The sequence below is a fragment of the Nelumbo lutea genome, chromosome 2 (assembly GCF_056320005.1).
Source record: "Nelumbo lutea isolate HS-2025 chromosome 2, American lotus-T2T, whole genome shotgun sequence".
Lineage (NCBI taxonomy): Eukaryota > Viridiplantae > Streptophyta > Magnoliopsida > Proteales > Nelumbonaceae > Nelumbo > Nelumbo lutea.
Window position 1 is genome coordinate 59,701,783 of NC_142685.1, and position 144,179 is coordinate 59,845,961.

Consider the following 144,179-nt stretch of genomic DNA (forward strand, 5'->3'; position numbering starts at 1 on the left):
TTTGACCCAGGAACCAGACCCCTAACTGATTCATTGTCCGAATTGATTTTAAAAACCTTGGTTTAAGAAATCTTAAAAAAAGACCCTTTGTCCAAAGTTATCGTAATTGGTTGATTGTTTGCAAAAAGGAAATTGTGTTCCTCCAAAAAAAAGTTAGGTTCCTGTTAGAGGATATTAAGATTCCACATAAGATTGCTTGTGGAATCTTGGAAGTCTCTTTTCTTTTTATCCCTAGAAGTTTCAATAGGTCAACTCACTTGTTGGTTAGTTATGGTTTTATGTATTTTTTGTGAGTTTGAGGGTGTTCTTCCTGTTTTGTTGTCCAAGTCTTTAGAAGACGTAGGTTACAACTTATAACATGGTTTTCAAAAACGGAGCGGATTATAGACAGTCGGATCAGAAAAATTAGGAACTGGTCAGATAATTGATTCTGTTTCACCCTAAAAGCACTTTTCGGCCAAAAAAACTATTGATTTTGTCAACAAATCGCTGATCTAGGCGATTGAACCATTGACCCAAACAATGCTTTTTGGCAGTTTTTTTTTTTTTTAAATCCTAATGGGTCATCCTTTCAAATAAGAGTATTGGACCATTCACCCCGGAAATCAGTCCCCAGAATGGTTCCTTATGGGATCTGGTTTTAAAAACTTTGGGTTACAAGCTTTGTCTGATTAAGGTTAGTTTTTTTAAGTTTGCTTGCCTTCGATTTGTGTGCTTTCGACTTAGTCTTGTGTCATTTTTTCTTTTATAATGAATATATATTTTCCCACCAAAAAAATTAGTGTATTTATGATCATCTAAATTAGGATTATAATTTATAACTTCTCTTCACTTTTCTATTAAATATGGTTTACTATCAGCCATTGTTACTTTTCAATGGCAAAAAATAACCCTGTCTTATCAATCTACATTCTATCGATCTATCCTATTAATTTGTTTATATAACAAAAATACTTACATTTTATTTCTCACAACCTACTTACCAAAAAAATATCTCACAACCCACCAGCAATTCAATTCGGGTGAATGGATGAGCCTATTTCCAAAATTTTGGTTCAAAAGGGAAAAGGTTGAAGAGAGGGGTATCACTATAATCTTGCAAATATATTTGTGTATTTCGTCCACCAAAAAATATGTACTATTTGTTATAATAGAAAATGTCTGATTAGAGGAACTTGTCCAGACTTGGCCCATTGCAGATCTCACACAATGATTTGCAACTGGTTTTGGGTTTGTGATTTTGTCTCGATGATTCGGAATTGGTTCTACATTGATTTAACCCAGACTCAATCAATTAACAACCCTATTTCAAATGTGACATCACCTTTTTATATTGATCTCTCAACCAATGGTCAAATTTAAAAATAAATGGTTTTCTTTTTTTTTTTCTTGGATAGTTCTACTTTTGGTATTTTGGTGATACATCGAATCTCCCACAGGGGCAATTTGAATAGTGCAACACCATGCTAATAATCATGATTTTCAAAATTGGACCAAACCGAATGGTTAGACCAGAAAAAATGAGAATCGATTAGGTAACTGGTTTCAGTTTTTCCCCAAAATTGGATTTTCTTCAAAAACCATTGATTTTGGTCAGCAAACCGCCAACCCGGGCAGTTAACCATTCGAAATGGGCTGGCAGTTTTGATTGCTTTTTATTTTTAATTTTTTGTCAAAATGGGCTGACTGTTCAATTCAAATCGTCCAACCATTTGACCCGATAATCGGACCTCTGACCGTTTCGATCTCCCAATTGGTTTTAAAAACCAACCGGCTAATATACCAATTGAGTCATCCCTCAAATTGGCACTTTTTCTAATAATTGGTTCATTTTTACTCATGGATTAACATGTAAACTTAGATTTAATTTGTTTAGATTGGATTTTCAGATTGGACTTAAAAGTGGAATTATTTATCTACTTTGTTTATATGATTGGATGCCCATGCCTCATCTTAACCCATCCTGAAGTTAGGGTTTGTACTTTTTAACCTCAAGCTTAAGGCTTGGTCGGTTAGTTAGTTAGTTAGTTAGGTAAGTGTTTATTGGGAAACATTTTTCTAGGTAAGTGCATTTATCCATATATTTTTGTTTTGTAGGTAAATAAAATAATTATCACTTTAACCATAAAAATTCAATTATCAAAAGAGGCATTTTTGTCCCATCAAAGTATTGGCAACTTTTCCTTTTAAGTGAAAAAGTTATTTATTCATTAGTAGAGGAAGTGATACCCATAAAAATAAAATTTCCCTAATCACCACATAAATCTGAAAATAGAAGGTTTTTTGGTCATAGCTTCCCGTTGACCAACTTTCCCCCTTTTGCCTAATATCCATTCTCCCTCACATGTGAATGTTGTGTTGTGGGTAGGGTAGTCAATTGGTTGATTATCAACAAAACCACCCTAACTCGGCCCTGTTTCTTGATTCCTCCACCGGACTGGACTAACGCCCTGCTTACCGCCTTCACCATTTGTCCTATTTCTTTTTCTGCCATCAGTCTACTTGGATCTCATTAGCTCGTCCCTACCATCACTACCCCCTTGCTATCAAACCGAACAGAGACCGTTGTGGAGGTAATATCTTGGCTCAGGCTTTGTTAAATTTAAAGCTAGCTCACCGGCAAACATCCTACATTCTCATTGAACTAGGTTATATCCTATTTTATTTCCTAGGGATTTCTCTTCTCTGAATCAGCACGCTAATGTTGCGTCTGAGGCTGTGAACTTCAACCTGAGTTCGCTGGCTCTGGCTTGAAAATCCATTTTCCGATAACTGTTGGTGTCTAAGAATCGATTTCCCAATTATGAGGCTGAGATCGTTGGTGCCGATGTAGAGAGAGAAGATAAAGGTGTATGAGAGCTTCATCAATTGAAAACTCTAAATCGACAGTTGAAATTGCGGATAATTGGTTTTAAGTATAACCCCTATTTTTTGTTTCTTCCATCGAATTAATCAATCAATTCATGTTCTCTATTCTCTCATGCAGTCAATCCAACTGTAGATCACTGTTATTATGGTTCAGTCAGTAGAAGACAAAGAATGGTGTTTTGATTTTAGGGGTAGTTTTGAAAGTTCTGATACTAACTTAGACTATCTCCAAAGTTTAGGGGAAAGTGGAATTTTCCCTTTTGGTTTGAAGGAAAAAAGGTAAGGAAAGTATGGGAGGAAGGAAAAGTAAGAAAAGAAAGGGAAACTTGAACTTAAACAAATATAGGTTTTCTTTCCTTTCCCTATTTTTTTCTGCAAACCAAAAACAACAATTATGAAGGATAGTTGATAGTTTGTGTTTTTTAAATGTTTCATTCAAATAATTAGGAGTTTTTATATTTGCTCATGTTATTTTGCTTATTTATTGATTACATGCATATAATATGAAATTAGATGTGAGTTATAAACCTGATATGCAGCCTTTAAATGCATGGAGGGTTTGAATTCTAATAATAATAATAATTATTATTATTATTATTAATGCTATTATTATTTATTAAAATTATTATTATTATTATTATTTTTTATTTGGGTGTATGTGGTACTTAATGTGTGGGTCCTTGCGGGCTTTCATGTGTCACAATGTAGTGATGTGACGAGTTTTTATTGAAATGTATAGTATAATATATGAAAAGTATTGTTTATATGTATGGGTGAAATGATGGTTAAAATTGTTATTTATGATAAAATAAACACTTGTGAGGAAAGTAGTTTACCAAACATTTTCACCCCAATAAGTGCTTAAAAACCCCAATAAATAATTTGGCAAATAGGTCACCAAACATCATTAAGTGATCGTTACCACATAATCACCATAGGGGGCTCATGGTTCGGTTAATTGAAATGTGGGGCTTTTTTTTGAATCGAACCGTTACTACTAGTTTTTGAAAATCGGTACCTGAAACCGAACTAAAACTAGTCGGTTAAGCGGTTGAGTTCTAGTTCGGTTTTTTAATTTTTACAATATATTATAAAATTATATAATAAAAAATTATAAATATATATAATCGTCGGTTATGGTTTGTAAATAATTTTTGGTTTTTTAATATATTATAAATATATATTTATATATAATGCATATAATAAAAATTTATAATATATATAAAAAATATAATATATTTTAAATAATAAATAATATATAATATATTATAAATATATATTTATATATAATGCATATTTATTAATTTATAATATATTAAAAAAAATATAATATACATAAATATATATAAAATATATAAAAATATATGCATATCGGTTGGTTCAGTTAATTACTGGTTTTCTATATTAATTAACTGAAATTAAATTAATGCCTTCAGTTTTTTAAAAACACCGAACCGATCGATTCGATTAACCAATTTTTTTGTTCGATTTCGGTCGGTTTGTTTTTCTTTTCTCACCGCTAAATCACCAAAGATAGCCTATATGGACTACGGGCCTACGGGGTGCTAGCGTAGCGTTATACTTGGATTAAAAGTTTTCATACGTGTACTATTGTTGCACGTGAAAGTGGGGGCAAATATGTCTTTACGCTCGAATTTAGAGCTCTCTTCAATGCAACGCTGCCCTAATCTTCGTTCCTTTCTCAGTCCCCACCGTCGCACGTAGCTGACTCTGAGACAGTCGAACTGAAGAGAACAACTTTCGGCACCATCGTCACCGGTGGACGGCAGACCGCTTCTTCATTTTACAGCGATACAGGTATTTCTTCTTGTTCTTTTTCTTTTCTGTTCAAATTGGTTAGGCTCAATTTCAGAAACCTGTATGAACAATTTCTGTTCAGAACCACTCTTACAAGTTACAAGTTACAACGTTCTCGTGCTCCTATTTTCCTTCTCCCTACGACTCTCATTTCTCCTTCCAAACCTCCCATGTTTCTGTTACTCTTACAGATAGAAGAAACCATGGTGATCTTGTCTGAATCATGTCTGAACAAGTTTCCTCTCGTAAAAACCTCCGAACCAACTATTTTCTTCCCTGAACGCAAAGAGTCTCCTTGTTATGGCCTGTTAAGACTTTAGACTTTGGGTTCTTCAAGATAATTCACCAAGGTTTTCCAATGGACTTCGTCTCCAGAATTATATGCATTACATGATGATAAAGTTATATGCAAAACTTTCAATACTAAATACCTATATCGTGTCTCCTTATCCATGTCTTTCCATCTTGCCGAGTCAGACTTCCTGTGAATGTATTGGATTCTACTTCTGTCTGACATGTAGCTTTGAGGCCAGGTTCTGACTATTATATCTCTTATTCTATATTTGTAGATAAGGAGAGGGAATTAGGAGAGGCGCAAACGGAGATCAAGGCACTGAAGTACTCTGAACATCTCAAAGAAAAGGCTGTTGGGGAGGTAACTACATGAAATAACAAGATGCCAATTTTGTATAAATGTTTGGAAATGTCAAAAGGCCATTTCCCAATGAGATCTCTTAAAGGGATTTTAATCGATGTGTATTTAACAAATAACATGGTGAGCAGATACTTAACAAATCAATCACAGTCCAGCGATCCACCTTCTAGACTGGATCTTGCCAGCATGGGGGTTCTCTGAATCTTATCTTGTAGACGTTTTAGTTCAAAATGACCCTATTTTTATTTGTATTTTGTATATATAACAATTTTTATTACAACTAGTTCTTGGTACACTCATTCAACTGCAACTTCAGGTCGGCACCTTCGAAGTACACAGTGAAGATTGGTGCATCAAAGTGATTGGTTGTGATCCTAAAACATGAATTTACTAGGTCTCAATTTGGATGTCCTGCATCAAAAATATTTGTAGCTGAATGAGTGCTCTAATGGTGCCTTGACATTCGATAGTAGACTAGCAAGATCTTGTTCTGAATGGTTTGTTTCACATAGAAATGATCTAAAGAATTTACATGATCAAACCAAACATCATTCTCATTATGTGAATGAGAAATATAATTTTTTGGGTCATTTTACCAAATACTTCATATTCTTTTTTTGAAAATTGGACTTCAGAGAAATGATTCCTAAAAGAATAATTCTGAAAAATAGAAACACACAAAATTGATGCCAAACACGACCTAAATGTTTTTATCACTTATTTTTATCTTGTAGTGTCACTACAGAGCTCTAGGTTAGGGCAATGCATTGGTTAAAGACTTTGGATTTGTTTGATCATTTCGACTTTATTGACTGTTGGAGGGATTGGTTATCAGTAACAAGTTGTTCCTCCTCAAAGATAAAGGTAATGACAAGCTGGGTATCCCCTCACGGTTCTTTGAAGCTGAATTTTGATGGAAGTAGCTAGGGTAACCTGGGTCCCTTTGGTTTGGGAGGTGTACTGAGGATGAGGCTGGAGAGGCTGTCTTACTATATTCTGGCCCTTTAGGTGTTGGTAACTCTATTAGGGCAGAGCTGTTGGCTGCAATATAAGGAATAATTCTTGCAAAAGAAATGGGTGTGGAGTAGCTTCTGGTTGAAGGGGACTTTAAGACAGTGGTGAACTGGTTAAATAATTCAGAGGATGTCACGTGGGACTACAAGATTGATATAAAAAAATTCAAATGACTGACAAGGAATATGTCTGTAACAATACAGTGGGTTGGGAAATCAGCTAATGCATTTGCTTATGTCTTGGCAAAACAAGGGACAAACAGGGAAACATTGTTATGAGTGCAATTGTAATTTGTGTCTAACAATCATGCACTTTTTGACGTAGTTCTTGTTTTTTCTGTATGGAGAGGCAGCACCTCGTGCCTCTCTGAGGGTATTTTCATGTAACCTATCTTTGAATTAGTGGAATATGACTCTTTACTTATAAAAAAAAAACACGACCTAAATTTTTTAGCTTCAAAGAATGATTTCTTAGAATGAGTTTTGGACATAAAAAAAGAATTAAGTCCAACTACCTTTATAAATCCAAGCTTAACAGTGATTCTTAGAATCACAAAATTCATCAGAATTTTGGTAGTTGATAGCTATGAATATATAACCCTAGCAAGTGCACTAGTTATCAAGTAGTATAAAATATCGTTCCCACGGGGATTTAACAAAATATGTTTTGGAACTACAATCTTCCCCAATTATCTAGACAACTGAAATTCAGAATTGAGCAAGGACTATTGAGAAAAAAAATTAGCATAAGAAAATAAAAGCGAAGGTGATCACTAATTGAATCTGCAAAGGATGGAATCATTAGGGCTTTTGGTCCACCTAACCAATGCAATGAATATTTATGGGTTCGATTTACCAAGATTAGTTGTCATTCTCATAAGTTGAAGTCTTTCCAAATTTATTTAATATTCTCTCTCGAGATATATTAAACCTACACCCATCAGGTAGCCCTTCGATCTCTCGAGTAGAACTCTCAAGATGGGAGTGCATTAAGTCCAAGAAGACCATGAAATTCAGATGAATCATGTATATATATCTCTATATACCATTTTATTCACACTATGAATTATTCAGTCGATTATGTGAATTCCTCTTTTGATTCATTCACATAACTCAAATCATTTAAGAGGTAGCCAGGCTCTTAATTGCCTTAAGCACAATAATTTGAGACTATATGAAAATCACAATCTTGGATAAATCATAGAAATAAAAATATATTCATTAACATAATTAGGCTTTCCTCAGCCCTAGCAAGAAACAAATCAGTTCATGATAGAAGAATTAAAGCAAACAAAGGGAAAGAAAGAACTCTTAGAATCGCCCATGATGCTGAGATCTCATTCTCTTGCCACAACCTTCTTCTGGAATTCTTGCTCCTTTCTTGACTGATTGCTCTTTTCTTCTTGATTCAATCCCCAAGATTGAGTGATTGTGATGCTTAAAGCTGGTCCACCCCCCCCCCCCCCCCCCTTTATATAGCTTAAAGGGGAGAGGGTGGTCTTCTACTTCCTCTTGAAGTTTATCTTGCAAAAATAGAAAGTCCTAGTCTAATCCTACTCTTTTTTTCTTTATCTAGTGAACTCAATCCCTTTATCCTTCTAAGATTACATCAAGAATTTAGATCTGGAAGGACTCTTCTCAGTTTCTTGTTCTTGGATTCGTATTAGACCTCCTCTGCGAATTGGGCTGCTGCCATGTTTTTCTGCAAGTTGGGCTTCAGCTGTGGATTGGGCTTTCCTACGAATTTGCCGTGACTTCGGGCTTGGATTTGACTTCGTTGCAGGCCGAATCAGCGAAAACCCAAAACACGAAAGTTGTGGCTTTTTCTCTTATCTTTCCATTGGGTCTTGAATCAGCCCAATTAGAGTTCGGATACGCGAGTTAGCCCCAGATTGCTGAAGGCTGGTGAAACTGTGAAAAATCATCCGATTTGCCTTTCTTTGCTCCTGATGCCTTCTTTCATGCCCTGAACCGAAATACAAGAGATATGAGTCCAATTAAGTACTAATTAGGTATGAAAGACAAAATATTTGAGGATAAAAATGTGATAAATTCTACTCTCATCAGTAGTAAGTGGAGGAGAAGGATCAATGTTTGTACTTTGCTTTACCACCCCTACATTTGTGATTCTTATCTATGGTGCCCCAACTGGTTACTTCAAGAATTATAGGGGTCTAAGGCAGGGAGACCCCTTCTGTCCTCTTCTGTTCATTTGTGTAACTGAGGCTCTGGATGCACTTTCTAAGAAAGCTATGGTGGGTGGGTTTATTTCAGATTTTGAAATGTGTAGGAATGGCCCAAATACTTGCCTTCTAGAAATTCCTGACATCACCTTGTTTTTTCTTGATGCTTCTATTCCGTAGTTGCAGCACCTTCTGTAGGTTCTAAGATGGCTATAGATTGTATTGGGTCTTAGAATAAATCTGGAAAAAGCTCCCTAGTTTCTGTTAACCGAGCTCCTAATTTTGACAAATTGGCTAGGTCTATATGGTGAACCACCTACCATTCTCTTATTTAGGGCTGCCTTTCAGAGCCAATTGTACTGCCTCTTGCTTCATTTGTGAACCAGTTATTGAGAGGTTTCACAAGAACTCATCTTGGAAGGCAAGGTACTTCCCTAAGGGAGGTAAATTAACACTAATCAAAAGTACCATGCCAAGCCTCCCTAGCCACTATCTTTCCATGTTCCAGGTCCCTTCAAAAGTTTCAAACAATTCGGAGAAGATCCAAAAGGACTTCTTTTGGAAGGAGTGGAAGGATGACAAGGAGATCTTGTTGACTGGGCTAGCATTTCCTTTCCTAAGCATATGGGTGGTTTGGGAATTTATCAAATTAAAGCAGGCAAATATGGGCTTTCTAATAGGGGTTGGATACAAATCAATCTACATGTGTTACTAATAGAGCAGTTTGGAAGGGAATCTGTAAGTCTTTGAGCTCATTTCCTTGAAGTTATTGCCAATAAACTGGGCAATGGCACTCAGCTGAGGTTTTGGTTTGACATTTGCTGTGTTGTCAGGAATCTAGCTGACTCATACCCCAGCTTTTTTAATGCTGCTATCAATAAAGATGCTACTGTTGTAGAAATGTTCTCTACTGATGGCCCTAATGGACTTTGGACATTTAATTTGATGATCATTTATGTGTTGCTGATATGAAAAAGGACTTTGGACTCCTGCTTTCAGAAGGAACCTTTTTGACTTGGAAATTGAAGTCCCGAAGAGCTTACTATTCCAGCTTCAGCAGTACCAGCCAATAGCCGCTGAAGATGACACTAGGATCTGGACTTGTAACGAGTTGTCAAAGGTTGCATCTTTGGTTGAGTTGTCAAAGGTTGCATCCTTGGTCTGGACGGCAGCCTTGGGCAAGTGCTTTACCAAAGACAAGCTGAGCAGAAGAGGCATTCGTATCACTTCCTCAATTGTCCACTTTGCCATGCTGATTTGGAAACTGGAGACTATCCTTTTTTTTTTTTTTTTTACATTGCTAATAAGTAGTCTCATTTGGGATCACTTGCTTGATAATCTATGCTTGAGCTGGGTCTTCCCTAGTACCTTTCTAGGCTTCTTAAATAGCTGGTATAATGAGGGCCTACCAGAAATGGTAAGCTAGTGTGGTTCATGCTCCCTGTGGCTGTTTTTTGGACCATCTGGATGGAGAGGAACTGCAAAATTTTTGAAGGCAAATCCTTTCAAACTGATTAAATGATAGGGACTCCAAGGTGGTAGTGGGCTGGCTTGGAGACCCAGACTCAGTGATATGGTGTTTAGAAATGAAATGAAGAAATTCAAATGGGTAGCACAACATGTGAATTTGACTATACAATGGGTGGGAAGGGAGACCAATGCATTTGCTGACTATCTAGCTAAGCAAGGAGTAGCTATGGATCAGTTGTTTTGGGCCCAATTTTATTTTTTGTGTTGTTTTCTTTTAAAGAGTGAGGCTGCACCTAGCGCCTCCCCTTGGGATGCTTGTAACAGGCATTTATCTTTTTGCTGATAATGAATTTTTAATGAACTTTTACCTATCAAAAAAAAAAAAAATCTCTTCGGCACAAGCTTCCAATCTTACAACCGATGACCTCATTTTGCAATTAATACATCTTCTGATATTTTGTATACTCAGTACATGTTCAGTTAAATACCCCAAAAAAAAAGAAAAAAAAATATGTGCAGTCTGTCATAGTAATGGGTTTGCCCTTGTTTCACAATTAATACAATATGCTTTACTTTTTCTCAAAAAAAAAAAAAAAAGAATTAATTCTCTGCAAGCATGGAAACTGCAGCCTCCTCTTAAATCTTCAGAACTCAATTGTGCTGCCAATCAATTGAGACTAAAAAGAGAGGGCTTTTTAGAAGATTTTGAGGACATTATCTTTATATCTGAAGATGGATATCACACAGGAGATAATTGTTTGCAGTGATAATTGTTATGCAACTTAATAATTTGCAGTGATAATTGTTTGTTGGTATAGAAGCTTAGTTTAGATGGAAGACTTTCAGATGGTAAAGCGTTGGAGAACTGAGATTGCCATTGAAGCGAAGGTTTTGCTGCTCGAACAAGGTAGGTTGACAGGTAAGAATATTTTGAAGATTAGAGAATGAGGAAAATCTATGATCATTTTGGCAGAGGAAACAATACTCCGGATGAAAGGTTTCGTAGATGGTGCGATTTTCTCCCTGAAGAAAGAAGGGTGGAAGAACACTATGACAGCCAATGGGAAAAATACGGAACAGAAATAAAAATGAATTTGAAAGGTTGGTACATTACTATTTTGGAATCTTTCAGTACTAATGAGGAAGAGGAGAGAGGAGGACCAGATTAAACTGATAAAGAGGTCTCGGTTGCACAGTTTGTTGAGCAAATGGGCTGTAAAATAAAGGATCCAAATGAGTTGAAGGTATTTTTGAGGTAAGGAAAGGTAGAGAGAAAACCAAGGAAGAGGAAGTTGAGTGAGTTAGAAAAGCTAAGGCGAGATGTAGAAGAAGATAAGGAATTCAGTGAGAGAAAGGGCAGAAAAAGAGGGACCAATTGAAAAGAGGACAGGTAAGGGTTTTTTTAGAAAGTGGTGATGAAGATTCTCAGTTGGAATGTTAGGGGGTTAGGGGGGCTAGGAAAGGCCTATAATAAAAGAAGTAACAAGAAGAGAGGATCCAGATTTGGTGCTGACTCAGGAGTTTAAGCTGATGGAGTTTGATAGGAGATGGGCTAGATCGGTGTGGAAAGTAAGGGGCATCAATTGGGCTTTTTGTCCTTTGAGGGAGTGGAGAAGCTGATTGGGAAGTTTACTGTTTCTATTAAGTTAAGACACAAGGTAGATGGATTTGAGTGGGTATCAACTAATGTGTATGGTCCAACTGGTTATAGAGAAAGAAGTGAACTTTGGGAGGAATTAGGAGACATTAGAGGACTTTGGGAAGGCCCTTGGTGTTTAGGAGGAGATTTCAATGTCATTAGATTCATAGAGGAGTCTAATAGGGTGAGGAGAGGTGGTAGCACTAGCATGAAAAGGTTTAACAGCTTCATAAACAGTTTTGAGTTGAAAGAGGTTCCTCTACTACATGGTCTATTTACTTGGTCCAATCTCCAAGAGAACCCTATATGCTCTAAGTTGGATAGATTTTTATTCACAGTAGATTGGGAGGAGCAGTAGGGGGACCATTATTTCTAGAGCATTGCCTAGGGTAACATCAGATCATTGGCCTCTTACCTTAATGAGAGAGGACCTCGGTACTAGAGGGCCCACTCCTTTCAGATTTAGTCTTTATTTAGAAGGCCTTTAGACCAGAGAATCTGGGTGGAAGGGTTAAGATTGGATAAAATTGTTCGAGGAGTAGAAGATGTGGCTTGAAAGAAATTTTGAGTTGGAGGAAATAAAGGAAGCAGTTTTTTCAATGGGTCGAGCTAAAGCACCAGAACCAAATGGCTTTACCATGGGTTTTTACCAAGACTGTTGGGAGATATTAAAGGAGGATATCCTTAAAGTGTTTTTTGAATTTTCCCAAAGGGAAGTAATAAATCCGGGGCTGAATTCAACTTTTATTGCTTTGGTCCCAAAGAAAGTGGGAGCAAGTCATCCAAGAGACTTTAAACCCATTAGTTTGGTTAATAGCTTGTATAAAATCATTGCGAAGGTTTTGTTAGAAGAATTAGAGAGGTGCTTCCGGAGCTAATCTCATAGAATCAAGGGGCTTTTGTTGGGAATAGGCGGATTGTGGATCAAATTCTAATTGCCAATGAGTGTGTGGAGGATATGTGGAGAACAAGGAGGAAAGGGATTGTGTGCAAGTTGAATTTAGAGAAGGCTTACGATATGGTTGATTGTTCTTTTTTGATGCAAGTGTTGGATGTCTTTGGTTTTGGGGAGAAATGGTGTAAATGGATCCTAGGTTGTATAGAAACTTGTCATTACTCCATCCTGGTAAATGGAAAGGTAGTGGATCACTTCTCGGCTATTAGAGAAATTAGACAAGGGGACCCCCTCTCTCCATTTCTTTTCACCTTGATTGCTGAAGTGTTGGGGAGGCTAATTGAGAAAGCAGATTCAAGAAGTCTTGTGAGGGGATGGAGAGTTGGAAAAGACAACATTTCTATCACCCACTTATAGTTTGTTGATGATACAATACTGTTTTATGAGGGGGAGGATGTGAGATGGGCCAAAAACTTGAAGTTGGTGATTCAAGTGCTTGAACAAATGTCAAATATGAAGGTGAATATCGATAAGAGCTGTGTGGTGGGGATCAATATGGAAGAAAGAGCTATATTGGAGAGGGCTGAAGCTTTGGGTTGTACGGTGTTTCAACTCTCAATGGCTGCTGAACTATTTGGGGATGCCCTTAGGGGATAACCCGAGGAAAGAGAGCTTTTGGAGCCCTGTAATTGATAGATTTGCTAAGAAGCTAGCCTCTTGGAAGAACTATTTATCTCTGTGTGGTATAATTACTTTGATCAATTCTACACTAACTAGTTTGCCTGTGTATTACTTATCGGTTTTTAGGATCCCAATGAAGATAAGTAGGAGTTTGGAGAAGTTAATGAAAGACTTCTTGTGGGAACCATGGAAGGATCATAGGGTGAATTGGGAACTAGTCTCTAGGAGTAGGGCTGACGGAGGATTAGGTTTAGGTAACATTCGGAGGAAAAATGAAGCCTTGTTGGGGAAATGGTTGTGGAGGTTGGGAGGTGAGAGGGATAAACTGTGGATGAGGGTAATTTTAAGTATTCACGGTCAGGCAGATGATGGCTGGGACATTAAGACTTTGGCAAGGTCTGTTGGTGCCTCTCCTTGGAAATCTATACATGTCATTCTTCCTTCATTTTTGCAGCACATCAGATATGATCTCTGCTCTGGGAATCAGGTAAAGTTTTGAGAGCACATTTGGGTCGGTGAGATACCTTTGAAAGACCAATTCCCTTCCTTGTATTCACTCTCCTGATTTAAGGGCAAGGTTGTGTCTAGCTTTCTAGTTCCTTCTAAGTCTAATTTTGGGTTTGATTGGGATGTGGGGCTTAGAAGAGGCTTAAGGGATGTAGAGGTTGAAAATGCCATGAGTCTGGTTCAGATCTTAGACCAGGTGGTGTTGGATTCCTTTGAGAGGGATAAGAGACTGTGGACCCTAACTCCCTCTGGAACCTTCTCTTGTGCCTCTTTCTTCAAGTCCCTACTGCCTTCATCCAGTCCATTTGCACAAAACTTTCCAGTTAAGGATGTTTGGGGTGAACCGATTCCTCCAAGGATTGGAGCCTTTTGTTGGGAAGCCTTCCTTGGAAGATATAATACATTCGACGTACTCTGAATTGGTGTATTCTTTGCAAGGCTAATGGTGAAAGCTCCTACTACTTATTAGCTTCTTGCCCCTTTGCTATTGATCTTTGGGAGTGGTTTCTTTCCTCTTTTGGTTGCAGGTGGACCGCACCACCAAACATTCAAAGTTTGTTTAGCCCCTCATTCTTTGGTTGGCCAAACAAAAGGGAAGGATAATGTAGAGATGTGTGAGGGCTGCTGTTTGCTGGACTCTTTGGGAGGAAAGGAACACCAAAATTTTCTTTGAAATTGAAAGAAGTAAAGAATGCCTTATTGTAGTAGTAACAGTGAGGGTGGTACATTGGTTGAAATCCTTGGACCTGTTTGTTGATATTTCTACAGATATGTTGCTGAATAGCTGGCTGGAGGTGGCAAATTTTGCTCCTGCTCGCTCTTTAGTTTGTCCTGTGTGGTCACCACCAGGAAGTGGACTTATAAAGCTAAACTTTGATGGAACTAGTGAAGGAAATTCAGGTCCATCAGGTGTAGGAGGGGTTTTCAGAGATGAGGATGAGAAGGTGCTCGCTTTGTATTCAGGTTCCATTGGGTTTGGAGATTCTCTCAAAGCTGAGGTCTATGCAGTACTGGAGGGTATAAGGAAGTCTAAGGAATTGAATATACAAAAGTTAGTTGTTGAAGGGGACTCAAAAGCTGGTCTTAAGTTGGTTACAAGAAGGTAGTGGACTTTGGAAATATGCTAATGAGAGGAGGGAGATTAAGTGGCCAACTGGAGGGCTGGAAATCAAGTTTCAGTGGGTCAAGAGAACAGCAAATGCATTTGCTGATGCTTTGGCAAAGCAGGGGGTGGGAAGGGATCAAATGTTTTGGGCTGTTCTGTAACTTTTTTCTTTTTTCTTATCTTCCTAGAGAGAGTTAAGCATGTTTATCTCTCTTTTTTTTTTTATCAGAAATGGTAACTTTCATTAGACATATAAAGAGAATACACTGTCACCACCCAGTCAAGGGTGTTTACCCCAAGAAAAGTACTTTCTGATTACAGAACAGCCCAAAACAAGTTTTCCTTGAAAGTTCCTTGCTTTGCAAGGGTGTCGGCTAGTCCATTTGTTGACCTCCTTGTCCACTTGAACAGTGCCCCAACCTCCCTTGCTAAGCAGTTTATTTCCCTCATGAATTGTCGATGTACCCAAGCCCCCAAGTTATGTGACTGCAACCACCCAATTAATAGTTTAGAGTCCCCTTCTACCTCAATATGGTGCAAGCCCCATTGTTTAGCTAGTCTTAGACCTTGTAGCAAGGCCATAATCTCTGCTATCAAATAGTCTCCATCACCTATCGGACCTGAATTCAGTGCAACCAGTCTGCCCTCCCTTTCTCTGAAAGCTCCTCCCACCCCAAAGGGACCCGGGTTTCCTAAGGAACTCCCATCGAAGTTCAGCTTCACCCATTGATGTGTAGGAGGGACCATTGCTCCTTTAACACAGACCTCAATGAGGAAGAGTTTGCCACAGTGTACCATCCTCTAAACAAATCATCAGCTGAATAATCTTTAAATAAAGGGGATGCTTTAAGCCAATGAATGACCTTGGTAGATATGTAGTCAGTGATTTGCTCCTTAGATCTTTCAAAACCCTGGAAGATCCTATTGTTTCTTTCTTCCCAGATTGACCACAAAACAACTGCTCTTATTGCTCTCCACATTGCTCTCCCCTTCTTCTTTGGAGGTCTAAAGAAGTTTGGATCAAAGAGTCTTACTACATCTGAAGGAGGGGTCCACCTACATCCAAAGAAAAGGAAAACCAATTCCAAAAGAGGCCAAACTATTGCCTTTCACCCCTGTTTATCTCTCTTTGGAGCGCTGTAACTAAATTCTTTTAATCTAATGAATTCCAATTATTGGAAGAATGAGGTGCTAGAGGAGCTCATTGGAAATTTTACAATCTCTATAAAGTTTAAACAACTAGAGGATGGGTTTGAGTGAGTGCTCACCAATGTCAATTGACCTAATGATTATCAGGAAAGGAGGAAATTATGGGGAGAATTGGGGGATATCAGAGGGTTGTGGAAGGGACCTGGTGTATTGGAGGAGATTTTAATGTATTCCGGTTCACGAATGAAACTAATAACTCCAGACAAAAGGTGACAACCAACATGAGGAGGTTTAATAGTTTGGTGGATACTCTCCAACTCAAAGAGATCCCTTTAATGCATAGTAACTTCACTTGGTCCAACCTCCAAGCTAACCCAGTTTGTTCCAAATTGGATAGATTTTTGTTTTCTTTAGATTGGGAAGAACATTGGGGTAGATTGATCTTGAGACACTAAGGAGTGCTGGCCCTACTTCGTTATGGTTTGAAAACATATGGCTAACACACCCGGATTTTGTTCAAAAGATTAAGGGCTGGTGGAGGGAGAGTAACCCTAGAGTGGAGTGGAAAGGAATGAGGTTCCATAAGAAGCTTCAATACTTGAAAGAGAGACTTAAGGAATGAAATTTGGTAGAGTTTGGGAGGATAGAGGAGAGGAAGGATACTCTTGTGGACTAAATTGAGGAGATTGATTGAAAAGAAGAAGATGGGAGTATAAAGAAAAGAGATAGGAAACAAAGATGGAATTTAAGCAAGCAGTTCGAGGATATCTTGTTCAAAGAGGAGATTAGATGGAAGCAAAAATTGAGGTGTAAGTGGATCAAGGAGGGTGATAGGAACATTGAATTTTTTCACGCCCTAGCAAATGGGAGAAGAAGTAAAAATTTCGTTTCCAAGCTAGAGGTGGAGGGTGCTACCTTAGTTCATCAAAATGAAATAGCAGAGGCTTTTGCAAATCGTTTCAGATCAATTTTCAGGAAGCCTCTAAATGCGAGAGTGTGGATTGAAGGTTTGGAGTGGCCTAGGCTGAATTATGAGGTGAGAGTTTGGTTAGAAAGAAAGTTTGAGTTGGAATAAATCCAAGAGGCAGTTTTCTCTCTTGGTCGCTCCAAAGCTCCAGGTCCAGATGGGTTCACATTGGCCTTTTATTAGGATTGTTGGGTTATATTGAAGGAGGACATCATGGGAGTCTTTGAGGAATTCTACAGAAGGGGAATAATTAATTTTGGCTTGAACTCCACCTTTGTGGCCTTAATTCCTAAGAAGAAAGAAGCCATTCACCCAAGAGATTTCAAACCGATTAGCTTGGTGAATAGTCTTTATAAGATCATGGCAAAGGTGATGGCCTGTAGGAATGGGAAAGTCTTCCCCAATATTATTGACCTAACCAAGGAGCTTTTGTCGAGGGAAGATAGACTATTGATCAAATTTTGATAGCAAATGAAAGCGTGGAGGATTTCAAAAGATATGGGAAGAGGGGTGTGGTATGTAAATTGGACTTGGAAAAGACATATGATTTAGTGGATTTGTCAGTGTAAGTGGGTGATGGGGTGTGTTAGGTCTTGTCACTACTTGTCTGCTCCATTTTGGTGAACGGGATAGTGGTGGGTTTCTTCTCAACTCTAAGAGGAATAAGACAAGGAGATCCCCTATCTCTGTTTTTGGTTACTTTGATAGCAAATGTCTTGGGAAGACTAGTCTCTAGAGCCGACTCCAGGAACCTAATAAAAGGTTGGAGAGTTGGTAAGGATGGGGTACCTCTAACTCATCTGCAATTTGTAGATGATACAATCCTCTTTTATGAAGCTGGTGATGATAGATGGTTTAGGAATTTGAAACTTAGCATAGAGCTGTTTGAGCTAATGTCTAATCTAAAAGTGAACCTTGACAAAAGCTGTATAGTAGGGGTAAATCTTGAGGAGAGAGAGATGGAAGAGTGTGCAAACATTTTAGAGTGTGTAGTATCCAATTGGCCAGTGAAGCCTCTTGGGGATAATCCAATGAGACAAAACTTCTGGGATTTGGTGCTAGAGAGATTTGAGAAGTGGCTTTTGGGGGGGGGGGGAGAGCCACATTGTATAAATCTACCCTTTCCAACCTTCTGATATATTTTTTAAGTTTTTAAAATGCCAGGGAGGATTTCCAAAAGGCTGAAAAAATTAATGAGGGATGTTCTATGGGACCTAGGTGAGCGGAAAAGGATCATAGGGTTAGGTGGGGTCTGGTGAGCAAAAGCAAAGAGTGTGGAGGCCTAGGGTTAGGGAATATTCAGAAGAGGAATGTTGCCTTGTTGGATAGTAGTTATGGAGGATTCTCCTAGAGAAAGAAAGGTTGTGGGTAAAGATCGTGGAAAGTATTCATGGGCTTGCTAGCAATGGATAGGATGCTGGAATTTTGGCTAGGACTACAAGAGCTTTTCCATGGAAAGCTATCCAAGTTTCTTTACCTCTCTTCATTCTGTGGACAAGGTATGATTTGCATTTCGGTAACCTCATTAAATTTTGAGAAGAAGTCTGGATCGGGGATTCTCCCTTGAAGGATAAGTTTCCTTCTCAGTTTGCCTTGTCTAATCTGAAAAATAAGTCTATATCCAGTTTCTTGGTGCCCTCACAAGCTTCCTCAGGGTTTGGGTGGAACTTGGATTTTAGAAGAGCTGAAGAGCAATTAGGGAGTCAGAACTGAATAGTACTGTCTCCTCTTAATATTCTAAAAGGTATTTTCTCGTGCTTCTTACTTCACTGGCCAATTGGATACTACACACTCTAAAATGTTTGCACACTCCTCTTCTCTCTCCTCAAGATTTACCCCTACTATACAGCTTTTGTCAAGGTTCACTTTTAGATTAGACATTAGCTCAAACATCTCTATGCTAAGTTTCAAATTCCTAAACCATCTACCATCACCACCTTCACAAAAGAGGATTGTATCATCCGCGAATTGCAGATGAGTTAGAGGTACCTCATCCTTACCAACTCTCCGAAGTTTGGGAGTTTCTGTTGGGAAGCAATCCTGGAAAGAGTCAACACTTGTGATCTTCTTCAGAGAAAGAGGCCTACGAGTTGTTTATCTCCCCACAGGTGTGTTCTATGCAAGGCTGAAGGTGAGACTGGTTGTCATTTACTGATTTCCTGCTCTGTTACTAATCACATTTGGGAGTGGTGTTCATCTTTGTTTGGGTGCAGATGGTCTCCTCCACCAGATGTACAAAGACTTTTTGCTCTATCCTTGTTTAGCTGGTTGAAAAAAATAGGAAGAGTTATGTAGAGATATCTCAGGGCTGTTGTTTGTTGGACTATTTGGGAAGAAAGAAATGGGAGGATTTTCTCAGATAGGGAAAGAAGACTGCTAGAAATTCTGGAGCTGATTCGGATCAGAGTGGTACATTGGCTGAAGTCTTTGGCTCTTTTTAAAGACTTTTCAGTGGATGATTTGTTCAGAAATTTGAAGGAAATTGCAAGTTCAGCTCCAGTTAAAGACACATCCTTACCCTCTTGGACTCCTAGTGGTTTTATCAAACTTAATTTTGATGGAAGTAGCATGGGTAATCCGGGTCCATCAGGTATTGGGGGTGTCTTAAGAAATGAGGAGGGAGTGACAATTGCTCTCTTTTCGGGGCCAATTGGATTGGGTGATTCTCTTAAAGCTGAGATTTCAGCTGTTATTGAGGGAACTCAAAGGGCAATCAAACTGAATATCACCAAATTGGTCATAGAAGGTGGTTCTAAACTGGTAGTGGTTGGCTGAGAAATGATACTGCTAATTTTTGGAACTACAGCAATGAGAAGAGGAAATTTAATTGGTTAACCAAGAATATTGAGGTGAAGATGAGTTGGGTTAAAAGAAGTGCCAACTCCTTTGCTGATGGGTTAGCTAAACAAGGGGCATCTAGTGACTCTTTGTTATGGGCTATCTTGTAATTGTTTTCTTTCTTGTTGTTTTGGTTAGGTGAGATAAGAGAGTTTATCTCCCTCTTCTTGTACCTGTGTTTTTTCTCTCTAATTATAATAAAATCTGCGAGTTATTGATAACACATAGGAGATGGAAGCCAGTCTGACTTTCAATGAATAAACACTTAATTTTTGTTGTTAAAATTTTACAAATAAAAATAAAATTAAAAAGAAAAAAAAAGACTTGCACATAAAACACTGGTTAAGCATTAGCCACTTTTAAAGTGACAACATGTGGTATGGACTAAAACAAAAATCCCTTCTTATCCAAACTCACTGGATTCAAATAGTGGGAAATCCAGCTCGCAATCCTTCTCTATTGAAATTATAAAGAGGTATTTGGTGTGTTATTTTTTATGTTTGAGCTTATTTCAGGCATACTATGATATTTGGGCATTTTCAAATAATTTTTGGTTCTGATTCAGCTATCCATGTTTCCAGAATTCAAAATATAATGATTTTTTTTAACACTTTTTTTTTTTTAATTTTCCAGCTTCTGTACATATTTTTAATTGAAATAGGAGGGAGAGGCAACAAGAGATTCCGAGATGCAGCATGATGAAGTTATATGGCAAGTCATCAGACACAACCACTGTAGTTTTATGGCCAAGTAAGTTTATAAACTATTCTCTTGGGCTCTCAGTTCAACCCAGACAATGAAAAAAATAAATGAATGAAAGAAGAAAAAGCTATTAGCTTTATTTAATTGCTTGTCTAGGTTTTATTCAATTTATCTTTTACCATCTCACTTGGGTTGGTTATCAGGATCACGACTGGGAATTTTTGTCGGAACCCGTATAATGTGACTGGAATTTGCAATCGAAGCTCTTGTCCACTTGCCAATAGTCGCTATGCCACCATACGGGACCATGATGGTATCAATTTTATTATCTTTCTATCATCTATAAAAAAATTGATTTTCTTTCTTTGAATATATCTTTCTGGTCCCCCCCCCCCTTTGCATTCAACTTATTTAGGTGGAACTTCTGAAGATGTTGAATTCAATCTAGCAGAAACCACCTGAAGTATTGGTAAACAACATGGAGTTCTCTATCCTATATTCCCATTGCTCTTGTTCAAAGAGTTGATTATCCCACTTCCCCTCCTGAGAACACTTGAAACATGGGGGATGGGAGGGATCTGAATAGACATCAGCTTGAATCATATGTATGCACAAGTGTTAAATGACTCACCTTATGCACATGGATGTGCAAAACATCAAAATGCGGAGTGGGCTGCAGCTCTAATCCATGTTTCAATAAGGTCATTGTAACTGATGAGGCTGCATAATATTGTTTGATCCCACGTAAGTGCTTTCCGAGGAAATGCATTCACTGGTAGATGGACGGGCTAGGAGGTTTTGTCAAATAGAAGCTTCACTTTATTGCAATTCTACTACTCAATCCTGCTACCCAAGTTCTTTTTTGAACTCTGCCATTTTCAAAACATGCTTCTTTTAATGATTTGTCTGACTCTTTGCTAATGGTCAATCTTGGTGCAATGGTGAAACCTCAGGCCGAGAGAAGTTACTTTATGCAAAAATATGCCGAAGGGAAAAGGTTAGGTTCATGTCAAGTTCACCCTCCCAAGACCCTGGATCACAGGGACCAGCATTGGGTAATAGCCCATATTTGTTTGACCCTTTGCTATTGTGTTCCCTATAAATGAAGTTCTTTTGGTATTAAATTAGTATCTTGCAGAAGCTGCTTGGTTCATGAATGGACTTCACATTAATGTTCTTTACATGTATTTTAGTTGCTATATTTCATTTTTATATTTTGTATTATGTGCCATTATGTTTTCTACTTGTACACTTTTCTTTTTCTATGTGGAAATTGCTTTCTCTGTTTTTTTACTTTTATGTAATCCCTTTTGTGGTTACCAAGATTTGGATGATGAAGGCTTCTTTTTGATATTGCAGTTGCTATGCCTCCCTTCTCATGTTGAGCCATTTATGCACTGTGCAGGAATCTTTTATTTATATATGAAAACTATAGAGAGGGCTCATATGCCAAATAAGTTGTGGGAAAGAGTTAAGTTGCCAAGAAACTATGAGAAGGCACTTGAAATCATTGATAAGTATCTGGTATTCCCCTTCACCTAAAACTTCACCCCTTTGCTTTTCTTCCTTTGTCTTGCACTTGGTTTAAAATACCTAATATTTCATAATTTTCATGAAGTTTACATTGCTTACTTTTTTACATTCATTTTGGACATGACAGATGTATTGGCCTAAGTTCCTTGTACACAAAACAAAGCAACGGCTCACCAAAATGACTCAAATGCGGATACGCATGAGGAAGCTTGCACTAAAAACAAGGTATGCAATTTCTTATGTAATCAACTATCTTTAGATTTTAAAATTAGTCACCTATAGATTTTATAACCATGATTTCCACCTATAGTAATATGATTCTTAAGCATGCTAAGCAATCCAGCACATGGCCACTTATGCATTTTTTTTGTTTTATTAGTTACCTTTTTAAGAGATATATTTTTTTGTTTTATTAGTCCATAATTTTATATCAAATTTTAAAGGAGATAGACTATCAAGTACCAACAGCTCAGCCAATGGGCCAGATACTCAATTTAGTATCGGAACTCAAAAGTATTAATTAATAAGATCATAAACAATTGCCACACAAATTGAGGTTTAAGGGGTGGTCTTTGGCCATCGGATCAGCCAACCAGCTACAGTGTTGTGTCATGTATCTGGGCATCTCCATGTGACTGCCTGCCCTGCGGGCTGCAGCATTCTTCTTCTCCTACTTCACTATCCTCTCTTCGTCTCTGCTTCTCAACTCTTAGCATCTCGTGAGGATTCCAACTTCATCAACGAAAATGAGGACTCACAAGCCCATCAACCCACACTTTCTGTGCTTCGAAAACCCAAGGCTCCGCCAAGCCTACATGCCTTGCAGACATGGAAGACAGCCATCTTCTCCAACCCTTTCAACTTCACTGCTAACTAGAATGGCCCCGGTGTCTTCTCCTACAGTGGCATCTTTTGTTCTCCATCCTTCTTCAATTCTTCCGTTACAGTAGTATCTGGCATCGATCTCAACCACGCTGACGTTGCTGGTTATCTCCCACCCAAGCTTGGCCTCTTAACGGATCTGGCTATTTTCCACCTCAATTCCAACCGTTTCTGCGGCATCGTCCCAGATACTTTACTGCATTTCAAGTTGCTCTATGAGCTCAACCTCAGCAACAACCGCTTCGTCGGCCAGTTCCCCAATGTCGTCCTGTCGCTCACATTGCTCAAATACTTGAATCTTCGCTTCAATGACTTCGAGGGCTCCACCCTTCCAGTCTCTTTGACAAGGACCTCAATACCTTCCTTTTTAAGAAGTATTACGAATGATGAATCATTAAAATGTTTTCTTTGATGGGAAAATATTTTTTTTTTCCAAATTCCCAGTCGCTTTTGGGCATCCTGCTCAGCCTATGCTTGACTAGAATTCTAGTTTAGTATTCTTCTATCGTTGGTTATTCACTTCTGGAAGTTGGATGTGGAGTATCATGGAAGAAACCTAGATTGTAAAATATGTCCTTTTTATATTAATGAAGCACTGATTTACATACATGGTTGATGGTGAGAAAGATTATATAGCTATCTAATATAGATTATCCCATTTTTAACAAGTAATCTGCATTTCATGTTTTCAAAATTATCTGGACCTGTAAATTATATGTTAAAATAACCTAGTTCCACTTGAAAGCTTATTTAGTTACTTCAGGTTTGAGTTTGGAGTCTGACATTAGACACCGTCTGCATTAAACATGCAGCAAGTGTTGTGATAAAGAACTTGAGTTTATGGATCTGAAACAAACTATGACCCTTCCAATCCAACCATATCTAACATTAAGACTTTGCAAGGGTTCCATCTTGCAAGATAGGATATATTATCGGATGCTGAATGTTCATTTACGGAGAAAGAAAATATGGCAATGCGCATACAATTACGGTTTAAAATGTTGGTTTCGTTGGGATTTGGAAAGGTTACCACTTAAAGATAAGAAATATGTCACAAGTATCAGAAATTTTGTGTGGATTTATTGTAAAAATTTTAGGACTTTTTGCATAAAAAATGATCAAGATTGGTCATTTAACAATTTTGGTTACGTTTTGAAACTAATAGCAAAAACAGTAAGCAGGAGATGTTTTGGTCTTTTCTGGACAAAAATACCCTTAAGTAAATGGCTGGTCTATGAGACCTTATTTAAGTACTCAGCGCGAGATGTTTTGGGCTTTTTTTATTCTTGCTTTGTTAGGTCTCTCGTCTCTCCCTCTCTGTAGCAAAAACTAAATGTGAATTTATGTTTCTTTTAGGAATCTTGTGTAGCAAAAACTAAACGCTAAAACATTTGTCAAGTAGGAATCTTAAAAGCATAGGGGCCAATTTGTGCTTGAGGCGCAAGGTGAGGCGTGTGCCTTTTTGAAGCATGGCGAAAAATTACAAAAAAAAAAACTAAAAAATAAAAAGTCAGAAAATTAAAAAAATGCCAAAAGAATTAAAATGCAAAGAAATATTAAACATAATGTTAATAAAAAATATAAACTTAAATTTTAAGAAAACATGTTATCTAAAATTAAGATACGTAAAGCGTATTCAAATGAAAATTTAAAAATAAAAGCAAACATACAAAGCATTTTCAAGCATGTAAAACCCACAATCTCCTTTTTTTCCTCAAGTGCATTACTTCAAGAAGCTAATGTTATGTAAAACATATTGCATTCTTGATTCTATGAGTCGCCTTTGTCCCACACCCCTCGAGGCAAGTCTGAACAAGAAGACCGTCCTCATCATCATAGTCTAGAGAGAAAGACGAAACTACTCTCCCTCTTCTCACCATCCTCACTGTCATAGTTTGGAGAGAAAGACAAAACTCTTCTCTCTTTACACGGTCTTCATCATCATGGTTTGGAGTTAAAGACAAAACTAATCTCCCTTTCCTCCCACCGTTGCTGATATCTAGGTTTTGTCACAGAGAGAGAGAGAGAGAGAGAGTTCCATCGTCATTGGAACTTGGAAATCAGAACCAAAGAGTGAAAAGAGTGTTGAAGAGAAGAATGGAATGCTCTTTAAATTAGGGGCATTTTGGTTCCAATGAAGACATTTTCTTGCCGTTCACTATTTTTGCAATTCTTTTTTTGCAAATGTATCCAATTTTGTCAATATGCAAAACTTTATTAATTTTTATGCAAAAGCCCAAAATTGTATGATAGTTTAAATATTAATCCATAAAAATATTTGTTATTATATATGTTTTTTAAATTTTAAAAAGACATGCTCTTGTGAATAGTATATTGTTATAAAATGATAAAAAAAAGATGCTTTTGGCATGATTACGATGTTTAAATATGGGCTCTTCACCCGCTTAGGATAAATTTTAGGGTTTTAAAATTATTATATAGTAGTTGCATATGTTTTGTTTATAAATATTATTTTGTTATGTTTATTTAATATAAAAGTTATAATTTGCATATTGTTGGTGTGAAAATTTTAATAAATTCTCATGCAACATAATTCACTCAATCAAGTTATTGAGTTTTTATTATTTTGGGTAAGGCCCATTCAGGGAATCATATGGATTGTTCCCCTTAATTACATCTCCACGAGAAAGTAGAGAACACCTTTTGATTCTGGCTTGGAGAAAGAACTTTTCATTTGCTTTTCTTTTACATCAAGTGTACAAGAATGAGAAGAAAGAAAAAGAAAATACAAATGAGAAACTATACAGCAATACATTTCTCTTTTCTTTTTAATACGAGGAAAATTTCCTTCTCACTCCTTTCTTCACAATAAACTGTAATCAATCAGATGAAATTCTGATTGTAGACAACCTTAATTGTTTGAATTTTGCATACCAAAAGGGAACCGTAGTCAATCAAATTGAACATTTGATTGTAGACTAATTTTCATCCCTCTGCTCTTCATTTTCATTTGAAGGGAACCATAATCAGCCTTCGAGAATTAGACTGTAGATGGTTTAATCCCTAACTTTGTCTTGAAAGAGGGACCATAATCAACCAAGTAGTGGCACCTGGTTGTAGGTGGTTTATTCCCCTCTACTCTTCATTTTCATTTGAAGGGAACCATAATCAGCCTTCGAGAATTAGACCGTAGATGGTTTAATCCCTAACTTTTCCTTGAAGGAGGGACCATAATCAACCAAGTAGAGGCACCTGGTTGTAAATGGTTTATTTCCCTCTATTCCCTTTATTAAAAGTGAATAAAAGAGAGAGGAAGAAGGATACATAGCAGAATACACACACACACATATATATATTTATTTATTTATTTATATAGGAAGTATTCATAGAGAGGACTTTCTTTTTTCTACCTGTATTGGTGAGACTTTTCCTTCCCTGTGAAGAGTCTCTCTGTCTGTTTCTAGCTTCCCCTTAAGGAGCTTAAATAGGGAGTGGGGTAGTTATGTAACTACCCCCTCCTAGGTGAAGGATACCTGTCCCTCCCACTTAAAGAGAGGGAACTCCCCACTTAAAGAGGGGGAACTCCTATACGGGATACTTTTTTAAAGTTTTAATGATTTGGCTAGCAGACTAGCCAACCATTTATTTGAGTTCTAATTTATTTAAATATTATTTGGATTAAAAAAATGCCTTCAACACATATGGATATATATTTTTTGGATTGATTGATTGATTTACATATGAAAATTCTTCTTATTCTATTACAAAAAAAAAAGGAAAAGTCATATATAATGATAAGTTTGAAAGAAACCATGAGTTTGAAGAAAAAACACAAATTATTTGAAAGAAACCATGAGTTTGAGAACTTTACATTTAATATAAATTTCTGATAAGTAGGACAATTTCATTAAGTGAAAAGAGAAAACCTTAACAAGCACCAAGGACAAGAGACAATCGGCATTTCATGTTGATAACTTGATACTCATGTAATGGAAACATTTTGTGGCAATACTAGGAAATATTTAGACATTTAAACCATTCATACAAGATGAGGGTTTTAAATGGTGGGAAAGTTAATTATTCATGGGTGTTCAGCTATCAACATGGTTTAACACATCATTAATGAGGGTTTTGAACTAAGGTATAGCAAAAGATCAGAAATGGTGGTGGTTGCATAACCAATGTTTAGAAAACTAGACCGAACCGCCCGGTCGAACTGGTTAAACCATGACCCAGGACCCTGACAGGTTTGGTCACACCCCAAAAATCGGACTTGCTCAAAACCCGATGAAACCCGGCTGACTGGCTGGTTTAACTGGAAATCTAGTGAGCCAGTCCCGATTTCTTGAAACAGCTCGGGTCTATACATAAGTGAAATTTTAAAATGTTGTTAACAAGATTTGAACAAAGGACCTCTTATTTTCATAGATTACTTAATTACCACTAGTCCACTTCTTTAATTATGCTAATTAATGACTATTTATTGAACTTATTACATTATTATGCACGTATTTTAAAGAAAATGCAAGTTAAAAGGCTTGAACCCTAGTCATTTGCTTTAAAAATTAAGAAGCTTACCATCCATCCACAATATTTAAGTACATTAAAAGTTGTAAAATATATTATATATAATATTTATGTGACCCGTAGTATATATATGTATGTGCCATGTCATCACAGTTCGACCTCCGGTTCGATCCGACTATGCTTGGTCCATTTCTCTAAACATTGTTTATAACTAAACTTCTCCTGCCCCTTCTTAACCCCTTTGACTACTGATTCTTTTCTGTTTTGTAGAGAAAAGATAATGACAACACCAAGAAAGGAGAAAAAGAGAGAGGCTAGGAGAGAGGAAAAGGCCGAAAAGGCTGCACTTTTGGATAAGGTCATCATCTTTGCCTTGTGATTGTGGTTCATTACTTGGTTTAATCTACATTTCAGTCGTTGCTAAAATGTTTTATCTTTTGCAGAGTATTGAAAAAGAATTGTTAGAACGCCTTAAGAAAGGAGTTTATGGTGACATATACAACTATCCTCTTAAGGAATATAATAAAGTTCTTGATATGGAAGGACTACAGGCTGCTAGTGAGGATGAAGAGGAGGAGGTATGGTCATCACAAGTTTCTTCTGGTTTTTCCTATTCATGATCTATAATGTGAATACCTATGTGTCTTATGCTGACATGAGCAGGAACCTGAGATAGAATATGTAGAAGGCTATGAGGAACTTGAAGAAGAAGAAGATATGGAAGATTTTGGTGGCCCTGCAATTGATGAGTCTTTGAAGGATGATGATTCTGGTAATGCAACATTTTTTATTCTTATTGCCGATCTCATCATCATTCAAGCATTAGCCTAACTATTTGTGGTCCGTTGTTAAATTATGAGTGCTTAAACCATTTCTTGCTACTTGGACCTATGTCCTTTTTGGTCTACTACACCCTGCCCTTCTAACCCATTCAACTTGAAGCAGATCACTTCTCATGGGTGTTGTCAATGGTCTTATGCACATGACAGCCATTGTAAGTCTACTTTCTCTCATTTTGTCACCTATTGGAGCCACTTTTGGGTTCCTCTGAATGGATTCATTTCTGACCCTTATCTTTCTTGTTTTTCCACTCAGCCATTTCTGCATACACGTTTTCCCAACATTTTGCTCCATACAGCATAGCTAGCCTTACAACTATTTTTAGAATTTTCCTTTTAACCTAAGTGATATTCACCTATCACATAAGACTTCGGATGCAGCCTTCCATTTATTTCCCATCATGCTCTAATTCTATGGGTGACATCCTCCTCAATCTATCCCTTGTTGTTCATCCATTCATTGTAATAAAATATCTTCTTATAAGGCAATGAAAGTTATACAATCAGTATTTTTTATACGGGAATTAAGAATTTCAGAGCCTAACATAAACTTGTTTGGGGTTGCCTCAAGGGGTGTGGTACAAAAGTGACTCAGAGAATCAAGAATGCAGTATGTTTTACATCACATTTGTTACTTGAAGCAATGCAATTAAGGAAAAAAAGAGTGGGTTTCACATGCTTGAAAATGCTTTATATGTTTGTTTTTATTTTTAAATTTTCATTTGAATATGCTTTACGTGTTATGTTTATGTATTTTTGTTTTAGATAATAGGTTTTTTTAAACATTTATTTTAATATTTAAGTTTATATTTTTTTATTAGCATTATGTTTAATATTTTTTGATTTTTTTGCATTTTTTTTTAATTTTTGGCACTTTTTTGAATTTTCTGACCTTTTTTTCGTAATTTTGTGCTTTGCTTAAGAAGGAATGCGCCTCGCCTTGTGAGGCTCAAATTGGCCCTTGCTCTTTTAAAACACTGGGTCTCCAATCCTAAGTGTATGGTGTACCCTGATTTGCACACCTATTATTAAATTTACATAGCATATATTATGTTATAGCCCTACTTATTTTAAAACCTCCTGTTTCTAAGTTATTTGTCGTCAAACTTAATTTCACATTTAACCTTTCATTAATTTATCAATTAAAACAATGTCATCATCAGACAACATACACCATGGGACCTCCTCCTGAACATGTTTAGTCAATTGATCAGTGCTAAACAGGGGCTAATTGTTGAACCTTGGTGAATAAGAGAATTGGAAAATAAATGGACCAAAGTAACGGTGGTCTTGATGTGAGGCTAAGTCAAGCATCCGCATTATATAGTAAGGATTTTACTTCAGACATGCATTTATAAGTACATAGGTACAGAGGTTCTGTGTGTGCATTATTCATATTGAACTCTTGACAATGTTAAGCTCTCTAGGACAATCTCAATTTTTCTACCATATAGTTCAGAGCTAATAACGGGACTAAGTCTTAATTTTTTCTCGTAAATAGCTATATATTCGTGCATTCCCATGTTTTATGCATGGATACCCACTCACCAACATGTATCCAAAAGAATGCTCTACTTCTGATAATGGATTGAACATGATTAGTTAATGATGATGCAGATGACGTTGGTGAAGATGGTGAAGATATGAAAGCAGTTCATCGGAAGAGGGAGAGAACAGGTTCTCAGCGAAAGATTGAGAGGGAGGAACCTGGTACGAAGTTGAAGAAGAAAGCAAGGGTGATTATTGAGGTAAATATCTATCACATTCTTGTTATCCCACATCCATGCACATGAAAAGCTACTTTCACTGTATTGCACAAGCATGCAAAAAGACATGGTTCACCCACACACACATGCACCATATCTCACTACTAAGGATCAAAAAGAATAATCAAGAAGGGAAAAGGTGGTCATCAACCTGACTCTGAAGGAGTATATCAATTATTGATTGAGGTCCTCTTGGAAATGTATGCAAAAGTGTTATACTACAGAGGTTTCTCCCATAAATGAGAAATAACTAGTTTGTGTTAGTGGCCAACTTGGTTAAATGATCTACTTGAGAGAAATATGCAATTTATTCACTAGGCAACCCTATAGCTATGCATCTGGAAGGTGGACACCACGGTGTAATTGATGGGCAATCACTTCTTTTCTACTGTTTTTACCGTTAAGAAATCCCTGCTAACCAAACTAAAATCTGAAAATTTTAATCACTTCTTTTCTACTGTTTTTACCGTTAAGAAATCCCTGCTAACCAAACTAAAATCTGAAAATTTTGTTGTCATTGTCAGGTTGAACATGAAGATGCTGGTGCAAGGCAAAAGGAAGTCCAATGAAAGAGTCTACAAAGAACGTCTGGAATTAAGCTACCAAGAACAAGTGGTTATTGAGCCATATACAAGCTGTATCGTCTCATGGCTCGCTTGAGGGTGGAGAAATGCTTAGCATCAAATTTTTTATTTAATTTTGACCGCGATATATAGTCGCATCAGATTTTGATCTTTGAAGATAACAACAAAGGCAAAATGTTCATGAGATCAGTTACACAACATTTATGAATGGAAGTTTTGATTTGTATATTGCTCTCTCTCTCTCTCTCATGATATTTGATTTAATACAGAACTCATTTTCACCCAACACACTCAATCGTTGTTGCTGCTTCAGGCCTCTTGATGTAATCTTGTTATGTTAGGATGACAAATTAAGCTCAATTCCCTGCAAGTTGCAGCTTATGCAACCAGACAGGAAACCCACTATAAACAAGATAATTAATTAGCTGGTAGTTAAACAATAGTGTTAAAAGGATTGAATAAGGCCCCAATTTTCTTTTTTGCAAACATAAGGCCTAATACATACTGTAAACAGAAAACAACCCTGCATCGTGGACAGTCTCAAGGAAAGTGCAAATTGCATGATCTAAATTGCCTGAGACCATAGGGAATAAAAACAAATTGAATCAGGCATGGCAAGCAACCTTGACAAGGAGATTGGGAACCATTGATATCACTCCAATACTATCCATCTATGATGAGTTGATAACTAGGAGACCAGTCTTGTAGGGGAATGGTTGGTTTGGGACATTCCTGGGAGTAAGCAATAGGATCGCACAACTGTGACAAGTGTTCTCTCTACCGCGCCATCAAGTGCCATCCATCGTGCCTATAACAGCCACTCCAGTGTCCAAGTGTGTATCATGGGTGGGCTATGCATGTACTTTTGTATGGGAGATTGCCAATGGCACTATTGTAATATTGTAGTATGCTTTTTCACCTTTTTGATGTTTCTTAATGTCACTCCCTCAAAAGCTTAACGTATTCTTTGAGGGGAGGTAGGTAGTCGAGTGAGCTCATAAGTGTGTAAAAGTTAAGCACGAGATCCCCTCGACACTATACTATGTGCTTGTGCTTACCACATATTAATGCAATACAAGTTGCCTTTTGTCTAATTTGTGTGCCTTCTTGTTGCCTTTTGTGTGTTGTTGCTTGCATTTGTAGGCTTTCTCGACCCCATCGAGCGTCGTACGGTGCCTCATCGATTAGCCCCGTGACAATTGGTATCAGAGCAGGAGCTCCTACACACACTCTGGACCTTGTCTTCGTCCCTACATCAACACAATAAAGAGCAACCGTGGCATTGCCGATGACACACCACATGGGCGGCCTCAAGCCCACGACACTGATGGAGCTCCACTTGACGAACCTACCAAGTCACAAGCCCCAAAGGGTCGTACAACCAAAGCTAGCAAGCACGACAAATCAATCGACCAACTAGATCGGGTTGTGAGGTGACAGTGGGAGAAACCCGAGATCGGGTTGATGAACTCCACCTCAACCTAGAGACGGTTGAGAATGTAGTGGTGGAACTAGAAGGACGTTTCAATGGCGCCTTCAGAGACATGCACACCACTATACAGAATTCGGGAGTTGGGCCTTCCCAAAGCAGCCTATAGGGCTTGCTAGACAGATTTCAAGCGCAATTGGATGAGATGAGAGATGAGATGACTCTCCTAAAGAGAGAAGTGGCCAACACACCTTGCACTCCCTCCACCCTAGCTTCCATGAACATCAAGATCCGAGAGCCAACACCTTACTCGGGTGCTCAGGGTGCTAGGGAGCTTGACAACTTCTTGTGGCAATTGGAGCAATATTTCTCCGCTACTGGCATCGTTGACAACCAAACTCAGGTACGTACAACTTCTATGTATTTGACTGATATCGCAATGTTATGGTGGCGTAGGTGTTGCCAAGACATTGAACGTGGAACCCGCACTATCGACACCTGGGTTGGATTCAAGCGTGAGATCAAGCGACAGTTCTACCTAGAAAATGTTGAGTACCTGGCGCGCTGGAGAATGAAGAATCTCAGACATCAAGAATCACTACATGACTATGTCAAGGAGTTTTCGGCCTTGACGCTGGAGATCACTGACATGTCAGACAATGATCTTCTGTTCAATTTTATGGATGGTCTCAAGCCATGGGCCGAGCTCGAACTCCAGCGACGCGGGGTTGGGGACCTCGCCACCGCCATGGCCGTAGCTGAGCAGCTTGTTGATCTGAGAACACCTAAGGAAGATGTGCAAAGACCATCCAGCCCACGTACCACGACTCTGAGTGGGGGTGATGAACAATCAACCTCTACAAAGGAGAAGCCAGTGCCTGCGGACAAGCCCTACAATTACCAACAAGGGAAGAAGTCACAAGGAGGCCCAAGCATTAGGGCCACCAAGCCACTAGGAGACCTCCTCCTGCGCCTTGTTACCTTTGCAACGGGAAGAATTGGACAAGTGACTGTCCAACCCGAAAGAAAATAACTGCCCTCATCGCCAAACTCAGTGATAGTGAAGAGAGCGATGAGGAGAAACCCACCGCGGCGCCAAGAGTAGGCACCCTCCAACTCATCAACGCCATGGTCAAGAAAGAGGCCACATCCAAGCGGCCCACCAAAGCCCACAAGGGGCTGAGTTATGTAGATATCACCCTCGGCGGGAGGCCGACCCAAGCCTTGGTGGACACTGGGGCCACCCACAACTTCATTTCACTTCTAGAGGCCAAGCGACTTGGCTTGACCACCAACAAACAAACGGGGTGGGTCAAGACTGTCAACTCCGGGGCCAAAGCAGTAGAGGGCATGGCCCGTGGAGTAGAACTCCGTGTTGGACCATGGAAAGGACCCATCAATCTATCTGTGGTCCCCTTTGATGATTTTCAGGTTGTTCTTGGAGTGGAGTTCCTCAAGAGGCGGAAGCAGCACTTATGCCACACATCAACAACTTGCTTATTCTGGACGAACACTCCCCTTGCATGGTATCTGTCTCATCAGCCATGCAGATACTTGGGAAACAACTTTCGGCCTTACAGTTGTACCAAGAAACCAGCAATCATGAAGACAACGCCACACCAACAAGGAAGAACCCCTGTCAAGTACCTCACCTCGACATTGGAACTGGTTGGGAAGTCGTCACCAGGAAGAAGTCACCCCCAAGACAGTTCGCTTTCCAGCGCCAACGCCAATGCCAGCGCCCAAGTTAGCACCAACATCGGCATCAGCATCAGCTTCAACACCAACGACATCAACGGAAGCTGACTTCGCAGCGGAAGCCGCAAGCGCCTGCAACTGATGGGCCCAACAGAAAACCCAAGGCTGTGTCAAACCTAGCCCACATCTACTACCACAACCAACAGGGAGAGCGAGTGCCACCTAAGCCATTTAGGGACCACCTTTACATCATCTCTCATGCTAAATCCAGTAGTAGCGTTGTGAGTCAAACTTGGGGAAAAATAAATGGGAACCAACACCCTAACAATCCAAAATATCATTTTGACCTAGCCCTGGCCACAAACCTTCCAAACACCAAGCTAGAGCAACCAAAATCCTACCTTGAAGCAGCCAGACAAGGACTTACCGTAGAGACAAGCCATAGGTTTTCCCGCCATCCAGAACACATTGAAGACTTCCACCCATCATCATGCCTTGGCCTTGGAAAAGATAAACTTCGTGGAGCAGCTGAAGAACCTTCCTTCATCAACAGCAGATCGGAGCCTCAAGTAAAAGCTAGTCTTCGAGGACGAAGACTGAATTGAGTGGGGGAGACTGTGACAAGTGTTCTCTCTGCCGTGCCATCAAGTGCCATCCATCGTGCCTATAACAGCCACTCCAGTGTCCAAGTGTGTGTCATGGGTGGGCTATGCATGTACTTTTGTATGGGAGATTGCCAATGGCACTATTTTAATATTGTAGTATGCTTTTTCACCTTTTTGATGTTTCTTAATGTCACTCCCCCAAAAGCTTAACGTACTCTTTGAGGGGAGGTAGGTAGTCGAGTGAGCTCATGAGCGTGTAAAGGTTAAGCACGAGATCCCCTTGACACTGTACTGTGTGCTTGTGCTTACCACAGATTAATGCAATACAAGTTGCCTTTTGTCTAATTTGTGTGCCTTCTTGTTGCCTTTTGTGTGTTGTTGCTTGCATTTGTAGGCTTTCTCGACCCCATCGAGCGTTGCACAGGGCCTCACCGATTATCCCTGTGACACAACGGCACAAGAATCCATTGTCAGACATTGGGGAAGTTGAAGGATGTGGATTGTGGAACACAATCACCAATGGTTAAGAGAGACTGAGCTGGGGAGTGATTGGTGAGGGAGGGACTTTAAATTTCTTGAATTGGGTTTTTTAAGTTGGATCTATCACTAGAGAGGATTGTTTAGCCATGAAGAATAATTTGCCCTGACTTCGTATTGAAGGTCAAGGAGATCAACTATTATATTTTTTGAAAAATAAGTGGTATTTTTTAAGCATAGAACAAAAAAGTATACAATCTAGGGATGTAAATGGATTGGATCGGATTTGAATAAGGGTATATCTGAATCTGTTCCGATACTGTTCATGACGGATTCGATCCGATCCAAAATTCTGATTGGATCTGATAGGCAAGGATCTGAATTCGAATACGATTGGGAAGTCATAAACCAATTTAAATAAAGAAAAACAAAATATACAAGTATTTTTTTTAATTATTTTCATCATATATACATGTTTTTAAAAAATAAAAAATATATAACAAATTTACAAACATACAATATAAATAATATATTTATAAACAAATAACACGTATATGTATTATATATTCATATAAATAAATATATAGCATATACCGAATTGCATTTTTTGGATCGGATAGGGGTGATCCGAATCCAATCTGAAGATCCAAATAGGGGTCATCCCTAAGGCTGTGTTTGGTTTGAAGGAAAAAGTAAGGAAAGGTAGGGAACCTTTACAAACCTTGCATAGGTTCCCTGCCTTTCCCTTTCTATCCCTACCTTTTCCTTCAAACCAAACATAGCCTAAAGGATCTTAATGACAGATGTAGAATGGCACAAGTAGTATTTTTAACAATTTACATATATACTGAATCCTTATGAATACCAACTATGGCTTAATTTGTATTTTATCAATATTGGCCCTCACCTTCATGTTTAATATATGATCATCCAAAAGCAAAATGATACTTTCAAAAAGGGCATTTTGCATGCAAAAGTTTTGGCGATTCTAGAAGGTTTAAGACATGGTTTTCAAAACCAGACTGGACCGGATGGTCAGACTGAAAAAACCGAGAATTAGTTTGGTGATTGGTTTCATTTTACTTCAAAACCGTTATTTCATAAAAAATCGTTGATTTGGTCAGAAAACTGTTGACTCGGGCGGTTGAATCGTTCAAACCATTAAACGATTAGGCCAACTTTTATTTTTTATTTTTTTGTTAGAAAAGGTCATCCGTTCGAATTGTTAGACCATTTGACCTAGGAACCAGACCCCTAATTGATTCATTGTTCGAATTGGTTTTAAAAACCTCGGTTAAGAAATCTTAAAAAAGACACTTTGTCCAAAGTTATCGTAATTGGTTGATTGTTTGCAAAAAGGAAATTGTGTTCCTCCAAAAAAAAGTTGGGTTCTTGTTAGAGGACATTAAGATTTCACATAAGATTGCTTGTGGAATCTTGGAAGTCTCTTTTCTTTTTATCCCTAGAAGTTTCAATAGGTCAACTCACTTGTTGGTTAGTTATGGTTTTATGTATTTTTTGTGAGTTTGAGGGTGTTCTTGTTTTGTTGTCCAAGTCTTTAGAAGACATAGGTTACAATTACAACATGGTTTTTAAAAACGGACCGGATTATAAACAGTCGGACCAGAAAAATCAGAAATTGGTGAGATAACTGGTTCTGTTTCACCCCAAAAGCACTTTTCGGCCAAAAAACCATTAATTTTGTCAACAAACCACTGATCTAGGCGGTTGAATCATTGACCCAGACAATGCTTTTTTGCAGTTTTTTTTTTTTTAAATCATAATGGGTCGTCCATTCAAATAAGAATATTAGACCATTCACCCTGGAAATCAGTCCCCAGAATGGTTCCCTGTCGGATCCGGTTTTAAAAACTTTGGGTTACAAGCTTTGTATGAATAAGGTTAGTTTTTTTTTAAGTTTGCTTGCCTTCCATTTGTGTGCTTCGATTTGTGTGCTTTCGACTTATATCCTATTAATTTGTTTATATAACAAAAATACTTGTATTTTATTTCTCACAACCCACTTACCAAAAAAATATCTTGCAACCCACCAGCAATTCAATTCGGGTGAATGGATGAGCCTATTTTCAAAATTTTGGTTTAAACGGGATAAGGTTGAAGAGAGGGGCATCACTGTAATCTTGCAAATATATTTGTGTATTTCGTCCACCAAAAAACAGGTACTATTTGTTATAATAGAAAATGTCTGATTAGAGGAACTTGTCAAGACTTGGCCCATTGCAGATCTCACACAATGATTTGCAACTGGTTTTGGGTTTGTGATTTTGTCCCGCTGATCCAGACTCAATCCATTAACAACCCTATTTCAAATGTGACATCACCTTATTATATTGATTTCTCAACAAATGGTCAAATTTAAAAATAAATGGTTTTTTTTTTTTTTTCCTGGATGATTCTCCTTTCGGTATTTTTGGTAATACATCGAATCTCCCACAGGGCAATTTGAATAGTGCAATATTCGGCTCGGCTGAGCTCGAATAGTGCAATTTGAATAGTGCAATATTAGACCAGAAATCAATCTTGAGTCCTTCTCACTAGAACACTAGATAAGAAAGACAAAAAGGAGAGTTCCCTCGTCGTTTTTGTTGGTTCGTTCTTTGGCCCCTTCTTGCAGTATAGCTCTGCGACAACCTATCTCTTGGACTCAGGTAATTATTGTCCTTCTTAATTCGTTTATGTTTCCTTGTGTAGGATTACCTTATGCTTCTGCAACTTCTTTTTATTTGTATCTTTTTTTGAAGTGATTGTTCCATTTAAATATTTTAGATTGTGTAACTTTCATTATTTTTTATATGAATACAGTTTATGTGAAGGCTTGACTATATCGGACTTGCACCCATCTGTTGTTTGAAAAAATCCCTCAAAGAAACGATTTGTTTTTAGAGGAAAAATTTGTGATTTATTACACTAATTTGCATACTATTTAATTTTTGTCACGTATCCCTTTTAACTTTGAATCTTTGATTTTGTTTATTCAATAATTTTAGTTTGCAACTGTGTTACGCAAGAGCCAATAGTGAATGCAGAACATTAGAAAGTCAGTTAGGTTGTTCTGCTTCTTTTTTTTTTTTTCCCACTTAACATAGCTTTTCCCCCCAAAATAAACACCGAGGTGATCCAGAGCAGTGGACCTCGCCGGTCACTCAGCGCCTATGTAGTCCATGTAGGTTACCAGCTCAATGCATTGCAAAACATACATGGCAATATGGATATCTGATGTTCTATTGTTATTATTATTATTATTTTTGATCGATATCTGATGTTCTATTATCTGAATATACTGCAGTGTTTGCATTTTAAAACGGTGAAGAATCAAGATGGGGGTGGAACAAGAAAATGGGACTTCTGACAAAAATATGCCTCTAGTTGAAGAGGTAAGATATTTCCCTTCATAGTTTTCTGTAAAAATTATTTCTGGTTAGATGGTGGTTCTAAGACCTTTTGTTGGGTTCAAAATTGAAATCCAGAGGTTGAGGGCTCAGGGGAACATCATCCAACTTGAACATCTGAATGCAACAAAATGATGCCTTTGTATATACTGGCTAAAATTTTAGGTTGGAGGTGCTGCCCAAAACCCCACATGGACTTATTTGGGCTTTGCCTCAAGGATTTCCTAGGGTTAGGAATTCCAGATGTTTAACATCACACTAGCTATTTGAAGTAACACTGCTAAGAGACAAATAAACACCTTAAAAGTCTCACATACATGGACTATTGAGTGTTTTGAAGAACTTTTCTATGATCCGCGTGAAGGGATAGGAAATCCATCACATGGACGCCCAAAGATTGCGGAATAAGGGGGCGAATTTCAAAAATTTTTCTCTCCCTTCAACTGGGAATCGAATTCCCTATTTAGAAAATCATATTTTCAATGATCATTCTTGAACCATAAACTGAATCAGATCTGAACCAAAAGGAGTAGGGAAGGATAATACTTGATACAAAGAAGCAGTATCTCCCAATGGAGGTGTTCATACCCAAGGAAAGATCCAAAATCTACTCCCACTGAAGATGGCACAGTGCAGGGTGGAGCAGAATCAACAGTGTTCTTCCAAAAGAACTTGACCCTTCTCAAGAATCACCTAGACGGCTTGTGAATACAACTCCCAAGAAGTGGTGATCGAACTATTGTAGGTGGCGGCTGCAGGAAGGAGGCGGCAAGAGAGTATTTGCAGGGTGCAGAATTCTCTCTTCTATTAATCTCAGCTCTGAAGACAAAGATCTGTGGATTGCATGTCATGTATAAAGGTTGCCGCCCCCCTCTTCCTTTTATAGACTTAAAGGGATCAACTCCTAATCCCATTAGGAGTTGCTAACCCAAATCATATTTGGATTAGAAGTCCCTTTAAGTGATAAGGGATAACCCTTATCTTATCTACAGATTAGATCAGCCATCTCCTAATCTAATTAGGAGGTTTCCAGATCTAAATCTTATTTAAATCTTGGAATCTCTAAGTGGATAGGGTGTGGGCCCAATCCTATCAGCTGATCCATCTCAGAATTCGCCCCTTAAGTGGTTAATCAAATTAGCCCAGTTCGAAATGGGCTTAAAGCCCATTTAAGGTTATGTATTATTTAGCCTTCCAAACTGCTGCCTAGTTGGGCTTCCTTGTATGGTGTGAGACCCAAATATTGATCTACACATCAGCCACATGGGTTCAGCCCAGCCTTTGTTACAAGGCCTGGCCGAATACACTGTTATGGACAGTGCACCCCCTGAAAACCCATCAAATGGGCTCTATGGGCCCAACACTTACCTTAAGAGGTCCTTGGGCCAAACCACCTTGTAACACACAGGGACTGTGGGCAGATGCAAGATTAGCCCATCAGGTATTATCCTCAATGGTTTTACAGTTAACCTCTCAGTCCATAATGATCATACACTGCCCGACAAGAGAGGACCTCTCCCTCGGTTGCAAGGAACAGTATTGCACTCTCTGCTTATATGGATCATGGGAATTAAAACTTTTTGCAAATCATTTCGAAACCATAATTTATATACTTTTATATCTCATATAAAATATATTTTGCAAAACAAATCTCAACGATTGAAATCGGCTGTCGGTAGTCTTGGTTTTCATCAGTGAGAGTGCATCCCCGATCATTACCTTTGTCCGACAAAGGGGCTGATCCTGTCATTATGATCACCCACTCAGATGAATTCTCAAATTGTCCCAATACACCCAGGTTTTGACCCCCGCTAAGGATCTCACTGATTGGTACATCAAAGACAGTCCAATCCGACACCTACTGCAGTATCATAATTGAGTTTAGGGGTCGGGTGTAACTTTCCAGTTTTGCCCATCAATCTCCAAGGTCCAGGGCAATACTGGAAATCTGGTCCAGTTCAAAGATTCAATTAATCCTACACTGTATGTGCCTAGGGTCTCACCCCGGTAGCTGAGACAAGCCACCCCAACCGACTTGGTGGCGCCACAGTGTCAGTTTGGAGGTATCCTATTTCTGATGATACCCATGGTGTTTTCTGTTTCATGGTTACCATATTTGGTATCATTAATACATTGGAATCTCTACATGTTTGTAGGTTTTACAAGATAAGAAGCTGAAAGGTCAACTTGCTGTTAGAGAAAAGTTATATGGGAAATCTGCAAAAGCTGCTGCCAAGACTGAAAAGGTGCTAGTTGTATATGCTTTTCTTGTTTTTTATTCCTAAAAGCTTGAGGGTAAAATGGTTCCCACGTTTTTTTTTTGCCTATGTATCCCTTTCCTATTTATGCACCTGAACTTTTTAGAACCACTATGACAGGTTTCTGTTGATTAGATAACATAGTGATCATTCTACTGCTATGATATAGTCTTTAATAGGAGATATGTGGTATTTCCATAGGGTGGTAATATTCATTTAATAGAAGCAAATTGGTTGGTGTATAGTGGAGTGCAGCAACCATGACAAATGCAATCAAAACAAGTAATTTTACTATTTTGTTTTTGTAATGGAAACATTACACTTTTGGCTGACTGCAACATATCACTTCAGTAACATATCCCAAGTTTTTCTGTAATCTCTTTCCCCTCATATTCGTGCCCTTTGCCCTGAAGAATGGGGAAAATACCTACCATTTCCTTTTACATTGCTCCTATGCTTCATGGGTGTGGCAGCATTTCTTTTTTCTAGTTGGAAAGATTGGGTGGCACTTCTTGAAGTGGCAGATTGGTTTAAAGCAGATTAGCAGAGGTGATGAATGGTTCAGCACTAACGCAAAATCTGTTTTGCAAAGCAGTCTTATGGGGACTGGTGTGTGAGAGAAATGCTAGGATATTTGAAGAAAAGCACAAGCAGGTTGAGGTTTTGGTTGAACTCACTAGGTGATTTGGTTGAGCACGAAAAATCTATATTACCAATTAAGATCACTGCAGTTTAGCTTTCAAGAAAGAGGAAATTTTACTGGCTGCCAAAATACAATGCCATAGTATTTACCTTGGCTCAATTTCATTATTTTTGCTAGAACTAGAATGTCTCTTTCATTCTTCTATTTCAACCTTGATATGTTTCTACTATATGAATTATCTTGGAGTTAACTAATTGTGAATATGTTCAGTGGCTTATGCCAAGTGAGGAAGGCTATTTGGAGGCTGAAGGCATAGAGAAGACATGGAGGATCAAACAGGAAGCAATTGTCTGAGAAGTAGATATTTTGAGCTCAAGGAAGGCATTTGATCTAGTCTTACCAGGTTGATGTCAACATTTACCTTTATGTGTGCAGCATATATGCTTCCTGTATATGAAGGATGACTTGACCATTAAGTAATTTGTTACATTTGTTCATATATTTTCCTTTCATTGCCTCTATTTTTGATGTTAGTGGAATAGATATCTGACTGGGTGAGAGCATAGTTTTCATGGTGCCAAGTTGAGGCTAGGTGACAGGGGTAGCCTTGTTACCTTGTCACATGCCTAGGCAATGGATTTTTTTTTTTTTTTTTTTTTAAGTTAAGACATATATCCTGGGTTAGTTCCCTAGGTTCCATAGCCATATTTCCTTAATAATTATCCGTAATTTTTATAAGAGAACTATTAACTTCATTTTTAAGTATAGAAAATCAACTTATTCTGCTTCAAAAAAAAAAAAAAGAAAGAATAGTAAATTCAAAAAAATAGGGGCTGAACTCCCATTTTTATTAAAGGAAAGGAAGAAAAGAAAAGGTGGAAGAAGAATGTGTTGATTAGAAAAAATTTTAAGTTCTTCCTTACATATTGGTTCAGGTTTTGAAGTCTTTGAGGGTTCAATACTGCAGTTAGCAATGCCTGTGTTGATTAAGCCCTAGCAAATAAGAAAATAATAAAAAGACACTAGCATATAAGCACACAAAATGAATATTTTAGTTTAATTATGTTTATTTTTTTATCAATTTTAATAATGTGTATTTTATAAATATAATCTCAAAAAATTAAGAATAAAAGTATTTTATAATACAATATACAAAATTGCTTGGTGATTAGGTGAGGCCAGCCTCTAAGAGCACCTTGTTGCATGGGCGTCGCCTTGACAACTATGGGTGAGAGTACTCTTAATGTGGAAACTATGTGGTCTCATATGGAATTTGATATTCTATGTATTATTTTTTTAGATAGTAGAGGTATTTTGGCCATTTTATGTGCTATCTGTGAGTCTAGTGTAAAGGTTTGATTTATCTAGAAAGAGGTCATTAGTCAAGTGGTTTAGGATTTATTTTCTTGTGATAATAGTAATTCTGTAATTTTTGTTTTCCCTAGTTCTAGTAGGATTGGCCACCCCCATAGTGTCTACAACTACTCGTAAAGTGCAAAAATGTTGAAGGGATGAATGATTGGAGTTTATATGAGTTTTCACTTTTCACAGCTTATGCTATGTGTGGTGAGTGATTTTTTTGATAATAAAATACAAATATTATTAAAAGGAAAAAGAAGTTACAAGAAAGGTGACAAGAAGTCACTTGAGAGAAGATAGCAAAACCCTTCACCCTCACAAAACTGCGTCCAATACTCCACATCTCAAACCCATCAATACCCACCAAAAACATGAAGAAACCTAATCAAAGGAAAGACTGAACACATCCACCAGGCCCAACCGCACAAACAAAGAGAAATCCACAATCTAAACCTTCACCATAAACCTGAATCACCAGTCAAGTCTTCGTATGACCTCTTCAAATGCTTGTTTTATAACATCGAAAATCTTAATGATTCAAGGCTGGACCTTGGAGTTTTTTTTTTTTTTTTGATAAATGAGTGAAATTTTATTAAACCAGCAAATAATAATTACATGCAACCCGTGGAAAGGCACGAGATGCGACCCTTCCTTTAAAGCTAATTACAGAATTATAAGTACAAAAGAAATTACACTGAACCCCAAAATAAAGTATCCCGGGAAACCACTTGTTTTGCAAGTGAATCAGCCAATGAGTTTGTTGATCTGCCTACCCACTGAACTCTGATTGTCATATTCCTTGTTAACTATTTAACCTTTTTGAGAAGATCTCTAAAACCCCAAATCACAGTGTTTGGATCCTTCAGCCAACCCACTATCACCTGGGAATCCCCTTCAATAATCAAATGCTCTATGCCTAGCTGATTTGTAAACTGGATTCCTTGTACAGCAGCCAGTAATTCGGCCCTTAAAGAGTCTCCCACACCCACAGGACTTGAGTACAAAGATATCACATTATTGTCTTTGTTTCTGAGCACTTCTCCTATGCCTGAAGGTCCTGGATTTTATCGGCTACTTCCATCAAAGTTCAGATTGATAAACTCCTCCCCTGGTGGCATCCATTCAACCCCATGTCTGTCCTTCCTGGTGGAAGTATTAGCCACTGTTAACCAACTTCTCCATTAGCTGGACCTTGAGATTTTGTGAACCATGATCGATACCATGTAAAATGTTTGAATAGGAGGGGTGCAAGTCAGGTATCGGATTCAGAGAATATACACTGTATAATGCTTGGGTTGGGTTGGGTTCATTCAAATTTCAAAAAATTTCCAACCTGAGCTCACCCAGGTTGTACCCCTATTGAATAGAAAAGCAGGGTAAGTTCTGTTAGTGTAGATTATGCACAATTCCTTAATGACTTACACCTGAGTCTGAATTTTATTGATCTTTTTAATCCTTTGTGTTCAAAGTTTTTAACCTACCCTGATTCTTGACTTTCAAGTGCTTCTTCTTTACTATTTTGTTATTTTTTTATCTGTGTTGTAATGAGAATACACAAAAGCAATGTCAAAGGAAAAAAAATCATGATGAGCCCCCTGACAACTCCCAAGTAGACCAAAATCTGATCCAAATGATTCCCTCTGAAAATTATCAAATTCTGGTAGCACCAATATCCAGTCCAAGATAGTATTTCCTAATTCTGAATAAAGTCTTTCACGTCTCCTTTATTTCTCAGAAGAGATGTGGTTTCGAGCCCCGCTATTGACTCCCACCCTCTTTGGAGAAGAGTTTTTAGATTGTTGCTGAAAAGTGCTGTGTGCCTGTGAAAAATTGAATTACGGCCCCTGCACAAGGCGTGTGATTCAATACCAAAAAAATAGTGTTCTATTCATTATCGTAGTCATCTGTGTTTTTTTCCTTCCCTGAATATTGGAGGTCTCATATACTTTGAGGCTGTATTTGAATTGTGGATTGGGTTGAAGTGGAATTGCAGGGAGGTAATATGGAGTTATTAACATCTTCACCATGCATTCCAGAATCTGCTAAAGTGGAGGAAAATAACATTGAAATCTGCTAACTTCAGTTTCCATTCCACTCAAAGCCAAAGGAGGAATGTGGAAAATACTAAACTTAGCAATGTTTTTTCCTTTCCACATTTTCCATTTCTGCCCAATCCAAACACAGCCTTTGAGTTTTCTGTTTCTTTTGTATACAAGGAGAATAATTTATTTTTAACTATGAAGTTGTTATTATTTAATAAGGTTTTTGATATTCTAAATCTATTTAGTTATTTTCTCCCATTTAAAATTGTATTAAAAATTTGAATTTATATACATCACTTTTTTTTGGGGTTTATGATGTGCAGAACTTGGTCCATACACACTGGATTATACTTTGAGTGGCCGTTACATGGCTGTTGCCGGATGGAAAGGTCATCTGGCAATCATGGACATGAAAAATATGGCCCTAATAAAAGAATTTCAGGTTTGATCTCTTCCTGTAAAGTTGAGTAAATACCTTGGTAATATAGGTAAAAGTGTACAGCTCCTGAACCCCTTCCAATTTGGAAAGAGCTGTGGGAACACAGTGGTTGATCTGACATAAAATCATGCAATATGGAAAACAATACAGAGATTCACCATCAATAGTAGTTTGCCCAAAAGAGTTATATAATGCTTATAGTAACTACGGTTGATACCTTTCGTCTATGATATCCAGATATAGATACATTTATGCACATGCCTAGCATACTGGTATATACCGGTCTTCTAGATGTATTCTATAGCATCAGCATTTTTTTTTTCAATTTTTGATGAAACAGAAAATACTTCATTGAAAGAAGCCACCATACTGCCCAAAAAGATGGGCAGTGTGGGCATCCCCATTTGAAACAGAAAACAGAAGAGACAACATACAGCTTTTACAAATTACAGCCTGACCCTGGGCACCCCCATTCTGAAACTTCTCTCCAATCCCACCTCTAGCCATAGAATCTGCCAACATATTAGCACTCCTGGGCACCCAATTGAATGAGAAGAGTTCAAAGAAGCACCTAGGGAGTGAGCCAGCCTCACCCATGGCCTGAATTCCTAAGAGATCTGATCCTGCATATGCTTAGTCAATTCTTCTACGAGTAGCACAACCAAACAAGGGCCAAATGTTGTGCCTTGGTGAAGCCCCTATTGTAATTCGAATTTTTGGTACCCTCTACCACTAGTGTTCTAACACTAGGATTTTACAAATCAATGATAGAAAACAAGAACAAGGAAAAAAATATTAGATGAAGAAGTTGGGCCTCATTGGGTATGATGGGAAACAATAGTGGCAATCTATCATCTTCTCCATAAGAACTGCAATGGTGTGGAGATCGAAAAAACCTAGGTAAACAAAAATCTTTGAAGCAAATTTTCCAGTGGGTTCTAGACTTCTAGTCGCTAAATCCAAAGAAGGGACCAGGGTAGAATGTGTCCAATGGGAGAAGATCGCCCAAATCCAAGATGTTCTATGGTTAGGAGAGAGGAGATTTTGGAGAGGACAATGGATGGGTAAACTGTAATTCCTCAGATGACCACTTTGAACCAGGGTCGGAGACAGAGCGATAGCTTGGGGGAGGTTACAGAGGAGGAGGAAGAAACGTTTAGTGCATCCTTTCTATTCTCTGAGGAACAGGAAGATGTTATCTCAGTTCTAAGATCTTCTGCTGAGTGTGGAATGTTAAATGATGCCAAGTGCATCTTGGATGATAAGGGGGAAAACTGAACATTGGGTAGAGGATTATCAAGTCAGAATTTGAGCAATGGGCAGGGTACCTGTGAGAAGTTAGCGGTTGACCACCAAACTTCACAGAAGGACACTACAGGTGGGGATAAACAACAGAGCAATGGAAGTAATTTTGAGTGTAAATTGATTTTAGGAAGCTACTTGCAAAACTCTATTCTGGAGATGAATTGTGAAACCCACCCAGTTGAGCCTCTCTCAAACTCAGATCCAGGTACTTTTGTGATTTTGGGTTTTGGTACTAATCCTTTCTCTATTCCTGATGTTTGTCTCCCAGATTCCAGAACTGCTTCCCTGTCACTTGCCCATGGGCTGGAAGTCGATAGAGAAGGTGGTGTAGCTGAGACACAGGGGGGAGAGGAGGGAGGGGAGAGAGTGTGGAACCTCATATTTGAAGAGATCAATGAGGTGACAAGAGCTGAATTAGAGAAGGAGAAGAAAATGGGAGGAAGGAAAGTGGGAATAAAGTAGCTGGAGATGGGGTGGAGTCTGGAAAGATGAGTGAAGAGCCTAGAGAAGAGGAAAAAGAGAAGTTTGAAAAAGAAGGAAAAGAAGAATCATTGGCTGAATTTGTAGTAAAGTTAGGCTGTAAAATAAATAAATAAATAAACCAAATGAGTTAAAAGCGTACTTGAAGAATAAAAAAGTGGAATGGAAGATGAGAAAAAGAAAGTTAAGTGAAGCCGAGAGGTTGAAGTTGGATCTAGAGGGGGACAAAGAATTCAGTGAAAGAAAGGGTAGGGGAAGGAAAGGAGGAAGATAGTAGTAGAAGGATCAGGGGGTAGGGGGCATGTTAAGTTGGAGAGATGAAGATAGTGAGAGGCTTGAGAAATGTAAAAAAGAGAGATTTAATAAAGGAGGTCCTAAGAAAAGAAAACCCAAATATACTACTAACTTAGGGGTCTAAGATCATGACCTTTGACACTGGGTGGGATAGAAGTGTGTGGAGAGCAAATGGTCTTAGCTGGGCACATAGTTTTCAAGGCGTCCAGGCGATTCTGGGTGACACTCGGGTGCCTAGTCGCCTAGGCGCCCACCTATTGTCAAAGGTCCTGAGATTAGACTCCTAAATTAGTAGTATATCTGGGTTTTCTTTTCTTAGGACCTGCCTAGTCGCCTAGGCGATAAAAATTTTATGATATAAAACACTGACTTTTGGCTAGTTTCCTAGTTTTATGTACCATTCAGCATGTATGTTAATTGAAAAAATAGCAATTCTCTTTATTAAGAACATTAAATTTCCTCTAAAAATTTGGCAAATCATCACATCTAAACGATAAAAATCTTTTACATATATTAATTTCATTATGTTAAAAAATAATACTACTATAATAAGTATTTAATAGAGCAAATTCATATTAATTAGCCGATAAAGAAGGTTATTAACTTCATATGATAAATATTCAAGATGGAAAGTAAGAAAAAAAAACAAGGATGTAGTTTATGTTTTATTTAATTAGAGAGAGAATAGAAAAATGAACTTTATTATTCTATTCTTTCTTTCTTTCTTTTTCTTTTCTCAAAACCCTTTGATCTTTTAAATTTCAATAGTAAAACATTAAAACAAAGTATAATCGATGTATAGCATATAATAAAATGTATTAACACATACATTAATAACATACAACAATACAAATGATATTATAAAAGGCACCGCCTTGTCATTTTTGTTGCCTAGGTGGATGCCTAGTTGCTAAAAGTCAAGACGTTTGGGCGAGCGCCTAGTCGCCTAGGCGACACCTTGACAACTATGGATGGGCAATGAACCCCTCTTGGGGATCCTTAGGAGGGATAGTAACATTGTGGAAGGATGAGGTTGTGGAGGGAGTCGAAGAATTAGTTGGATGATTTTCAGTTTTTGTCAAATTCAAACGGGTGGCTGATGTGTTTGAATGGGTCTTAACTAATGTTTATGGCCCTAATGGCCACAAGCAGTGGAATGAGTGGTGGGAAGAACTCGGAGATATTAGAGGGCTGTGGGAAGGTCCTTGGTGTCTAGGAGGGGACATGTAATTAGATTCACTGAGTGTAATAATGTGCAGTAGAGAAATACCACAAGTATGAGAATTCAATGAGTTTATCAATACTTTTGTGCACAAGGAACTGAATCTGTTACATTGTAGTTTCACCTAGTCTAATCTCCAAGTTGAACCAAGTTGTTCAAAATTAGATAGATTTCTTTTAACTACTGATTGGGAAGAACATTGGGGAGATTTGGTGTCAAGGACATTACCTAGAGTCACCTCTAATCATTGGCCAATATTGATAAGTAAGTTTGAGTCTGGAAATAGAGGACCTACCCCTTTCAAATTTGAGAATATGTGGCTGTACCGCTCAGACTTTAAGAAGTGGTTAGGAAGTAACCCAAGGGTCAATTGGGAAGGTATGAAGTTCCATTGGAAGTTAAAAGAGTTGAAAATTAAAATCAAGGAATAGAATATTCTTCGTTTTGGGAGGTTAGAAGAAAGAAAACATCAGATGATTAACTAGATTGAGGAATTAGATGCAAAGGAAGAGTTGGGTTCTTTTAGGGAAGGGATAAATAGTTAAGGTGGGAGCCGGGGAAAAACTTGGAGGATATCTTATTCAAAGAAGAAATCAGCTGGAGGCAAAAGTCTAGACATAAGTGGGTGAAGGAATGAGACAAGAATACAAAAATTTTTCATGCTATAGCTAATGGTAGGAGGAAGAAGAATTTCATCTCTAAGCTTGTGGTTGATGGTATAACCTTAACTCATCAGAGTGAGATTGAAGGGGCTTTTGTGGACCACTTCAAATCACCATTATTCCACTTTGGTGAATGGTAAGGTGGTAGACCACTTCCTGGCTACTAGATGTATCAAGCAAGGAGATCCCCTTTCTCCTTTCCTATTTACCTTGATTGCTGAAGTCTTGGCCTAGGCACACAGGCAAGGCGCATTTTAGAGTAGGCGCCTAGCCCAGGTTCTAGGCACAACCCTTTCAAAAGGCAGATGCCTGGTGCACCTTGTGCCTTAGCCCAGAATGCGCCTTTTGAAAATTTGCCGCTTTTTCCATTTTTTGAGTCTGGCGGCTGGTTGGAGCTTCGAGAACCCCCTATTTGGTAATGTTGTCCATTCATTCATCCTAATAAAATATCTTCTTAAAAGCAATTAAGACTATAAAATCATTATTTTTTGTGTGAAAACTAAGAATTTAAGACCCTAACATGGACTTGTTTGGGCTTGTCTCGAGGGGCGTGGCACAAAGGCGGCTCGTAGAATTAGGAATTTAATGTCACATTAGCTACTTGATGCAGTTGATAAAAAAAGAGATTGTGGGTTTTGTATGCTTGAAAATGTTTTATATGTTTGATTTCATTTTTAAATTCTCATTTGAATATGCTTTACATATTATGTTTATGCATTTTAATTTTAGATAATAGGTTTTTTAATGCTTAAGTTTATATTTTTATTAATATTATGTTTTATAATTTATATATTTTTTTTGAATTTTTAGCTTTTTTTTTTAACTTATGCACCTTGCCTAAAAAAGGCGCGGCGCGTGCCTCGCCTTGTGCCTCGGGAGAAAAATGGCCCTTGCGCTAGGATCTTGGTGAAAGTTTGGAGAATAGGGAGGAATAGAGTCCCAATAATCCATTTACAATTTGTGGATGATACAATTCTTTTTTGTGCGGGGATGAGGTCAGGTGGGTTATTAATTTAAAGCTAGTAATCAATTGTGTTTGAACAAATGACTAACCTCAAAGTTAATTTTGATATAAGTGTGTGATTGGCATCAATTTGAGTGATACAAAAGTGGAGGAAAGGGCCCAAATTTTGGACTGTGTGATTGCTCAGTGGCCATTGAGCTATTTGGGGCTTCCACTAGGGATAACCCGAGTAAATGAGTTTTTGGAACCTAGTGATTGATAGATTCACAAAGAGGTTAACCTCTTGGGAGAAAAACTACCTCTCTCTAGGTGGTGGGATAACTTTGATTAAGTCAACTTTGGCTAATCTACCTGTTTACTCTTTGTCTGTGTTTAAAATTCCTGAGGGAGTATATGGGGCTTTGGAAAAGTTAATGAGGGATTTTCTATGGGAATCAGGGGAGGGGAAAGGGATCAAAGAGTTAGGTGGGATATAGTTACCAAAGCCAAAAGTGATGGTAGGCTTGGATTGGGTAATTTACAAAAAAAGAATGAAGCTTTACTGGGGAAATGGCTTTGGAGATTGATAATGGAAAGGGATAAACTGTGGGCTCAAATAATTTTAAGTGTTCATGGGCAAGCGGCGGATGGTTGGGATACGGAGGTATCATCCAGGGCTACAAGAGCTTCTCCTTGGAAATCTATTCATGCCATTCTTTCTTCATTCCTTTCCTTCATCATGTATGGCCTTTGTTCTGGTAACCTTATGAAATTTTGGGAACATGTTTGGGTGGGAAACACACCTTTGAAAGAGCTATTCCCCTCCTTGTATTCCGTCTCGAGGTTTAAAATGAGCCAGCATCCGCTTTTCTGACACTTTCTAATTCTGCTGTTGATTGGAACCTGGGTTTTAGAAGGGCTCTTAGAGATTCTGAATTGAACACTATTTTTTATCTGCTCAAAATCCTGGAAGAGGTGGTTTATTGATCTCTCTAGGAGGGATAGTTAGGATTTGGGTCCCTTCTCCTACGGGTGTTTTCTCTTGCTCTTCCTTTTTCAAAGAGTTGACTCATACCCCACCTGTCTTTGGACACCCTTTCCCAGTCTTTGAAGTTTGGGGTAGGCCGATCCCTTCCAGAATTGGTGTTTTTTGTTGGGAAGCCTTCTTAGAAAAGTGTAACACTTGCGATTTACTTCAAAGAAAAAGGCCTAATTGGTGTTTATCCCCACACTGGTGCATCCTGTGTAAGGAGAATGGTGAGAGCTGGTATCACTTATTGATTTCTTGCCCCTTTGTTTCAGAGGTCAAGTGTTGGTTTTTTTCTCTTTTTGGTTGCAGGTGGATCTCCCCTCCAAATGTGCAAAGTTTGTTCATTTCTACTTCAGATAGGGGGTTGGAGAGGAAAGGTAAAATTCTGTGGAGATGCGTAAGAGCAGCTATCTGTTGGACAGTTTGGGAGGAAAGGAATCGAAGTACCTTCCATGAAAAAGAAAGAAACAAGGATGTCATTGTGTTAAGACTATGAAACCCTTTGAAGACTACTCAGCAGGAGATATTATTAGGAATTGGAAGGGAGTGGCATGGTCAGCTCCATTAAAAACTGCCCCTAACCCAGTTTGGTCTCCTACAGCTATGAGGTTCACTAAATTGAACTTTAATGGTAGCAATGAAAGAAATCCAGGCCCTTCATGTATAGGAGTTTTCAGGGATGAAGAAGGTCGGATTATTGCCATGTATTCTGGTTGTATTGGATGGGGGATTCTCTAAGAGCTGAAATATTGGCTGTCTTGGAAGGGGTAAAAAGAGCTCAGGAGAGCAATATCAGAAAACTGATGGTGGAAGGTGATTCTAAGCTGGTTATTAGTTGGCTACAAAAGGAAGAGTTCAGTTTGTGGAAATACTCAAATGAGAAAAAGAAAGTTAAACAGTTCTTGTAAAACATGGAAATCAAGTTTCAGTGGACCAAGAGGAGTGCCAATTCTTTGGCAGACTCACTGGCCAAACAAGGGGTTGGAAGAGTCGACCTTTTCTGGGCAATGTTGTAATTTTAAGTGTACTTTTAGGGAGGGTTAAGAGATTTTGCCCCTCCCTCCTCTTGTATCTTATTCTCTTTCTCTTCTTGATAAAAGTTTCTGTTATTTATCAAAAAAAAAATATTGAGATAAGAAAAGCATGACAATAGAAGAGAAGAATAGAAGAAAATGGGTGCTAAAAGATATGCAGCAATTGCCTTACATAATATTTATATCAATCTAATAAAAGTATGTACAAAGATCAATATACCCCTGGCTACTCCAATAATACAAAAAGAGAACAATTCAGCGATACTAAAGAATATAAAAGACATCATATATATATATATATATATATATCATTCTCAACTTGCTTAAGTCACATTTTGGCTTTTCTTTTTCTTTTTTTTTTTTTTTATCAGCGTGTCCCAGCTTGTTTTTAGCAATTCCTCTAGTAAAGATGTCAGCCAACTGCATACTACATCTAACATATGACAAACAAACTTCACTAAAAGATACCCTTATTTTAATGAAATGTTGATCAACCTTAATGTGCTTGGTCCTACCATGTTGAAATGGATTATGTGCAATATGCATGGCAACCTGATTGTCACAATACAACATCAAAGGCTGCTCACTCAATCCCAAGCTCTCCAAGTAAGGACTGAATCTGTAAAAGCTCAAACACACCTTAAGCCAAGGATCTATACTCAGCCTTTGCAATAGAATGAACAACTACAGTCTTTCTTACTCTTCCAAGATACCAAATTTCTCCCAATAAAATTACAAAAGTTAGATGTAGATTGACTATCAGTGAAGGAACCTGCCCAGTTTGCATCTGTATAGGTTTCCACTGTCATGTTGCCATGATCAAGTTGCATTTCAGATAAGCAAGAATCTTGTCAATAGTAACCACGTGCATGCATATATTGGTTCACCACACCTGCATATGAAATATCAGGTTTGTTCATGCACAAATGAAGCAGTCAACCAACTAATCTCTGATAATTCCAAGCATCCTTAAGCAACTCCCTTTAGAACCATTTTTTTTTTTTTTACTTTGATCAATAATCCTATGGTTTTGACCAATAGGTTTATTAGTTGGCTTAATACCCAACTTACCAGTCTCCTTTAGTAGGTATATAACATACTTACATTGAAAAATAAAAATTCCATGTCTAGGCCTAGCCATCTTAATCCCCAAAAAATATCGGAGCTTCCCAAGATTCTTAATTTCAATTCCTAATGAAGAAACTTCTTCAATCCATCAATCTTAGTCGAATCATTCCTTGTAAAATTGATGTCGTCTACATAAATAAGGAACCTCTCCTCTTCATAAAGAGGGTATGATTTGATTGTGTTTGCATAAAGCCAAATCAAACTGAAGCTTGTTTAAACCTGTCAAACTATGCTCTGGGTGATTCCTAGAGCTGTTAATGGGTCAGGTCTGCCTGATAGAATTGAGCTGAATGAACCGGTTATATGGATTCTGGTTCTATGGTTTTGTCCCAATTAATAGTTGGGTTGGGGCTGGTTCTTGCTGTTCCTAACTGATTCAGACCCAAATTGATTATATAGTTACAAATCTATAAAGGCTTCCTAGTTTTCTTGTAATATTTGTTAGGTTTCATGTCCAAAAGAGGAAATTCCATAGGTAGTATATAAGATAATTTTGGTTAAAAACATTTGTTTTATCAGCAATATAAACAGTTTACTGTTTTACTGTCATCTTTATTAAGGTTATATTATCAAAAATTTTAAGTTATTATTTTAGGTAATTATAGATCTCAAGTAGTTAGACTTGATTGTCCCGATTCATAATTGGGATGGTTCTAGGGTTTATCATATGGAAGCGATCATCTCCCAGCTTATTATGTGGTCTTCCCTAGTCTCTCTTGGCTCCGAAAGGAAATCCCCCCTAATTTTTCCAATTTCTTTTCTTCCCTTGGTGGAATCTTAAAAATGGTGAGGAAGTAGTTGGGTATGTTAGCCAAAGTTGATCTTATCAGAGTAATCCTACCTCCCAAAGAGATAAACTTCTCTTCCAAGCGGCCAATCTCTTTTTACATCTTTCTATAGCTAGGTTCCAAAAATTGCTTTCCTTAGGGTTTGCATCTAGAGGTAGCCCTAGATAGGTAAAAGGTCACATGGTGATATGATATTCTAAGCAATTCACTACCAAATCTTGGACATTCTCCTCCATATTAATCCCTGTTATGCAACTCTTGTCTATGTTGATTTTCAGATTTGATACTTTTTCAAACTTCTTAATCAGATCTTTCAATCTCGTCAATTCTTAACGTCTCCCCCATCACAGAATATTATGATATTGTTTGCAAATTGGAGATGATTAATTGGAACATTGCCTCTACCACTCTCCAACCCTTGGAATCATATTCCCTATCTGCCTTGGAGAGGAGTCTACTAAAGACATCCACACTAAAGTAAAAAGGAAAGGTGAGAGGGGATCACCTTGCCTAAACCCTCTACAAGCTGGGAAATGTCTTTCACCACACCATTAACAAAGGATAGAGAAATGACAAGACCATAGACAACCAAACATCCAATTGCCCCATCCCTCCCTAAACCCCCATTGTTGCAATATTTCTAACAGAAATTTCCAGTCCACCATGTTGTAGGCCTTTTCCAAGTCCAATTTGCACACAAATCCTTCCTTTCTAGATCTCTTTATTTCCTCTCACATTCATTAGCTACCAGGATTTGATCAATTATTTGTCTTCCTTGAGCAAATGCTCCTCAAAACTGTCTAATGAGAAAGGGGAGTATTGCTTTTATCCTCAACGGAAGGACCTTAGCAATTATCTTGTAGACGCTAGTCACTAGACTAATGGGTCAAGGTTCAAAGTATCAATACGTATCGGCCCGTATCGGTAGGGGTGTAAACGGATCGAATTCGAATCGGATCAGGCAATATCTGAATTCGAATCTGATTAGAAAATCCGATATCCGAATTTGATTCAATATCCGACGGATATTGAAAATTAATATCCGAATTCGAATCCGATTAAATATTCGAATATTCGATTCGATTTGAATTCGATTAATTAATTATTTTAGATAATTAATAAATATATAAAATAAATATTTTATTGATATAAAATATATAAATATATAAATTATTTATATAACTTAATTTTTATATATAAATTATATAAAATATTTTATATATTATATATAAGAATTAAATAATCGGTTGGATTCGGATATTTATCGAATCGAATCAGGTCATATCCGAATTCGATTCTGATTAACTATTCGGTAAGAATAGGATACTCGAATTATCCGAATTCGATTCGATTATGTTGAATATCAAATTCGAAATAGGATTTTCGAATACCGTTGACACCCCTACGTATTAGCCAATACGTATCGTTCCGGGACCTCTCCAATACGCCCTTACAGTGGGTGTATCGGGGGTCTGACTGGTTTAGGGGGTGGAGGAGCCCTAAACCGGCCCCTTGAAACAGTTTTGAAAAATACAAATAAAAAAAAGTAAAAAAAAAGGTATTGATATTTTGAACCTTGTAATGGGTTGGAAGTGGCTAGCGTCAAGTAATTTTTTTTGTGAAGAATCTGAAGTTTCTGGCTTTTTTGTTGTACCAGTACAACCAATGGCCATATGAGCAGATTGGGCCCATTCAAGGTATTTGTTCCGTCAAGCTTAACTATGGTGATTTGGGTACCAGGTACCTCTCCCATTCTTCCCAGAGATATGCTTACCCCTCCCTCGACTTGTGCTCACTTCTAGAATCTTCCATTGATTTCAATCACGCCAAACTACAAAAAACAGTAAACAGAGAGCCAATCAACTAAAAAAAATGTATTATAGCTCCTAAAGCCACAAAACATCAAACAATCCATGGATTGGACATGGACAGTTACAGTGTCCTCTGCAATCTGCATCTTGGGAAGATGCACCAACATTAGGTAGCTGATGTCTTGATTCAGATAATATAAATTCTTACAAGTAGTTGGAAGTTTCCTGTAACCATCTTAGTGCTTTGCATAATCTTCATAGAAGTCAGTCATGAAAGAATGCACATTTTGACTTTGTTGTTATATGTATATATTTCACAGAAGGTACATTGTTGCTGTTTCTTGAGCATGCATCTTTTGGGATGTTAAAAAGGGTCCTGAACCATTACAAAACATTTGTTAGTATCTACAAATGTTAAAACATTCCTTTTTTTCCTTTATCCATTTTGATACTTGCCTCAGTGCAACACCACTAGGGATATTTCGTGGTAGAACAATTTGGAAAACCCTTTTTAACTCTCTAGCAGGAAAGGTCATACAGGTTAACTAATCTCACTTTTCCTCTTGGTTCCGTGATACCTTTTTTTATTCTCTGAAGATCTCATTTTTATCCAAGTTGGTTAGTAATGATTACATATTTTCTACTGGTTACGAATTTAGATGAGACGAAGTTTAGCTTTTGGTGAATATGTGATTGGCTTGTTTTACAGCTAGAGAGTGGGAAAGTTGTTCCAATTTAATCTGTTACATATACTAACTTCATTTTCTAAGCAAACAGTAGAGCATATTCCATTACCTTCATTATTGATGGCATTGTTTATCACTTTGTAAATCAGGGCAATGGCTATCACTATCTATATGTTTTAACTGGTACTCTTTTCTTTGACAGGTATCCATATATATACGACAGAAATGGTATAGAATTGCACTGTCTTAAGGTTAGCATTCTGCCGCCAAATAAATTGCGTTGAGTCCTTTTGGGCACTGTAGAGGTTCATTTAGTCTTGTGTCCCAAAATCTCTCCATAATATAGTTAAATGGGTTATGTACCAAAAAAAATCTAGTTAAATGGGTTAGTTGTCAGACAAGCAGATCTTTTCTTTTCTTTTCTTTGTTGTGTTGCATCCATGTGGTAAATGTAGTTGATCTTCCTGGCACATATAGTGTACATGGCATACCCGTATACCTTAGTCATCCTTTGAAAAGAAAGTGGGTCATCAAAAACTTAATCAATCGTAGTACTATTTCTCATTTTATGCTAGTAATGGTTAATCACTGTTTCGTGGGTTGTGAGGATTGGCTGAATCTGTTTTATCTTTCCTAGGATTTTGGGGTTGATCTGACATATGTAAACGAGACATGGTAGTTCTCGAAGGATTATTTTTTCCCTCAATGTCTCAATGGTTGCTGCAAATGTATGATTAGGACCTAACATTCCAAATGTCTTTCAGGAACATGGTGCAGCAGTAAAGCTCCAATTTCTGAAAAACCATTTCCTTTTGGCATCTATAAACAAATTTGGGCAGCTACATTATCAGGATGTTACTACAGGGCAGATGGTGGGCAATTATAGGACTGGTCTTGGTCGTTGCCATGTAATGCAGGTTAATCCCTTCAATGCAGTGACGGTTCTGGGTCATTCTGGTGGCAAGGTAACCATGTGGAAGCCCACCAGTTCTGCTCCCCTTGTCAAGATGCTCTGTCATCATGGTCCCATCTCAGCAATTGCATTCCACCCTGGAGGTAATCTTATGGCTACGGCAGGCATGGAGAGGAAGATCAAGCTGTGGGATTTGAGGAAATTTGAGGTTCTTCACACCTATCCCGGCCATGCAAAGACCATGAATTTTAGTCAGAAAGGACTGCTTGCTATTGGAAATGGTTCCTTTGTTCAGATATGGAAAGATAACTCTGGAGCTCAGGATTATGGACATTACATGAACCACTCAATGGTGAAAGGTTATCAGGTTGGGGATGTGTTGTTCCGACCTCATGAGGATATTTTGGGTCTTGGGCACTCCATGGGTGTATCTTCTATTCTTGTCCCAGGATCTGGGGAGCCAAACTTTGATTCTTGGGTGGCAAATCCATATGAAACACCTAAACAGCGTGGAGAGGAGGTGCACTCTCTTCTTGATAAGCTTCCACCTGAAACAATCATGCTGGACCCCTCAAAGATAGGTACTGTGAGACCATCGAGGAAGAAAGAAAAGCCAACATCGCAGGAAAGAGAAGCCGAGATGGAAGCTACCATTGCTGCTGTTAAGAGCCTTCCCATGAAGAAGAAAACGAAGGGCAGAAATAAACCAAGTAAAAGGGAGAAGAAGAAGCAGGAGGGTATTGCAAGAGCCAAGAGGCCCTTCTTGGAACAGGCAATGAAGGTAGAACAGCAACCATCAAAGAAACAGAGAATAAGCGAGGAAGCTGAGCTCCCAAAGTCTCTGCAGCGCTTTGCTCGCAAGAAGTCCATATAACGCTAATATATACAATCGACAAGTGTTTTTATTTTTATTTTTATTTTTTTCCTTTTTCTTTTATTTGTTTTTCTTTTTTTTTTTTGTTGGTGGGTGGGTGGGGGTGTTGAGAGAAAAAATTCCGGCTTACGTACTTGTCAATCTATCAATCTTGTACATCGATAATTGAATTATTCACAGCATCGATAAAATTGATGTAAATATTTATGTCAATAATCACACTTTTCAAACTGATTGATTGTAAATTCAATCGATGTACTTTTACATCGACAGAGAAATATACAATGAAAAGTTGAAAACATCCCTTTCCCTTTAATTTGTGACTTACCCAAAAGCTCAGATGCTATGATAGGCCCAACACGCGATCATTTCCCTTGCCCATTACTCGTTGGACTATAAAATGGGTTGAACTTTGAATCGGTTAACAAAAGGGGAAATTTAAATTTGACCCAAAATTCAATGGACTTGAAGATCACAAATTGGATTCAAATCGTATGAAAATAGGATCGTATTCAAAATTAGTCGATTTCTCTTCATTTTTAAAAAATAAGAAAAAAAGTAATTACATTTTTTAACTTATATATAACAAATAAATATCAAATATTGAATATACTATATAAATTTATATAGTATAATATACACAACTATATTACATAAGTTCTGTATATTAAAATCAAATATTGAATATACTAATAGAACCCTTACTATATTCAAAAGTTGTCTGACAATTGATATCACCACTGAACATTAAACATTGACGAAAAATATTGAAGTGTCAATTGATATCACCACTGAACATTAAACATTGACGAAAAATATTGAAGTGTCTATTTTACCTTCATTGTTCTTCAGATGTTCAAATACATACCATGCCTTTTACAAGCTTCCGTTTCAAGCAAATACTTTTGGAGACCCCTTTAGGCGCTTCTAGAGCACACCTATCCTATGAGTTCCACATCAGGCAGCTGGTTTTAGATCGGACTGTGGCCGCATCCTTCTCGATTGACTATCCAATATTTGCTATCATCCTCTTGCTTCTTGGCAAAGACGGTCATGTCGCCTCCCTGTTTCCTCACCACTTGGCCTTGGAGGTGGTGTCTCAGTACAATGCGCATGGAGAAAGCGTCACCATCACCCTCCCATATAAACAATTGGGATAAGTAAACTACACTCCACCTCAGAATTCTGAATTCTAATGTATACCTATAACAATTCAAAATTTCAAACAATACTAATACTTGACTATATGGTTTTCAAAACTGGATGGCCGGACTAGAAAAACTGAGAATTGGTCTGACCGATTCTGTTTTACCCCATACTGTCTTTTTGGCAAAAAACCATAGGTTTAGTTAGCAAACCATTGACCTAGGCGGTCGAATCGTTCGAACTATTCAATATTTTTTGGTTGTTTTTTATTTTTTTTAAATATTTTATTTCTTTTGTCAGAACAGGCCATCCATTTGGTTCAAGTGGTTAGATCATTCAACTCAGGAACCAGACTTTTGGATAGTTGGTTGTTCGATTCAATTTTAAAATCCTTACCCGCTCATATATTGACATCAATTCCGAGCTGACACCTACATCAGGAGCTAAGATTTGTTGGGGTGGACTGAACAGTAAAAACCCCTTAGCAATTTTGCTGCCAACGTCGACATCGGCACTGGATGGCCTCAGCCCTGATGTCAGCTCTTAGGGCCCCACTCCCGTGGGTCCCACCTGGCGAAACTGGTTTCACCCACTTAAGGTAACCTCGTCTGATTTGATGATGCTTACACTGCCTCCCTTCTCTCTTAAGAAGAATGGAAAGTCTTTCACTCTTCAGTGTTCACTCAATTCGGTAGCCTTCACGTCGATAGGCTTCTTCCTAATTTCTGGTATTTTCTTTTCCCAGTCTTGGTCTCCTTTTCTTTCCTTTTTTTTTCCCTTTAAAGTGGTGGGTATTCCGTGGCCATTACCCAATGTTGGTCCTAACTACGATTTGGGCCTGATGGGTCCCAAGTACAAGCTATACAAGTTAAACCCAATGTGTTAGTTGTTGATCAATGAGGAATTTGGAGACAGGATTCCGATTCCATAGAGGAATATGGAATCAATGGGTTCCTTGTATTTTGAACACTTGCACAAATCCCCTTACCATATAAGTATATCTCCAAAATAAAAGAATTTTATCATACATTTTCAATTATTTGAACTTATATACATACACACACACGAAAGTGAGAGGTTTCACCATTTTTCTGGGTGAGCATCCAGGATGGAGATACAACAGTGGTGTGTTAAGGCATTTTTCCAGAGGAGGAGATCGGGGGAACCGTGAGCAATGGAGAGAGGGTCATGAAGGTGAAGGTCATGGAGAGAGAGAGAGAGAGAACTACCAAATAATTAAGAAACAGAGCAATAATGACTCTTTTCCATCATCTTCGTTCTGGTGGGATGTCTTAAAAAGGTAAAACAGTCACATGCAATCACGAGTTGGCAGAATATGATGGTGTTATAACAGTAAGGATACACTTAGTCAATTGTTAGAAAACTTAAGGGTACCCATTGGGAATATGCATACAGTAGGTGTATACTTAGTCAATTTTGCAAAACTCAAATGTAAGCAATTTTCAATTCAGTTAAACTTTGCGATGACAATAAATAAAGCTTAAGGACAAATAATCCCACAGGTAAGCATTTATCTATGAGAATACAACTTTTCACATGAACAATTAATTATACAATGTTTTATTAAAAGTAATATCTTAAATACTACTCATCTAACCTGAATAGCCAAGTAAGAAGAAAGGAACTTTCAAAAAGTATATAGTATACAAAGAAGTTTTAACCGTAAATATCATCTGAACCTTCATCAATCTACAAGTTACATTCATGTTTTTTAGACAACAAAATTAATGGCATCACAAGGCAATGCTACTTATACATTATCACATAAAACTCTTTTAAGTTTTAAAAATTATTTCCAATTGGTCACCCACCACCACGAATTAACACATTTCAAATGTTTATATAGAATTAGACCTATTCATGGGCCAGGTTGGGTCAGGTTTTGTCTTTTTATTAATAGCTTCAGGCTCGAGCCTAAGCTCAGCCTAACCATTGGGCCTATGTTTTGAGCCCGAGACTGACCAAAAATTTGAAAAAAAAAAGATTTTATTCTTTTTTATTCAATAAAAATCTATTAGATTTATATTAAAGACCTCAAAACCCAAAAATAATGACATATCTCACTATGACTTGAGCAAAGAGCAAAGGAACAAAGAGAAAAACATGTATATATTTTTATTATATAAAATATATTTTTGTTTGTATAATATTTTTCGAGTTGGGCTTGGGCTCAGGCAGAGCTTTTTTGAGAAAGCTTGAGTCTAGCCTAAAAAATGTTGGGCCTAGTGTTCTGGGTCCAATCCCAAGCCGAAGCCCATCGGCCTAAATTCATGTCAAAGTTTGACTTACAACGGGTTGGGCCCGACATAGCCCATCGAGCTACTTGACCCATGAACAAGTCTATATAAAATGGACAAAGAACTAGAATATGTCTTCAACTCACTTTGATACAAGTTGGACTATAAAGGAATTTATCTTATATAAAGGGATAATTATTAGTTACAACAATCATAGAGAAACTAAAATGAAATTCAAAGCCATACTACTTAATGAATAAGTATCCATACACATTTTTTATATTTTTCCAATAAATAAAAATGATATTAGTAATTAATTTTTCCATTGCAAGGTATACAAATCCAAGCCATATTATTTAACTCAATAGTAGAAAAAGTTGCCAATACATTGCTCTAAAACAAACCATATTTAATCATCACAGAAGCAAAAGTTCTAATCAACTCTACTAAGTTAAACTACAATTTCATCAACCTTAATGACTTATGTGAGTACATAACAAGCAAATGCGTGCTTGGTAAGGAATACATTTATCACAACCATACTATCAATTTTCAAGATAAAATAATAACAGAATAAACCACACTAAAAAATTTTCATTTCTATATAGATGTACTTGTATGTAGTCTTGATTGATGTAAGCACAATATACAAATTTAAATATAAAGGAAATTCCATGAAGAGAGAGTCACTATATGGACATCTCATTAAGTTGAAAAAACCAAATGGAATTGTTAGTTTTTTATTCAATAAAGATTAACTATTTAAAATTTTCTTTTAATCTTTGATTAGTTTAATTGGGTAATTGAATCAAAGACTAGCCACTTTAATTAAAATATTTTAAATGTTCAAATAAATTAATTGATACAACATCAATAATATGGGTCCCACTTTCAAATGTATAATAGAAAACTATTGATAGGTTGAAATTTTAGAGGGTCAATCGATCGCTAAAATACTTTGTCTCACTTGATTAAGACTTTAAAGGGTTGATCTATCATGTTTTTTTTTTTAATTTTTTAATTTTTTGTTAGTTCTTTATGAACTATTTTTTAATTTTTTAGGATAACTTTTGTCTTTTGGGACGTTTTAGGTTTTGGATTTTAGTGGGCCAGGACAAAGATGTTAGAGGGTTAGAGGTAGGGAAGGAACCAAGTATCTTAAGCACAAATTTTTCAAATCAATCCCAACAATCCCTTAAGCACAAATTATGAAAGAAGCATATGTACATTAATTAGATCCAAATAAATACACTAGTTAATATTTAATACAAAATATGCTTTACAAAACAATGGACTAATACATGCAAAATAAACTTGTTAAAACAATAGAAGGAATCTAAAATAATAAAAAAAAACGTAATAAAGAGGTCGTGCTTCAAGGTAAATATAACACCATAATATCATATAACTACTAAAAAGTAATACTATTATTTCCACTTGTAGAAAAATTTTTGTGATACATCACATTCAAAATGCACACAACTTGTTATTCAATCAATGCAATCATCATAGATATAATCAGTCTTCATGAACCACTTTGTTTAGAGTTATTTGCATAATTTTACTACGAAAACTTATATAATACTATTATTTAAAATGATCCTCTATCTCCATCTTATCAAAATTTCAAACTACACTATTTTGCCTTAGAAACTATAATATTATAACCATTGTATCATTAATGGAATCCAAACAATAACAAAAAAGATTTCTATTTCCTTTAAGTTGAAAATGTTTTAATCCGTTTATATATCCTTTCAAATTTATGCTACTTTCACTTTTTTCTTTTGCTTTTTTAAGCAAAAAAAATTATTCATTTACTCCGTGGGTGATATTTTGAACTTTGTAGGATCAGTTTGGAAAGAGTACAAATATAGATGTAAAACCTTGAATTTATTCTCTAAATACTTGTAGGCTTGCTCTTCCCATATTGAGCCTTACGATTTTGGGATGAATATATTGTCAATCTAGTGGATCACTTATCTAACTTCTGGCTTAGATTGACAATTTGATTTGTATCCCTGCCTCCTCATGGGTTCATGGAAGGAAAATCCCTGCTTGATCCAGTTAGAGAGAATTGAAAAGTGCCTCAGTAGTGGAGTTCAAAGCGTATTTCGTTGGTGATACTTCGATCAATTTGGTGGAAGAATGGTCAGCTTAGTGTTGGAATTGGGGTTATTAAAATTTCGAGGAGAAGCTCTGAGGTGTGTCTAAAGATATTGTCTTTGAAACGTTATTTGCCCCCACTCAGTTCTACTGAGTTTGTTGTTGGGTTACAAGCAAATCTGTTTCTAGGATACAACAAAGAATTGGGCGAGAATCTACCACTAGCAAAGTTGAAGAGTCTCCGAAGAAACCTTTTGTGAGACAGTAGCATACCAGACTAAGAGAGACAACGTGATTTTCAAAATTGTGTGTAAAATGTTTGATTCACGCTCCCTAAATAATCTAAGAAGAGTTATGGAGCAGAGGAAAGTGTTGGTTCAAAAAAAGGCTCATTGAAACAGTGATTGTTAAAAGGTATTTAATAGTTAATTATTGTTAACTTTGAATAATGTCTCTTAATCACACCCAATCGAATTGTGGCCGTTGAAACATCAATGGTCAAGTGCGAGCAAAGTGTGCCTCTAAAGCGCCTCATTTCACCGCACACACGCACGTGCACGCGTTGTGCAATAGCAAGCCTCCATACTCTCCTCTTTATTTTGAAGGAGTGTAAGTAAGCTATTATTTAAAAATCTCAAAACAAGTCTTGAATTTTCTAATGTGGAGCAAGTTAAAACTAATTTTTTGTAAGAGAAAAATTTATTTTTCAAGACATGTGTGTAGGTGTGTTTTTCATGTAATTGATCAATCAAACCCCATTGGATTTAATCTCTAATGAAATTAAAACCCAACACTTTGGAAGCCCAAAGCCCAAACCCCTCTCTCCATATCTTTTCACCTTGATTGCTGAAGTATTGGAGAGGCTAATTGAGAAAACAGATTCAAGAAGTCTTGCGAGGGGATGGAGAGATGGAAAAGACAACATTTCTATCACCCACTTAATTGAAAATGCATATTCAATACTGTTTTATGAGGGGGAGGATGTGAGATGGGCTAAAAACATGAAGTTGGTGATTCAAGTGCTTGAACAAATGTCAAATATGAAGGTGAATTTCGACAAGAGTTGTGTGGTGGGGATCAATATGGAAGAAAGACCTATATTGGAGAAGGATGAAGCTTTGGGTTGTACGGTGTCTCAACTCTCAATGGCTGCTGAACTATTTGGGGATGCCCTTAGGGATAACCTGAGGAAAGAGAGCTTTTGGAGCCCTGTAATTGATAGATATGCTAAGAAACTAGCCTTTTGGAAGAATTATTTATCTTTGGGTGGTAGAATTACTTTGATCAAGTCTACACTAACTAGTTTGCCTGTGTATTACTTATTGGATTTTAGGACCCAGTGAAGATAAGTAGGAGTTTGGAGAAGTTAATGAAAGACTTCTTGTGGGAACCAGGGAAAGAGAGGGGAAGGATTATAGGGTGAATGGGGAACTAGTCTCTAGGAGTAAGGCTGATGGAGGGTTAGGTTTAAGTAGCATTCAGAGGAAAAATGAAGCCTTGTTGGGGAAATGGTTGTGGAGGTTGAGAGGTGAGAGGGATAAACTGTGGATGAGGGTAATTTTAAGTATTCACGGTCAGGTAGATGATGGTTGGGATGCTGAGACTTTGGCAAGGTTTGTTGGTGCCTCTCCTTGGAAATCTTTACATGCCATTCTTCCTTTTTGCAACACATCAGATATGACCTCTGCTTTGGGAATCAGGTAAAGTTTTGGGAGCACATTTGGGTCGGTGAGATACCTTTGAAAGACCAATTCCCTTGTTTTCACTCTCCTGATTTAAGGGCAAGGTTGTGTCCAGTTTTCTAGTACCTTTTCAGTCTAATTTTGGGTTTGATTGGGATGTGGGGCTTAGAAGAGGCTTAAGGGACGTAGCGGTTGAAAATGCCATGAGTCTGGTTCAGATCTTAGACTGGGTGGTGTTGGATCCCTTTGAGAGGGATAAGAGACTGTGGACCCTAACTCCCTCTGGAACCTTCTCTTGTGCCTCTTTTTTCAAGGCCCTACTGCCTTTATCCAGTCCATTTGCACAAAACTTTCCAGTTAAGGATGTTTGGGGTGAACCGATTCCTCCAAGGATTGGAGCCTTTTGTTGGGAAGCCTTCCTTGGAAGATGTAATACATGTGACATACTCTGAATTGGTGCATTCTTTGCAAGGGTAATGGTGAAAGCTCCTACCACTTATTAGATTCCTGCCCCTTTGCTACTGATCTTTTGGAATGGTTTTTTCCACTTTTGGTTGTAGGTGGACCCCACCACCAAACATTCAAAGTTTGTTTAGCCCCTCATTCTTTGGTTGGCCAAACAAAAGGGAAGGATAATGTGGAGATGTGTGAGGGCTGCTGTTTGTTGGACTCCTTGGGAGGAAAGGAACACCAGAATTTTCTTTGAAATTTAAAGAAGTAAAGAATGCCTTATTGAAGTAGTAACGGTGAGGGTGGTACATTGGCTGAAATCCTTGGACCTGTTTGTTGATATTTCTACGGATATGCTGCTGAATAGCTAGCTGGAGGTGGCAAATTTTGCTCCTGCTCGCTCTTTAGTTTGTCCTTTGTGGTCACCACTAGGAAGTGGACTTATAAAGCTAAACTTTGATGGAAGTAGTGAAGGAAATTCAGGTCCATTGGGTGTAGGAGGGGTTTTCAGAGATGAGGATGAGAAGGTGCTCGCTTTGTATTCAGGTTCGATTGGGTTTGGAGTCCACTTGCATCCAAAGAAGAGGAAAACCAATTCCAAAAGAAGGCCAAACTATTGCCTCTCACCCCTGTTTATCTCTCTTTGGAGCATTGTAAGTAAATTCTTTTAATCTAATGAATTCCAATTATTGATAAAAAAAAAAGTTACTATGTGGAAGAATGATGTGCTAGAGGGGATTGAAGAGCTCATTAGAAATTTTACAATCTCTATAAAATTTAAACAATTAGAGGATGGGTTTGAGTGGGTGCTCACCAATGTCAATGGACCTAATGATTATCAGGAAAGGAGGAAATTATGGGAAGAATTGGGGGATATTAGAGGGCTTTGGGAGGGTCTTGGTGTATTGGAGGAGATTTTAATGTATTCCGGTTCACAGTTGAAACTAATAACTCCATACAAAGGGTGACAACCAGCATGAGGAGGTTTAATAGTTTGGTGGACACCCTCCAACTCAAAGAGATCCCTTTAATGCATAGTAACTTCACTTGGTCGAACCTCCAAGCTAACCCAGTTTGTTCCAAATTGGATAGATTCTTGCTTTCTTTAGATTGGGAAGAACATTGGGGTAGATTGATCTTGAGACACTAAGGAGTGCTGGCCCTACTCTGATATGGTTTGAAAACATGTGGCTAACACAACCGGATTTTGTTCAAAAGATTAAGGGCTGGTGGAGGGAGAGTAACCCTAGAGTGGAGTGGAATTTGGTAGAGTTTGGGAGGATAGAGGAGAGGAAGGATACTCTTGTGCACTAAATTGAGGAGATTGATTGAAAAGAAGAAGATGGGAGTATAAAGGAAAGAGATAGGAAACAAAGATGGAATTTTAGCAAGCAGTTCGAGGATATCTTGTTCAAAGAGGAGATTAGATGGAAGCAAAAATTGAGGTGTGAGCGGATCAATGTTGAGGCACAAACAAAGGGAATACAAGTGTACAAGAAAAGGCCATGTCAACCTTTAAAGAATAATTAACAACCAACCACTAGAACAAATTAAATAACAAACTAGACAAGTGGACTAGACACGTGGAGAGGTTGGTATAACAGAATTGTAACAATAGTGTATAAATAACAACAGTGTTATAACAGAAGGAATTATTGATTTGGAGAACATAATCGACTACATGGAAGGAGAAATGCAAAGAATATCAGCTGATGTCAAAGAAATCAAAGAAAGCTTTGCATCCTTGCTAGAACGACTGGCATAGGCACCACCTGCGCCAATTCAGGAAGAGCGCAGTGACACCAGTCATCGAAGTGGATCAAGAACAACAAGAATTGAGTTTCCCATCTTCGCAGGGGGGATCCCAGTTTCTTGCTTTTGTGAACAGAAAGATACTTCAATTACCACGACACACAAGGACTTGATCGTGTTCCACTAGCTTCTGCACAATTGGAAGGAGAGGCAATCATCTGGTACTAGTGGTACCGGTGACAACACCCAAGGGCCACATGGGTAGACTTCATCGATGCCTTAACCATGCGATTTGGAGTCTCGGCTTTTGAGAACTATGATGAAAGCCTCACTAAGCTACGATAGACCGACTTCGTCCAAGATTATCAGATGGCATTTGAAAGATTGGCGATGCGCGTGCAAGGCTGGCCAGAAAACGTGCTTGGCGGCAGTTTTGTTGGTGGACTCAGGGAAGAAGTGCGGCTGGAGGTAAAAGCCATGCAACCCATCACCGCTCTTGAAGCAACAGCATTAGCTCAACTACATGAAGACAAAATGAGCCGGGCAAGAAGGATTAGCCGACCTCTGGGAGCTGCAATCAGACCAGGTATACCAAACCAAGAACCTCGAATCTTGGGTAAACCAGAGCCCAGATCAGGATTAGGAATCACAAGCAAGGATGCCAACTCTGGTTCAGGCCCCTGCTCAGCCAAGAGGTTAACCTAGGCTGAGATGCAAGCCCGACGAGAAAAGGGCCTTTGCTACGCATGTGGAGACAGATTTAGGCCGGGCCATCACTGTAAGGTCCCTCAAGTTTTCTTCCTTCAACCTGAAACTGAATATGTCGAGCAACCAGCCGACATTGAGGAACCAAGGGACAACCAAGAATGGGTACAAGGGACAAAGGAATACCTGGAAGTATCCCTGCAAGCCTTGACCTGTCTTGCTTCTTCTCAAACTATGAGAGTAACCAGACTGATACATGGGTGCCATGTGTCAGTTCTGATAGATAGTGGCAGCACCCTCAATTTCATCACCCAAACATTGGTCAGACAACTAGGGGTTCCAATCCAACCATGTGCAGCCTTTCGGGTGCATGTAGCTAATGGGAGCAACCTGGTATGTGACAGTACATGCATAGAATTAAAGATAAGGATACAAGGACATGAGTTCGAGGTGGATCTGCACCCCCTGGAAATCAATGGAGCAGATGTAGTTCTCGGAGTCCAATGGTTAAGGCAACTAGGGCCGGTGATATGTGATTGGTCCCACCTTACCATGGATTTCCAAATGGGCAGCTCACTGGTGCATATTCAAGGGTAGCGGTCCAAGGGTCCAGGGCCTATTAGCATTGCCTTCCTAAGGAAACAAGCAGCAGACACAGCCCACATCATTTTAATGCAGATAGAATCCCACAAAAATGGCCCCATTCTATCCCAAGAAAGTAAATCTGAATAGAGCCGCACACATCTACAGCAACTACTTCAGAAGTTCTCAGTGATCTTCCAAGAACCTAAGGAACTACCAGCGAAGCATGCCCATGATCATCGCATTCCATTTATGCCCGATGCTGCACCTACAAATGTGAGGCCCTATCATTACCCCTATTTTCAGAAACTAGAGATTGAGAAGCAAGTGCAAGATATGCTTGACAGAAAAATCATACAACCCAGCCAAAGCCCATTATCCTTGCTAGTATTACTTGTGAAAAAGAAGGATGGGACGTGGCGGTTTTGTATAGACTATAGGGCCCTGAACAACATCATTGTGAAGGATCGATTCCCCATACTAGTAATTGATGAACTGCTAGATGAACTTGGCAGGGCCACCATATTCTCTAAACTAGACCTGAGGTCGAGATATCATCAAATTTGGGTCCATGAGGGAGACTGCCTTTCGTACACACGAAGGGCATTATGAATTTCTGGTTATGCCGTTTGGGTTGACCAATGCGTCAGCTACATTTCAAGCCCTTATGAATGACATATTTCGACCCCATTTGCACAAATTTATACAAATCACCTTGGAACTGCTAAGGACTTATAAGCTCCTTGCAAAGGAGTCAAAGTGTGTATTTGGACAAACACAAGTACACTATTTAGGGCACGTGGTCGAGAATGGCACTGTAGCAGCAGACCCAGAAAAGATCTCAAGCATGATAAATTGGCCCCGACCTCAAAATGTGAAGGAGTTACGAGGCTTCTTGGGTTTAACAGGATACTATCGGCGATTCATTAGAGGGTATGGACTGATTGCTGCCCCCTTGACAAGTTTACTTAAGAAAGATGGGTTCTGCTGGACTAGAGAGGCCCAACAGGCCTTCGAGACACTCAAGACAACTGTCTCATCCCCACCAACGCTCGCACTTCCAGACTTCTCAAAGGACTTCATCATTGAATGTGATGTGTCAAGCCAAGGAGTTGGTGCAGTCCTCACGCAAGAAGAAAGACCACTAGCATTTTTCAGCAAGGCAATGACCGCACAGAAATGGGCCAAATCAGTATATGAATGCGAATTGATAGCAATTGTTCTCGCAGTTCAGAGGTGGCGGCCATACCTCCTAGGAAGGAGGTTCACCATACGAATTGACCACTAGAGCCTGAAATTTCTGTTGGAGCAGTCTGTACTATCCCCGGAACAACGACGATGGATAGCCAAATTACTTGGCTACAATTATGTCACTAAATACAAGGCCGGGCACACTAACTAGGGTTGTTCATAAGAATTCCCAACCCGACCAACCTGGACCGACCCAAGCTGAGTCGGTCGGGTTTTCATTTGTACTGGTCGGTTTCGGGTTGGGCACATACAAAAACTGATATCTCGAGTCGACTTTCAGTTTTCACATAAGAAAATCAAAACCGACCCGACGCGAACCTAATTAGTCTTTCTTCTACTAGTTTGGTAGTTCCTACTTCCTAGTTTGAGTAGTTTCCTAATTCCTACTAGTCTTCTAGACTTCTACTAGAAATAGAAGGCCCATTAGGCAATTACAATTAGAATTCAATTAATTAGGTATCCTTTTTTAGTTTTTTACCTAGATTAGACAATTACAATTAGAATTCAATTAATTAGGTGTCCTTTTTTAGTTTTTTTACCTAGATTAGGCAATTACAATTAGAATTCCTACTAGAACTAGAAGACCCATTAGGCAACTACAATTAGAATTCCTAATTTCCTACTAGTCTTCTAATTCCACTTTTGTCTTCTCTTAAAATCTTCTATTCTCTAACTTAACTTGGATGATCCGCCCCCCTCAACTCAAGTCCTCAAATAATTCAGAGTTTATTTGCCTTTGTATAGGAGCAAAACCAAAACCGACCCAACCCGACTCAAACCGACCAGGTCGGTTTGGCCTATCAGTGGGTCGGTTTCGGTTTCCACCTCTGGTAACCCGACTAGGTCAGTTCGGTTGAGAAAATCCCATGAAACCGACCCAACTTGACTCGTGAACACCCCTAACGCTAACAAGGTGGTAGATGCACTGTCACGCCAGCCACAACTATTTCCATTACTTCTCACGGGCCCTACATGTTCCATCATGGGTCAGCTAAGGGATGAAGCTGAAGGGCACCCACAACTGTGCAAGCTATGTTCACAGATCCAAGAAGACCCTACTAGCCACCCAGGGTACACAGTGGAGAATAAATTGCTACTGTATAAACGCCGAATGGTGATACCACAAGATTCAGCCCATATTTAGCAGCTTCTGGAATTGTTCCACTCATCCCCAGCAGGAGGGCACTCAGGGATCCTACACACTTACAAAACACTAGCCACCCAATTCCATTGGAAAGGCATGAGAAATTCGGTCCAAAAATTCATAGCCGAATGCGTCATTTTCCAGAAAAATAAGGCGGATACCCAGTCTCCAGGTGGGACTGCTACAACCACTCCCAATCCCTACACAGGTGTGGGCAGATATATCCATGGACTTTATAACGGGACTCCTCCTTTCCTATGGCAAGTCTGTCATTCTCGTAGTAGTTGATAGATTCAACAAATACTGCCATTTTCTCCCTCTGCCCCACCCCTTTACAGCCTCCATGGTGGCTGAGATTTTTACTAAGGAGGTGGCATGACTGCATGGTACCCCCAACTCTATTATCTTAGACCGCGACCCTATTTTTATGAGTCGTTTCTGGGCAGGACTTTTTCGACTACAGGGAGTGAAACTCTTCAAATCTACCAGCTACCACCCTCAACCGGAGTTTGGAAACCTACCTAAGGTGCCATGCAGGGAAAAGACCACGTCAGTGGCTCAAGTGGCTTCATTGGGCAGAATGGTGGTACAATACCACGTATTACAGTGCAACTAGAATGACTCCCTTCTGGGCTCTATATGGACGAGACCCACCTCCCCTACTTCCATATGAGAAAGGGTCTACAATAGTAGCCACAGTAGAAGACCAACTCCTCCAGCGAGATCGGGTGTTACAAGACCTCAAGTCCCACCTCCAATGAGCCCAACAATGGATGGCAGGCTCCTACAACAAAACACATAGGCCTGCGCAGCACTAGATTGGGGAGCAAGTCTTCCTTAAATTACAACCATACAAGTAGGTTTCAGTAGCAGGCCACTGGTGGAACAAACTAAGCCTAAGGTACTTTGGCCCATTTCAGATTGTGGAGCGTATAGGGTTGGTGGCATACAGGCTTGACCTCCAATCAACATCAAAATTACACCATGTATTCCATGTATCCCTACTGAAGAAATGGCCAAAAACAGATAATAGATTTCAGGTGGATACGCAAAGGGAATCACATCAAACCAGAGGCCTTTGTGGTATGGTTAGGTCTCCCAATTGAGGATGCAACTTGGGAACCTTACTTAGAGTTACAAAATAGATTCCCACATCTTGACCTTGAGGGCAAGGTCGAATTCAAGGGAGGAGGGACTGTTGGGACACAAACAAAGGGAATACAAGTGTACAAAAAAAGGCCACGTCAGCCTTTAAAGACTATAACTAACAGCCAACCACTAGAACAAATTAAATAACAAACCAGACAAGTGGACTGGACAAGTGGGGAGGCTGGTACAACAGAATAACAAACTAGACAAGTGGACTGGACAAGTGGAGAGGCTGGTATAATTGAATAGTACTTTGGCTCCTCTTAATATTCTAAAAGGTATTTCCTTAGATCCCTTTAAATCAGATAGAAGGGTCTGGACTTTATCAATCTCTGGAATTTTTTCTTGCGCTTCTTACTTCAAAGCTCTAGCCCATCCATTGGGTCAGTTAGGGCAGCCTTTTCTGGTAAAGGAAGTCAGGTGCAAACTGATTCCTCCGAAGTTTGGGAGTTTCTGTTGAGGCCTATGAGTTGTTTATCTCCCCACAAGTGTGTTCTATGCAAGGCTGAAGGTGAGACTGGTTGTCATTTACTAATCTCATGCTCTGTTACTAATCACATTTGGGAGTGGTGTTCATCTTGGTTTGGGTGCAGATGGTCTCCTCCACCAGATGTACAAAGAATTTTTGCTCTATCCTTGTTTATCTGGTTGAAAAAAAGAGGAAGAGTTATGTAGAGATATCTCAAGGCTGTTGTTTGTTGGACTATTTGGGAAGAAAGAAATTGGAGGATTTTCTCAGATAGGGAAAGAACACTGCTAGAAATTATGGAGCTGATTTAGATCAGAGTGGTACTTTGGCTGAAGTCTTTGGCTCTTTTTAAAGACTTTTCAATGGATGATTTGTTCAGAAATTGGAAGGAAATTTCAAGTTCAGCTCCAGTTAAAGACACATCCTTACCCTCTCGGACTCCTAGTGGTTTTGTCAAACTTAATTGATGGAAGTAGCATGGGTAATCCAGGTCCATTAGGTATTGGGGGTGTCTTAAGAAATGAGGAGGGAGTGACAATTGCTCTCTTTTTGGGGCCAATTAGATTGGGTGATTCTCTTAAAGCTGAGATTTCAGCTGTTATTGAGGAAACTCAAAGGGCAATCAAACTGAATATCACCAAATTGGTCATAGAAGGTGGTTCTAAACTGGTAGTGGATTGGTTGAGAAATGATACTGCTAATTTTTGGAACTACAGCAATGAGAGGAAATTTAATTGGTTAACCAAGAATATTGAGGTGAAGATTAGTTGGGTTAAAAGAAGTGCCAACTCCTTTGCTGATGGGTTACCTAAACAAGGGGCATCTAGGAACTCTTTGTTTTGGGCCACTTATGCATTTTTTTTTGTTTTATTAGTCACCTTTTTAAGAGATATATTTTTTTTTTGTTTTTTTAGTCCGTAATTTTATATTAAATTTTAAAGGAGATAGACTATCAAGTACCAACAGCTCAGCCAATGGGCCAGATACTCAATTTAGTATCGGAATTCAAACGTATTAATTAATAAGATCATAAACAATTGCCACACAAATTGAGGTTTAAAGGGTGGTCTTTGGCCATTGGATCAGCCAACCAGCTACAATGTTGTGTCATGTATCCGGGCATCTCCATGTGCCTGCCTGCCCTGCGGACTGCAGCATTCTTCTCCTACTCCACTATCCTCTCTTCCTCTCTGCTTCTCAACTCTTAGCATCTCGTGAGGATTCCTACTTCATCAATGAAAATGAGGACTCACAAGCCCATCAACCCAAACTTTATGTGCTTCGAAAACCCAAGGCTCCGCCAAGCCTACATCGCCTTGCAGACATGGAAGACAACCATCTTCTCCGACCCTTTCAACTTCATTGCTAACTGGAATGGCACCGGTGTCTGCTCCTACGGTGGCATCTTTTGTTCTCCATCCTTCTTCAATTCCTCCGTCACAGTAGTATCTGGCATCGATCTCAACCATGCTGACGTTGCTGGTTATCTCCCATCCAAGCTTGGCCTCTTAACGGATCTGGCTATTTTCCACCTCAATTCCAACTGTTTCTCCTCTCCTAGTTTCTCTAACTTGTTTTTTTTTCTTCTTCTAACAGAGCTATCTTTTCTCAGTACTCAGCTAAACTTATTGGCTTTTAGTTGGGTTATGGTTTAAAGCAAGATAACCAAAGCAAGTTTTTACTAGGCAACTCAGATCTGAGTTATGACTCCACTAACAAGCCTCTCCCTTCTCTATAGCAAAAACTAAATGTGAATTTATGTTTCATTTATGAATCTTGTGAAGCAAAAACTAAACGCTAAAGCATTAGTCAAGTAGGAATCTTAAAAGCACAAGGGCCAATTTGTGCTTGAGGCGCAAGGTGAGGCGTGCGCCTTTCTGAAGCAAGGTGAAAAATTACAAAAAGAAAAGCTAAAAATTAAAAAAAAATTCAAAAAAATGCCAAAAATTTATAAAATGCAAAGAAATATTAAACATAACGTTAATAAAAAAATATAAACTTAAATTAAAAAAAAACCTGTTATCTAAAATCAAAATACATAAACGTAACATGTAAAGCGTATTCAAATGAAAATTTGAAAGTAAAAACAAACATATAAAGCATTTTCAAACATGTAAAACCCACAATCTTTTTTTTTTTTACCTCAAGTGCATTTTTTCAAGAAGCTAATGTTATTAAGCATGTAAAGCGTATTCTATGAGTCGCCTTTGTCCCACACCCCTCGAGGCAAGTCCGAACAAGAAGACTATCCTCATCATCATAGTCTAGAGAGAAAGATGAAACTACTCTCCCTCTTCTCACCATCCTCACGGTCATAGTTTGGAGAGAAAGACAAAACTCTTTTCTCTCTTTACACGGTCTTCATCATCATAGTTTGGAGAAAAAGACAAAACTACTCTCCCTTTCCTCCCACCATTACTGATATCTAGGTTTTGTCACAGAGAGAGAGAGAGAGAGAGCTCCATCATCATTGGAACTTGGAAATCAGAACCAAAGAGTGAAAAGGGTGTTGAAGAGAAGAATGGAATGCTCTTTAAATCAGGGGCATTTTGGTTCCAATAAAGACATTTTCTTGTCGTTCACTATTTTTGCTTTTTTTTTTTTGCAAATGTATCCAATTTTGTCAATATGCAAAACTTTATTAATTTTTTTGCAAAATCCCAAAATTATATGACAGTTTAAATATTAATCCTTAAAAATATTTGTTAATATATATGTTTTTTAAATTTTAAAAAGACATTCTCTTGTGAATAGTATATTGTTATAAAATGATAAAAAAAAAGATGCTTTTGGCATGATTACAATGTTTAAATATGGCCTCTTCACCCTCTTCGGATAAATTTTAGGGTTTTAAAATTATTATATAGTAGTTGCATATGTTTTGTTTATAAATATTGCTTTGTTATGTTTATTTAATATAAAAGTTATAATTTGCATATTGTTGGTATGAAAATTTTAATAAATTCTAATGCAGCATCATTCACTCAATCAAGTTATTGAGTTTTTATTTTCTTGGGTAAGACTCATTTAGGGAATCATATGGATTGTTCCCCTTAATTACATCTCCACTTGAAAGTAGAGAACACCTTTTACATCAAGTGTACAAGAATGAGAAGAAAGAAAAAGAAAATACAAATGAGAAACTATACAGCAATGCATTTCTCTTTTCTTTTTAATACAAGGAAAATTTCCTTCTCACTCCTTTTTTCACAATAAACTGTAACCAATTAGATGAAATGCTGATTGTAGATAGCCTTAATTGTTGGAATTTTGCATACCAAAAGGGAACCGTAGTCAACCAAATTGAATATTTGATTGTAGACGATTTTCATCCCTCTGCTCTTCATTTTCATTTGAAGGGTACCATAATCAACTTTCAAGAATTAGACTGTAGATGGTTTAATGCCTAACTTTGTCTTGAAAGAGGGACCATAATCAACCAAGTAGAGGCACCTGGTTGTAGATGGTTTATTCCCCTCTACTCTTCATTTTCATTTGAAGGGAACCATAATCAACTTTCGAGAAATAGTCTGTAGATGGTTTAATCCCTAACTTTTCCTTGAAAGATGAACCATAATTATCCAAGTAGAAACACCTTGTTGTAGATGGTTTATTTCCCTCTATTCCCTTCTCAAAAGTGAAAATAAAAGAGAGAGGAAGAAGGATACATAGATATATATATATATATATATATATATATATATATATATATATATATATATATATATATATATATATATATATATATATATATATGAATTATTCACAGAGAGGACTTTCTTTTTTCTACCTGTATTGGTGAGACTTTTCCTTCCTTGTGAAGAGTCTTTCTCTCTGTTTCTAGCTTCCCCTTAAGGAGCTTAAATAGGGAGTGGGGTAGTTATGTAACTACCCCCTCCTCGGTGAAGGACACCTGTCCCTCCCACTTAAAGAGGGGGAACTCCCATACGGGATACTTTTTTATAGTTTTAATGATTTGGCTAGCAGACTAGCCAACCACTTATTTGGGTTCTAATTTATTTAAATATTATTTGGATTAAAAAATGCCTTAAACACATATGGATATATATTTTTTTGATTGATTGATTTACATATGAAAATTCTTCTTATTCTATTAACGATAAGTTTGAAAGAAACCATGAGTTTGAAGAAAAAACACAAATTATTTGAATGATTTCTATGTACAAGTAAATTGAGAACTTTACATTTAATATAAATTTTTGATAAGTAGGACAATTTCATTAAGTGAAAAGAGAAAACCTTAACAAGCCGCAAGGACAAGAGACAATTAGCATTTCATGTTGATAACTTGATACTCATGTAATTGGAAACATTTTGTGGCAAACTAAGAAATATTTAGACATTTTAAACCATTCATACATGATGAGGGTTTTGAATGGTGGGATAGTTAATTATTCATGGGTATTCAGCTATCAATATGGTTTAGCACATCATTAATGAGGGTTTTGAACTAAGGTAGAGCAAAAGATCAAAAACGGTGGTGGTTGCATTACCAGTGTTTAGAAAACCAAACCGAACCCTCTGGTCGAATTCGTTAAACCATGACCCCAGGTCCTGACAAGTTTGGTCATACCCCAAAGCAGGTGAGCCGGTCCTGGTTTCATGAAATAGCCCGGGTCTATACATAAGTGAAATTTTAAAATGTTGTTAACAAGATTTGAACAAAGGACCACTTATTTTCATGGATTATTTAATTACCACTAGTCCACCTCTTTACTTATGCTAATTAATGACTATTTATTGTATAAATTACATTATTATGCATGTATTTTAAAGAAAATGCAAGTTAAAAGGCTTGAACCCTAGTCATTTGCTTTAAAAATTAAGAAGCTTACCATCCATCCACAATATTTAAGTACATTAAAAATTATAAAATATATTATATATAATATTTATGTGACCCGTAGTATATATATGTATATGCCATGTCATCACGGTTCGACCTCCGGTTCGATCTGACTATGCCTGGTCCATTTCTCTAAACATTGTTTATAACTAAACTTCTCCTGCCCCTTCTTAAACCCTTTAACTGCTGATTCTTTTCTGTTTTGTAGAGAAAAGATAATGACAACACCAAGAAAGGAGAAAAAGAGAGAGGCTAGGAGAGTGGAAAAAGCCGAAAAGGCTGCAGTGTTGGATAAGGTCATCATCTTTGCCTTGTGATTGTGGTTCATTACTTGGTTTAATCTACATTTCAGTTGTTGCTAAAATGTTTTATCTTTTGCAGAGTATTGAGAAATAATTGTTAGAACGTCTTAAGAAAGGAGTTTATGGTGACATATACAACTATCCTCTTAAGGAATATAATAAAGTTCTTGATATGGAAGGACTACAGGCTGCTAGTGAGGATGAAGAGGAGGAGGTATGGTCATCAGAAGTTTCTTCTGGTTTTCCTATTCATGATCTATAATGTGAATACTATCGTGTCCTATTCTGACATGAGCAGGAACCTGAGCTAGAATATGTAGAAGGCTATGAGGAACTTGAAGAAGAAGAAGATATGGAAGATTTTGGTGGCCATGCAATTGATGAGTCTTTGAAGGATGATGATTCAGGTAATGCAACATCTTTTATTCTTATTGCCGATCTCATCATCATTCAAACATTATCCTAACTATATGTGATCCATTGTTAAATTATGAATGCTTAAACCATTTCTTGCTACTTGGACCTATGTCCTATTTGGTCTTATAGCCCATTCAACTTGAAGCAGATCACTTCTTATGGGTGTTGTCAATGGTCTTATGCACATGACATCCATTGTAAGTGTACTTTCTCTCATTTTGTCACCTATTGGAGCCACTTTTGGGTTCTTTTGAATGACTTCATTTCTAACCCTATTCTTTCTAGTTTTTCCACTCAGCCATCTCTACATACACGTTTTCCCAACATTTTGCTCCACATAGCATACCTAGCCTTACAACTATTTTTAGAATTTTCCTTTTAATTTAACTGATATTCATCTATCACATAAGACTTCCGATGCAGCCTTCCATTTTTTCCCATCATGCTCTAATTCTATGGGTGGCATCCTCCTCAATCTATCCATTGTTGTTCATCCATTCATTGCAATAAAATATCTTCTTATAAGGCAATGAAAGTTATACAATCATTATTTTTTATACGGGAATTAAGAATTTGAGACCCTAACATAAACTTGTTCAGGGTTGCCTCGAGGGTTGTATTACAAAGGCTACTCATAGAATAATGAATGCAATATGTTTTACATCACATTTGCTATTTGAAGCAATGCAATTAAGGAAAAAAGAGACAGTGGGTTTCACATGCTTGAAAATGCTTTATATGTTTGTTTTAATTTTTAAATTTTCATTTGAATATGCTTTGCATGCTATGTTTATGTATTTTTATTTTAGATAATAGGTTTTTTAGAACATTTATTTTAAAATTTAAGTTTATATATTTTTATTAACATTATGTTTAATATTTTTTGAATTTTTTGCTTTTTTTTTTAATTTTTGGCACTTTCTTTCTGATCGTTTTTTTTTTGTAATTTTGTGCCTTGCTTGAAAAAGAATGCGCCTCGCCTTGTGAGGCACAAGGGCCAACTTGCGCCCCAGGCGCAAATTGGCCCTTGGGCTTTTAAAACAATGGGTCTCCAATCCTAAGTGTACGGTGTACCCTGATTTGCACACCTATTATTAAATTTACATAGCATATATTATGTTATAGTCCTACTTATTTAAAAACATCCTGTTTCTAAGTTATTTGTTGTCAAACTTTACTTCACTTTTAACCATTCATTGGTTTATCAATGAAAACAATGTAATCATCAGACAACATACGCAATGGGACCTCCTCCTGAACATGCTTGGTCAATTGATCAGTGCTAAACAGGGGCTAATTGTTGAACCTTGGTGAAAACCCATCTTAACTGTAAAATAAGAGAATTGGAAAATAAATGGACCAAAGTAATGGTGGTTTTGATGTGAGGCTAAGTCAAGCATCTGCATTAATTACCCTGATTTTGGGTTTTTCTTTGTCCTTTCTACAAATCTGAGAGTTCGAAGTTGGAAGGACCGATTGGCTCCCAATCTCCCATCAACTAATCTGTAACCAGCCGATTAACATTCAAATGTAACAATCAATCCCAGAACCACAAAGACCACCGCACCGTCCATGTTAACTTGCAGTATTTGTAAAAAATTTCATTACATGCTAACTTGCGGTTTTTGTTTTGATGCTATTACTAAAGTAAAAAATTTCATTACATGCTGATTTGATTCTATGTCGCTTGTGGAGAATTCTCTTAGGCAATCAGGATAAATTGATTTGAACTTTGAAGCATTATTACAATTTATAAAATTAGGGATAATTTTTAAATTTTTATTGCTGCACAAATTTGACAACAAGCAAGTGAATATATTGCTGTTCAAATTTTTTATTTCCGGACTTAAGAGTTCCAGAAACACTAGATGGGACAAATGCCCCCTAAAAAAGTCCTTTCAGATAGAATCGATCAAGGTTCCACCCTTCCCTAGAATGGAAAAAGGTTATGCTGGATGATATTGTGATCGAACATTGGTGAAGATATTGGAGTTGAAGAAAAAAAAGTCACTGTGAGAGATGGAGACAAATACCTGAACATTGACAAGAGCTCCATTAGAATTTTCTCATTTAGCTCCTAGAAAGCGACTTATTAAAGATTTGAAAACAGCTGAACAAAGAGAAAGCATTGCCTATCAGAAGAAAGGAGAAAAAAAAAAGAGGTGAAGAGAGAATGTACAGTACAGCTAGAGATAGTTGTCAATGGGTCAAGTTCCAAACCAATAGAACTCAGTTCCAACCCAAACCCTATAAGGAAGTTCATGACCAACATCAACAATCCCCTCACCCAAAGTATTAAAAAAAAAAGAGCAAGAAGTCAAATTGTGGTGACTTAAATTTCATTTTCACTTAATAGAACTAGAGGATATTATTGGCTTGGACTGATTTAAAGGTAAAGACAGATTGAAAGGTCAAGCACAAGTTCAGGATCTATGCTTCTGAGAAAGCAAAAGATTTGCCTCTTTGAAAAACAAGTAAAACATCAAAGTTCTCTAAAATGTACCTGAGTATGCATTTCTGGATTCATATTAGAAGACCATCCATCCTCTGATGGTTCAGGAGCATCAAAGAACTCATAAGCCACATCATTAAGTACCAGAAGACTTGCAGATTTTGAAGATTGTTTTTCCACCTCTTCTTTCATCAAATCAACTTCCTTGGTCATAATATTCTCTGATGATGTCTGGACTTCAACCTTGAGATCCTCTTTTTCATTCTGAGGCAATCCTATACATTGTGTCAACTCTCCTGATGAGAACTCTGTGGAGGGGTAATTTCCTACTTTGGCTTTGAAGAATTCCCTCAGTGCTGCAGGCCCAAAAATCATGATGCAACTCAAGTAATGCCCTGAAACTTCATGAGCCAAAAACCTAGAGGCTAGGAAGAATGAAAAGTGGAACTGTGCTTCATTAATAAAGAAGAAGAAGAATAGTACCAGCAACTCTAGTCTCCCAAGCATTCGGATGGTTATTGACCGTGCAGATGATGTGCGTATATAACACTTCTAGAACCTCCAGTTAATGGCAAGCTTGTGCTTCCAACATATTGTTTCCCTTGGTTCACTGAAGAATTTACGTATCCTCCATCTTCTACAGATTCATTGAAGCTCGAGCAAGCTCAGTTTATTATCGAGCTCGAGCCGAATCATGCTCGAATATATAGTTTTTTCATTCGAGCTGAACTCGAGCCTGTATTTCCAGTTTGAATCAAGCTTGAGCCTTGTAATGTTATACCGACCTGAGCTCGAATACTCAAATATTCGGCTCAGTTCGGCTCGAATCCACCCCTAGTTAGGGGGCTCTGGCTAAACAAAAAAACCTACTGCGTCAGGAGCGGCAGATACATTGGTCGGCCACAGGAAATAAATCGTGAGTCCTTCTCACTAGAACGCTTTATAGGAAATATAGAGAGAAGAGAGTTCCCTCGTCGTTTTTGTTGGTTTGTTCTTTGGCCCCTTCTTGCAGTATAGCTTTGCGACAACCTATCTCTTGGACTCAGGTAATTATTGCCCTTCTTAATTCGTTTATGTTTCCTTGTGTAGGATTACCTTGTGCTTCTGCAACTTCTTTTTATTTGTATCTTTTTTTTGAAGTTATTTTTCCATTTAAATATTTGAGATTGTGTAACTTTCATTATTTTTTATATGAATACAGTTTATGTGAAGGCTTGACTGTATCGGACTTGCACCCATCTGTGGTTTGAAAAAATCCCTCAAAGAAACGATTTGTTTTTAGAGGAAAAATTTGTGATTTATTACACTAATTTGCATACTATTTAATTTTTGTCACGTATCCCTTTTAACTTTGAATCTTTGATTTTGTTTATTCAATAATTTTAGTTTGCAACTGTGTTACACAAGAGCCAATAGTGAATGCAGAGCATTAGAAAGTCAGTTAGGTTGTTCTGCTTCTTTTTTTTTTTTTTTCAATTAACATAGTTTTTCCCCGCAAAATAAACACCGAGGTGATCCAGAGCAGTGGACCTCGCCGGTCACTCAGCGCCTATGTAGTCCATGTAGGTTACCAGCTCAATGCATTGCAAAACATACATGGCAGTATGGATATCTGATGCTCTATTGTTTATTATTATTATTATTATTATTATTATTATTTTTTGATCGATATCTGATGTTCTATTATCTGAATATACTGCAGTGTTTGCATTCTAAAACGGTGAAGAATCAAGATGGGGGTGGAACAAGAAAATGCGACTTCTGACAAAAAAATGCCTCTAGTTGAATAGGTAAGAATATTTCCTTTCATAGTTTTCTGTAAAAATTATTTCTGGTTAGATGGTGGTTCTAAGACCTTTTGTTGGGTTCAAAATTGAAATCCCAAGAGGTTGAGGGCTCAGGGGAACATCATCCAACTTGAACATTTGAATGCAACAAAATGATCCCTTTGTATATACTGGCTAAAATTTTAGGTTGGAGGTGCTGCCCAAAACCCCACATGGACTTATTTGAACTTGCCTCAAAAATTTCCTAGGGTTAGGAATTCCAGATGTTTAAAATGACACTAGCTACTTGAAGTAACACTGCTAAGAGACAAATAAACACCTTAAAAGTCTCACATACATGGACCATTGAGTGCTTGAAAAACTTTTCTATGATCTGCGTGTGCTTACTTTTACTTCCACATTGAAAATGTGGCTGACCCCATTAAACAGAATGGAATGGTGAAACAGGATTCATGTAGCCGATCCCATATAGTTGGGGATTGGGATAAGGGATGATGATGATATGTTTTATATGTTATATACTTATGTATTTTAATTTGTTCCAATAGTTTTTTTTTTTTTTTTTTTTTTTTTTTTATGGTAGGTCAACACTGTGTATTTTGTTGTCATAATGATGAATCTTTAGTTCATCTTTTCTTTTTCCATCCTTTTTGTTATGTCTATTTAGTTTGCTTTCCCCTTAAATTTTCGTTGCAAATCTATGAACTTTGGTTCTGTAAACATTATTTTGTTAGTGTTGTATTCCATTCATTCTATGGAAGAGAAAAATATGTTTCTCAGTTGGTTGTCTGTTATTTGTTACCATATTTGGCGTTTAAGGAATGCAATTATTTTTAGAGAAGAGCTTGTGGACTTCCACAAATTGTTCTTCAAAACTCATTATTTAGTATTTGAATGTAGCTCTAGTATGGGCCTTGAATATCTCTTTCCTTCTCTTGCTTTGGGTCTCCTCATCTTTCTTATCTCTCTAATAATTAGATGTCTAACTCTACGATCATTTTTTGTGATGGTGGTGTTATTAATGAGTTTACTGGTTCTTTGTGATGGAGGTCGAGCTTTTTGCTATTAAACATGCACTTTAATGGGTGTGGATAAAGGTTATTGTTCGATGGTGGTGAAGTTTGACTCAGTGCTGGCTATTTTGGCTTTGAATGGAGTTTCTTTTATGATTCCTTGGCCTTGTAGTTTTCTCTTGAATGCATGGTGTGGGGTTTGTTTCTTCTAAGTTGGGTAATGTTGTTTTCTATCATGTTGATAGAGATCTTTAACTTGTAAGCATAGTTTTAAAAACTAACATTGAAATGGAATCACTTTGGCCACTAGTTTCTATGTCAAATGGTCCAATCGTCTGGTCCAAACCTTAGACGGTTTATGGGTCCAAAACCAAACCTAGAGCCATAATCGGTAACCGTTCGGTTTTCGAAATCATGCTTGTATGGCTAATTTTTTTGGAGAACTGTATATTGTTGTCTCCTCTGTGTTTGTTGAACTTAAATAGTAGTAATCTTTGAGCTCGGATTTCCTATAATCATTTTGGTATATGTCGGCGTGCAGTCCCAATTAGATCATTGCATGTCAACATGTGTGAGATTATTAAACGATTAGTTTGTCTTGTTGATTTTTCATGTTTTATTTTTTAAAATTTAAATAAAAAATAAAAAATGTGAATAAAGAAAGTTTAACCATGCAGTTCGTGAGACGAGATAAAACAAGCAAAATTGAAAAAAAAATTATAGATCAAATCCTGACTGAATATAAGTTCGTGGTCTTGAATGACATGAAATATAAGTTTCATTGAATCAATTGTGGGCCGCACTTTAGGATAAAGTAAACAAAATAAATAGGCCCATGGGCGGGCATGATTCGCATTTTACATGGGTCACATATATGTCGTGTCTGCCAGCTTAGCATGGCCCAATTTACACCTCTAGCCCTTTAGGTGACATAGATAGTAGTTAATTGGTCAGATGTTTCAACGGGTCATAAAACAATTGCTGAAACTTCACAGTTTTATATATACTAGATCTGCTATAAGCGTTAATCTTTTTCCATACACGCTTATACATGAAACAATCTTCTTCACTATCGCACTATTAGTCGGAAGTTGTAGTGGCAACCATTGTAGGTAAAACCCGATTTTGGTAAAAAATCATTGAAAAGTCAACAAACTGTTGATCTGGGTGGTCAAACCGTCAACCCGTTCAACGGTTTTTGACCTTTTTTATTTTTAATTTATTTGTTAGAATGGGCCATCTGTTCCAATTGGACGCTTGGACTATCGACCCAGAAATCGGTGGTCAAAACGATTTCGTTTTTGGGTCGTTTTTTAAAACATTGATTGTAGGTAACGTATTTTCTCCTTTCCTTTTGAAATAGGATTTGATGGATGGATAAAATTGACATTTCGTTATTTTTATCGGCCTTAATGACAATGACAATTGTAAAAAAAATTGGGGTATTTTAAGACAATATGAAAACATTAAGGGTAGATTTAGTTAATTTATTAAACCTTAGGAGTACTTTAAGAAATTTATCCAAAAATAAATTAACACCACTAACAATTAATTGACCCGGACGGTCAAACCGTCCAAACCATCACCTGGTCACCTTTCTGGATCCGGTTTAATCAAAACCCCGTTGTTTTGCAAAAAAACCAATGATTGAGTCAACTAACCGTCGACCCAGATGGTCGAACCGGACGACCTGATTAGCGGGTGACGGTTTTTTTACATTACAAATGTTTAATAATTTGAAAATGACCGTCGTGTCCAAACTCCCGCTTAAGCCCGACCCCTCTTTTATTTTACGTTTTGTTTCGTTTAGGGTTTCAAGTTTTCAAACTTTCAGAGAAACAACGAAAGAGAAACAGGGTTCGATTCTTGCGCTTGAGATTTGAGAAGTAGAATTCAAGTTTAAAACAGAGATTTAATGCCGGCGACTCCAGTCCAGTGATTAACGCTGGCGACTGTAATCCGTTTCTGAGTTTTTCACATTAACGTCGGCGGCTGTAAGCAACTAAGCATTGGGTGATTCAAACAGTCCGTAAGTTTCTCATTTAGTTTTGAGTTTTCTTTTTAATTTCTCACTTTCTAGAAATCAAAATATCAAACGATTCAGACATCTGAAACTCTGTAATTAGAAAACTTTAATTTTCGTTTTGGATTTTTGGGTAGACTTTTCTAGAACGATATTCTGGCATTCATTCTAAATTTCTAATATATCTTTTTGTATATTTTCTTTTCATTCATTTTAATATATTTTCTAATTTTTTAAATGGCTACAACTTGTCAACCCTTTTGAAGAGGTAATATTTTTTTTTCATGTAATTTTCTTATTTCTGAAATTCGATTATGAATCTTAATATATATATTTTTTCTTTTCCACCAATTGACAAATGACAAATGCTTTCATATTTCTGTTATGAATATTATGATTATTGATATTTTTTTTATTTTTATAATGATATATTTTTTATTTCCATTAAATCTGAATCTCTTAAATGTTAAGGTATGAAAATATATTTATGTTTTGATTAGTGAATGTTAGATGCTTTGCAATTTTATGATTTTTTTTTCATTTTTATGTATTTTTTGGTTATATATATTGTAAATTGCAGACATTTTTGGCTAATTATACAGGTATCATATATATTACATTTTATTTTTAATTATTTTAATTATGATGTCATGTGTTGTCCCGTTTGACCCGGATGATCAACCCATTCACCTGTGATCCAGAGGCAAAAACGGTTCAGCCTCTTGGTCGGTTTTTAAAACATTGGCAGTAACTATTTGCTTATTAAAAGAGTAAGGTTTGGGAGACTGACCAAATGATGCCCTAGTCATATGATTTGAGACACCTGAATCAATAATCCACATATGTCTAGTTGCTAGCTGAGAAACAGATGTGAGGAGACTAACTAGATAGGTTTATAGCAGAAAAAGTAGAAGAAAAGGCTGATGACATAAGCTGCCGGCCTGCCGTATATTATCCTCAGTTAAAATGCTAGAAGATTCCTCTTTTGAAGCTGAAGTTAAGGATGAAGTACTATCTGATGATTCTGCAACAGTCTAGAAAGCCTTATGTTGATCATTGTTGGAGGACGGGTAGGGCATTTAGTAATGATATGCCCTTCCTGTTGACAATATGTGCAAAAGTTTTTCGTTTTGGGGTGAGAGACAACATGTCTAAGTTCTTTGCATTCATAACACTGAATATTTGAAAAGCCTCCACCCCCTTTGATTTGTTAGCAAGTAACACAAGGCAATAAGGAACATTTCTGGGAAGATGTTTGGTTAGGGGACACTCCTTTTAAAAACAGATTTCCCCTCTATCTACTCCCTTTCACTCAATAAGGAAAGATTAATTTCATCTGTATGGATTTGAAAATTCATGGGGCTTTGGGTTGAGGAGAGGTTTAAGGAATTCTGAATTGGGTTTGGTAGATGATCTTATCTCTCCCTTCTAAATACTATGTTTTTGGATCATTCCTGTTCAGATAGCAAAATATGGTCACCATCCCCTTCTAGGTTCTTTGTGTGTTCCCCCCTTTTCACTGTTTTTTGATGAATAATAATAAGTTTATTGATTCAGAAGCAAATTAGAGTGTGAGTTCATACATCATCCCAATGAGACGCACGAGCTGCAGCCCCTCCTTGAAACTTGCAAGTAAACTAGGAAAGAAAAACAAGAATCACAACTGAGCCCAAAATAATTCTTCTCTATTTACCCCTTGCTTAGCTAACACATCTGACAAGGTATTTGCTGATCTCCCCACCCATTGTACAGTGACCAACATATTCCTTGTCAACCAACTAAATTTCTTCATTTAATTCTTGTATCGCCACATAGCATCTTTAGAAATTTTCAACCAACCCACCACCACTTTGGAATCCCCCTCGATTATTAGGTGTTGTACCCCCAGCTGGTTTGCAAATTGGACCCTTTGTACAACAGCTAAAAGTTCTGCCCTGATGGAATTCCCATATCCCAAGGGACCTGAGTAGAGCAACAAAATCTCTCTCTTCTCATTTCTCAAAGCACCCCCCCTCCGGATAATCTTGGATTACCCATGCTGCTTCCATCAAAGTTCAAATTTATTGAGCCTTCGGGTGGAGGAGACCAACTTGTAATTGATTTGTCCTTTAGAGATGAACACCTTGCTACTGTTGACCAATTTCTCCAAATGCCATTAAAGGAGAATTGATGAAAAATTTCTTAGGTCTTCAGCCAATGTATTGCCCTGTTTAACACACAGTCTTTCAAATCTTGGCTGTTCCTTTCCTTATCTTGAAAAATTCCGAGATTCCTTTCTTCCCAAAGAGTCCAAGTCAAGGCAGCACGATCACATCTCCACATAATTCTCCCTATTTTTGTAGGCCAATAAAAGGTAGAATGGTTGAAGAGCATATGAACTTCTGCTGGTAGACTCCAACTACCCCCAAACAATGAAAGTAGCCAAACCCAAAGGTTTGTAGAAAAGGGACAAGATACTAATAGATGGTAACAATCCTCACCGTGAGCTCTATAGAGGATACACCAATTAGGGGAAATACATAGAAAATGTCTTCTCTTTTGTAGGTTGTCTAAAGTGTTTACTTTCTCATGGAAAAGTTCCTAACAAAAAGCCATAATTTTTTGGGGAACTGGCCTACACCAAATTTCTTTTGATGGAAAGGGTTGGTGAGTAGAAAGTTGAGAGATGGACTTGAAGAAAGAAGCACAAGTGAAGGTTCCATTGGGTCTAGGAGTTCAAACCCTCTTATCTGGCTTGGAGGGATCCAAACAAACCTGATTAAGACAACCTAGCAAAATAGAAAGAGACTCAATTTCAGCATCCCTAAGTCCTCTACGAAACCCAAATTCCCAAGTAGGATCTAAGGGTGTTCCCAAAGGTGAGACAAATTTTGAGACCACCTCTTTTTTGTACAAAGAAATAGAAAAAAGCGAAGGGAACAAATCCTTTAACGGTGAGTCTCTTACCCAAATATCCTCCCAAAAAAGGATAGAGTTGCTAGAACAAACTTCATACCTGATAAAATTGAGGAATTGAGGAAGGGTGTTGTGAATAGCCTTTCAAGGTGCTGCTAGGTTAGCTTGCCTCGATACACCAGCATCCCGTTCATTCTCTAACCTCCCATGAATGCTTCCCACCACCTCATGCCACAATCTCTCTCTTTTCAAAGGCCATCTCCACAACCATTTCCCTAACAGAGCTTGATTCTTTCTAGTTACCCTCTTAATTCCCAAACCCCCCTCTTCTTTACTTCTGCACACAATTTCCCAATTAACCAAGTGATCATTTTTTTCTTGTCCCGGCTCCCATAAGAAGTCTCTCATCAACTTCTCAAGTTTCCTAGCTTCCCTAACTGGTATCCTAAAGATAGGCAAATAATAGGTAGGTAAGTTAGCCATGGTAGCTCTTATTAGGGTAATTCTCCCTCCTAAAGAGATATAGTTCCTCTTCCATTAGACTAATCTCTTCTCAAACTTTTCTAACACTGGGGTCCAAAATCTAATCTCCCTAGGATTTGCCCCTAAAGGAAGCCCTAAATATGACATAGGCCAAGAAGAGGTGGAACACTCAAAATACTCCGCAATAATCTCGACCTCCCCTACCTCCAAATTTATACCTGCTATGCAACTCTTTTCTAGATTTATTCTCAAATTAGAGACACTATCAAATCCTTTTATTAGCTCCTTTAGGTTTGCTACCTTTTCACTAAGACCTCCTTCACAAAAAATCATTAGGTCGTCTGCAAACTGAAGGTGGTTGACGGGGACTTGGTGTCTCCCTTTTCTCCAACCCCTAATGGCATCATCGTTGTCAGCCTCAGTAATGATCCTACCAATCACATCAGCTACTAAGGTAAAAAGGAAGGGTGAAAATGGATCCCCTTGCCTGACACCCCTGCAAGCTGGAAAAAAGTCCCTCATCGTACCATTTACCAGAATAGAGTAGTGATGAGTACTGATACACCCAAAGATCCAACTACACCACTTGTCCCCAAATCCACTATTTCGCATAACTTCTAATAGAAACTCCTAGTCCACCAAATCATAGGCCTTTTCAAGATCCAATTTACAAATGAATCATTTCCTACCAGACCATTTCATTTCCTTCACACACTCATTCACAATTAAGATCTGATTTGTTATTTGTTGCCCTTGAATGAAAGCCCCCTTGGTTTCACTAATGATGGTAGGGAGGATTGTTTTGATCCTCAATGAGAGCACTTTAGCCAGAATTTTATAGATGCTTGTCACTAGACCAATAGGCCTATAATCTTTTGGGTGGTTGGCATCATTCTTCTTAGGTATCAAGGCCAAAAAGGTGGCATTAATTCCAGGGCTTATAGTGTGATTGTCTGCAAATTCCTTAAAGACTTCAGCTAGATCCTCTTTCAATACCTCCCAACAGTTTTGATAAAAAACCCATTGTAAAGCCATCTGGACCCGGAGCCTTGGATCTATCCATTAGGACAACTTTCTTAATCTCTTCTTCTTCGAAATCCCTTTCTAGTCACCTTGCCACTCCTTCATCAATTCTTGGCCAATCCACCATTTCCATGACTGTTCTCTTACTCAAAGGCCTTCTATAAATCGATTTGAAGTGGTCCACAAATTTTCTTGCTATGTCATCTTGGTTGGTAATCACCTCCTCTCCTATCTCTAGCTTGGTGACAAAATTCTTTCTTCGTCTCCCATTTGCCAAACCATGGAAGAATCTAGTGTTCCCATCGCTTTCCTTAATCCACTTGTGTCTAGATTTTTGTCTCCAACTGATTTCTTCCCTCAATAACACTTCTTCCAAATCCTTTTTCAATTGTCTCCTTAACACTCTGTCCTCCTCGGTCAACCCATTGTGAGATTCCTTTACATCCAAATTCTCTTTTTGAGAGATTAGGCCCAATTTTTGCTTCTCAATTCTACCAAACTGATCTCTATTCCACTCTTTTATTTTGGCTCTCAGCCTTTTTAATTTCTTATGTAACTTGATCCCCTTCCATCTTACCCCCCTCTCCTCCTCACCCCACCACTCCTTCACTTTTTTCCCAAAATCTGGATGAGTAAGCCATATATTTTCGAATCTAAAAGGTTTGGGTCCTATAGGAAAAGATTGTTCCTATTTGGATGGGACAGTGATCGAAGGTGACCTTGGGTAACGCCCTAGCAACCAAGTTTTCTAAACTAATCTCCCAGGCAAGGTTAAATAGGAATCTATCCAACTTCGAGCACAAAGGGGTTTCCTGAAGGTTGGACCAAGTGTAACTGTCTTGCAGCAGAGGTATTTCCTTCAGTTCACAATCTTCAATACAACCATTAAATTTCCTCATGCTTGTTGAGATTACCTGTTGGGGATTACTGGTTTCATCAGAGAATCTAATGACGTTAAAATCCTCGCCCAGGCACCAAGGACCATCCCATAGCCCCTTGATTGCATATAGTTCCTCCCACATCTCATTCCTCTCTCTATAGGAATTAGGGCCATAAACATTGGTTAAGACCCATACACACCCATTTTCTACATTCTTGCACTTAATGGAAACTGAGAATCTGCCTATCAATTCTTCCACTACTTCCACCACATCCTCCCTCCGTAGTATTACAATCCCCCCCAAGGCTCCCCAAGAAGGAGACGAGCTCCAACCTAAACCTCTAGACCTCCAAAAACTCTTCACCCATCTCCCATCTAATTCCATCAGTTTGGATTCTTGTAACAACACAATATCAGGTTTTTCCCTTCGGAGTAGGTCTTTGATTGCCCTTCTTTTCCTTGCACTCCCTAACCCTCTTACATTCCAGCTAATAATTTTCATCGATACAAAATAGCAAAGGAACCCAATAAGAGGCCATATTCTCCTCATTTTAGGCCCTTTCTCCTATCCCCTCTACCACTGAATTCTAAATCCTCCTCAATGTCTGAAATTAGCCTTTCCACTTCAGATATTTTTTTCTTATTTGTTCCTCTTTTCCCTCCCTTCCCAATACAACAATCATCAATTTTCTTTTCTCCATCCTTTCCAGCCAATGTTTGAGAAAGAATTTTACCCTTCTCACACTTATTTTGGCTACAACATCTTTCTACGAGTCCTTTCTTTTTATTTTGTTCCTCCATCATTGTACAGATCAACTCCCAAATTCTATCCGCCTCCCCCTTACTACTTCCTTCCAACACCCTCTCTCCTCCTTCCACTATCACCCTCTCTCTTGCAACAGAACCTCCTGGATGGGAAGTTGGGATATCTGTTACAGGCATAACAAACAAGTCAGTACCTAAAACAGAATTGACACCCATACCTGATAGAACGGGGGTAGGACTAGAATCACTGGAAATGACTTGTTGACAGGCGGCAAATGGTTTTAAAGCCTTTCCCCTTTTTGGACAAGGTTGTGAAGTAGACAAGGTGAAAGAATCACTTCCTGGCGACCTACCCACTTGGAAAACCTTTCTCTGTGTTTCCGACACTAGAATACCCGCATCCATCCTCACGGCCGATTCTTGTCTCTCTCCACCAACATCCTGTAATTCATTAGACTCAAGGTCAGCTCCCTCGACGAAGGGAGGAGGAGTTTTCACAGCTTTAGAACCATTTTCTTCCCCATTTCTAGTCTTCCCGCCACCTGCTTCTTTAGTCTCTTCCTCTAAAAACAACAGCTCTGTATGCAAACTTTCTATTTCAAGAAAATCATTGTTGCTTTTCGGAGACAGACTTCCAAGACTTAGCGTTTCGTCTCTATCAGAACTGTCGTTGCTGTTTTGTTCACTCAAACCCATCTGTCTTGTAATGGGCCTTGGGCTCAAGACTATAGGAGCCCAACTTTAAGGCCTTTACTTGAGATGCCTTCTCCGGCCCACCATAAAAGGGATCCACTCGATTGGGCCCTTCTTTTCGTCCCACGTGACCACTTAAAGAGTCACGCCCCCCTCTTTTAATGGTCGAACCAGCAACCTTCCCTGTTTGAGGTTGCTGGTTCAGCCCTCTCCCTTTCGACACTAGAAAATTTTTGTCTGTTTCCCCTGACACCACCTGTGCAAAGGATCTGCCATTTGTCATAACCTTTTCTTGCTTTCTTCAGGTTTGACCTTCCAACTGCCCCAAAGCTTTTTGGGTTCCCAGAATTTGTTGGCCCTTTTTAGTGAAACATCCCTTCCCATTTGAATTACCCAATCTCACAAGTCCATGTAGTGCTTCTTCTTCCTCCTTCTCCCCTCCTACCATACGGGCTCCTTCCACAACCTTGCTTCAATGGAGGAAGCTAACCACACAGAGACAAAGCTCCCCTCTGTTCGTACCTCTACCTTTCGTGGAATTTCTTCTGGCTTCACACCACTTAGCAGGATTGCTACTGAATAGAGATCGCCCTAGAAAGCTCCTTTCAAGATTCCTCCACACAACACAGCTATAGACTCTGCTATTTCTTGTTTCCATAGATGGAGTGGCAAGCCTATTACACGCACCACCACACCATCTTCGACAAAAAAATCCTTGGAGTTGGATGTTGGATTCCATTTGAAGACTGTGAATGATCCGAACTCAGCCTGAACATTGATAGCTGATATTTCTAAATCATTCTCTATTGGATCTAGGATGGCTTTACAGTTATCGAAGGGGGTTACTATGAAAATACTCTTCAACTTCAACCTGGTTGCCAGTAAATCATCTACCCTCCTCTAATCATTAACCTTTTTCCTTGGATTGTATCACAAACTTACTATCCCACTCCTCTCTCTCTAGACCTCCCACCATTCTGCAATGGCCTTTTGTTTTTGCCATGACCACTGGCCCTTGTTTTACCCTGCTGTTGCTGAGATATGCATTCTCCTCCCTTATTGGAGGATTTTTTCTCATTTGCTACTCTTTGAGCTAGGAACTCTTTGAGCAACCAGTCAACTTCCCCCCAACCTTGGTTCTGTTTTCCTGCTGGTAGACACACCAGTTGCCTTTGTCCCTTACCAAAAAATTCAGCCAAAGCTATGAAGAACCCCTTTCTATTCCTCTTACATTCAACAACATATCTTCTCCCTTCTAGTGTACTAAAATCCTGCCAGTTTATCTGCTTACCTTTTGAACAGGCTCCAGCTATGAACCCTCTTAGCCACTTGATCACTTCTAATCCTTCCAGCATTATTGTACCCTTTTTCGCTTCCCTTACCTTCAGGCTTACCTTCCCCTTGTTTCTCATCTCTTCGAATAGGAGATTTTTTGTTTTTATCTTCAAGGATCTCCTCCACTGACCTGCCTGCACGAACTCCATCCCATCCCTCTTCACCATTTCTTGTCTTCCAACTTCCTTAATTCATTTTGGTAGCTTAGGCCTATAGCTTTTTGTTAGGATCTAGCATAGGTGATTGTTCCATTTAAATATTTGAGATTGTGTAACTTTTATTATTTTTTATATGAATACAGTTTATGTGAAGGCTTGACTATATCAGACTTGCACCCATCTGTTGTTTGAAAAAATCCCTCAAAGAAACGATTTGTTTTTAGAGGAAAAATTTGTGATTTATTACACTAATTTGCATACTATTTAATTTTTGTCACATATCCCTTTTAACTTTGAATCTTTGATTTTGTTTATTCAATAATTTTAGTTTGCAACTGTGTTACGCAAGAGCCAATAGTGAATGCAGAGCATTAGAAAGTCAGTTAGGTTGTTCTGCTTCTTTTTTTTTTTTTCACTTAACATAGTTTTTCCCCGCAAAATAAACACCGAGGTGATCCAGAGCAGTGGACCTCGCCGGTCACTCCGCGCCTATGTAGTCCATGTAGGATACCAGCTCAATGCATTGCAAAACATACATGGCAGTATGGATATCTGATGCTCTATTGTTATTATTATTATTACTATTTTTGATCGATATCTGATGTTCTATTATCTGAATATACTGCAGTGTTTGCAATCTAAAACGGTGAAGAATCAAGATGGGGGTGGAACAAGAAAATGGGACTTCTGACAAAAATATGCCTCTAGTTGAAGAGGTAAGATATTTTCCTTCATAGTTTTCTGTAAAACTTATTTCTGGTTAGATGGTGGTTCTAAGACCTTTTGTTGGGTTCAAAATTGAAATCCCAAAAGGTTGAGGGCTCAGGGGAACATCATCCAACTTGAACATCTGAATGCAACAAAATGATCCCTTTGTATATACTGGCTAAAATTTTAGGTTGGAGGTGCTGCCCAAAACCCCACATGGACTTATTTGGGCTTTGCCTCAAGGATTTCCTAGGGTTAGGAATTCCAGATGTTTAACATCACACTAGCTACTTGAAGTAACACTGCTAAGAGACAAACAAACACCTTAAAAGTCTCACATACACGGACCATTGAGTGCTTGAAGAACTTTTCTATGATCTGCGTGTGCTTACTTTTACTTCCACATTGAAAATGTGGCTGACCCCATTAAACAGAATGGAATGGTGAAACAGGATTCATGTAGCCGATCCCATATAGTTGGGGATTGGGATAAGGTATGATGATGATATGTTTTATATGTTATATACTTATGTATTTTAATTTGTTCCAATAGTTTTTTTTTAAAATATTTTGGTTTCTTTTTAGGTTCAGGTTTGCATTCTAATTTATTATTGATATTTATATATTTTTTGAAGTTTAAAAAAAGTTGCACCTTTCTTTGAAAAGGTGTGCACCTTGCCTTTTGCTTTTGTACCATCGGTGTTAAAACTTAAAAGGCCCTTGTACTCTTAAACTACTGTTTGTTATACATATCTGTAGTTTGTATATACTTAATTGATATTGCAAATATTTTGATAGAACATATTTTTTTAGTCAACCAGTCAGTGCCTAACCGCATTGCCTAGGAAAGCCAAATGACTGATCATTGCGTCACTGCATTGGCAATAAATTCACATCAGTGCCCCACAGGGGGCACCCCACAATGCTCTACAGCACATCCCGACCGTGTATTGGGAACTTCACCCGATGACAAGTATGGGAGATGTTCCCAATGCACGCTGAGATGTGCATGTGGGGCACTGTGATGATCTCATTGACAATATTGATATTTATTGGTAGAATTAAATCTTGTCGGAAACATGCTAATTTACCATGTAAAAAAACATGTTAAGCCTTTTTAACATGTAATATTGTTACTCGGGAAGTATCCCGTCAATCTAACTAGGGTTCAGAAAGGATCATAATTTGTTGGTCTTCAAAATATAGTTGTGGTAGATGATTCATAAACAGTTGTAAGGTGGTTAAAGAAACCATAATAAAATTCTATTGTTACCTATCTGTGAAAAGGTGGATATTTATTTTCAGCTTGGGTTGATGTAAAAATATGTTCATAAACAGTTATTAGGCAGTGACTAGTTGTAAGGTGGTTAAAGAAACCATAATAAAATTCTATAATTATCTATCTGTTATAAAACATAATAGCTCCTTTAGCAGTGCCTAATAACTTGTTATTGATAAATTTTTTGTACTAACAACTTAAATATGGACCTTTTGTGTAGCTATTGATAAAATTTGTCTGTTTTCTTCTATTTTATACCCAATAATTGAAATTTCCAATAACAATTATTGTTCAGGATATTTCCAATGAGTTGGATTTGAAAGTAAAGAAGTATCTCCGAGGTGATGGTGCTAATTTGGAGGTATGCTATTTCTGATGATACCCATGGTGTTTTCTGTTTCATGGTTACCATATTTGGTATCATTAATACATTGCAATCTCTACATGTTTGTAGGTTTTACAAGATAAGAAGCTGAAAGGTCAACTTGCTGTTAGAGAAAAGTTATATGGGAAATCTGCAAAAGCTGCTGCCAAGGCTGAAAAGGTGCTAGTTGTATATGCTTTTCTTGTTTTTTTATTCCTAAAAGCTTAAGGGTCAAATGGTTATCCCACGTTTTTTTTTGCCTATGTATCCCTTTCCTATTTATGCACCTGGAACTTTTTAGAACCACTATGACAGGTTTCTGTTGATTAGATAACATAGTGATCATTCTACTGCTATGATATAGTCTTTAATAGGAGATATGTGGTATTTCCATAGGGTGGTGATATTCATTTAGTAGAAGGAAATTATTTGGTGTATAGTGGAGTGCAACAACCATGACAAGTGCAATCAAAACAAGTAGTTTTACTATTTTGTTTTTGTAATGGAAACATTACACTTTTGGCTGACTGCAACATATCACTTCAGTAACATATCCCAAGTTTTTCTGTAATTGGTCTCTTTCCCCTCGTGTTTGTGCCCTTTGCCTGAAGAATGGGGAAAATACCTACCATCTCCTTTTACATTGCTCCTATGCTTCATGGGTGTGGCAACATTTCTTTTTTCTAGTTGGAAAGATTGGGTGGCACCTCTTGAAGTGGCAGATTGGTTTAAAGCAGATTAGCAGAGGTGATGAATGGTTCAGCACTAATGCAAAATCTGTTTTGCAAAGCAGTCTTATGGGGACTGGTGTGTGAGAGAAATGCTAGGATATTTGAAGAAAAGCACAAGCAGGTTGAGGTTTTGATTGAACTCACTAGGTGATTTGGTTGAGCCTGAAAAATCTATATTACCAATTAAGAGCACTGCAGTTTGGCTTTCAAGAAAGAGGAAATTTTACTGGTGCCAAAATACAATGCGTAGTATTTACCTTGGCTCAATTTCATTATTTTTGCTAGAACTAGAATGTCTCTTTCATTCTTCTATTTCAACCTTGATATGTTTCTACTATATGAATTATCTTGGAGTTAACTAATTGTGAATATGTTCAGTGGCTTATGCCAAGTGAGGAAGGCTATTTGGAGGCTGAAGGCATAGAGAAGACATGGAGGATCAAACAGGAAGCAATTGTCCGAGAAGTAGATATTTTGAGCTCAAGGAAGGCATTTGATCTAGTCTTACCAGGTTGATGTCAACATTTTCCTTTTATGTGTGCGGCGTATATGCTTCCTGTTAATGAAGGATGACTTGACCATTAAGTAATTTGTTACATTTGTTCATATATTTCCCTTTCATTGCCTCTATTTTTGATGTTAGTGGAATAGATATCTGACTGGGTGAGAACATAGTTTCAAGGTACCAAGTTGAGGCTAGGTGACAGGGGGCGCCTTGTCACCTTGTCACGTGCCTACGCAATGGATTTTTTTTTTTTTTAAGTAAAGACAAATATCCTAGGTTAGTTCCCTAGGTTCCATAGCCATATTTCCTTAATAATTATCCATAATTTTCGTAAGAAAACTATTAACTTCATGTTAAAGTATAGAAAATCAACTTATTCTGCTTCAAAAAAAAAAAAAAGAAAAGAAAATTCAAAAAAATAGGGGCTGAACTCCCATTTTTATTAAAGGAAAGGAAGAAAAGAAAAGGTGGAAGAAGAATGTGTTGATTAGATAAAAATTTTAAGTTCTTCCATACTTATTGGTTCAAGTTTTGAAGTCTTTGAGGGTTCAATACTGCAGTTCGCAATGTCTGTGTTGATTAAGCCCTAGCAAATAAGAAAATAATAAAACGAAACTAGCATATAAACACACAAAATGAATATTTTAGTTTAATTATGTTTATTTTTTGATCAATTTTAATAATGTGTATTTTATAATTATAATTTAAAAAAATTAAGAATAAAAGTATTTTATAACACAATATACAGAACTGCTTGGTGATTAGGTGAGGCCAGCCTCCAAGGGAACCTTGTTGCATGGGCGTTGCCTTGACAACTATGGGTGAGAGTACTCTTAATGTGGAAACTTAGTGGTCTCATATGGAATACGATATTCTATGTATTATTTTTTTAGATAGTAGAGGTATTTTGGCCATTTTATGTGCTATCTGTGAGTCTAGTGTAAAGGTTTGATTTGTCTAGTAAGAGGTCATTAGTCAAGTGATTTAGGATTTATTGAGTTTTCTTGTGATAGTGGTAATTCCGTAATTTTTGTTTTCCCTAGTTCTAGTAGGATTGGCCACCCCCATAGTGTCTACAACTACTCGTAAAGTGCAAAAATGTTGAAGGGATGAGTGATTGGAGTTTATATGAGTTTTCACTTTTCACAGCTTATGCTATGTGTGGTGAGTGATTTTTTTGATAGTAAAATACAAATATTATTAAAAGAAAAAAGAAGATTACAAGAAAGGTGACAAGAAGCCACTTGAGAGAAGATAGCAAAACCCTTCACCCTCACAAAACTGCGTCCAATACTCATCTCAAACCCATCAATACCCACCAAAAACATAAAGAAACCTAATCAAAGGAAAGACTGAACACATCCACCGGGCCCAACTGCACAAACAAAGAGAAATCCACAATCTAAACCTTCACCGTAAACCTGAATCACCAGTCAAGTCTTCGTATGACCTCTTCAAATGCTTGTTTTACAACATTGAAAATCTTAATGATTCAAGGCTGGACCTTGAGATTTTTTTTTTTTGATAAATGAGTGAAATTTTATTAAACCAGCAAATAAGAATTACAGGCAACCTTTGGAAAGGCACGAGATGCGACCCTTCCTTTAAATCTAATTACAGAATTATAAGTACAAAAGAAATTACACTGAACCCCAAAATAAAGTATCCCGGGAAACCCCTTGTTTTGCAAGTGAATCAGCCAATGAGTTTGTTGATCTGCTTACCCACTGAACTCTGATTGTCATATTCCTTGTTAACCATTTAACCTTTTTGAGAAGATCTCTAAAACCCCAAATCACAGTGTATCGATCCTTTAGCCAACCCACTATCACCTGGGAGTCTCCATCAATAATCAGATGTTGTATGCCTAGCTGATTTGCAAGCTGGATTCCTTGTACAGCAGCTAGTAATTCGGCCCTTAAAGAGTCTCCCACACCCGCAGGATCTGAGTACAAAGATATCACGTTACTATCTTTGTTTCTGAGCACTTCTCCTATGCCTGAAGGTCCTGGATTTCATCGGCTACTTCCATCAAAGTTCAGCTTGATAAACTCCCCCCCTGATGGCATCCGTTCAACCCCATGTCTGTCATTCCTGGTGGAAATATTAGCCACTGCTAACCAACTTCTCCATTGGCTGGACCTTGAGATTTTGTGAACCAAGATCAATACCATGTGAAATGTTTGAATAGGAGGGGTGCAAGTCAGGTATCTGATTCAAAGAATATACACTGTATAATGCTTGGGTTGGGTTGGGTTCATTCAAATTTCAAAAAATTTCCAACCTGAGCTCACCCAGGTTGCACCCCTATTGAATAGAAAAGCAGGGTAAGTTCTGCTAGAGTAGATTATGCACAATTCCTTAATGACTTGCACCTGAGTCTGAATTTTAGATCTTTTTAATCCTTTGTGTTCTAAGTTTTTAACCTACCCCGATTCTTGACTTTCAAGTGCTTCTTCTTTACTATTTTGTTATTTTTTGATCTGTGTTGTAATGAGAATACACAAAAGCAATGTCAAAGGAAAAAATATCATGATGAGCCCCCTGACAACTCCCAAGTAGACCAAAATCTGATCCAAATGATTCCCTCTGAAAATTTTCAAATTCTGATAGCACCAATATCCAGTCCAAGATAGCATTTCCTAATACTGAACAAAATCTTTCACTGTCTCCTTTATTTCCCAGAAGAGATGTGGTTTTGAGCCCTGCTATTGACTCCCACCATCTTTGGAGAATAGTTATTAGATTGTTGCTGAAAATTGCTGTACTGTGCCTGTGAAAAAATGAATTACGGCCCCTATGGGGGGCTCAAGGCATGTTATTCAATACCAAAAAAATATTGTGTTTTATTCATTATCGTTGTCATCTGTTTTTTTTTTACCTTCCCTGAATATTGGAGGTCTCATATACTTTGAGGCTGTATTTGGATTGTGGATTGGGTTGAAGTGGAATTGCAGGTTGGTAATATGGAGTTATTAACACCTTCACTATGCATTCCAGAATTTTCTAAAGTGGAGGAAAATACCATTGAAATCTGCTAATTTCAGTTTCCATTCCACTCAAAGACAAAGGTGGAATGTGGAAAATACTAAACTTAGCAATGCTTTTTCCTTTCCACATTTTCCATTTCTGCCCAAACCAAACACAGCCTTTGAGTTTTCTGTTTCTTTTGTATATAAGGAGAATGATTTTTTTTTGATAAATCAGAATAATTTATTTTTAACTATGAAGTTGTTATTATTTAATAAGGTTTTTGATATTCTAAATCTATTTAGTTATTCTCTCCCATTTAAAATTGTATTAAAAATTTGAATTTATATACATCGCTTTTTTTGGGGTTTATGATGTGCAGAACTTGGTCCATACACACTGGACTATACTTTGAGTGGCCGCTACATGGCTGTTGCAGGACGGAAAGGTCATCTGGCAATCATGGACATGAAAAATTTGGCCCTAATAAAAGAATTCCAGGTTTGATCTCTTCCTGTAAAGTTGAGTAAATACCTTGGTAATATAGGTAAAAGTGTACAGCTCCTGAACCCCTTCCAATTTGGAAAGAGCTGTGGAAACACAGTGGTTGATCCGACATAAAATCATGCAATATGGAAAACAATACAGAGATTCACCATCGATAGTAGTTTGCCCAAAAGAGTTATATAATGCTTATAGTAACTATGGTTGATACCTTTCGCTTATGATATCCAGATATAGATACATTTATGCACATGCCTAGCCTACTGGTATATACTGGTCTTCTAGATGTATTCTATAGCATCAGCATTTTTTTTTTCAATTTTTGATGAAACAGAAGATATTTCATTGAAAGAAGCCACCATACTGCCCAAAAAGACAGGTGGTGTGGGCATCCCCATTCTGAAACAGAAAACAGAAGAGACAACATACAGCTTTTACAAATTACAGCCTGACCCTGGGCACCCCCATTCTGAAACTTCTCTCCAACCCCACCTCTAGCCAAAGAATCTGCCAACATGTTAGCACTCCTAGGCTCCCAATTGAATGAGAAGAGTTCAAAGAAGCACCTAGGGAGTGAGACAGCCTCACCCATGGCCTGAATTCCTAAGAGCTCTGATCTTGCATATGCTTAGTCAATTCTTCTATGAGTAGCACAAACAAACATGGGCCAAATGTTGAGCCTTGGTGAAGCCCCTATTGTAATTCGAATTTTTGGTACCTTCTCCCACGAGTGTTCTAACACTAGGATTTTACAAATCAATGATAGAAAACAAGAACAAGGAAAAAAAATATTAGATGAAGAAGTTGGGCCTCATTGGGTGTGATGGGAAACAATAGTGGCAATCTATCATCTTCTCCATAAGAACTGCAATGGTGTGGAGATCGAAAAAGCCTAGGTAAACAGAAATCTTTGAAGCAAATTTTCCAGTGGGTTCTAGACGTCTAGTCGCTAAATCCAAAGAAGGGACCAGGGTAGAATGGGTCCAATGGGAGAAGATCGCCCAAATCCAAGATTTTCTACGGTTAGGAGGGAGGAGATTTTAGAGAGGACAATGGATGGGTAAACAGAAATTCCTCAGACGACCACTTTGAACCAGGGTCGGAGACAGAGCGACAGCTTGGGGGAGGATACAGAGGAAAAAGAGGAGGTGGAAGACACGTTTAGTACATCCATTCTATCCTCTGAGGAACATGAAGATGTTACCTCTGTTCTAAGATCTTCTGCTGAGTGTGGACTGTTAAATGAAGCCGAGTGCATCTTGGATGATAAGGGGGAAAACTGAACATTGGATAGAGGATTATCAAGTCAGAATTTGAGCAATGGGCAGGGTACCTGTGAGAAGTTAGTGCTTGATCACCAAACTTCACAGAAGGACACTACAGGCGGGGATGAACGACAGAGCAATGGAAGTAATTTTGAGTGTAAATTGATTTTAGGAAGCTACTTGCAAAACTCTATTCTGGAGATGAATTGTGAAACCTAGCCAGTTGAGCCTCTCTCAAACTCAGATCCAGGTACATTTGTGATTTTGGGTTTTGGTACTAATCCTTTCTCTATTCCTGATGTTTGTCTCTCAGATTCCCGAACTGCTTCCCTGTCGCTTGCCCATGGGCTGGAAGTCGATAGAGAAGGTGGTGTAGCTGAGACACAGGAGGGAGAGGAGGGAGGGGAGAGAGTGTGGAACCTCATAGTTGAAGAGATCAATGAGGTGACAAGAGCTGAATTAGAGAAGGAGAAGGAAAATGGGAGGAAGGAAAGTGGGAATAAAGTAGCTGGAGATGGGGTGGAGTCTGGAAAGATGAGTGAAGGGCCTAGAGAAGAGGAAAAAGAGAAGTTTGAAAAAGAAGGAAAAGAAGAATCATTGGCTGAATTTGTAGTAAAGTTAGGCTGTAAAATAAAAAAAAAAAACAAATGACTTGAAAGCGTACTTGAAGAATAAAAAGAGGAAGGGAAGATGAGAAAAAGATAGTTAAGTGAACCCGAGAGGTTGAAGTTGGATCTGGAGGGGGACAAAGAATTCAGTGAAAGAAAGGGTAGGGGAAGGAAAGGGGGAAGGTAGTAGTAGAAGGATCAGGGGGTAGGGGGTATGTTAAGTTGGAGAAATGAAGATAGTGAGAGGCTTGATAAATGTAAGAAAGAGAGATTTAATAAAGGGGGTCCTAAGAAAAGAAAACCCAGATATACTACTAATTTAGGAGTTTAAGATCATGACCTTTGACAATGGGTGAGATAAAAGTGTGTGGAGAGCAAATGGTCTTAGCTGGGCACATAGTTTTCAAGGCATCTAGGCGATTCTGGTTGACACTGGGGTGCCTAGTCGCCTAGCCGCCCACCCATTGTCAAAGGTCCTGAGCTTAGACTGCTAAGTTAGTAGTATACCTGGGTTTTCTTTTCTTAGGAGTTTTCTAGGCGCCTAGGCGATAAAGATTTTATAATATAAAAACTGACTTTTGGCTAGTTTCCTAGTTTTATATACCATTCAGCATGTATGTTAATTGAAAAAATAGCAATTCTCTTTATTAAGAACATTAAATTTCCTCTAAAAATGTGGCAAATCATCACATCTAAAAGATAAAAGTCTTTTACATATATTAATTTCATTATGTTAAAAAATAATACTACTATAATAAGTATTTAATAGAGCAAATTCATATTAATTAGCAGATAAAGAGGGTTATTAACTTTATATGATAAACATTCAAGATGGAAAGTAAGATAGAAAAAAAAACAATGATGTGGTTTCTGTTTTATTTAATTAGAGAGAGAATAGAAAAAAAGAACTTTATTATTCTATTCTTTCTCTCTTTCTTTTTCTTTTCTCAAAACCCTTTGGTCTTTTAAATTTCAATAGTAAAACATTAAAACAAAGTATAATCGATGTATAGCATATAATAAAATGTATTAACACATACCTTAATAACATACAGCAATACAAATGATATTATAAAAGGCACCACCTTGTCATTTTTGTTGCCTCGGTGGACGTCTAGTTGCTAAAAGTCAAGGCGTTTGGGCAAGCGCCTAGTCACCTAGGCGACACCTTGACAACTATGGATGGGCAATGAGCCCCTCTTGGGGATCCTTGGGAGGGATAGTAACATTGTGGAAGGATGAGGTTGTGGAGGGAGTGGAAGAATTAGTTGGATGATTTCAGTTTTTGTCAAATTCAAACTTGTGGCTGATGTGTTTGAATGGGTCTTGACTAATGTTTATGGCCCTAATGGCCACAAGCAGAGGAACGAGTTGTGGGAAAAAGTGGGAGATATTAGAGGGCTGTGGGAAGGTCCTTGGTGTATAGGAGGGGACATGTAATTAAATTCACTGAGGTGTGTAATAATGTGCAGTAGAGAAATACCTCAAGTATGGGAAAATTCAATGAGTTTATCAATACTTTTGTGCACAAGGAACTGAATCTGTTACATTATAGTTTCACCTAGTCTAATCTCCAAGTTGTTAAAAATTAGATAGATTTCTTTTAACTGCTGATTGGGAAGAACATTGGGGAGATTTGGTGTCAAGGACATTTCCTAGAGTCACCTCTAATCATTGGCCAATATTGATAAGTAAGTTTGAGTTTGGAAATAGAGGACCTACCCCTTTCAAATTTGAGAATATGTGGCTGTACCACTTAGACTTTAAGAAGTGGTTAGGAAGTAACCCAAGGGTCAATTGGGAAGGTATGAAATTCCATTGGAAGTGAAAAGAGTTGAAAATTTTAATCAAGGAATGGAATATTCTTCATTTTGGGAGGTTAGAAGAAAGAAAACATCAGATGATTAACTAGATTGAGGAATTAGATGCAAAGGAAGAATTGGGTTCTTTTAGGGAAGGGATGAATAGTTGGGTTGGGGCTGGTTCTTGCTGTTCCTAACTGATTCAGACCCAATTTGATTATATAGTTACAAATCTATAAAGGCTTCCTAGTTTTCTTGTAATATTTGTTAGGTTTCATGTCCAAAAGAGTAAATTCCATAGGTAGTATTATGGTTATATTATAAAAAGTTTTTAAGTTATTATTTTAGGTAATTATAGATCTCAAGTAGTTAGACTTTATTGTCCCGATTCATAATTGGGATGGTTCTAGGGTCTATCATATGGAAGCGATCATCTCCCAGCTTATTATGTGGTCTTTCCTAGTCTCTCCTGGCTCCGAAAGGAAAACCCCCATAATTTTTCCAATTTCTTTTCTTCCCTTGGTGGAATCTTAAAAATGGAGAGGAAGTAGTTGGGTAGGTTAGCCAAAGTTGATCTTATCAGAGTAATCCTACCTCCCAAAGAGAGAAACTTCTCTTCCAAGCGGCCAATCTCTTTTTACATCTTTCTATAGCTGGGTTCCAAAATTGCTTTCCTTAGGGTTTGCATCTAGAGGTAGCCCTAGATAGGTAAAAGGCCACATGGTGATATGATATTCTAAGCAATTCACTACCAAATCTTGGACATTCTCCTCCATATTAATCCCTGTTATGCAACTCTTATCTATGTTGATTTTCAGATTTGATACTTTTTAAAACTTCTTAATCAGATCTTTCAATCTTGTCAGCCTCTTAACGTCTCATCCATCACAGAATATTATGATATTGTTTGCAAATTGGAGTTGATTAATTGGAACATTGTCTCTACTCACTCTCCAACCCCTGAAATCATATTCCCTATCTGCCTTGGATAGGAGTCTACTAAAGACACCACACTAAAGTAGAATGGAAAGGTGAGAGGGGATCACCTTGCCTTAACCCTCTACAAGCTGGGAAGATGTCTTTAACCACACCATTGACAAGGACAGAGAAATGACAAGACCGTAGACAACCAAACATCCAATTGCACCATCCGTCCCCAAACCCCCATTGTTGCAATGCTTCCAACAGAAATTTCCAGTCTACCATGTTGTAGGCCTTTTCCCAGTCCAATTTGCACACAAATCCTTCCTTTCTAGATGTCTTTATTTCCTCTCACATTCATTAGCTAGCAGGATTTGATCAATTATTTGTCTTCCTTGAGCAAATGCTCCTTGAAACTATCTAATGAGAGGGGAGTATTGCTTTTATCCTCAATGGTAGGACCTTAGCAATTATCTTGTAGACGCTAGTCACTAGACTAATGGGTCAAGGGTCAAAGTATCGATACGTATCGGTAGGGGGTAAATGGATCGAATTCGAATCGGATCAGGCAATATCTGAATCCGAATCCGATTAGAAAATCTGATATCCAAATTTGATTCAATATCCGACGGATATTGAAAATTAATACCCGAATGCGAATCCGATTACATATTCGAATATTTGATTCAATTCAATTCGAATTCGATTAATTAATTATTTTAGATAATTAGTAAATATATAAAATAAATATTTTATTGATATAAAATATATAAATATATAAATTATTTATATAGCTTAATTATTATATATAAATATATAAGATATTTTATATATTATATATAAGAATTAAATAATTGGTCGAATTCGAATATTTATCGAATCGAATCAGGTCATATCCGAATTTGAATCCGATTAACTATTCGGTAAGAATAGGATATCCGAATTTGACCGATTAGACATTCGAATTATTCGAATTCAATTCGATTATGTCGAATATCAAATTCAAAATCGAATTTTCGAATACCGTTGACACCCCTACATATCGGCCGATACGTATCATTCCGGGACCTCTCCGATACGCCCCTACAGTGGGTGTATCGGGGGTCTGACTGGTTCAGGGGGTGAAGGAGCCCTAAACCGGCCCCCCTGAACCAGTTTTGAAAAAAACAAATAAAAAAAGTAAAAAAAAAAAGGTATTGATATTTTGAACCTTGTAATGGGTTGGAAGTGGCTAGCGTCAAGTAATTTTTTTTGGAAGAATCTGAAGTTTCTGGCTTTTTTGTTGTACCAGTTATGTACCCTAATTTCTCTCTTCCACCAGTGGCCATATGAGCAGATTGGGCCCATTCAAGGTATTTGTTCCATCAAGCTTAACTATGGTGATTTGGGCTCGGTTCTAGAATCTTCCAGAGATATGCTTACCTCTCCCTTGACTTGTGCTCGGTTCTAGAATCTTCCATTGATTTCAATCACGCCAAACTACAAAAAACAGTAAACAGAGAAAGCCAATCAACTAAAAAAAAATGTATTATAGCTCCTAAAGCCACAAAACATGAAACAAGGCTCTGGGAAAACAAGGGGTCCTAGGTCGATCTCACTACAGCCACAAAGATCCAACTGTGCGGTAGCTTCTCGGTTCTCCTAACCTTTTTTTCTTAATTGTGGTGTTACAAATTATGTGTTTGTAACATGATGTGAAATTCTTTAATGCACTAGCATGATGTAAATCTCTGCCTTTCTTGTTTTCCATATTTGCAAGCTTATAAATTGCACTTGTAATTTTTCTTTATTTTCAAATTTATCTGTTGGTTGGTGGGGAGAGAAGATCAGTGTGTCCTCAAAAAAGATTTATCTAGATCCTCATAAATTTGTGAAGATAAAATAAATTGAGCAAAAATGGAAATTTTCTTATTCTTTGAGGGCACTGCTTATTACATCTTTGTTATTCTTTTAATTTGCCTTCGGCTATGATATTGGAAAGACATGATCTGGAAAAACTTGTAACCAATCAACTAGTATCATCATAAAAGTGGTAATCAATGAGAAATTCATGGTGGTTTTGATTGGTCGAAGCTCTTCCAGTATCATGTTTTTCTGGCAGCATAGATTTTATCAAACAACTTCGACACAGAAGCTTACAGTTTCTTGTCCTTGTACTCAGGTTAGGGAAACAGTACGTGATGTTGTGTTCTTGCACAATGAGCTATATTTTGCAGTGGCCCAGAAAAAGTAAGATGTCCTATTGCTAATAGTGGACAAATGTTTTACATTATTTGGCTAAGCATTATCTTTCATATGTAACACTCAAGAGGCTATATGCATGTCAACTGAATATCAATACATATTTGGCCTCCATTCAGCAGGGTTTTTACTTAACATGTGAGGGATCTGACCCAAATTTTTGAAGTAGAAGTGTTTAAACAATGTGATTGTTATTGTTCACTATAATCCATTCTGGCACTCAAGGTATAGTGTATGGCCTTGTTGAAAACTTATGAATCTTGTTCCAAACTGAAAACAGGTCCATAAACATCGCCATGGATTGGTAATACACTTGGGCCATGGAGATACAGACACAATATCAGGGAAGTAAAACTTTTGGCTGGTAGACTCGATGCATCTTTCAATTGGGTATTCTGGCAGATGACTCAGATCAGTCAATTCTGTAGCTGAAAAGCTGGCAAGGGAGTCAGCTGTACTTAGCTGCTGTGGGGGGCTTAATCTTGTAATCCATTAAGCAATTTTCCTTAAGATGGGGAGTTAAATGAAGGGAGAGGAGCCAAAGGGCCTTGATTATATTATATTTCTTGACCAATCTGAGTCACAGGCACTACTACTCTATCATGTATCATTCATTCTATTCTCAAGCATGAATAAAACCACTTGACCTCTTGCCAATCAAGGAGAAAAAAAGCAATGCCATGGATTGGACATGGACAGTTACAGTGTCCTCTGCAATCTGCATCTTGGGAAGATGCACCAACATTAGGTAGCGACTATCTTGATTCAGATTAATATAAATTCTTACAAGTAGTTGGAAGTTTCCTGTAACCATCTTAGTGCTTTGCATAATCTTCATAGATGTCAGTCATGAAAGAATGCACATTTTGACTTTGTTGTTATATGTATATATTTCACAGAAGGTACATTGTTGCTGTTTTTGAGCATGCATCTTTTGGGATGTTAAAATGGGTCCTGAACCATTACAAAACATGTTAGTATCTACAAATGTTAAAACATTCCCTTTTTTTCCTTTATCCATTTTGATACTTGCCTCAGTGCAACACCACTAGGGATGTTTCGTGGTAGAACAATTTGGAAAACCCTTATTAACTCTCTAGCAGGAAAGGCCATACAGGTTAATCAATCTCACATCAACTGCAGAATGGCACTTTTCCTCTTGGTTCCCTGTACCTTTTTTTATTCTCTGAAGATCTCATTTTTATCCAAGTTGGTTAGTAATGATTACATATTTTCAACTGGTTACGAATTTAGATGAGAGGAAGATAATCTTTTGGTGAATATGTGATTGGCTTGTTTTACAGCTAGAGAGTGGGAAAGTTGTTCCAATTTAATCTGTTATATATACTTCATGTACTAAGCAAACAGTAGAGCATATTCCATTACCTTCATTATTGATGGCATTGTTTATCACTTTGTAAATCAGGGCAATGGCTATCACTATCTATATGTTTTAACTGGTACTCTTTTCTTTGACAGGTATCCATATATATATGACAGAAATGGTATAGAATTGCACTGTCTTAAGGTTAGCATTCTGCCGCCAAATAAATTGCGTTGAGTCCTTTTGGGCATTGTAGAGGTTCATTTAGTCTTGTGTCCCAAAGTCTCTCCATAATCTAGTTAAATGGGTTATGTACCAAAAAAAAATCTAGTTAAATGGGTTAGTTGTCAGACAAGCAGATCTTTTCTTTTCTTTTCTTTGTTGTGTTGCATCCATGTGGTAAATGTAGTTGATCTTCCTGGCACATATAGTATACATGGCATACCCGTATACCTTAGTCATCCTTTGAAAAGAAAGTGGGCCATCAAACAATTAGGCAATCGTAGTACTATTTCTCATTTTATGCTAGTAATGGTTAATCACTGTTTCATGGGTTGTGAGGATTGGCTGAATCTGTTTTATCTTTCCTAGGATTTTGGGGTTATCTGACATATGTAAACGAGCCATGGTAGTTCTCGAAGGATTTTTTTTTCCCTGGATGTCTCAATTGTTGCTGCAAATGTATGATTAGGACCTAACATTCCAAATGTCTTTCAGGAACATGGTGCAGCAGTAAAGCTCCAATTTCTGAAAAACCATTTCCTTTTGGCATCTATAAACAAATTTGGGCAGCTTCATTATCAGGATGTTACTACAGGGCAGATGGTGGGCAATTATAGGACTGGTCTTGGTCGTTGCCATGTAATGCAGGTTAATCCCTTCAATGCAGTGACGGGTCTGGGTCATTCTGGTGGCAAGGTAACCATGTGGAAGCCCACCAGTTCTGCTCCCCTTGTCAAGATGCTCTGTCATCATGGTCCCATCTCAGCAATTGCATTCCACCCTGGAGGTAATCTTATGGCTACGGCAGGCATGGAGAGGAAGATCAAGCTGTGGGATTTGAGGAAATTTGAGGTTCTTCACACCTATCCCGGCCATGCAAAGACCATGAATTTTAGTCAGAAGGGACTGCTTGCTATTGGAAATGGTTCCTTTGTTCAGATATGGAAAGATAACTCTGGAGCTCAGGATTATGGGCAATACATGAACCACTCAATGGTGAAAGGTTATCAGGTTGGGGATGTGTTGTTCCGACCTTACGAGGATATTTTGGGTCTTGGGCACTCCAATGGTGTATCTTCTATTCTTGTCCCAGGATCTGGGGAGCCAAACTTTGATTCTTGGGTGGCAAATCCATATGAAACACCTAAACAGCGTGGAGAGAAGGAGGTGCACTCTCTTCTTGATAAGCTTCCACCTGAAACAATCATGCTGGACCCCTCAAAGATAGGTACTGTGAGACCATCGAGGAAGAAAGAAAAGCCAACATCGCAGGAGAGAGAAGCTGAGATGGAAGCTGCCATTGCTGCTGTTAAGAGCCTTCCCATGAAGAAGAAAACGAAGGGCAGAAACAAACCAAGTAAAAGGGAGAAGAAGAAGCAGGAGGGTATTGTAAGAGCCAAGAGGCCTTTCTTGGAACAGGCAATGAAGGTAGAACAGCAACCATCAAAGAAGCAGAGAATAAGTGAGGAAGCTGAGCTCCCAAAGTCTCTGCAGCGCTTTGCTCGCAAGAAGTCCATGTAACGCTAATATATACAATCAACAAGTGTTTTTATTTTTTTATTTTTTTCCTTTTCCTTTTCCTTTTTCTTTTATTTTTTTATTTTTTTTTTTTGGTGTGTGGGTGTGTGGGGGGGTTGAGAGAAGAAATTCCGGCTTACTTAGAAGAATGTCTTGCGAAATTTTGAGTTATTCTCTTTATAGTTATTTTCTAATTTAAAAGCAGTTTTGTCTTGTTTTGATGTGGTAAACATAAAGCTTCACTCCATTTGGATGGAGTCCACTCACAGTGAGTTTTACATCGATAATTGATCTAATCACAGCATCGATAAAATTGTATATCAATAATCACACTTTTCAAAGATACAATAGTTCACTTATTTAAACTGATTGATGTTAAATTCAATCGATGTACTTTTACGTCGACACGGAAAACAAGGACAGCCTTAACCTACCTCTCTCTCTCTCTCTCTCCAAACCCTTCTATTGCAAAGTGTTTCTTCACATGTCATACAATGAAAAGTTGAAAACATCTCTTTCCCTTTAAATTGTGACTTAACCAAAAGCTCAGATGCTATGATAGGCGATCATTTATTTCCCTTGCCCATTACACCTAGGACTATAAAATGGGTCGAACTTTGAATCGGTTAATAAAAGGGGAAATCTAAATTTGACCCAAAATCCAAGTGGACTTGAAGATCACAAATTGGATTCAAATCGTATGGAAATAGGATCGTATTCAAAATTAGTCGATTTCTCTTAATTTTTAAAAAATAAGAAAAAAAGTAATTACTTTTTTGAACTTATATATAACAAATAAATATCAAATATTGAATATACTATATAAATTTATATAGTATAATATACACAACTATATTACATAAGTTTTATATATTAAAATCAAATAATTAATATATATTATCGGGTAAATCTCTTAAACTACCCTTGGATATTGGGAAATTGACTAATTGAACCCTTACTATTTACATATTGTTATAAAGTACCCCGGAGTTTTTTGACAATTGATATCACCACTAAACATTAAACATTGACGGAAAATATTGAAGTGTCTATTTTACCTTCATTGTTCTTCAAATATTCAAATACATACCATGCCTTTTACAAGCTTCCGTTTCAAGCAAATACTTTTAGAGACCACACCTATCCTACGAGTTCCACATCAGGCAGCTGGTTTGAGATAGGACTGTGGCGGCATCCTTCTCAATTGACTATCCAAGATTCGATATGATCCTCTTGCTTCTAGGCAAAGACGGTCATGTTGCCTCCATGTTTCCTCACCACTTGGCCTTGGAGGTGGAGTCTTAGTACAATGCACATGGAGAAAGTGTCCCCATCACCCTCCCGGTTAAACAATTGGGATAAGTAGACTACACTCCACCTCAAAATTTTGAATTCCATTGCAGACCTACAACAATTCAAAATTTCAAATAATTCCACCTATAACACCAATACCTGCCCACATGGTTTTCAAAACTGGATTGGATTGGATGGCTGGACCAGAAAAACTGGGAATTGGTCTGATCAATTCTGTTTTACCCCATAACTATTTTTTTGGCAAAAAACCATTGGTTTGGTTAGCAAACCACTGACCTGGGCGGTCAAACTGTTTGAACTGTTCAATGTTTTTTGGCTGTTTTTTATTTTTTAAATTGTTTTATTTCTTTTGTAAGAATAGGTCGTCCATTTGGTTCAAATGGCCAGACTGTTCAACCTGGGAACTGGACCCCTGAACAGTTGGTTGTCCGATTCAGTTTTAAAATCCTTGCCCGCCCATATATTGACATCAATTCCAGAGCTAAGATTTGTTGGGGTGGACTGACCAGTAAAAGCCCCTTAACAATTTTGCTACCAACGTCACCATCAGCACTGGGTGGCCTCAACCCTGATGTCAACTCTCAGGGCCCCACTCCCGTGGGTCCCACCTGGTGAAACCTGTTTCACCCACTGAAGGTAACCTCGTCTGATTTGTTGATGCTTACGCTGCCTCCCTTCTCTCTTAAGAGGAACGAAAAGTCTTTCACTCCTTAGTCTTCACTCAATTCGGTAGCCTTCACGTCGATAGGCTTCTTCCTAATTTTTAGTATTTTCTTTTCCCTGTCTTGGTTTCCTTTTCTTTCCTTTTTTTCCCTTTAAAGTGGTGGGTATTCAGTGGCCATTACCCAATGTTGGTCCTAGCTGCTATTTGGGCCTGATGGGTCCCAAGTACAAGCTATAAAAGTTAAAACCATTGTGTTGGTTGTTGATCAATGAGGAATTTGGAGACAGGATTCCGATTGATAGAGGAATATGGAATCAATGGGTTCCTTGTATTTTGAACACTTGCACAAATCCCCTTACCATATAAATATATATCCAAAATAAAAGAATTCTATCATACATTTTCAATTATTTGAACTTGTATACACACACACACACGAAAGTGAGAGGTTTCACCATTTTTCTAGGTGAGCATCTAGGATGGAGATACAACAGTGGTGTGTTAAGGCATTCTTCCAGAGGAGGAGATCGGGGGAACCGTGAGCAATGGAGAGAGGGTCATGGAGGTGAAAGAGAGAGAAGGTCATGGAGAGAGAGAGAGAACTACCAAATAATTAAGAGATAGAGTAATAATGACTCTTTTCCATCATCTCCGTTCTGGTGGGATGTTTTAAAAAGTTAAAACAGTCACATGCAATCACGATTTGGCAGAATATGGTGGTGTTATAACAGTAAGGGTACAGTTAGTCAATTGTTAGAAAACTTAAGGGTACCCATAGGGAATATGCAAAGAGTAGGGGTATACTTAGTCAATTTTGCGAAACTCAAGTGTAAGCAATTTCCAATTCAACTGAGCTTTGCCATGACAATAAATAAATAATCCCACAGGTAAGCATTTATCTATTAGAATACATCTTTTCACATGAACAATTAATTATACAATGTTTTATTAAAAGTAATATCTTCTTCAACAAAAAAAAAAAAATCTACTCATCTAACCTGAATAGCCAAGTAAGAAGAAAGGAACATTCAAAAAACTATTCATCTGAACCTTCATCAATCTATAAGTTACATTCATGTTTTTTAGACAACAAAATTAGTGACATCACAAGGCAATGCTACTTATACGTTATCACATAAAACTCTTTTAAGTTTTAAAATTTATTCCCAAGTGGTTACCCACCACCACGAATTAACACATTTCAAATGTTTATATAGAATTAGACCTATTTGTGGGCCAGGTTGGGTCGGGTTTTGTCTTTTTATTAATGGCTTCAGGCTCGAGCCTGAGCTCAGCCTAACCATTGGGCCTAGGTTTTGAGTCTGAGACCGACCAAAAAATTGAAAAAAAAAAAGATTTTTTTCTTTTTTATTCAATAAAAAACTATTAGATTTATATTAAAGACCTCAAAACCCAAAAATAATGAAATATCCGTGAGCAAAGAGCAAAGGAACAAAGAGAAAAACATGTATATATTTACATTATATAAAATATATTTTTGTTTATATAATATTTTTTGAGTTGGGCTTAGGCTTGGGTAGAGCTTTTTTGAGAAAGTTTAAGTCTAGCCTAAAAAAAGCTGGGCCTAGTGTTTTGGGCCCAAGCCCATAGGATAAATTCATGCCCAAGCTTGACTTACAACGGGTTGGGCCCAACCTAGCCCATCGGGCTACTTGACCCATGAACAAGTGTTTATAGAATGGACAAAGAACTAGAATATGACTTCAACTCACTTTGATACAAGTTGGACTATAAAGGCATTTATCTTATATAAAGGGATAATTATTAGTTACAACAATCATAGAGAAGCTAAAAAAAATTCAAAGCTATACTACTTAATGAATAAGTATCCATACACATCTTGTATATTTTTCCAATAAATAAAAATGATTAATAATAAATTTTTCCATTGCAAGGTATACAAATCCAAGCCATATTATTTAACTCAATAGTAGAAAAATTTGCCAATACATTGCTCTAAAACAAAACATATTTAATCATCACTAGATAATTAAAGAGCATCAATCCATTATACAAGAATATCTACAAACATAATGACCTCTACATCATTGATTTAACCACACTCATTGAAGCAAAAGTTCTAATCAACTCTACTAAGTTAAACTACAATTTCATCAACCTTAATGACTTATGTGAGTACATAGCAAGCAAATGTGTGCTTGGTAAGGAATACATTTATCAAACCATACTATCAATTTTTAAGATAAAATAATAACAGAATAAACCACACTAAAAAATTTCCATTTCTATATAGATGTACTTGTCGTCTTGATTGATGTAAGCACAATATACAAATTTAAATAAAAAGCACAATATACAAATTTAAATAAAAAGGACATTCCATGAAGAGAGAGTCACTATATGGACATCTCATTAAGTTGAAAAAACCATATGGAATTGTTAGTTTTTTATTCAATAAAAATTAACTACTTAAAATTTTCTTTTAATCTTTGATTAGTTTAATTGGGTAATTGAATCAAAGACTAGCCACTTTAATTAAAATATTTTAAATGTTCAAAAAATTAATTGATACAGCATCAATAACATGGGTCCCACTTTCAAATGTATAATAGAAAACTATTGATAGATTGAAATTTTAGAGGTTCAATCGATCGCTTTTTCAAATTTTAATAATAGAAAAGCAAAATACTTTTGTCTCATTTGGTTAAACTTTAAAGGGTTGATCTATCATTTTTTTTTTAATTTTTTTAATTTTTTGTTAGTTCTTTATGAACTATTTTTTAATTTTTTAGGATAGCTTTTGCCTTTTGGGACTTTTTAGGTTTTGGATTTTAGTGGGCGAGGACAAAGATGTTACAGAGTTAGAGGTAGGGGAGGGAGCTTAGTATCTTGGTGTGGGGGGGGGGGTCCTTGGCCCCCTTCCCCCAAAAATCACTAAAATGTAAAGGATTATTCTTTAATATTCCTCAAACTCTCAAAATTAAAACATTTATTTATTTTTCTTTAAAAAGATTATAATAGACCCAAACCTTCTCATTCTCAGGCCATTTCCTTCAAAGTCTACTTCTTCTGTTCCCTATCTGATTTAATTGTTTAACACTTTAATTTGACCCCGCAAAAGAAAATTCTTAGCTCCGCCACTGGTTAGAGGTTAGGTGAGAGGAATGGGAAGCAATGAATTGGGTGGTTTGGGTAGTGACCGACAGGCTTGACATGGTGAAATAATGACATTAAAATCATAGGAAAAGTTGAGGTTTTTTGGGATGTAGTAGTATCCAAATTACCACACATCCCACATTTCCACTAATGTATATATTTTGAATGAGTTAATTTGGATTTGGTTTATATGTTTATAATCCACAACCGAACTAAGTTGCTAGCTTTTAATATTTATTACTAAAACTAACCGATTACTTTCTAAAATTGATTATCTTTAGTCCGATTTGGTCAATTTATAAAATTTTATGAACATCCCTAACGTACATACATTTGTTAAAGAGTAATGTTAATTCAAATATGAAAGTATTGTATTCCGTTTATAACCATTGTACCATTATATCCTTTCAAATTTATGCTACTTTCACTTTTTTCTTTTGCTTTTTTAAGCAAAAAAAAATTATTCATTTACACCATGGGTGATATTTTGAACTTTGTATGATCACTTTGGAAAGAGTAAAAAGATAGATGTAAAACCTTGAATTTATTCTCTAAATACTTGTAGGTTTGCTCTTCCCAAATTGAGCCTAACGATTTTGGGATGAATATATTGTCAATCCCGTGGATCACTTATCTAGCTTAGATTGACAAATTGATTTGTATCCCTGCCTCCTCATGGGTTCATGGAAGGAAAATCCCTGTTTGATCCAGTTAGAGAGAATTGAAAAGCGCCTCAGTAGAGACATATATGGGAAAGTAGTGGAGTTCAAAGAGTATTTCATTGGTAATACTTCCATCAATTTGGTGGAAGCATGATCAGCTTAGTGTTGTGAAATGGGGTTATTAAAATTTAGAGGAAAAGTTCTGAGGCATGTCAAAAGATACTGTTTTTAAAACGTTATTTGCCTCCACTCAGTTCCACTGAGTTTGCTGTTGGGTTACAAGCAAATCCATTTCTAGGATACAACAAAGCCTTGGACGAGAATCTGCCATTAGCAAAGTTGAAGAGTCTCCGAAGAAACCTTTTGTGAGACAATAGTAGATTGGACTGAGAGAGACAAAGTGATTTTCGAAATTGTGTGTAAAATGCTTGATTCACGCTCCTTAAATAATCTAAAAAGAGTTATGGAGCAGAGGAAAGTGTTGGTTCAAAAAAAGGCTCCTTGAAATTGTGATTGTTAAAATGTACTTAATAGTTAATTACTGTTAACTTTGAATAGTGCCTCTTAATCACACCCGGATCGAATCGTGGTAGTTGAAACATCAATGGTCAAGTGCGAGCAAAGTGCGCCTCTAAAGCGCCTCATTGCATTGCACACACGCACGTGCACGCATTTTGTGGTAGCAAGCTTTATACTCTCCTCTTTATTTCTGAGTGTAAGTAGGCTGTTATTTAAAAATATCAAAACAAGTCTTGAATTTTCCAATGTGGGGTAAGTTAAAAACTGATTTTTTGTAAGAAAAAATTTTATTTTTCAAGACATGTGTGTTTTTCATGTAATTGATCAATCAAACCCCATTTGGAATTAAAACCCAAGGGAAGACCGAAGCCCATTAGATGGCTTTAAATTATAGGAATCATCCAATCTCTAACCAGAGATCACATCTACGCCTCACTGGAGGCGCCCCACAAATGCCTCACATGCACATCTCAGCATGCATTGAGAACATCTCCCAAAATTATCAGTGGGAAATATTCCAAATAAACGGTTGAGATATGTTGTGGGGCACAGATATGAATTCAGCTAACCAAGTTGTAGATTCAGTAGCAAGAGAAGTTTTTTCTTTTTTTTTTTATGTGGATTCTCCTCTTTCTTTTTTTATAATGATAATCTTTCCTACATTTAGTTGCTATTTGTTGGAGTGATTTGTGGCCTTGTGGGATCAAGTTATGTCATGTGAGTGAGATGGGGATGCTCACATGAGTGGCGCTAAAGAGTCCTCACTGTACAAATATTGTGGGACCCACCTTCATTTGCTTGTAGGGCGAACCCGCTAATCAATGTTATACAAACAACCAAACAAAAAAACATCTCTCTTTTATAGTTGTAGTCTTGTCGGCTCGTTGCTCTACTGTCAACCCCACACACACATGGATTTTGGGGATTGGAACAGAACAGAACAGAACACAAAGATCAAAGCTGGACAGAGAGCCTAGTCCAGCTTGCTCCAGGCTTAGATTCCTAGTTCCTTCTATATCTAGCTTTGAACATTTGGTATGGCCCATAGTAAAGCCCACGTCGTAAACTAAATTTAGCCCACTAGGGCCGCTTCCCCTTTGTAACAAGTGTCCTCTTCGCCGCACCTTCAAGTGTCAATCACCATGCCTACAGTTGCCACTCCAGCGTCCAAGTGTGTGCCATGGGTGGTCTATACATGTACTTTTGTATGGGGGATTGCTAATGGCACTATTGTAATACTGTAGTATTCTTTTTCACCTTTTTGGTGTCTCTTATTGTCACTCCCCCTAAACTTAACGTACTCTTTGAGGAGAGGTAGGTAGTCGAGTGAGTTCATAAGTGTGTAAAGGTTAAGCATGAGATCCCCTCGACACTGTACTGTGTGCTTGTGCTTGCCACTGATTATTGCAATACAAATAGCCTTTTGCTAATTCGCGTTCCATCTTGTTGCCTTTTTGTGTGTGTTTGCTTTGTTGTGTAGGCTTACTCTCCCCTTCCGAGTGCCGCATGGGGCCCCAACATTTATCCCCGTGACAGTTGGTATCAGAGCAGGAGCTCCTCTTAAGGAATTCGGCTCACGACGTGAGTGATAGCATGAAGCATAACAAGGACATCATGGTGGAGATTGAGCATGGACTCTCCACAGCCCATGAGGCCGATGATGTGCCCGCCGATGACATCGGCAAGGACAAGGAACCGAAGCCCAGCAAATGTGAGAAATCTTTCAACAAGCATGCAGCCGTTGAGTTGCGCATGCTACGTTGTGAAGCCACCGTAGGTGAGATGCGAGACTCGATAGACGAGCTGCATCAAAACATGGAAGCCATTGACAACACATTGGTCGAGATTGAAGGTCGCTTGAGTCGAGTCGTGGACGAGGTCCGAGACATAATCAATGGCACGCTCAAGCAAATTTGCAGCACTGCGCGCCAACAAGAAGCAAGCTCCTCCAACTTGTAGGTCCAAGACAGGCTTGATAGTTTTCAAGCCCAGCTCGATGAGATGAAGAATGAGTGGGAAACGTGGAGAAGAAGCACCTCCACATCAATGGCCATCCAGGCCCAGCTAGATGAAATGAGAGTGGAGTGGGCCTCAATGAAGTCCGCCGCATGTTCCTCCTCTGACAGCCAAGCTCAATTAGAAGAGCTTAAAGCAGAATGTGCAATCCTAAAGAGGGCCATCGCTAATCCAACCAGCACTTCCTTTACACATACTCCCTCCCACATCAAGATTAGGGAGCCAACCCCCTATTTGGGAATCCGCAATGCAAGAGAGCTTGACAACTTTTTGTGGCAAATGGAACAGTACCTTGCCGCCGCCAATGTGACTGATGAAATGACTCAGGTACGTACTGCTACTATGTATTTGACTGATGTCGCTATGTTGTGGTGGCGCAGAAGGTGTGTTGATATAGAACGTGGTACATGTGTTATCTGTACCTGGGCTGACTTTAAAAGAGAGTTGAAGAGACAGTTCTACCCAGAGAATGTGGAATACCTCGCTCGTCGCAAGATGAAGACTCTCAAGCACGGCGACTCCCTCCATGACTATGTCAAAGAGTTTTCAGCCCTCACATTAGAAGTCACTGATATGTCAAACAATGACTTATTGTTCAACTTCATGGATGGTCTAAAGCCCTGGGCCGAGCTCGAACTCCAACGACGCAATGTTCAGGACCTTGCCTCCGCCATGGCCGTGGCCGAACAACTTAGTGAACAAAGATTGTCGGATGACGAAGGAAGTAGACCAGCCAGCCCGCGTACCACACATTTGAGTGGGGGAGATAGACAACCCAGTCCCCTGAAAGAGAAGCCACCCTTCAACCACAAACCAGTCGAGCACCACAAGGGGAAGCAACCACAAGGAAGTCAAAGCTACTACAACAACAGATATCAAGGGAGACCAAGCCATCCTCTCACTTGCTACATTTGTGGGGAGGAGCACTTCACCAGGAATTGCCCAAAGTGAGCAAAGCTGAATGCCCTCATTGCCAAGCTAAGTGATGATGAGCAGAGTGATGGGGAACAGAGTACCCAAGCGCCAAGAGTGGGCGCCCCTCCAACTTTTCAATGCCATGAAGAAGAAAGGAGCTACCTCTAAACAACCCTCCTCAGTCAAAAGAGGACTGAGGTATGTTGATGTAACCATTTGCGGGAGGCCAACTAGGGCCCTAGTTGACATAGGGGCCACTCACAACTTCATATCCATTGCAGAGGCCAAGAGACTAAACTTGGCCATTTCCAAAGAGCCTGGCTGGCTCAAAGCAGTTAACACAGGTGCCAAACCTATTGAAGGCATGGCCCGCCGAGTAAGACTACAACTCGGTACCTGGGATGGAGAGATTGACCTCTCTGTCGTCCACATAGATGATTTCAATATTGTCCTTGGAATGGACTTCATGATACATGCCAAAGCTGCACCGTCGCCTCACCTCGACACCCTGATGATCTTGGACGAGCAGTCACCTTGCATGGTTAACATGATCGGCACCACTAGCACCAAGAAGAAGCACGTCTCTGCCTTACAACTCCAACACCACCCTCCACCATTGTTGGTCGAGAGATCTACAACTACCACCATTGCAATAGGAAGTGATCGCAGCAACTCTGGGAAGAAGTCAGTGTCAATGCCAGTGCCGCCACAACAACAACAGTGGAAGCCACCGTTGCAGCAGAAGCCGCACACACCCACAACTGGTGGGCTCAACAGAAAACCCAAGGCCGCATCAAACTTTGCCCATGCCTACTACCACAACCATCGGGGAGAACGAGTGCCACCCGAGCCTTCTAGGGACCTCATTCACATCATCCCTCAAGATAAATTTTGTAGTAGCCTTGTGAGTCACCATTGGGGAAAAATGCATGGGAACCAATACGTTAACAATCCAAAATACCATTTTAACCCAGCCTTGGCCACCAACTTTCCTACCACCATTAGGAACAAGTCAAAATCCTACCTTGAAGCAGCCAAGCAGGGACATAACTTAGGGACTGGCCATAGGTTTTCCCACCATCAAGAACATCCACTAGCAATCTACCTGACCTACAATCAGGGCCTTGGAAGAAACCCGGTTCGTAGAGCAGTCGAAGAACCTTCTTTCACCAACAACAAGTTCAAGCCTCAAACAGAAGATAGTCTTCGAGGACGAAGACTGAATTGAGTGGGGGAGACTGTAACAAGTGTCCTCTTCGCCGCGCCTTCAAGTGCCAATCACCATGCCTACAGCCGCCACTCCAACGTCCAAGTGTGTGCCATGGGTGGTCTATACATGTACTTTTGTATGTGGGATTGCCAATGGCACTATTGTAATACTGTAGTATTCTTTTTCACCTTTTTGATGTCTCTTATTGTCACTCCCCCTAAGCTTAACGTACTCTTTGAGGGGAGGTAGGTAGTCGAGTGAGTTCATAAGCGTGTAAAGATTAAGCACGAGATCCCCTCGATACTGTACTGTATGCTTGTGCTTGCCACTGATTATTGCAATATAAATAGCCTTTTGCTAATTCACGTTCCATCTTATTGCCTTTTTGTGTGTGTTTGCTTTGTTGCGTGGGCTTACTCGCCCGTTCCGAATGCCGCACGATGCCCCAACGTTTATCCCCGTGACACCATGACTTATTATTAGAGCTGTAAAATAGTACAGCGCTGCAAGGTCCGTTCGAATAGAATATCTCCTATGAAATAAAGCATAAAAGTAGAGAGATATTCCCAATGTAAGGCTGTAAATTCTGTTCGAACGGCTTTTACACTCACTGAAGCCGATCTCTTCTCGTCTATCTCTATGAGTCAGTCAGTAGTCACAGACGCAGAAGAGAAGGAATACGGTACACAAGGAAGCAACGAGAAGAAAGAAAGGGCCGAGAAAATCATGAGCATCGGACTTGGAGTTGGATCGTCTGCATGTTTTCACTTGAGGGCTTCATTTCATCACCACCACCACCGGTCTAGGCTCTCCGCCGTTGCCCTTCGGCGGCGCGCCGGGATTCCAGTACTTGAGCCTGCTTTTCTTCGTGTGAAGCGAGGTGGTTGTTGGGCTACAGACCTCACCGCCTCCTCATCCTCGTTTTTCAGGGCCCCGCGCGCGCTGTTCCATTTCCATGTCGACCATGGCGCACTTTTGCAGGACGCCGGTGCCACCATGCTCGTTACTGCCGGCGCTTATGCTCTCGTTCTCGCTTTCGATAAGCTTACCATGCTTAATGTAGTCGAACAGGTCTGAGTTCGAATTTTATTCCCCAATTCCACCACTTTGTTCATTTACTGTAGGCATGGTTTCTTAGGCTACATATTTCGTGAAGTTACATGATTTCAAATCTTGATGGGACGACATGCACTGATTGCATTTCAGTTTATCTTCATAGGTTGCACTTCTCTGATATCTCAATTTCCGATATTTTTTTTTTGAGCAATTTCAATTTCCCATAACTCGAGGGAGTGGCCTAGAAACAACATCCTATCTTGAAAAGCGCGGGGGCTGAAACTGAGCTTTACAAAAGAATTGGAGGTTTCTGACATTATGTTTATTCCTGCTGAATCAATTTCAATCTATATAATTGTGGAGGGGCATTTAATATATAACATTCATATTTTCGGGCCTCTCTGAGTTCATTAATATCTGATGCTGTAGTCTGCAGAATTTTTGCATCAGATTGAGTATTCTGAACTCTGAAGTCAGAACCATTTTTGTGGGGATTTACTAGCACGGGTCCGGACCAGGAGAGCAGCCGAGCAGGTTAATATAATGGAAGGGAACTGATTATTTTTTATTTTGTTTATTTTTTTTAAGGGATTGGTAGGGAACTGGGCAATTGTTTATAGGTGTCGAGTCTAGGCTTAGCAAGTCTCTTCTTTGTATTTTAACTGTTTTCTCCTTTAATATTTTAATTACTTCATAGACATTATGATGAACCTCTCATCAAACAGATGGTTCCAGGTAGTTTCAGACTCTGGTTTTGGAGTAACCTCTGACCTGGTAACTAGAAGCCTAAGATGATAAGTCAAATAATCCACATAATGGCTATTTCACCTACATGTGATGGGCAATAAACTCAATATGGTTTCTATAAGGTCTTAAATAACCCAAATAAATAATTTTCTAGTATGGGCTTTAGGACAAGTCTCCCCTGACAAAATTGAAAGAAAAAAAAAAAAAGAAATGCCAAAAGTAGATAACTAATTCTTAATTGAATTGATTCAAATTGCATGAATTATACAAATTGTAAGATTTTTGTAGACAAGGATCCAAACGTTAGATTCAGAATCATATCGTAAATTGTAAGATTTTGAGAATTATGCTATTGGCATCAAATTATTCACCTGACAAAGCTTCTGCTCAGATAAATTTATGAAATGAGAAGATTCCTTGGTGCTTCAGGAATGAATTTAAAAACTTTAGGAGCTTGTCAAGGGGTTTACAGAGAGCATTGTTTCTGGGCTGAATCGTAAAATAACCTAAAGTTTTCTGTTGTTGAATGTTTCTGTATTATGTAAGGGGGTAGCTGAGGCTACCTAAAAGCTGTAACTCTTCAGTCTTCACTTAATTAATAAAGTTTCTGTTGCTGATAAAAAATGATGTCTTTTGTTTCTAGCAATTGTTTTATGTCATCAATATGGATTTTTTCTGCCAAGATTTTTGCTTAGGCATTTCAGGTTAGTTTTAAACATTGTTAGAATAGTTTAAGACTAAGGTTTGGGTCACAATTGAATGCTTGACCCATTACCAGGGCAGGTTGCAGGGCATTAGGGATTGAATGGAAGATGTAGGTGGGTGGGGGGGGGGGAGGGAAGTGTCGTGGCCACAATAGTAGAATTTGATTTAAAATGGTGTAACTATAGAAGAAATAGAGTGAAGGTCTTATATGTTAGCATCTATTAAACAGATATCATGATAAATTTTGGTGAAACTTTCAAAATTTCGTAAACTTTCATTGCATTTGGTTTGAAAAATGGTGAAGTTTCATGCAATTGGAAACATTGGATAATATTTATATGGCATTTTCTGGGCCTATTGGCTGTTTACATCTCCTAGATATTTAACCAAACGGTATTGTGTTTACATAAACATGACAGGATTTACAAGGTAAGAGTTCACATTCCCATCCCTTTATGAAAAAAAAAGGTAAAGAGTTTTCATTATAAAAAACAAAAGACCATACCTAAATTCTTGCTAAGCTATCAGTAGTTGAACTAGAAATTGAACTTTCCAGGGATTATGGAGCATTTGGGACTTGGGAGGAGAGATTCTGGAATCTTCTCTAACAAACTCCAACCTCACAAGATTATAATTGGAATTGACTTGCAGAGAGTCCAATTCCAAAAATACACTGGTCAGAGCAAGAAGTCTTGGCAATTCCAAAATTTCAATATGATATGTGCTGTATTGGGCATATTGTATTGTATCGGTAGAGCCGTAGAGGTGTAATGTGGGCCCACTTTTGTAGGCTGCCTGCACTGTAGTAGGACATGCCAGGCCATGGGCTGCATGATATTTTTAGAAAAATTGAAAAATTTAATGAAAAAGTTAAATTAAATTAATGAGATAGACAATAAATTGAAAAAAAAAGTCTTTAAATTTTATTCCATATGAATTTTGATGTATACAATTGTTTATATATGAAATAATAAAGTGAAAGTAAAAATTACAAGAAAATTAGAATAAAATAGTAATAAATAAAAACTTATATACATATATGTATATTTGTTAATATATTATTTTTTTTATCAGTAAACAGAATATACTTCATTAGATATGAAGAAGAAATTACAGCACAGATTTAAGTAAAAATTTAGAAACAAGAAAACACAACTTATCCATAGTTACAATTTAACCCAAATCTGCCCAAAAAAATTGATCTCTATACACCCCTTGTTTTGCCAAAGTATTTGCATATCCATTTTCTTATCTCTTAACCCACTTGAAACTTGCCTCAAAATCCTTTGCTAAGCGCTTGATTTCTCTGATTAGATGTCTGAACTTCCACACACCTGGGCAACTGTCAACTATCCAAGGAATTACTAATTTGGAGTCACCTTTTATCTCCAAATTCTTAAACCCCTGCTGTTTTGCTAATTTATTAATATATTATAATAAAAATTTATATACATGTGTGTGTCTGGAACAAGTCGTGGGCCTCAAAAAAATTTATATACACGTGCCGGCCCATGGGCCTAAAAATCCCCAGCTTGGAACGAAAATTCATGCTAGGCCGTGCTGGCGTGGCCCACTTCACAATTGTGCATATCGGCAGGGTGTCAATACTCTAAAAAGTCTATTTGAAATTTGGTTATTTCGGGGAGTAGGTAGACCTAAGACCGACCCCCTGACCTATTCTTGGAAAAAAACAAAAAAAAAACTTGTGTATGGTTCAAAGTGTTGATACACCCCTTCCGTCTTTTGGGGTCTATCTATACTTTGAACTGTAACAGATCACTTCTTCTAATGGGTGTTGTAGATGGTCTTTAAAGCACCTCAATCTACTTTCTCTCATTTTATCGCCTATTGGAGCTACTCCTAGGTTCCTTTTATATGACTTTTGTTGAGTGGGCCGGTTTGTCTTTAGTTTGTTTTTATTTAATTAGGAAGTTGTTGGGCCTTCGACCCATTAGTTTTTTATTTTTTAAAGTTGTGACTATTCGGTTTTAGTAGCCGCCCTACTAAGGGCATCCTTGTAATATCTCATATTTAAGTTAAATATAAATATAATGAGGGGCTGACGGCTAGGGTTAACTTTCTCATAACTCTAGTTGACCTCCTATTCTTTTCTTCTTCTCCTTCCTTCTCTACTGCTGAAATCTTCACCTTCCCCCTTTCTCTCACAAGAAGCTTGATTGAATAAGCAAATAGTGATTTCTACTTGGTATTAGAGCAGGTTGAAGGTTCTTGAAGTTGTTCTCTCATGCAGCCCTAGATTGGCCGACTGCATGGTGATTTAAGAGCTGATCGAAGCTCTCAGGTAAGCCCAGTTTTTTGATTTTCTTGATGGATCTGTGTGCCCTGTAGCTGGTCTAGGGGTTTTCATCAGAATCAGGAAAAACTGGAGAAAGGGGAAGAGTCCTGTTTTTGCTAGACTCTTCAATTTTGACCTAGGAAGTGGCGCCCTAGTTTTTTAGGGTTCCTTGGAGTTTTTTGTAAGGGACGATTCAAGTCCCACGTGGTTTGGAGGCTTCTAGAGAGGGCGGTTGTCTTTTCTCTCTCTTCTCCCATCCCATAGAAAAGGAATCTTTTGTTGGAAGAAAGCCCAAGACACCAAGAAAGTTTTGTTGGTTCCAAAAGGTGTCTTGTTTGATCTTGCTGCAATTTTTAGTTATTTTCTTTACCTTTTTTGAGAAGCATGGAGGGCCATAGAGTTGAAAATAAGCCCGGGAGTGAAATGAGACCAGTGAGAGGGGGTGACCCCTTCGGGGCTGGAACCATTATTACAGATAGGTTGGATGGTGCAAATTACTTGGAATGGTCACAATCTGCAAAGATGGCCATTGGGGCTCGTGGGAAATTAGGGTATATCACTGGTGAAAAGGTGAAACCCGAAACTAGCAACTCCCGATGGGTGTAGGAAAATTATATGGTGATGAATTGGTTGTGTAATTCCATGTTGCCACATATAAGTAAAAATTTCTTATGGGCAAACATTGCTAAGGAAATATGGGATGGAGTTGCAGAAACTTATTCACAAAGGGAGAATGTTGCTAGGGCTTATTAACTGAGAAACCGGATTATTGCTACAAGGCAGGGAGATAGATCTGTTGCAGCCTATTTTTCAGCCCTTAAGACCCTGTGGCAGGAGATTGACCATTTGGAGACCTTTGCTTGGGAAACCACCAAGGATGCAACTACCTATCAGAGACATTTAGAGAAGTATAGGGTGTTTGAATTCCTTGCTGGCCTTAACCCTGAGTATGATATTGCACGACAACATCTTCTTTCCAGAGATAGTGTCACTCTCTCCCAAGCATATGCTTTTGTGTCAGGGGAGGAATGCATGAGGGATGTGTGAAGGGATACGCCCAAGATTGCGGAATAAAGGGGGTGAATTTCAAAAACTTTTCTTTCCCTTCAACTGGGAATCGAATTCCCTATTTAGAAAATCATATTTTCAAGGATCATTCTTGAACCATAACCTGAACCAGATCTGAACCAAAAGGAGGAGAGAGAGATAATACCTGATACAGAGAAATAATATCTCTCAATGGAGGTGTTCACGCCCAAGGTAGAAACCAAAATCTGCTCCCACTGAAGATGGCGCAGTGCAAGGTGGAGCAGAATTAGTAGTGTCCTTCCTAAGAACCTGATTCTTCCCAAGAATCACCTGGACGGCTTGTGAATGCAACTCTTACCAATCTTTTCTCCAAAAGATTGGAATCAAGATCCAATCTTGATTTCTCCCAAGGAATGGAGATCGAATTGCTATAGGCGGCGACTGCAGGAAGGAGGCGGCTAAAGAGAATTTGCAGGGTGCAGAATTCTCTCTTCTGTGATCTCAGCTCTAAAAGACAAGACTGCTGGTTGTCTGTTGTGTTGTATAAAGGCTGCCGCCCCCTCTTCCTTTTATAGACTTAAAGGGATCAACTCCTAATCCCATTAGGAGTTGCTAACCCAAATCATATCTGAATTAGAAGTCCCTTTAAGATAAGGGATAATCCTTATCTTATCTGTGGATTAGATCAACCAGCTCCTAATCTAATTAGGAAGTTTTCAAATCTAAATCTCATTTAGATCTTGGACTCTCTGAGTGGATAGGGTGTGAGCCCAATCCTATCAGCTGATCTTATCTCAGAATTCGCCCCTTAAAGACTAATCAAATTAGCCCAGTTCGAAATGGGCTTAAGGCCCATTTAGGGTTATGTATTCATTAAGCCTTCCAAACTGCTGCCCAGTTGGGCTTCCTTGTATGGCGTGGGACCCAAACATTGATCTACACATCAGCCACATGGGTTCAGCCCAACCTTTGTTACAAGGCCTGGCCGAATACACTGTTATGGACAATGCACCCCCTGAAAACCCATCAGATGGGCTCTATGGGCCCAACACTTACCCTAAGTGGTCCCTGGGCTAAGCCACCTTGTAACACCCAGGGACTGTGGGCAGATGCAAGATTAGCCTATCAGGTATTATCCTCAATGGTCTTACACTTAACCTCTCAGCCCATAATGATCATACACTACCCGACAAGAGATGACCTCTCCCTCGGCTGCAAGGAACAGTGTTGCACTCTCTCATATATGGATCCCGGGAATTAAAACATTTTGCAAATCATTTCAAAACCATAATATATATACTTTTATATCTCATATAAAATATATTTTGCAAAACAAATTTCAATGATTGAAATCGGCTGTCGGCAGTCTTGGTTTCCATCAGTGAGAGTGCATCCCCGATCATTATCTTTGTTCGACAAAGGGGCTGATCCTGTCATTATGATCACCCACTCAGATGAATTCTCAAACTGTCCCAACATACGTAGGTTTTGACCCCCGCTAAGGATCTCACTGATTGGTACATCAAAGACAGCCCAATCTGACACCTAGTGCAGTATCATAATCGAGTCTAGGGGTCGGTGTAACTTTCCAGTTTTGCCCATCAATCTCCAAGGTCCAGGGCAATATTGGAAATCTGGTCCAGTTCAAAGATTCAATTAATCCTACACTGTATGTGCCTAGGATCTCACCCCGGTAGCTGAGACAAGCCACCCCAATCGACTTGGTGGCACCACAGTGTCAGCCTTGTCAGGATAGGTCTCCCCAGACCGACTCACTGGCTGTGAACATTCTAAACTAACACGAATTTCATTAAGTGTCCAGTTTAAGGGTATTACACAGAAACATACCAAGGGAACATGAATCAAATATGCACTTTTATTCATTTACAATAAATTCATAAAGTACATCATTTTGATTGAAGCTAAGGGCATACAAAACTGTCTAACAATGTGATGATGAAAACCCAAATTTCTGATAAGTCTGCTATGGTAAGTGCTGTGAAACTTAAACAAAGTGGCGGTGAAATCAAGAAGGAAGACAAAAGAGACTTGGTTTGTGACTATTGTAAGAAGCCTAAGCATACAAGATATACTTGCTGGAAGCTTCACCCACATCTTGTGCCGACTAGATTGAGAAATAAGAAGGGAAATGCGCACATGGCAGTTACCTGTGACACTCCGGCCCCTCCTACTACAGCTGCTTTGGAGTCTGTTGCAGCCGTTGTAGTAAGGGCCGAACTTGAGAGGTATGGGCTACTTCTGAACCAGCGGGATACAACTAGTTCAAGTTCAGCCACAAGCGGACAACAAGGTACAGGTGGCACTGGTGCAGTTCAATCTACCTCCTTTGCTCACACAGGTAGTTCACTCATCACTACAAATTATGTTCCCACTTCAGGTAAGGAGGGACCTCCTTGGATTATAGATTCTGGAGCCTCAGAGCACATGACCCATAGCTCCACTATTTTTTCCTCTTACCAGCTTTGTTCTTGCAGAGATAGAATCTCCATTGCTGATGGATCCCATGTTCCTATTATTGGAAAGGGATCTGTCAAGATTAATGATTCTATTTGTTTACCCTCTGTCCTTCATGTTCCCAGATTGAGCACAAATTTGTCATCTGTTAGTAGTTTGACTAAGAATTTGAATTGCTCAATAATTTTTTCTCCTGGACGTTGTATTTTGCAGGATCTGGATTCAAAGAGGACGTTTGGGAGTGGTCGTGAAGTGAATGGAATCTACCTCCTGGATGTTCCCCCTCACCAGAGTCATCATGTTAGTAGGGACAGTGAGTCAGAATCTGTGAGTCAGATTATGCTTTGGCATAATCGTTTGGGCCATTTGTCTTTTCCTTCTTTGAGTTCTTTGTTTCCAAAACTTTTTGAGTCTGTTAGTCTATCAAGTTTGGAGTGTGAAGGTTGTCAACTTGGAAAGCATTGTAGACATTCTTTTAAACCTAGTAATAAAAGATGTTCTTTTTTTGATGTTATTCATTCGGATGTGTGGGGTTCTTACCATGTTCCTTCTATGGGAGACTATCGCTATTTTCTCCTATTTGTGGATGATTTCTCTCGATACTCTTGGATTTACCTGATGAAATCCCGCGATGAAGTACCATCATTGGTGCAACAATTTTATCAGATGGTACTAACACAGTTTGGAACAAGAATAAATGTGTTCAGATCTGACAATGCCAAGGAATATTTTGAAAGACATCTTGCCTCGTACTTGTTAGAATATGGTGTTGTCCATCAGAGCAGTTGCTCCTACAGTCCACAACAGAATGGTGTTGCAGAAAGGAAGAACAAACACATTGTTGAGACCGCAAAAAGCATGATGATCACATCTACAGTTCCGGTTCGGTTTTGGGGTGATGCAGTTCTCACAGCAGTATATCTGATTAACAGGGTGCCTTCTTGTATACTTGGATTCAGCACTCCATTCAGCTTTCTTTTTCCTCAAGGGGAGATGTTTCATGTTCCTCTCAGGGTGTTTGGGTGTGTCTGCTCTACACACATCCTTGGTTCTCACCGCTTAAAGCTTGATCCCAAGGCAAAGAAGTGTGTCTTCCTTGGATATGCAGAGAATCAGAAAGGGTACCGCTGCTATGATCCAGTCTCTGGGAACCGATATGTTACCATGGATGTCACCTTTTTTGAATTCACGTACTTCTTCTCACAGAATCCTTCTCAGGGGGAGTGTTTTGGGGAAGTAAGTCAGTAGTCTATCCCTCTCCCAGTTCCAGTCCTTGTGTCACCTCTTGTGCTTGACTACCACCCGTTGCCACCTACCTTGCCACCTCCTTTGCGCTTTGTTTCTCAGCATTACTCACGATAGAGACTTCACAAGGCGGTTGATTCCACTACAGCAGAACTCACACCACTTCCTGTCGATCCCTTGGAGACTCCAGATTCGGCTGATATGGATTCAGGTATTCTTCTTGATCCCACTACTATTTCAGTTCCCATTGATCCTACTAACTCTGTTACCGATAACCTTGATCTCCCTATTGCTCTTAGAAAAAGGAAGAGAAAGTGTACTGTTCATTGTATTTCACAGTACTTATCCTACAGTGGACTTTCTCCATCCTACCGTGCTTTTCTTCTTCTCTTGATTCAGTGTCTATACCCAAGGGTGTTAGTGAGGCTCTCTCCAAACCTAAGTGGAAGACAACTATGCAGGAAGAGATGGAAGATTTGATTAAGAATCAGACATGGGACATTATGGACCTACCAGAAGGCAAGGATACAGTTGGATGCAGATGGGTTTACATAGTAAAATATAAGGCAAATGGAAGTATAGAGAGATACAAGACAAGACTTGTCGCAAAAGGATACACACAGGCTTATGGCATTGATTATTTAGAGACCTTTGCGCTAGTTGCAAAGATGACCTCCGTTCGGATACTCCTTTCCCTTGCTGTCTCATACTCTTGGTCCTTGTTTCAACTGGATGTAAAGAATGCTTTCCTAAATGGGGATCTGCAAGAAGTGTATATGGATCTTCCTGCTAGTTTCTATAATGATACTGAAAAGGGAAAGATATGCAGGCTTAAGAAGTCACTATATGGCTTGAAACAATCTCCCAGAGCATGGTTTGACATATTCAGAAAGACCCTGATTGATTTTGGCTACACTCAAACTCAATCCGATCACACTTTGTTTGTGAAGCGCAGGGGATCTTTGGTGTTAGTCCTAATTGTTTATGTGGATGATATTATTGTCACTGGGAATGATCTGAGTGAGATTGATAGTCTGAAGAGGAACCTACATAAGGAATTTGAAATTAAGGATCTTGGAGAACTGAGATACTTCTTAGGCATCGAAGTTGCAAGATCGAAACATGAAATTTTTCTCTCTCAAAGGAAGTATGTCTTGGACCTTCTTCGAGAGACAGGGAAGCTTGGAACAAAGGCAATGAGCACCCTTATTGATCAGAACCATAAAATCAGTGCAACAGAAGGTAAACCAGTAAAGGACATTGGGAGATATCAGAGACTTGTGGGTCAGCTGCTATACTTGTGTATGACAAGACCAGACATCTCTTATGCAGTGAGTGTAGTAAGTAAATACATGCATGCCCCACGAGTCTAGCATTGGGAGGCAGTTGACAGGATTCTTGTTTATCTAAAGGGACATCCAGGGAGAGGCATATTGTTTATTGATCATGGACAGTTGAAACTAGAGGCTTATACAGATGCTGATTGGGCAGGATGCCTTGATGATAGGAGATCAACTTCAGGAGTGTCCACCCTAGTTGGGGGTAACCTAGTCTCATGGAAGAGTAAGAAACAAACAATGGTGGCAAGATCAAGTGCTGAAGCCGAATATAGGGCCATGGTGCATGGAGTTTCAGAACTTCTCTTGATCCGTTCTCTGTTAGAAGAAATTGGTGTACAGGCAGAAGAACCCATGATGTTATACTGTGATAGACATTTTATCAAAGAAAGGGTAACTTCTGGAGAAGTCCGTCTTCCATACATTGCTTTTGATCTGCAACTCGTTGATGTTCTCACAAAGGGTGTTGCAAAGAACAAGCTGGAGCATGATCTACGCAAGTTGGGAATGTGTGACATTTACTCCCAACTTGAGGGGGAGTATTGGGTGGGCCGGTTTGTTTTGTTGAGTGGCCCGGTTTGTCTTTAGTTTGTTTTTATTTAATTAGGAAGTTGTTGGGCCTTCGGCCCATTAGTTTTTTATTTTTTAAAGTTGTGACTATTCAGTTTTAGTAGCCGCCCTACTAAGGGTATCCTTGTAATATCTCATCTTTAAATTAAATACAAATATAATGAGGGGTTGGCGGCTAGGGTTAACTTTCTCATAACTCTAGTTGACCTCCTACTCTTTTCTTCTTCTCCTTCCTTCTCTACTGCTGAAACCTTCACTTTCCCCCTCTTTCTCTCACAAGAAGCTTGACTGAATCAGCAAATAGTGATTTCTACTACTTCATTTCTGACCTTGCCCTTTCTAGTTTTACCACTCATCCTTCTAATAAAGTAATTCTGTCACACTTCTTTTTTGTACATGCTGTTTCTTGACTGCCCAACACTTTGCTCCATACAACATAGTTGGCCTTACAACTGTTTCATAAAATTTCCCCTTCAGCTGGAGTGTTATTCGAACTCTTGATGTCCCTTTACATTTTTCCCATCCTGCATGTACCCTAGTATGGAAGAGGTCATATTGGGTTATCTGTGGTCTCCAATCCTATTGTTATTGTATTTACATTGCATATATTCTGTTTAGTACTACTTATTTTAAAACCTCTTGTTTCTTATATGGTTGTCCATATTCCATAAACCTAATTTTGCATTTAATCCCTTGTCAGTTTTATCAATTAATACTATGTCATTAGAAAACATCAAGCACCATGGGACCTCTTCTTAATATCTTTTGTCAATTCATTTATGACTAGTGCAAATAAATGAGGAATTAGTGCTGCTTGAACCTTGGTGAAGACCCATTGTAGTTGTAAAATCTGATTTCTCTCCCATAGGTGTTCAAACATTGATTTTTGCATCCTTGTACATATTCTTAGTTAGGCTCACTGCCCATGTATCTATTTGGAACTTTTTTTTTCCAAAATCCACCATATTACCTCTCTAAAGACCCTATCATATGCCTTCTCTAAATCAATGAAAACCATATGAAGATCTCTCTTCTTTTCTGTTAACTTTTTTTTTAATCAACAGTTTTAATAGAAAGATTGCTTCCATGGTTTGTCTCTTTGGCATAAGCCCAAATTGGTTTTTGATGTACTTGTTTCATGTTGGAACCTTTGCTTAATTATTTTTTTCCCAAATTTTCATAGTGCATAAGTTTAGTTCCATGATAATTATTGAAACTTCTTTTCTGTTAACTTTTTTTTTTAATCAACAGTCTTAATAGAAAGATGGCTTCCATGGTTTGTTTCTTTGGCATAAGCCCAAATTGGTTTTTGATGTACTTGTTTCATGTTGGAACCTTTGCTTAATTATTTTTTTTCCCAAATTTTCATAGCGCATAAGTTTAGTTCCATGATAATTATTGAAACTTCGTATCATTGCCCTCGTTTTTAAATATAGGCACCATGGTGCTCTTTCCATAGTTGTCAAGGTGACAAGGTGCTCATGGAAGGTTGCCTTGCTTAATTGCCAAGGTATTTTATACATGGTGGGTGGTGCTACTATATACTTTTAGATTTTTAATTTTCTGAGATTATAATAAATAAAACAAGCATTATTAAACTTAATTATTCAGTTTGTGAGTTAAAAATATTATTTTCTGATTTGTTAGGGTTCAATCAACATATTCTGTATTGAACCATTGAAAGCTCAGAATCTGAACTGATAAGCAAGGAAGAACCCAAAATTTTGTCCAATCAACACATTGATTATTTCCTCTTTCTTTCATTCCTTCTTTTCTTCTTTTCCTAGGACAAAATTGGGACTCAACTTCTCTAATTTCTTTTCTTTCTTCTATTTTTTTATGAATATGCTGGTTTTCCATATTTTAAATGAAGTTTGTACATTTTTTAAGAAGTGTATAGACAGTTACTGGTGAAAGATGGTTTCTGCTTGCTATGGAACCTAGGGAATTATCCTACAGTTCATGGCTTTAATTAAAAAAAAATTCCATCACCTAGGTGACCTGGCGACAAGGTGCCCCCCTTGTTGCCTAGCCTCACCTTGGTACCTTGGATAATACGGCTCTTTCTTAAACAGCCCATACCAGTAATCCTGCTAATAATTGTAACTTGTACGTGTTTCATCTACAACTCATCTAAGTTAAGGTTGAACCATGTTACCATGGCATTGTTAGACAGCAAACTCAGTATGATATATAACGTAGCATCAATAAAGCTTCCCGAGTTATTTATCAAAAGAAGAAAGCATCCCGAGTTTTGGATACTTTAGATGCAAAGAGAAAATGGAAATATCTAGCACAACAAGATTATATGAAATATACTTTTACTCAGTTTAACACATCTGCCTTGGTTCTCACTTTTTTTTTTAACAGATCTTTATTTCTTCTCTTGTTTAGAGCAGGCATTTAGCAGAAAATTGGTCCATATATTGTCAGGATTGCTTTACATGTTTTCCTGGCCAATTTTCAGGTATCCTCTCATGATTACTCTGAGTTCTTCTCTTCTTGTTAATATGGTCATCTTTCTGTTAGGTATCAGCATTTTGGATTTCTCAACTAACTCAGGTGATCATTTTAATGCTAGAATAGCACTTCAATAATGGCTCGGTTCTTTGCTGCTTTGGTTCCTTTTCTGAATTGCGTAAGGCTTGTTGTTTATGGCCTATCACTAGCCAATGATGAAGGTCTTGTGAAGTCTGTAACACGTGAGGGAAACCCAGAGTAATTTCTCATCTCACCATCCTTAAATATATCTCTTCTTTCTTCCTTTTTTTTTTACCTTTTATTTTTTTTTTCAAATTTTGTGTCTTTTCTTCCAATGCATATCAAATTATCTAGTGTGGGTGTGTTAATATTTGCAGGGAATTGCTTAGAGGTCCTCTATATTATGTTCTGATATTGATTTTATGTGCTGTGATCTTCTGGCGTGAATCTCCGATTGGGGTGATCTCATTGGCTATGATGGCTGGAGGAGATGGTAAAATCTCTGCCCTGGTCCAAATTCTAGTCTCTTGAGGCCCTTCAAGTTGTCTGATTGAGTTGTTGCTTTACAGGATTTGCTGATATCATGGGGAGGAGGTTTGGGTCTCTAAAGCTTCCTTATAACCAACATAAGAGTTGGATTGGAAGCATATCTATGTTTCTCTCTGGTTTCTTAATCTCTATGGGGTAGGTTATGCAAGAAAGTTGTATTGTTCAATATGTATTTTGACTTGAACAAATTTGCTCACATTTATATGGTTATTTTGTGTTACAGGATGCTGTACTACTTTTCTGCTTTGGGTTACTTTCAGTTGGATTGGGTGTGGACAGTGGAAAAGGTAGCATTAGTTTCCTTGGTAGCAACAGTTGTGGAGTCCTTCCCAAATAAAGAGGGTATAGATGACAACATATCTGTTCCTATAACAAGCATGTTAATGTCATACTGTTTTTTCAGTTACCACCCTCCTCACATTGATCCAGACTGTTTGTTTAATTCTTTTTGAGTTGGTTGATGTGGAAAGGTGCATCCTTAGATGGCCTTTGGTGATTATTCCCAGAGTTCCTTTGTTATTGTAGTAATTGAAGCAGGTGAGAAGATTCATGTTGAAACCTGGGGCTTGAAAAAGAGGGGGCTCCACTAGTCTCGACATATCAACACACGTAGTTGCTGCCATGCTTGGGCAAGCCAGGACAAGCTCCACATGTAGGAACTGCCGCTGCTCTGGCCTGCACATGAGGGGTGCTCAGTGTTCTTGAACTAGTTCCCAGCCCCACTAATGCAACTTCAGGCTAGTTAGGGTCCTTCCTCTCGCAGCGGTGTATTGTGAGTTCAGATCCCCCCTCTTCTACCATTGAACTCCTGTTCCTTCACCCTCTCCCTCTCGTTCTCTTCCTTGGTGTCACAGGGGAGGGAGCCTTTGTCCCAAGCTTGGAAGTGGATGTTGCTACCAGGAAAATCAGCAAGCACCACTGATTCTTATTATTCTTCTTGCATTTCTAGTAGTGACGCATAAAAATAAATAAATTTCTCTGATGCCTTTATACACCCTTCAACTAATAATCAAAGTTCAAAATCCAATTACAATATATATGTATATATGAATTCCCTCTGTTTTGCTCTATTTTCTTTGGATTAAAAGAACCAAAAGTTAGAGATTTTATAGAGGCTTTAGTTCATTCTCAGACAAGCATCAAAACCCAAGCTTTACAAAGACGCCCATAGAAAGAATCGGTAAGGACTAGTTCGTTCTTGCTCCTGTGTCGCTTGAAGTTTGGAAAACTCTTTCTGTCGAGCTCTTGCAGAGCTCAAACAAGTAGTTTTGCCTCAGGTCAAATAGTATGTTGTAGGTTTGGATAAGTTTGTAGCTGCAATTTCCATGGATGAACTAGTATTTTTGCCTCTGATCGAATTGCATTTCATTCTCTTCAATAAACAAGTATTTTTGCCTCTGGTCCCAATTCAAGACATCGAAAAAAGGGGAAAATTAGGGTTTAATGTTATCGTCAACTATGGAAAATAGAGCAGAGGTTAACTTACTTACTTGTTATAGTCAATAACATTGTATTACTATGGAAAATAGAGCAGAGGTTCACTTACTTGCTTGTTGTAGTCAACTATGGAAAATAGAGCAGAAGCACACAACCGCTAGATGTTGCAGTAGTCACGGGGTGACATAATGGGTTGTTTGGCTAGAGGTTTTCTAGATGTTTTTTTAAGGTTTCTAATCAATTCTACATGTTTCTGGGGTGTTTTAGAGTGTTCTCCATGTATCTAGAAGGGTCTAGATGTTGGTGGAACTCTTTAGAAACTTGTGGAACAATCTAGATTGTGTGGTATGCCCTAGAGGGATTGGAAGCAATCTAGACTTCCTCTAGAGTGTTCTTGTATCTTATGGAGTAGGCATCCACTTAAATAGTGTAGAAGGTAGAATGTTTTAGAGGTGCTTCTAGATGATGCCAAGTGTAAATAGTTCTAGAGGATTCTTTGAGGGGGTTAGTGTATAAATAGGGGGCCCTCTCATTCATTTGCAATAGGCATCCAAGTTGTAAAAGCATTCATTGAGTTGTGCAATACAATATATTCCTCTTACAATACTTGGTGTGATCTTTTGTGCCTTTGTGTGTGTCATTAGTACTCAAGCAGCCTAGCAAGAAGGGTTTTGGGCGGGCAATTTGGATGACTTGCTTGGAAGGCATGCCACACGACTTATCCAATGGGAGCAGTCAAGTCGTGACAAGTGGTACCAGAGCAACTTTGCTGGGAGGTGTGGGAGCTTGTGCATGGACCTGATGTTGAACGGACTCGACGATAGCAAGACATATGAGTGGGAGAAGGGCTACTCAAAAAAGACAAGGGAAGCATCAAGGGACATCCTTGCTGCCTTGGAGGCTATGATGGCCAAATTGGAGCTTGCCATGGGAGACATGCAAGATAAGTTCATAGACATAGGTATACGAGTTAATGGCCTGGAGGACACACGACGATGTTTCCCAAACTGACATGGCTCATATTGCAAAACTGACAAATGACTCAATGACGGGACCAAAATCTTGAGAGCCTTGAGAGATGGATGTCCTAATCGGCAATGCTTTTGTAGAGGAGTAAGTGAAGTCTGAAGAGCAATTGAAAATCCACCACCGTCAAGATAATACAATCCACCAGCTTCATGCCCCCCACTAATTTTCTTCCCCGTCTTGAGATCCTGAAAAACACAAGTGGAATGAAAGAAGGTAACAGAACAGTTAAGAGCTTTTAGTTATTTCACTAACAGACATAATATTGAATGGAAACTTAGGTACATATAAAATAGATGATAAGGGCACAGAAGCCATGTCAACATTACCAACATCACAGATGGGAGATGATGACCCATTGGCAAGTGTAACGGTTTGTGATGTGGAGGTTTCAGAAAGAGAAGAGAACACACCTGGAGTCCCGGTCATATGATTTGAGACTCCAGAGTCTAATCCAGGGAGAAGTTTTAGATGACATGCAAGCAATACCTGAGTGGGCAAGTGTGGCAGTGGTCTGTTGTGAAGTGGTTTGAAGGAACCGTTCATACTCATCACACGGTACACTCACCATCTCCCTCCCAGAAGTAGATGTAGATGGGAGAGGAGTACGATCTGCCTATTTACTGTCACTGATGTCAACCTCACTTGCTACAACATGATTAGCCCATTTGGAGGGAGGGCCATGTAGGTCATAACAGAAATTCACTATGTGCCCTTCCCTATCACAATGACTACACTTCCTTGCAGAGTTATTCTTCCCTCTACCACGGCCTCCCCCTAAGTCACGACCACCCTGACCAATCATGGAACTGCCACGGCCTCCTCGGGGAGCATGACCTCCCCCTCTTGTACTATGTCCACCCCCTCTAGCTGTCACAAGTGCTGATCTATCAAACTGTGTGGAGTACTCTGTCTGTCCCAAAGAAATTCTACGAAGCCTTGAGAATACTTCCTCAAGTGTAGGAAGAGAAGAGCCCCCTAATATTTGGGCTCTAACTGGTTCATACTCCGACTTCAGTCCCACTAAAAATCTTGTAACATCTAGTTGTTCCCTTTACTGTTTCTGAACTTTAATATTAGGAGTGAGGGGATGATAGACATTGAGTTCATCCCTTAACAAGGGAGAGGTTCAAGCATTGCTTGAATCTTTCAAACATAAAACAATGCTAAGTTGTTAAGGCCCCAAGAAGAGGGGGTAATCTAAATAGAGAAATGGAGCAGGGGGAAGAAGAGAGTTGAAATTTTTTTTTTTTTTTGAGTCGAGGTGGAGAATTTTGGAATGGGCTCAAAATAAAATCAGTTACAAAAAGTGGCTATTAGTGCTATTAGTGCAAGGCAACCATAAAGTAATTATAGAAAGTGGTTGTTAGTGCATGGTAACCATAAAGTAGTTACATAAAGTGGCTATTAGTGCATGGTAACCACAAAGTCAAATATAAAAGGAGTGGCTATCTTGTATCTACTTCTTCTTCTTCTTCTACAATTTTAATGAAAAATCTCTCTCTGGAGTGTGTTCTTCCCTCGGGCGTAGGAGGATTTTCTCTAAACCATGTAAATTCTTGTGTCTTCATCTCTATTTACTTGAATTTTTGTTTATTTTCCCATTTTGTGTATTCTCCATTTTTCTTCATTAGTTGATTTAGGATATGTGATCCAACGCTTCTACACCAACATGCCTTGGTGTGTGTCATTAGCACTTAAGCAGCCTACCATGAAGGATCTTGGGTGAGCAGTTTGACTGACTTGCTTGGAGGGCCAAGTGAGTGCCACACGACTTGGCCAACGGGAGCAGTTAGGTCATGACATATGGCACTATTCACAGTAGCCAAACTGAGTTGTCTAACCCTTTTGGGTGACTTAAACCGAAAGGGTAAGACGGTCATTTCAAAATTCATATGTTTTGTTATTTTTTTCTCTAGTTTAGGGGTAAATATGACATTTTATCTTTTCCATCACGACTTAATGATAATGTCAATTGTTAAAAAATTTAAAATTTAGGGATACTTTCAAGGAAATATGATGTAAACAGTAGGGTACTCTTAAATTTGTGGTAGACGAAAATTGCAAAACCAGTTAATGGATTGGCTTTTCCGATCTGATCCGATTTGTTAGAATCAGGAGGAATATCTGAATCCGCTTCTTAACGAATCGGTGTTGGATTTAGATCGGATCTGATCTAACTTATTTGCAGCCCTATTAGGCCTTGATCTTATTCTAAGATTATTAGTGAGTTTAGATTCTAGAGGAAAGTATTTGTACCATGTTGGTAAGTCGAAATATATGGATATAGATACGTTTTGAAAATGCATGGATAAGGTGGAAACATATAGATACACTTGGGCTCATTAGAAATTTGCTTTAAATCTACAAATATATAAGAAATGCAAATTTAAAGATGCATATGGAGTAGGGGGTGATCACTTCAGCCCAGCTCGACCCACACAAGACCATCCTGGAAATTTTGGGCTTGGGCTTGGGTTTTGTGTTCAAGCCTGGACCCACATCAGGCCCACAAATTTTAGGGCCAGACTTGGGCTTAATACTTCAAGCCCGGCTCACATATATCTAAACTTACACATTTTGTGTATAATGTATACATATATATATATACATATTATTTTACATTATATTATATATTTTATATATAAATATTATAACATGATTTCAGAGTTCATAATTTTCAATTGATCCCATTTGGGTTGGTTAGGAGGGGATGTCCTGGAATGGAGTTTTCTGTTGCCATTGATGAACTTGTATTAGCGAATCATCTGCACATGTTTGACTGGACATTACCGAATGGAGCAAGTGGGAAGGATTTAGATATGACCGAAGCTTCTGGGATAACAATTCATAAGAAATCCCATCTCCTTGTTATTGTCAATAGTTTCACTTGTTGAATCAACCTTTAATAATTGTCATCTCTCTTTTGTTGGAATAAGGAATCGTTTGGGATTATCCCATATAGTGTATACTAGTGATGTATGTGTGAAGTTTTCACTCCCCTCCTAGAGTGAGGGAGCACTTTGGCTACCTCCTGATAGTTAGGACTTAAAAAAAGTTTTGTCTTCACCCCTATTGACACGCTCTCACTCCCTTACTCGAGTGAGCCAAAGTGCTATTGACCTAAAAAAATCTAGGTAATTGGTCGAATTCGGATATTTATTAAATCGAATTAGCTCATATCCGAATTCGAATATGATTAACTAACTTATATGAATAAAATATTCTAATTCATTCTGATGTAGTGCGATCTGGGCACTCCTAGTTGACTGCTGATTCGTTCCTTGCTGGCAACGAATGATACTTGAGGAGATGGAAGGAAAGATTCCCGGGGATTTACTCGGTGGGAATACTTCGATACTTAAGTTAGTATTGTGAATAGGAAGTAAAGGAAAAACAAAGGCTAAGAGTGGATGTCACTCTTTTTTCCTATACTCGAGAAATTGGAGGTCTCCAAAAGAAGTTTCTCCTCTGCCCTGAGGACTTTTATAGGGGCGCTCTTTGTGAGATCGGGCATAATTGCCACTGGGCCCCCTGCCACAGCCGTTATCTGCCAAGGTTGCGCATGTGGCCGTTGCGACATACTCCTTACCTGGGCGAATGACATGTCCCCAAAGTGACAGGCACGCCTCCGCCTACTGAGAGACGTGGGCGCAGACTGACGAAAGGACAGGGACTGCGCCGTCAGTAAGGGATATGGCGCAGCCTGATTGGTACGGCTTGTCAGATAGAAGCTTCCTGCGGAATGCTCATGCGGCTCACTCGCGAGCTACTTTGCAGCGAGCTTGGGATACTTCAGGAGTACCCTTAGTAGAATTAGTCCTCGGGATGATTTGTCTGCTCGGGAGCTCGGGCGAGCTGGTTTTCTTAGCTTGCGAGCTGAAGTTGCCTCGGAATATCCCTTTGGGGGTAGCTCGGAGGACCCGGAGCTTGCGTCGTGACGAGCTCCTCCTTCTGCGCGATATGATGTGACAAGCTGCTTTATGGGCCCGTTACTTAGCTGTATTGGACCACAATGTTGAGTTGTCGCTTATGTCAGATCAGTGTCCACGTATCGCCGTTTCATAGATCGGGTCAAATCATTCTTCATCAGAAAGGGTTAGGGAGAAAAGGCCATAGTATATCATTTAATCATGAGTTTATTATGAGATACATAACTAATATACTAAAAATGCTAAATGTGGAAGCGAGACAGTTGGGTCTTGGGAGGCAAGTCAAGCCTTGATGCAATTTAAGTCTGAACTACTAAATTGTGCATGATCTTGTGTTAATTCTGCATGCCTCAATTCTCTCTTTAGGTCCACTTAACACTGCTTCTAATGCAATTTCATTTGCACTAGTACATATGTGCCAATGAGAAGAATCCAATTTTTGTTTATTTCTGTTTTGAGTTTTGATGATGACAAAACCAGTACACTAATCACCTGACAACACATGTCACCTCGAAAGCCTTAGGACCTGCAGGAGCAACATGTTGGAACTCATCTCTTTACCAAAGAACCCCGGGAGGTCGCCAAAATTGGTCCAAGTGGACCGACCAAGGCCCCAGTTCCGCGTCCAACACCTCGGGACGCCTAGACGGCTTAGGCACCAAATCGGCACTCCAGTTCCTCGAAGGCATCTTGAACACCCGAAAGCAATGGCAAGAGTCTCCCTGCTTCTTAGGGAAACGACGAGCAGTTCATCCAGAAAATGCTCCCAAGGGCCCTTAAGAATCCGATCACAAGGTCCATTACTTTTGAGAATCTTGGAAGCACCTTAATCACCCCTCATCTCTATAAAAGGGGGAGACATTCGCCCTTAAGAATCCGATCATCCGAGCTCTCTGATATCCTCTCTCTAGACAGAATTCACACCATTCCATACTCTCACACTAAGACCCGAGCTTCTCGGGCTCATCAAGTTTTATTACACTTTGCTTCAAATTTAATATTACTTCATCCTTACCAAAACAAAAATAAACCGGAACTTGCAGTGTAATCATTTGTACTCCCATTCTGTTGAATTAAAAGCAAATGAAATTTCACTTCAAATAAACGAAGTTGGAATATGCTATAACAAGATTACGACGGAATTAAAAGCAAATGAAATTTGAAATTTCACTTCATGTAACACCCCACATCTCATCCTAAGACTGGGACCCACCATAAAGTGTGAGACCCGACATGTATGAGATGTGCGGTGTGAGATCATGTTAGTAGAGGGTTGAAACGTGTTTTGTTGGTAAGTGATTCAGACTCATGTGCTGGTGGTTATATAACTAATCACGAGTTAAAATACCAGAATTTTATGTATATGTATATGGGTTCTATGTGTATAAAACACTTATGGTTTACTTGATTGGATAGATAGCTATCTAGGTAGGCTACATTAGTGATGTGACTGTAGATCCCAAGAGACAGGATCTGCTCATCACAAATGGGTGATGGGATCTGCTCCTCATGAATGGATGCCTCATAGGCACATCCACCATGCATTAGAACATCTCCCGTGAATTATAACTAATAAGTATGAGAGATGCTCTCAATGCATGATAGGATGTGGGTGTGAGGAGCAGATCCGGTCTCCTCACATGCATATCCACCGTGCATTGGGAACATCTCTCGTGAATAATAATTAATAAGTATGGGAGATGTTTCCAATGCATGGTAGGAGGTGCATGTGAGGCGCCTGGTGTGAGGAGCATATCCGGTCTCAGATTCTAAGTGGTTTCTTCATTTTATCCTTAGTATTCAATTTTCTTCTGTTTTAAACAAAAACAATGCTACTTTTTTTTTTTTTTTGGATTATGAAAGCTACACCAACCGGGGGAGGGGGAGAGGGGGATACCCATTTCCCCTCCCCTTACCCTTAAAACCCTGGTGGGAAATTGGATCTAATCTCATGTCTCTGCTACGATGAGTTAGAGATCCTACCAACTGAACCAC

At 38.3% G+C, this 144,179-nt stretch overlaps 3 protein-coding genes, 1 long non-coding RNA gene and 1 pseudogene across 13 annotated transcripts; 4 read left to right on the forward strand and 1 right to left on the reverse strand.

Annotated features, from left to right (window-relative positions):
- Positions 1–2,355: 2,355 nt before the first annotated feature.
- Positions 2,356–30,808, forward strand: LOC148871018 (uncharacterized). 7 transcript variants are annotated; one of them, XR_016107336.1, is made up of 15 exons: positions 2,356–2,573; positions 2,673–2,915; positions 4,575–4,686; positions 5,256–5,341; positions 20,422–20,538; positions 20,694–20,803; positions 21,444–21,545; positions 21,896–22,014; positions 22,151–22,248; positions 27,664–27,751; positions 27,837–27,971; positions 28,057–28,165; positions 28,339–28,387; positions 29,850–29,980; positions 30,523–30,808. XR_016107336.1 is itself a non-coding variant. In XM_088970338.1 (14 exons), the coding sequence occupies exons 5-14, from the start codon at positions 20,477–20,479 to the stop codon at positions 30,565–30,567; spliced, it is 999 nt and encodes a 332-aa protein (XP_088826464.1). In that variant the 5' UTR covers positions 2,356–2,573; positions 2,673–2,915; positions 4,575–4,686; positions 5,256–5,341; positions 20,422–20,476; the 3' UTR covers positions 30,568–30,808. The 7 variants fall into 7 exon arrangements, 5 of the variants coding, with proteins under 5 accessions (XP_088826464.1, XP_088826467.1, XP_088826466.1 ...); XM_088970338.1 differs by lacking the exon at positions 28,339–28,387; XR_016107337.1 differs by lacking the exon at positions 21,444–21,545 and having other exon boundaries at positions 2,359–2,573.
- Positions 30,809–36,975: 6,167 nt separating this feature from the next.
- Positions 36,976–58,321, forward strand: LOC148871019 (uncharacterized; annotated as a pseudogene). Its single transcript, XR_016107270.1, has 10 exons — positions 36,976–37,460; positions 38,099–38,186; positions 40,358–40,447; positions 41,373–41,505; positions 44,827–44,945; positions 46,044–46,189; positions 46,232–46,694; positions 55,486–55,568; positions 56,528–56,576; positions 57,090–58,321. The product of XR_016107270.1 is annotated as an uncharacterized LOC148871019 (transcript).
- Positions 58,322–58,848: 527 nt separating this feature from the next.
- Positions 58,849–81,729, reverse strand: LOC148871020 (uncharacterized). 2 transcript variants are annotated; one of them, XR_016107339.1, is made up of 4 exons: positions 81,328–81,726; positions 80,896–81,200; positions 80,426–80,502; positions 58,849–59,248 (listed from the first exon to the last, which is right to left on the reverse strand). It is a non-coding gene; the product is annotated as an uncharacterized LOC148871020 (long non-coding RNA). The 2 variants fall into 2 exon arrangements; XR_016107338.1 differs by lacking the exons at positions 58,849–59,248; positions 80,426–80,502 and adding an exon at positions 80,151–80,425 and having other exon boundaries at positions 81,328–81,729.
- A 3,666-nt stretch (positions 81,730–85,395) lies between these two features.
- On the forward strand, positions 85,396–111,062 carry LOC148871021 (Transducin/WD40 repeat-like superfamily protein). Its single transcript, XM_088973578.1, has 9 exons — positions 85,396–85,673; positions 94,528–94,615; positions 96,182–96,247; positions 96,341–96,430; positions 97,360–97,492; positions 100,839–100,957; positions 107,718–107,785; positions 109,277–109,325; positions 109,839–111,062. The coding sequence occupies exons 2-9, from the start codon at positions 94,559–94,561 to the stop codon at positions 110,862–110,864; spliced, it is 1,608 nt and encodes a 535-aa protein (XP_088829704.1). The 5' UTR covers positions 85,396–85,673; positions 94,528–94,558; the 3' UTR covers positions 110,865–111,062.
- Positions 111,063–121,868: 10,806 nt separating this feature from the next.
- VTE5 (phytol kinase 1 VTE5) lies at positions 121,869–136,347 on the forward strand. 2 transcript variants are annotated; one of them, XM_088972854.1, is made up of 6 exons: positions 121,869–122,370; positions 135,159–135,226; positions 135,346–135,477; positions 135,618–135,733; positions 135,810–135,924; positions 136,013–136,347. In XM_088972854.1, exons 1-6 carry the CDS (start codon positions 121,939–121,941, stop codon positions 136,239–136,241), a joined length of 1,092 nt encoding a protein of 363 aa, XP_088828980.1. In that variant the 5' UTR covers positions 121,869–121,938; the 3' UTR covers positions 136,242–136,347. The 2 variants fall into 2 exon arrangements, with proteins under 2 accessions (XP_088828980.1, XP_088828979.1); XM_088972853.1 differs by lacking the exons at positions 135,159–135,226; positions 135,346–135,477; positions 135,618–135,733; positions 135,810–135,924; positions 136,013–136,347 and adding an exon at positions 129,821–130,979 and having other exon boundaries at positions 121,876–122,370.
- The last annotated feature ends 7,832 nt before the right edge of the window (positions 136,348–144,179 follow it).

Bases quoted from the DNA above. Each gene is read 5' to 3' on its own strand.
- LOC148871021 (XM_088973578.1), top strand. From the start codon at position 94,559: ATGGGGGTGGAACAAGAAAATGGGACTTCTGACAAAAATATGCCTCTA. The intron at 94,616-96,181 runs GTAAGATATTTT...ATTATTGTTCAG, and splicing joins ATATGCCTCTAGTTGAAGAG to GATATTTCCAATGAGTTGGA. The intron at 96,248-96,340 runs GTATGCTATTTC...ACATGTTTGTAG, and splicing joins GTGATGGTGCTAATTTGGAG to GTTTTACAAGATAAGAAGCT.
- LOC148871018 (XM_088970338.1), top strand. From the start codon at position 20,477: ATGCAGCATGATGAAGTTATATGGCAAGTCATCAGACACAACCACTGT. The intron at 22,015-22,150 runs GTATTCCCCTTC...TGGACATGACAG, and splicing joins AAATCATTGATAAGTATCTG to ATGTATTGGCCTAAGTTCCT. The intron at 28,166-29,849 runs GTAATGCAACAT...ATGATGATGCAG, and splicing joins TTTGAAGGATGATGATTCTG to ATGACGTTGGTGAAGATGGT.
- VTE5 (XM_088972853.1), top strand. From the start codon at position 121,939: ATGAGTCAGTCAGTAGTCACAGACGCAGAAGAGAAGGAATACGGTACA. The intron at 122,371-129,820 runs GTCTGAGTTCGA...TGTATTTTGCAG, and splicing joins TGCTTAATGTAGTCGAACAG to GATCTGGATTCAAAGAGGAC.